The sequence below is a fragment of the Urocitellus parryii genome, chromosome 2, assembly GCF_045843805.1.
Source record: "Urocitellus parryii isolate mUroPar1 chromosome 2, mUroPar1.hap1, whole genome shotgun sequence".
NCBI lineage: Eukaryota > Metazoa > Chordata > Mammalia > Rodentia > Sciuridae > Urocitellus > Urocitellus parryii.
Window position 1 is genome coordinate 219736084 of NC_135532.1, and position 142363 is coordinate 219878446.

The 142363-nt window shown below is 51.5% G+C and overlaps 1 protein-coding gene across 1 annotated transcript; it reads right to left on the reverse strand.

The window, feature by feature from the left end:
- Positions 1 to 42604: 42604 nt before the first annotated feature.
- Positions 42605 to 117700, reverse strand: Kcnj6 (potassium inwardly rectifying channel subfamily J member 6). The gene is made up of 2 exons (XM_026399410.2): positions 116788 to 117700; positions 42605 to 42930 (listed from the first exon to the last, which is right to left on the reverse strand). The coding sequence occupies exons 1-2, from the start codon at positions 117683 to 117685 to the stop codon at positions 42605 to 42607; spliced, it is 1224 nt and encodes a 407-aa protein (XP_026255195.2). The 5' UTR covers positions 117686 to 117700.
- Positions 117701 to 142363: the final 24663 nt, after the last annotated feature.

Here is a 142363-nt window from a genome sequence, read left to right on the forward strand (position 1 = left end):
CTAGGGAGAGGCAGAAGAAACAGAGACAGGAACAGAGAGGGAGAGACCCCAAACACCAAGTGGGACCACCATCCTTTGACCTTGGAAGTCACATGGTGTCCTGTTGCTTCACTCTGCCCAGCAAATCTCGTCACCAAGGGGAGGGGAAATCGGCAATGTTTAAAGGGGGCATGTCAATTTCCTGCCAGATGAGACCAGAAATATCACAGTGCACAAGCTTGGGAAATATGAATCCACCGTATATTTTGTCTCAACTAAACAATGTGTGTCTAGGAGATGGCACTAGCAGAATAAAGAAGTATTTTGTGTCCGCTCCACTCGTTTCCCACTGTGTGCCCGAGAGCTCATCTGTTCTCCAGTGGCCAAAGCAACATTGTCATGAGCCTCAAGAGACCTCTCCTGTCTTGTTATGGCTACCCACCCCAGTTGCATTTTACACGATCTGATCTTTTTTCTTTGCTTATTATTACAAAATAACTTTTATAATCTTTTTCCTCCAAGGAAACACACAGAAACAGCTGCACTTCCTAAAAGTCCTTTATTGAGTGCTTTAACCACCTGAGAAAACAGAAGGTATTTGTGATAGATTTTTTTTCTGAACCAGCGGCTGATGCTAGGACAACGGCCACACAAACTCTAACTACTCCCTGTCACCCTGACCCCCACCAGGCATGTTCCAAAAACCACTCCTTCAGAAATAGGTGACCTAATAAGAATGTGATACAGAATATTTGAACCAGCTGACCCAAACCAAGGTTAAATCAAAACCTCAGATTTAGGCAAAAAGGACGCCTAACATGTTAGGTGTGCATTTCCAAGTGCAGTTGGCCCTCCCTATTCCTACCTGCAGATCCTCATCTCCAGATGCAACCGTCTCCAGATGAAGAATTGGCCATCCTCTTTTTATTTTCTTGTCATTATCCCTAAGTAATACAGTATGTCAACTGCTTACACAGCATTAAACGTTAGATATAAGCAACCCAGAGGTGCCTGGAGATGGTGGGGGTGGTCACATGTAAATGCCACGTCCTCTCACCTAGGGACCAGCATCCTGCCAGCAGGGGAGGGGTGTCCTAATCCGCATGGTACTGAAGGGCAACTGTCCTCACAATATGGTCAATATCACAAGAGAGCAGGGGTCGCCTCCCAGCAGGGCGCTGGTAAGCACAGAGACTGCGCGATGAGCACCTCTGAAGATGGCCGGGGAAGCTGGATGCCCTATGGCGTGGGGCTGCTCAGACATCGGGGATCCCTGGTTTTTCTTACTCCACATTCAGAGTAGGTTCTGGCTGGTGCTTGGGGAGCCTCAGCCTGATCCGTGGAATGTGCCTTCCTCTCCCTTGGAGGGTGTCTGTGTGTGCTTTCCACTCTAGGCCACAGCGGTACGTGTCACGCACTGAGCAACTCCGGGTGTACCCTTCTCCTGAGAGGCAGCCTAGGTCCGTTCTCTGGCACACAACAAAGCGTATCTCGAGGAAGGGGTGCCTGTTCCTAGTTCATGTGCAGGTGCCTCCTGACTGGGAGGGGAAAGAACTTGGTGCCAGCCATCAGTTACTCTGGTGTCATCCTGCCTATCCTGCTCACTGGCTGCCTGCTTGCCCTGGGCATATGAGTTTCAGAGCTGCTGTAATACACACCACAGACTGGCGGCTGGAACAACAGACACTATTGCTTCAAGTCCTGGAGGCTGGGAACGCCCAGATCAAGGTGTCAGTAGGCTTGGTCTCTTCTGAGGCCTCTTTGGTTGGTGTGTAGAGGGCCATCTTCTCCCTGTGTCTTCACACGGTTGTGTGTGTGTCCTCTTCTCTAAGAATGATACTAGTCGTGTTGGATCAGGGCCCCCAGGAAATCTCATTTAACTTTCATGACCTTTTAAAGACCCTGTCTCCAAAACAGTCACATTTCAAAGTGCTGGGGCGTAGGACTTCAATCCACAAATTTTAAGGTGGCATGATTCATCCTATGACACTGTGCTTCAGGAACGTGATCTCTAACCTGGGGGTTAGAAAGATGACCTTCTTAAAGGAAAGTATGTGAAAGTGCTCTGTAGACTGTGAAGTTCTGTGCAAATACGAAGAGTTACTTCCTGTGTCTTGAAAACATGCCTGGTTCTCTGATATGACCCTTCAGATCTGGCAGAAGTAAGGATTGGAATGGCCTTCTGGAGGGAGGGAAGAGCTGCTACCAGGTAGACAGCACGTAAGGTAGTGGCCTGCTCTTCTGGTGTTAGGTTCTCTCTCAGCTCCCCAGCTACCAATGCTGATGTACTCAGCTTAGTGCACAGTGAGTACCTGTTATGTGCCATGTCCTTGGGATAAGGATGGGAGGAAACAGAACGGTGGCCCACAGCAAGAGATAAAAGGCCTCTTGGGCACATGGGCCCTCCACCTGGTTGCAAGAGATGACATATGCCTCAGTGCTTGCCAGCTCTTCCACGTCTTTATTGGGGGAATCACAAGGTCACTCTGCAGGGAGTCATTTCCTCTCTTTTCATGGAATCACATCAGGTGATTTTTTCAGGTATCTCAGCAGGGTGACCCCTGAGCAAACACTAGGGGGTGCTGGTGGCAACCAGATGCCCAGATGCATTTAAGTTTTCCTTTACTGTCTTCCTGTGAAAGGAAACCAATGGTTCTGATACCTCCTGAAGACATGGGGTTTTGAAATGTTACTCCATGGTGACCGGCTGCCCAGAGGGAAGTAGTCCAGTGGGAAGTGCCAGGATTCCTGTTCATAGGTCTGTGAATGTGCCCATAGATGGCTGTGACCATTCTGTAGATTGACGCAGCCTCTGGGACAACCCCACAAGGGGAGGAAATCAACTTGCCCAGGTTTGGGGAGTGGAGAGCTGGGAAATCCACATTTTATAATTCCTGGGTGATTTGTACCTTTTGGATTCCCTCCATATCCCTTCCAGGAGGAAGGTCTTTCTTCCCCTTGTGTCCTCTCTTCCCCCTCCCTAGGAAACCAGGGCTTTAATTTACCTTCTGTCAGAAATTCAGAGTTAAGGGCATTTCATCTACTAATCTAGGAGGATAACTCCTGATTGCAGACACTGGTAGGGGGTGGGGGTTGGAGTTTCAGGAATTTCCAGGGAGTTTCAAAAGACAGGACAGGCCTGGACACCCGTGGGCAGCTGAAATGGTTTAGTTTGACTCTTCTACGGTATCCATCATTTCTTCATGCAGTTGAATCTGGTACAAATGTCATTCACTTGACACCAACGAATAAAGGGTAGGCACTTTTAACATCTCTAGAGGAGTCCCCTCCGAGAGCCCGTTTTCCACTCCTGGCCTGTCCTGTGGTTAAGCGGAGGCTCTTTCATAGCATTCTCATGACATCTGCGGATCCTGGTCTTCCTCCTCCTTCCAGTCGGGTGCAGGACACCAGGCTCCAAACGCTGGGCCCAGGGACTGCACCAAGGCCAGGCCGCGGGAGGGACCCAGCCCGGGACAGCGCCCTGCCCACTCCTGCCACACGCACGCACGCACCGGAGCACTTGGCCGAGCCTGGCCCCCAGCGCTGTCAGTCACTCGCAGCCGCGTGGGCGGGGCGTGCCGGTGCGATATGCCACCTGGCCGAGAGGAAAAGCGCGGCTCCGTGCGGCCAGGGGCAAGTTTCCCGCGCCCTTCGTCCCTGAGGGCGGGATGAGCCCGCTTCCTGGGGTGCGAAGCTCCCCGTCCTCCCTGAAATGCCCGCCCCGACTGGGCTGGGACGCTCTCTGGCCTGGAGGTTTGCAGCGGGCGGAGGGAAGGGAGCGGCGAAGGTGCTGCAAAGCCGGGAAACCGCAAGCTCCCAAGCCGCGGTCGCCGGTCTGCGCAGGCGACTCCCCCAGCCCGCGAGCACGTGGCAGGTACCCGGGCGGCGCGCAAATCCCGCGAGAAGACGCGTGGCGTGGCTTCCCCGCCAGGGCGGAAGTGCCCGGTCGGCGCGGAGGCCACGTGATCGCGCGCCGCGGCTCCGATTGGCCCCTGCCGTGCGGAGACAGATCGCAGCGCCCTGGGAAGAGTCCGGGTCTGGTCCGTGGACCTCGGGGCGGCCCGGGACCCTCATTGCCTAGCTTTGCACCCCGGGACTGTGTCCCGAGTCCCCAGCAGCGTGCAGGGCAGCCCTGCGGAGTGGGGCTTTCCCGCGAATGCTCCGCAGCTCCAGTGGCGCTGGGAAAGGTGGCCGGCTGTCCCCGTGACGTGGCGCCCTGGGGGCCCCTCCCCAGAAAATCCTGGCACCGGCCGTCTTCCCTTCCGCGCAGGAACCCGGGTCCTACCTGCTTGCCCCTCTGTGGCGTGCCATGGGGCTTCAGGACCACCCCCGTGGGCCCCCGGGGTGAATCGGCAGTGAGATCTGCGCAGTGACTCGGTGGCAGGCCTAATTTCCCTCCTTCCCGGCAGAAGGGGGCAGGCTGACACTGGCCTCATTCCTGTAGGACTGGGAAGGCACACGTGTGAATTCTGAGTGTCACAGCCCAGCCACGCTCAGGATTCCTAGGAGCCCCGCCGGAACGACCCCTTGGTCTCCCAGATCCATATCCTCCTCCAGCTCTCTGCTTGTAAGCCCCTTGTGAGCAGGAATATTGGAGACTGAAGAAGACAGTCCTGTCTAGGGTGGCTAGGTTTGGAAAGGAAAAGATTGGCCACTGCCACCTGAGGGCTCACAGCCGACACCAACACGAGCCCCGCTAGACGCCAAATTTAATTGTCCTAAAGGTAGACTTTAGCTTTATTTCACCCAAGAGGATTCTGAGGCCCAAGAGGTTGTGAATGACCAGAGGTCACACAGCTGGTCTGAACTGGTCTGAACAGCTCACACAACTGGGTCTGAAGCCCAACTGGGGTTTGAATCCTGATCCTTCTGACCTGATCATTCAGGATTTTCCCCAGCCCTACCTTTCTGCTCACCCCTGATTAGAACACTGAGATGCTAGGGAGCCATATTTACTCTGCCCATAGGAGTCCAGGAACACTTTTATAGTCCATTTGAATTTGTCTTTTAGGCAAAGTAGACTTGAAGGCAAAGAATGGCATGTGCAGAAGAAGAAGGCCCATTCCAGCACACTTCTAAACCCAGATGTTTCTGACTTGCTTCCCAGCCACTGCTCATCCTGTTTGTCCTGTGGATACCTGGAGCGCAGCATTCCCTCTACATCTGGCCTTTCTGAGAAGGTTGTTCTGGTTAACGACCCTCCACTACCAGCATTCCTGCAGAGTCTCAAGCTCTGAAGACCACATGGTCTCTGAAGTTCCCTGTCATATTCTGTTGTTCTAGGAACTCTCCCTTCATGATCCTTCATAGTTTCTGTTTCTTTCCATTTCCATGGGGACACTTGGGCTACTGCAGTAGCTAGCAGACTGGTTTCTCTGCTCATCACACTAGGGAGGCTTACTTAGGGCCTGTCTGGTGCCTCCACCGCTCATCAGATCCATTCAGTCTGTTTGCTGATCCTGTTTCACTTGGGCATGCTTTCATCTTTGTTTTTCTGAATATCTGCCTTCTGCCTATAAGGGATCAGATACTTCATTTGGACCAGCTTCACCCCTAAATGTCAATTTGTGTTTCTGTTTATATCCTGAGATTAGGCTTGGTTTGAAACACCAAAACCCAGGTGGGAACCTGGGCTTTTATCTTGCTTGGGAGGGAAATTTAGACTCCATCTTCCACTCATCTAAAGGATGAATACTTTTCTAGTGCCCTTTTCAAAAATTAAATATTTAATTGAAATTAATTAATAATGGAAATGCATGCATTTTAGTCTGGTGAGTTTAAAAAATGTTTATACCCTGTAAAGGTTACCTGAATTGACAGAATATTTTCACCACCTTTCAAAATTCCTTTCTGCCTTTTCTCAGTTGCCTTTACTCCTGGACCCATGTAGTTAATCTGATTTCTATTACAACTAACTTATTCTGTCCTGTGATTTCATATAAATGGAATCACACAGTGTCCACCCTTCTGTGGCTGGCTCTTACACTTGGCACGTTGGTGAGCTTCTTCTGTGTATCAGAACTGATACTGAATCTCCTCACAGTCCCCCACTGACCTCACAGATGTACTGCAGTTGGTTTATCCATCACTTATTGGTTGACATCTGAGTTGATTCCAGTTTTTGGCTATTATGAATAAAGCTGCTATGAACACATGAGGATGAATCTTTTTGGAAGCCTGTTTTCATTTCATTTGTGTCAGTGGGACCTCTGGGTTGGATATTAAGTGTAAGTGCAACTTTACAAGAAGCTCAAACCTCTCCAGAGTGGTGATACTCTTCACCCTTTGGCCAGGAGCTTTGTTACCACAGTGATCTTAGTCAGGCCATGGACTGGACGATGGTGCTCCCACAAAGGGTTCCTGAGCCTTGAAGATCTGAACAGAAGACCTAGGACCCCTGCATTTCATGGGGCCAGTGGCCTGCACAGTAGGCATCTCTAAGCCCCTGGCCGTTCGTGCAACATCTGGTCTTATGAGATGAACACACACGGGGTAAGAATTATTTTGTTACAAGTAAAAGATGCTTTTGAATTTCCATGTTTGTGGAAAAGCATCCTCGTTACATTCGTTTTTATTTCTCTTCCTGATTTTGTCAGTGTCCCAGGAGCACATAGAAATCAATCCAGCTATTTTAGTAGAATTTAATATAAACATTGCTAACTAGGTATAAAGTTACTAACTGGGTACCTGAAAGGTAAAGAGAGAACTGTTACCCTGGGGAAATGACTGCAGGAGGCAGCTACCTCCCTTGAACGTAGGAAACAAGAGGGAGGGGCTGGAGTGATTAAATTTGGTAGGAGGAGATTGCAGGTAGTGGAACTGGCCACCGAGAATCAGGTGCTGCTGGGCTGGGCTTGCATCTCTTACTGGGTGTGTAATGAGCTAGTTTGTTAATAGAAAACCCTGAATGGGGCTCAAAGGAAAGCAAAGCCTCTGCCAGGATGAAGCAGCCCATCTGGAGGGGGGGGTGCTGACCCAACTGGAAGCAGCTGGTCCCTCTTCCTCCCCAGCCCAGAAGTCTCTCTCTGGTGCCCCCCTTTGTCAGCACAGGACGGGGGGCTCTGGTTCCCAGAGCCAGCCCGGGCATCATCAAGCCCAGGACAGAGGGTGCCTTGGGAGCTAAGAGACTGGACATAAGTGACCAGCAGTACGCTGACGTTCACGGTGTCTCCGTGTTTATGCTGTGCCGCCCCTCAAGCCTGCCTCCTGCCTTTCCGTCTGGAGGCTTTGCTTGTTAATCCCCAGGGCCTGGGTCACCTTGGCTGATTTGGGTGCCTTTGAACCTATTCTCGCAGTAGGTCCAGCTCCGATTCCATTCCTTACCCTAGATTATCCTGGACCTGTGCTCTCTTTGTCCCTCTCACTGACCCAACAGGTGCGGTCACTTCCTGGGCTGCATTTGGTTGTCGAGCACGTGTGGATTCCCGATCCAGGCCTTACCCGTTTTTGTGTTCTCTGTGGTGTGTGGCCGCCACAGCACAGCAGCACATCCTGAGGACAGTGACCGCTGACCACGGGAGCCAAAGTTGCGAGGCTCAGCCTCCTGACCAAGCCTTCCAGCCCTTGGGCTGTGACCCCGTAGAACAGTCTTGGCTCTGCCGGGAGGGCTTGTGTTGGTCAGTCCTGGTGGGTTTCCTCTGGCCTCGACAACCTCCGAGGTGCTACCTGCTGTAGTTTAAATGTTGAAGTCCTCTGGGGTCCTTTCCACTTTCTAATTATACCAGTTTTCCCTCAAGACCAACAGGGGTTCCCCAGCGTATTTCACTGTTTTTTTTTTTTTTTTTTTTGATGCAGTATGAACTTGTGTTTCCACCCACAGATAACATAGTGAAGACTTCATGCAACTCCAGCCCCCAAGAGCTGGGGCAGAAAACTGGGCTACATTTCCCGTGGCTTGCTAATGACAGGAGGTAGGTCCAGGCTGCCTTGCTGGGGGTGGAGGTGGAAAGGTGAGGGCTTCAGGGCTTCAGGGAGCTCCGTGAGAAGCGGGTGGGTGGGGGAAGAGAGAAAGGAGGGAATTCTCCAGCCTTTGTAATGTAATGGCTGCCCTTTCAAACATTCCTGCAGAAGATTCTGTGTGACGGTGTTAGCATTCTGGACGGTCTTCACGGTATCTGTAGCTGTTTCATTTTATTAATTTTTGCCTAAACCCTCAGAGGAAGACTGCAAGGCCCGATGGCCATAAAAGTGCTCTGGAGTAGGCCCCAAAACATTTGAGAAGAGTGGATCCCAGAGACGGGCTCTGTTCTTGGCTCCTCTGCAGGTTGAGCCGGTCTCAGTGGCTCAGTGCGTCGTAGGATCAAATCCAGCCCTGCCACACATTAGTGAGAGGGCATTCCTGTGGTTGTGAGACCTGGCGGCCCTGTGGGAGTCAGGCCACCCGGAGGGCCTGGCTGCAGGGAAACCTCTCCGCCCTGTGGGAGCGCCTCCAGAGATGCCCTGGCTGTGTGCCTGGCTCCTCTCCTGAATCCTGATCTTCTCTCCAGTCCTGCCTCGAGAGCAGCCTCATCTCTCGCCCTCCAGTGCGGATCTGCCTTGCCATCCTCGCTTCTGAGAAGGTCCGTGAGCACAGTTGCAGGCACTTCTTTCTGTCAGTCCATCACTCCTGAGCTGGGTGTGGGCATCGTGTGCTGCCCGGGCCTGAGGGTCTTGGCTTTGGAGTCCAGTGATCCCAGCTGTTTACCACTGTCAAGGAAGAAGATGGCGGGGGTTTAGTTAAGGTCTTGGATGGCCTGGTTTGTGATTCTAGAATCGGGCAACACCTCAGTCCACAGAGTAAGTGCTCAGTGGGCGCAGCAGAGGGGTTGGTTTCATAGGTGGAGGAAGAGCAGGAGGAAAGCAGGTGGCCATGGCCAAGCCGCTCTCCTGGGAAGGACAGGGAGACACAACGACAGAGAAAAGGAGCAATGGTGAGCACAGATCCTTCAGGGTAGTTTTGTTTTTAGGATTAAAGGATCCAGACATTAAAGGATACAGGAAATTCTTGTCACACTGGTTTGACTGGCTTGGGAATGGGGCTCTGTGGCTCTTTCCTGATCTGTCAGAAGGCCACGTGATGTCTTAGCTTTAGGTTGGGTGAGGAGAAGCTTTGACATGGGTGAATTTTCATCAGGTCACTGGGGCCCAGTGCAGGAGCTTAGTCCAAGTCAATGATCTCCTTTAATTCTGTCAAATGCCACCCTCCACATGGTTTCTGCTCCATGGTGACAAGCCTCTCTGGAAACAGCTCATTTCCAAAACGCATTTACAATCCTAAAGGTTCTGAAACCAGAAAATGTGTTGGAGCTTGGCGTGGAACTCATTTGGGAGCAAAACCTTGACCTGAACTGGGCTATTTATAGTCTTTTACCCCCTGAGCGTGATATTGGATTTGATATGGGGAATGCTAATGTGATTGATTAAAAGGTGCTGCTGTGGACCTCCCTGGGCCGTGCGCCTTATGATCTTTTTGAAATTCAGGGAGTTCTGAGCTACGAGACCCCTCAGTGGGTTCAGATAAGGGATTTTTGGACGGTACAGTTTTTGTGTCTGTAGCACATGCTGCACACAAAGGCTGCCATGTGGGGCCCTCCAGGGCACCGACCAGGATCACTGCTGTGCCCCGTGCGTCCCAGGACCTCATGAAGACTTGCCGAGCAAGCGCACGGAGCTTGTAAACTCACCACTCCGGCAGCTCTCCTGTCCTTCGGTCAGTCTCTCCCGTGCTCTGAGAGTGTCATCTTTGTTGTCACCATGGGTGACGTGTGTTCTCAAATATTTTTGCCTGAAGAGTTTTCCTGTCTGAGGACTTTTCTCACCTTGAGGAATTGAATTTCGTTCTTTCCATTGAAATTACTCTCAGATCTTTTCTGGCAAGTTGTAGTGACAGCCCCCAAATGGCGGGATGCAGATCCTTAATGGGCGTGGAGGTGTTCCCAGGCAGGGCGCCCCCTTGCCTGCGCTCCATGTGGCTGTGGCGCCCCGTGGGTGTCTGTTTGACAGGAGCTGCCAGGAGCTGCGGAGCGACTTCCCGAGCGGGAAGGGCAGGTCTCCTGTCTCCACGCTGGCAGGTGTGGTGCTGTCAAAGGGTTTTATGAGATGCAGACGCTCCATCATGGTGTCCTGGAGTTCTGCAGTCTCTGCTGAGAAGAGCTCGCTGTGTGGGTGCTGACTTTCAGATGTGTTCTGTGACCCCCCAGCTTTCCTAGCCAGTCCCCCCTGGGGCGTCAGCTAGCATCTCTCTTCTGCCGCAGTCTGCCTTCCTTCAAGGTCCCCGCAGGTCTCTCTCCCCAGGCCTGTTCCTAGCAACCCGCCTGCATCATGCTGCTGTTTCGTGATAGCCGTGCCCTTGCTCTAGGTAAAAGGAAGCTTGGCAGATGTGATTCTGTGGCTACAGGGACTTGCGTCCACATCACTTCTCTCTTGAATCATTTGCCTTAATTCCCAGGAGTTCACGTGTTGGATCCAAGTGTGGAGACTTTCTGGGGATGACAGAATTCACTGATTCAGAAAGAATTTGCTGAACAGGTGTTCAGGGCTGCGCTGGCAGGTAGGGGTGTGACGAGGACCCAAGTGCAACCTCTGAACTTTCTTGGAACTCACCTCAAGGAAGGAAGAGGACCACAACCACATACACGCAGAAGGCCAGATACGTAGCAGTTATGGAGAAAGGTAGAGCAGGGCAGGGGGGTCTGAAGTGCTCTGTGGGGTGAAGGGTAAGAGCTGCTCTTATGTGGGGGCTGTTCAGGGAAGTCCTCACTGGAGGTGATATTTGCGTAGAGACCTGGAAGAGGCAAAACAGTAATCCATTTTGTATATAAAGGAAAAATGACTCAGGCAGTAGATGCAAATGTCCTGTGGCAGAAGGCCCTTCTGGACTTACTTTTATATGAATATGTTGGCACCCTTGATAGTGTTCTGCAGGTCCCTGAGGCACTGCTTGTTACTTAAACAACTTCCGTTTTCTGTCTGCTTTGGATTGGACGTTTTTGACCCATTCCTCAAATCCATGTGTTAAAGTCTCACTCCCCAGTGTGATGGTGTTTGGGGCCTCCGAGAGGTAGTTAGGTTTGGACGTGTTATGGTCGGGGTGTGAGGTGTCCACAAAGGCTCACGTGTGAGCAATGCAGGAATGGTCACGGGTGAAATGACTGAGAGAGCCGTAACTCATCAGTGGATGAATTCGTTTGATGGCTTAATAATTGGGATTAAAGAGAGGTAACTGTTGGCAGGGGGCACGGTGGAGGAGGTGGGTCGCTGGGGGTGTCCCTGGGGACTGTATTATCCCTGACCCTTTCCTATAAGCTCTCCTTCCTAGCCCCGTGAGCTGAGCGGCTCTTGTCCACCGTGCCCTCCTGCCACGAGGCTCTGCCTTGCCTGAGGCCCAGGCTTGGCACCAGCTGACCGCTGACCGCGGCTCTGAAACCCTGAGCCCAGGGAAGCCGTTCCTCCTCGAAGCCGTTCTTGTGGGATCTTCTGGTGGAAAGGACGAGAACCCGACTGAGCCCGATGGAGGTGATGTGGCCACTGTGTTGTGTTGTTAGCTGTGACAATGACCGCGTGTGAGCAGCTGTAAAGGGAGGGGAAGGTCCACTTGGCTCCCTGTGGCGGAGGTTTCGGTCCATGGTTGGTGGCCGTGGCTTTGGGCCTGTGGTGGGGCAGGACCTCGTGATGGAGGAACACCATGGAGCAAAGGCGCAGCTAGCGTCCAGGCAGGGAGGGGGTAAGGGGGATGTGCCCTGTGACCTTGGTGACCTTGGTGACCTCGCCCTGTTGACACATCAGCCCTGCGTGAGTGCCGTCCCTTACCGGCTCCTCTGCTGCGTCCAGGGGCCTCCTGCCGCCTCTCCACCTCTGCTCTCCTCTGGCTCTGGGGACGCCCTGCCCACGCTGACCCGGCATCTGTGACGGTGGCTCACCCTGGTCTCCCTCCCTGGGTGGCATTCTCTCCCGTCTCCTCTGTGGCCAGTTGGCCTCGCGAAGCCCTGCGGCGGGCTCATGGGGGTCGTGGGGAGCTGGGCTCCTGTTGTTGCGCCTGCACCTTTCCCCGGGGGAGGGGCAGGTCTGTGCTGTGGTCGCGAATGGCCCCTGGAAGTTTCTGGGACCTCCAGGACGAGTCGTGATGGCGGCCTCTGGAAGTGGGCCTGGGGGGTCCTCTGGCCCCTGCCCTCCGGTGCTGCAGGCTTCTGGCTCTGCCGCTGCCATGAGATGGAAGAGGAGGTGACAGCAGGACAAGGCGCTGCCAAGTTCAGGGTCCCTGCTGAGAGTCGGCCATTTTCTCAGTGAACTTCTTTGGGGCTCGGTGTCTTGGCTTTTCTGCAAAAGTGGGTCCTGACAGTTCCCCTGTTTGCAGCCCGTGTGACTCCAGCACGTGCCCGAGACATGCCGCTCGCTGCGGCTTTGCCCCGCTGCCCGCTGGCCTTGTCCCCCAGCCTGCCCCTGCTCCAGAGCCTGTGCCCTCCCTCCCGGGCCCTCCCCTCCTAGAACTCCGTCCTCTCTTCCCAAGTCCCTTTCACACCGGGGGGCGGGCGGGGGGGTGATCTGGACACTTTACGCAGCAGAATGGAATATGAACTTTACATGTGAACCTGACACACTGTTTTAGAGTGGAAGAACAGACGTGATCAGCTACCACGTTATTGGTGAGTGTGTGCGCGTGGAAATTCCAAGGGACCAGAGCAGAAGACCAAGGGATGAGGCAGGGCAGGAAGCAAGCAAATGTGGGGTTGGGTGAGTCTCTGACCTGTCCCAGCTTCTCCAGAAAGATGGTTGGCTGCCGGGTCCTGTGGATGCCTCCAGGGAGGCTGTCTGGACAGACTTGTTGCTTTTCCAGGGGAGAAGCTGGGAGAATTTATCTGTTAGAACCCTACTTTCTGTCTCTTGGGGTCAAAATTCCTCTCACAGAACACTGACTTCTGCATTAGTCTGGTTTTGTTGCTGTAACAAAATACCTGAAGCTGGATAATGTGTAAAGGGAAGAGGTTTATATAGTTCAGTGTTTTGGAGGCTTCTGGTGAGTGCCTCATGGCAGTTGGCATCATGACAGGAGTCCTCTCAAGATGGATCTGAGGACCAGGAGCCAGAGAGCAGGGACAGTCCAGTCTTGCTCCTTCCTAACACCCCACTCCTGCAGATCCACTTCATCCCTTCTGAGGGCAGGGCCCCCAGGGACCCAACACCTCCCACAGGCTCCCCTCTGAGGGCCCTGCCACATCCCAACATGGCCACACGGGGCACCAAGCTTCAGCACACAAACCCTCCAGGGACATGCTTGAATTGTGTTGAAACCGAGCACCTTCCCAGGCGTGTGTCCGACCCCCTACTCGGGACGTCCCAGGGCTGGGACCCTCCCAGGGTGCGTCCTCCCTCCTCTGGGCCCCTGGCCTGTTTCTCTCAGGGGGCATGTTTTTCCCTTTTGTGATGTCTCTCCACGGGGCCCTTCTGGGTGGTGAACACTGGTACCTTCTGCCCAGAGTGGTCTGGTGAATCTTCCCCCTCGGGGCTTCTGCCACTGTCTCCCATTGTGTGACAAGGAGCCTTATCCTGGAGTGACAAGGGTCAAGCTAGAGCAGCATGGAGCAAGGCTGTGAGGAGGGTGAGGCTTCTCTGGCTGCGGGCTTTCTCTGGTGCTGGCTCCTGTATTCTGGCCTATTCTGACCCTGGCTGGTCTCACAGGCTTCTGCTTGTCTAGGAAATGTGTGTGTCTTTCTTTGGAACAGAACAACCACATCACGGCAGATACCAGTTTGTTTGCTGTAACAAACTACTTTGGATGCTTTGTAAGGAAAAGAGGTTTATTTGGCTCACAATGTCAGCTGGAGGGGCCAAACTTCATAGCACTGGTGTCCTGGTGAGGGTCCCTTGGCTGCATTTCAACACGGTGGAGACGCAGAACAGGGAGTGGCCATATGTGGGAGGGGCTCAGCAGGTGGGGTGGCCTTCTCTATAACCACCCACTGTCTTGGTATCAACCTGCTCCCATGAGCCTGAGGTGGGAGGCTGGAGCCCCTGAGACCTACTCAGCCTCCTCCTCCTAACATTCCCTCCTCCTCCACACGGCCACCGGGGTGCATACACCTACTAAGAACCGCGTCCCCAGGTCCCTGTTTCTCCCTCTGCTCCCCTGTTCCATCTCCTGCCTCGCTGACGCTCTGCCTCGTCCCCTCCTTAGTTGGAACCAAGCCTGGAGACCATTTAGGCCAGTGCTTCTAGACGTGAGCAGGCTCGAGTGACCCGGAGACCTTGTTCAACGCTGTTTTTCGGGCTGCTCCTCTAGACCTCCAGAATTTCTGCTCAGTGACCTTGTCCACCAGGGGGCTGAGGATTCAACCACAAAACCCCCCAGTTTCTCTTGGTGCTGCTGACCCAGGGCCCAGCCACCTCTGTGGCCCAGCAGGGCCCTGCAGATGCACAAGAGGTTGAGAGTGGAGACTGACCAGAGCCAGCCTGCCCAGGCCACCCTGACAAAGGGCAGGCCACACAGACTCTGTCACAGGGTCTCCCCACCTGGAGCAGTGCCTGAGGATGAGCCGCGGAGCCTCAGCAAGAGAATGTCTGGAGCTCAGGTGGCGGCTGCCGGGGTGTGACAGCACCCGGCTGTCATTCTTGTTTTGCTTGCAGGGAAAAGGAGATTGAGGGAGTGGAAATCAGGTCCGGCTGGCAAGAGGCACCCTGGGCCCTAGGCTCCTGCTCTTGTCACTCCAGGGCCCCCTTTGGCTCTCCCTGTCACCTCCTTATACAGCTGCTTGACTCGGGCCCGGAGGAAGTCATTTATTCCACCTGGAAGGACATGGTGGTTTTCAACTGAGGCTCCCTCCCTCACAGCTTGGAGGCTGAAGTCCAAGGTCAAGGTGACTCCTTAGGGAAGTCAAGGCTGTTCCATGAAGGACTGAGCTGTAATCCACTTCCTGGTTCATGACCCCTGTGGCCTCTCTCCATGGCCTGCAGAAGATCCTCATCTCCCCTGCGTCTTAATCTCTTCCTATAAAGAAGCCAATCAGATTGGATTAGGGCCCGCCCAGGTGGCCTTAATCTGAGTTCCTCTTTGAAGTCCCATCTCTCAACACAGCCACATTCTGAGGTACTGAGGTTAGGACTTCACATAGGACTTTTGGGCGAATAAAAATGCATCCCATAATAGAACAAATACGAGGTGTAAAGGAACCAGTTCAGATTCGGGGTTCTTGCAAACAGTCACAGAGGGCCATGTGTCTGGCCCCCAACCTGGGCGACAGTGGTGTCATCCAGAATACCCCAACTGGCTGGCATCGGGGCACATCATCAGTTAACTTTTTTTTTCTTTTGTAATCCTTTGCCAGTTTATATCTTTGTATTTAAACTGCTTTTTTATGGACTGAATATAGTTGGGTTCTGCTTATTTCATCTACTTTGATAACTGCTGCCTTTAATTGGAATATTTAGACCATTTATATTTAATATAATTATTGATCTGAGTGGGTTCTGTCATTCTAAAATGTTTAAAAAGGATTTCATTTTATCTCTTCTGCTGCCTTACTAGCTAGTATATTGTTTGTTTTTTTCTGTTTTAGTGGTTGTTCTTGGGTTTATACTGTGCAGCACATTTAACTTATTAAAGTCCTCTTTGAGATGTATATGAAAACTCTGAAACCATAAGCCAAATCTTTGCCAAGGTCTCGGCTTGGCACAGAATCACGAGCCACCACACACCTTGTAGATTCAAACAGCAATCCTTTATTCCCGAACTCACACTGGCCTCCACACAGGTTCAGTGGGCAATCTAAAATCTCTCTGCCCAATTTACCTACTCCAGGAGGCTTTTTCCAAATCCCCTTTGAATCTCACGAGAACTCAACGGGAACAAGCAGCAGGAACACCCTAATCCCAGCAGCAATAATCTTCAACCTCCAACTTCCCTAAAACCCCTATTGTCTTAAACCGGGAACGCCTTAAACTCAAGGAGCGGGAAACTTCCTCAAACCTGATCAGCTCTAAACCTGGATCCGCCCTGGTCTTTGAGCAAGGTCACCTTACTAAAGCATACATGCAATGTCCCATCTAATGTCCTCTAAGCAGCATGGGGTACGCTGGCAAGGAAATTTCGATGCGTCATTCCTACTTGGCAATGGCCCTCAGCAAATCTTTCCTCCTTTTATGTTCTTTTTCTCAGGTATTTTGTCACAGCAATGAAAGCTGACTAATACAGCAAGACTTCACATATAGAAACTCCCTCCATCTTTTCTGCTATTGTTATAATTTATTTCATTTCTATATACACTACATACTCCATAACCAATTATTAGTGTCTTTGGTTTATTTTTTTAAAGATATTTTTAAAAATGAGAAAAATTTTCATATTTACCCACATATCTACCATTTCTGTTGATCCTTATTCCTTTATGTAGATCTATCTTTTTTTTTTTTATACTGGGGATTGAACTCAGGGGCACTTAACCACTGAGCCACATTCCTAGCCCTTTTATTTATTTATTTATTTATTTTTAGAGACAGGGTCTCACTTAGTTGCTTAGGGCCTTGCTAAATTGCTGAGGCTTGTTTTGAACCTGTGATCCTCCTGCCTTGGCTTCTTGAGCCACTGGGATTACAGGTGTGCACCACTATGCCTGGCTTGGATCTATTTTTTTAATAAGCATGTATTTCTTTTTTTCTTCAGCTGGAACTTTCATTGACATTTTTAAGTGAAAGGCTATTGGTGATGTTGTTTCTTCTGTTTGTCTGAAAATGTGCCTTTTTGTTTTTGTTTTGAAGGATATAATCTCTGATATAGAACTATAGCTTTATAGGTCTATGAAGTATTTCCCTTGACTAATCAGCAATTTGATTAGTGCTAAGTTAGCATGATTAATTTTTCTTCTATCGTTTTCCTTTAACCTATCTGAGCTTTCTATTTCAAATGGATTTCTTGTAGATAACATGTAGAATTAACTCTTGTAAAAGTAATCTTAGTCTTTTAATCGTTGTATCTAGATTATTTGTGTTTAAAGTGCTTATTGATGTAGTTGAATTCATATACACTATTCTTGTTTTTTAAATTCATCAACATTTTATTCTTTGACTTTATAAGAAATTTCCAAACTGTATCATTTTCGTTCCCAACAGCAATGAATGAGAATTCCTGTTGCCGTAAACTCTTGTCAGCACTTGGTATTTTTATTTCTTCAGATGCTAGCCATTCTTATATGTGTACAGTGGTAACTCATTATTTTAATTTTGTTTCCCTAATGACAAATGATGTTGAAAACCTTTTTATATGTATAATTGTGTTTTATATATGTTCTTAGATGAACTATCTGTTCAGAACATTTGGCCATTTTTATTTTGGGCTGTTCATTTTCTCATTGCAGTTTTAAGTGTTTCTTATTTATTTTGGATACAGTTACTTTGTTGGATATATGTTTGGCAAATATTTTCTCCCAATCTGTGACTTGTGTTTTCATTCTCTTAACAGTGTCTTTTGCAGAGCAAGAAGTTTTAATTTTAATAAAGCTGAACTTACCAATTTTTGAATGGATCATGAATTTAGGTTGTATATAAAAGCTCATCATTAAGTTCAAGGTTACATAGAATTTTAGCCTAGAACTTTTATAACTTTGCATTTAAAATTTAAGTCTGTGATTCACTTGAGGCAACTTTTGTGAAAAGTGCAAGGTGTGTGCAGGAGTGCATATTTTTGTGTGTGGACATCCAATTGTATCATTTGTTGAAAAGACATTATTTTATTTATTGAATTGCTTTTGTGCCTTTATCAAAGATCACTTGACCATATTTGCATGTGACTGTCTCTGGGCTTTCTCCTCTTCCATTCATTTATGTGTCTGTTCTTTTGCTAATTCTATGTTATCCTGATTGCTGTAGTTTAATAGCAAGTCTTGAATGAGGTAGTGTGAATCCTCCACTTTTGTTCTTTCTTTTCTTTTCTTTTTTTTTTTTTTTTTGTCATACTGGGGCTTGATTATAGAACCTCATGCATGCTAGCCAAGTAAGTGCTCTACCACCAAGCTATAACTCCAGTCCTTTTTATTTTAGTTTGAGAGAAGGTCTTGCCAAGTTGCCCAAACTGGCCTTGAACTTGCAATCCTCCTGCTGCAACCTCCTGAATGGCTGGGACTATAAGTGTTTGTCACTGCACCTGGCCTCAACTTTGTTTTTATTCAGAATTGTTGATCATTCTAGGTCTTTTCCCTTTCTATATAAGAAGTAGAATCAGCTTTTCAGTATCTATAAAATGGATTTCTGGGATTTGTTTGGAATTGCATTGAAACTATAGATTATGTTCAGAAGAATTGATGTCTTAACAATATTGAGTCTTCCAGTCCATGAATATGTAATATCTTTCTATTTATTCAGATCTTATTTGACTTATTTCATCAGTGTTTTGTAGTTTTTCAGACATATATCTTGTACATATTTTGTTAAATTTGTGTCTTAAGTATTTAATTTTTTGTGATATTATAAATAGTATTAACATTTAAATTCTAATAATTGATCACTGGTATTTAAGAGAGTGATTGACAATTGTATAATTACCCTTGGATATTTTGACTTTATTGTATTCATAATTTTCAAAAATTATTAATTTTTGAAAAATTTATAATTTTAAAATTCTTTTGGGATTTTCTATAGATAATTATTTCATTTGTAAATAAAGACAGTTTTATTTCTTCATTTTCAAATTTGCATATATTTTATTTCTTTTTCTTGTCTTATTGCATTAGCTAGTATTTCTAATGTGATGTTGGATAGGAGTGATGAGAGTTCATCTTTGCTCTGTTGTTGATCTGCAGGGAAAAAAACTCCAGTTTCTCACCATTAAAGAAGATGACAGCTGTAGGGTTTTATAAATGTTCTCTGTAAAGTTAAAGTTTTCCAGTATTCCCTAGTTTACTGAGATTTTTTTTTCCTTTATGATATTAGCTCTTTTTTTGTGTCTTATATAAGAAAATCATCCTGGCCTTTGAACAGAAATATAGTCTCATATCATCTGTTAATATTTTTATAATTTTCCCTCTTATATTTTAGAATTTCTTTTTGTGAATGGAATGAGGTGAGAATAAAAAATTTTAATAAATTGCTTCAATTGCTGCTTCACCATTTAGTGAATCTTTTTTCTTATTTTTTCATTTTGAATATTTTTTTTAGTTGTAGATGGACACAATACTTTTTTATTTTATTTATTTATTTTTATGTGGTGCTGAGGATTGAACCTACTGCCTCACACATGCCAGATGTGCACTCTACCACTGAGCACAACCCCAGCCTTTCTTATTCTTTTAAAGTTTTTTTTTTTTTTTTTTAGCCAGGTTCAGTGGCACATGCCTATAATCCCAGCAGGAGGCTGAGGCAGGAGGTTTGTAAGTTCAAAGCCAACTTCAGCAACTTAGGGAGACCCTGTGCCAAAATAAAAAATAAAAGGAGCTGGGGATGTGGCTCAGTGGTAAAGCACATCTGGAATAAATCCCCAGTACTTCCCCATCTCCCAAAAAGGCTTTTTTTTTGAGGTGGCGGGTAACTGGGAATTGATTTTGGGGCACTCAGCCACTGATCCACATCCCCAGCCCTATTTTGTATTTTATTTAGAGACAGGTTCTCAATGAGTTGCTTATGTCTTACTCTTGCTGAGGCTGGCTTTGAACTCCTGATCCTCCTGTCTCAGCCTCCTGAGCTGCTGGGATTACAGGTGTGCACCACCATGCCCAGCCAAAAAAGGCTCTTTTAAAATTATATTTTACAAACCCACACTTGCTGTTTCTGAATCTTCATTCTGTGTCTTTGCTTTATTTTCTATTCCTATGCTAATGCCACAATATTTTGGTTGCTTGGTGTCACACTATGTCTTGATAACCTGTTTGTTCCTCCATTTCAAAATTGTCATTACCATGTCTATCTTCTACTGTCTGCTGGGTTTTCTCCTCCAGGTCCTTATCCAGATGCCACCCTCCCATCGAGGCCCTAAAATATTCACTAGATACCCCTGCATTGCTCTTCCTTCCTTCCCTAAGTCTTCTCCTAGGAACAGGCACTCCCTGAACACACTATGTACTTTACCTCGTTTGTTTTAATTCATCTCCTGGAGTAGGATGTAACTCTAGAAAGGAAAAGTGTTTTCGTCCATCTTCTTCACCACTGAAGTCCTAATCATCAGAAATAACGGCCCCCGAGATGGGCGCTCAAGAGGTGGTCATTGAATTGAATGGAATTGCTTAGACAGAGGCCTCAACTCTCTCGTTGGCATGAAAACGTCGAAGGCCGCCTGGGCTCGGAGGAGTGGTGTTTGATGAAACCATCTTCCCTGTTGGGTTTTGGGGACCATTTGTGGCTGATGCACCTTCTTAAATCCAGTGTGACTCAGGCCTGCTCTTTCTCCACGCTGAGTGCCGTCAAGGGGCTGAGCAGCCCCTAAGTTGTCAGGGCGACTCAGGCCTGGTCTCCTTCCCTCTGCAACCTCATCACTGGCGCCCACCTGGCTCAGAGCTGGCATTGAAAACAGGCCGTTTGTGTGTGACGACTTAAGGAGCAACAGCAGCAACAACACATTGTAAAAGTTGATGATGTCTCTGGAAGAGTGAAGTGAATTAATTTTGCCCAGGTTGCCTAGTTGTACCCACGACTATCCTTACAAGCAGTCTGAGCAGCCTCCTAGCTCTGTGGGAGGAATTTCCAGCACCTGGCTTCCTCACAATAGAACTTGCTAGAACCTGCCGGTTAGTCCCACTTTTCTTTCTTAGAGGGGAATAATTTGCACTTGCCTCCCTGGAGGACAGAGTGCAGCTGGGGTTTGGGAAGCGGAACTCTGACTCGCACTTCTATAGACCAGCAGACCTGCCACCCCTCGGAGGTGACGTATGCTCCCAACCCCAGGACAGGAGGTCCTGGCTTCTCTGGAGGGAAAATCATTTTTCCCCTAGTTCAAAGAGGGTCTTGGAATTGCCCCATAACATATAGTCAGTCAGTCATCCTCACAAATACAGGCAGAAAGGTTTTTGGCATTATGGACAAAATTCTTCCTCTGGGTAAAGAGCTAGCCTGTATTGTGCATTTCATGCTCATTTTACCAGCTGGAGGAAGAACAGAGCTCTATGCTGCTCTCTGTCAGTGGGTCTCCCTAGGGCTTGCTGCCCCACGGGGTCCCTGACTTTAGCGCCAAGCTTTATGATGTCCTCTGGAGACCTTGGGCCTTTCCCTGGGCCCTGACATTCTTAAACTCCTAACTGTCCCACCCTGAAAGCACCCTGAGCAGCGCTGTGTCCCCCTTCCACAGGAGGAAAGTGCTGGTGCAGGAGGGCCCTGGAGGAGGGTCTGACACTGAAGCTGGCCGGGACCTGTGACCCTCTCTGGTGGTTTTTGCGATTTCCAAGTCACTTGGATTGGGCCAGTTGGCTGGAGTCAGCCAGGGATGCTGGTCTCCCAGACTCATTCAGCAGTAAAAGAAAACGTGGCTGTCCAGAGCTGGGGCCTCTAGGACAGAGAGGGAGAGGGAGATGAGGAGGGAGCAGGGAGGAAGGGGGAGAGGTGAGGAGAGGGCGGGGTGGGGCGGGGTGGAGAGGAGAGATGCAGAGAGCGGGATGAGGAAAGGAGGGGGAAGAGAATGAGAGAGAGTCGGAGAGAACAGGGAGAAAGGAACAGGGAGAAAGAAAAGAGTGGAAAGGCAGAGAAAGAAGGGGTATCTGTCTGTCTATCTGTCTGTCTGTCTGTCTATCTAATCTATCATCTGTTGAAAGAGTAGGGAGGATTTGGCCGCAGGCCCTGCCTCCTTCCTGTCCTGGGCTGACTCTCAGGACAAGGGCTCTTATGACTTTTCTTTGGGGCACCCCCCAATTTGCACTTACCTGTACAATGTTTTAGGGCCCATTTTACTCACCCCAAAATAAAGTGACAATAACAATCATCACCACTTACTATTCCTCCCGTGTATCATCTCTGCAGTCCAAGCTGCCGCTGGAGTCTAAGTTACTAGTAACCAGGACAACACAGGAGCCCAGGACTGTGCTGGGGGGCCCGGCCTACTCCAGTGGGAGCAGATGCCCAGCGCAGAGCTCACTAGAACAGCAGATCTTGATACAGGGGGCCTGAGTCAGGGCTGCCAGTGCCTCAGACCTGGGCTTTGACAGGTGCGGTGACACACGCCTATAATCCCAGCAGCTCAGGAGGTTGAGGCAGGAGGATCTCGAGCTCAAAGCCAGCCTCAGCAATGGAGAGGCACTAAGCAACTCAGTGAGATCCTGTCTCTAAATAAGATACCAAATAGGGCTGGGGATGTGCTCAGTGGTTGAGTGCCCCTGAGTTCAATCTCCGGTACCCAAAACAAAACAAAACCAAAACAAACCTGGGCTGTGTTTCCCACTCAGCCTGTGCAGACACAGGACCTGGGCAAAACCCTACTTCTCCAGGTGCCCCCCGGTGAAGCTTAACATAGCCCAGGGCTCCGTGGCTCAAACAGGTGCTGGGGAGGAAGCAGGTGTCCCAGGTGTGACTGTGCTGTGTGGGCCTGTTGCTAACTCTATTGGAGCTGGCAGGGAGCTCTCAGGGATGGTGCTTCTTGTCTTCCAACTGGCAGAGCCTGATCAGAACGGGGAAAGACAGGACTGCAGGATGGTGCCATGGCCACTTGAGCCCAGTGTCTGCAACAGAGGTGCCGTCCACCCACACGGCCCAGGGATGGGCCCAGAGTGCCCTTCAAGGCCAGGGAGGGCAAAAGGCAGAAGCTCAGAGGGGAACAGCAGCTTTCATTTCCCAATAAGGAAGGCAACAGAGCAGATTCCTCGGTAGAGTGTTCCACAGATTCTTAATTACAAAGATCTCTCTTAATTCATATAAATATGCACTGAAATCAGCCACCTGGTCTCCATGAGCATAATGTAACCATAGCATTTCAGGTAAAAATTCAGCATTTCCAGTGTAAAAACTGGGAGTCAGAGCAGTTGTCACACCCGAGCAGTGGACTCTCACCCTACCCTGATGTCTAACCTTGGTCCTGATCACCTGACCTTGGAGGTGACTGTTCCCAAGTTCAGGGCTGTGTCCCGGCCTGGTGTAGGTGATGTGGGTCTGCACATGTCTTCTTCCTCCCTTCCACATTTCTGGTTCAACCCGAGAGCCAGCTCCTGTTACTCATGGTAGGAGCAGTGTAATGTAGGGAAGGAGTCCACCCCCGGGCTGGAGTGGACAGAGTCCAAACTTCCACAGGGACAGCCTCTCCACTCCTGTGGGTCGGGGGAGGGATGACATGATGCTGGTGCCACAGAGAGATAGATAAACACGTTCATCCATTGATTCCACAAATATTATTGAGCAGCTGCTTCAAACAAGACACTATTCTGGTCCCTTGGGATATGGTAGTGAATTAAATATAAAAGTCTCTGTATCTCTGCTTACATGGGGCTTGGATTCCAAGAGGAGGAAGGAAAACATGCACAAGCATATACCAGATCAGGGAGTGTATGAGGTTGTAAGGCTGCTGAAACAAAAGTACTGATGGCTTAAACAGCAGAAAATTCTAGTTCTCTGGGGGCTGGACGCCCCACATCAAGGCTTCCTTCTGAGGCTGTTCCTGGCACTAGGAATGAATCCAAGGCTCAATTCACAATTTCCTTGCCTCTGAACTGCCTGGCAGGGAAAGCAGGGGGTGGGAGGGCGGGATTTGTTTAGTTCTGTACACTAGCTCTGCATCATGGTCAAGGTCATCGGCTAGTTTGTCATAGAACCCTTCCCAGCACCTGCTTCCTGGACTGACCCTCTGGGCCCTGCTTGGGAAGTCAGTGCCACAGAAGCCAGCTAAGGGTGCGGAAGACAGGGAGCCTGATCTCCTGTGAGCACATCTCATCGTCTCACCCTAAGCCTGGCTTTCTTTGTGGAGACTGAGAGCAACCCACTCCTAGAGTTAAATGGAGCCCAGGGCTTGCCTGGGAGGTCCGTGCGGCAAGGACAGCTAGCAGAACCAGCAGGCTGAGTCCCTCAAGAGTCAAGTCTGGGAGCGAGCCTTTGACCTGGGCTGAACTGACCTCAAGTCACTGCTTGGCTGCGCACAGCTGCCACCTGCTCCCTCCGTTCCCCATTCTGTGTCCCCCGCTGGACGCCCAGCTTGCTGTCTCCCTCCCACATCCCAGCAGGGCCGTGCGCCGGCCAGAGTCTCCCACGGGGCCTCTGTGCCCATCACGTCTGACCATGTCCCATCCATGTTCCCTACCCCTTTGTGCCCATGTCTCCATGTTGGACTAGCCTCTGCTGACCTTTCCCCTCCTCCACCCTGAGAGAAACCTTCTGGAAGCAGCAGGAGGATGTCGATGCTCTGTGTAAAGACTGTTAAGGCCCAGACTCCTCAGCCTGGCCTTGGAGGGTAAGTGGAGGCAGACAGCCCTGCCCCCTGGTCCTGGCTCTGATTTCCTTGTCCTCTGGCTGCAGGGACGAGCGGCTTTGCTCTGCTAGAACCTCATGCTGATGCGGCAGTCCAGCATGGCGCTGGGCATGGTCAGTGTCCTTTCACGCCTAGGTTTCTAGGGAGTGAGTTGTGTCCCACCGTGTCATGACACTGCTGGGGCTGGGGCTTGGGGCACGCTGGATTGGGCTCTGACAAAGGGGTGAGTGCTGGGGTGCCCAGACCCCGGCCAGCTGTGCTACTTCCCTGCAGAGACGGCTCCTCTCCCTCTGAAGAGCCCTCCTCTAGGAGCCAGAGGGTTGCTTCTTACTTCAGTAAGACGCCCGGGCTGTTCAACCCACCATGCATAATCTCATTCTAGGGGCCACATTAGCTCACACGAGAGCAACGTGAGGGAAGAAGTGATAGCTGTCAGTCATGCCCCAGATATTCGTCTCAGGGGTCATGGTAAGCAGCCAAGGTGGTAATGAAATAGTTGTGGGTGGCTGCTTAGAGGGCCCTCACTCCTAATAAAGGCTGACATTTTTAATTTAAGGGGATAGATGAGATTGACAGGCATTTTGACAGTCAGATTTACTGGAAAAAATGTTCCTAATCTGGATATTTTATGGATAAATTGTTGCCACCTCCGTATTCAAGGCTTTCAGAGATTTCTGTTAGTTTATAGACAGTGAACACCCAGAAATTTTTGTTTTAGACATTGGAGGGGCCTGGACATTCCTGTTGAGGATGCCCCAGGAAGCTGTGGGTAGAGTGAGGCCTAAGAACTCTCTGAGCCTCAGTTTCCTTGCCTTGATGTGGGGCATGACCCGGCCCGCCCACTAGCCCACAGTGGAGACTCTGGGGCATGGGCACGTGTGCACCTCGCAGAGTGGCCTGCACGTGGGGTGCAGGAGTGGTCATTTTCCTCTGTGCACCTGGTGTCACAGCGGGACAGGCTCAGTCAGAGACGATCCTGAGCTGGGGAAGGTCAGTGAGACATGGGGTGGTGCTGGCTTCCGCCTCCCACTCTAGGAGCACCGGCCACGTGTCCCCAAGCTCTTCCTGCCAGGAGAAACGAAACAAAATGACCCCAACCCCCAAACAAAGAGAAGCTGCCTCTGAATTTGGAGGTGGTGGGCAGCTCTGAGCTGTGTGGTGCAGGGGGCTCCCCTGTAGGGTGCAGGGGGCTCCCCTCTAGGGAGCAGGGGCCATGATGCCCACCTCAGGATGACTCGAGTTGGTCTCACTGGGTGACAGGTGTGGAAGGGGCCCTCCCTGGAGAGGAGACAGTGGGCGTGGGGTCGGCTCCTGACGCTCCTCAGGTCCAGGCAGGCATGTGGCATGTACCAATTCCAGGGCGGCCAGGGCTATCTCCGTGCACCAGCTGAAAGGTAACCTATGCTAAAGTCCCCGGGTGTAACTGCCGCGTGTCCAGATGCTTGGCTGAGCTTTTACTCACTAGATTTCGTTTTCCCTCCAATACCATTTGGAGACAGCTACTGCTGGGCAGATTTTCTACTGAGGCTCAGGGAAGTTAGAGACTTGCCCAATGAGACCCAGGAAAAAGAGGCAGAGCCGGCAGACATGGCCCTACGGCTTCCGAAGCCCAGAGCAGGTACACATCGACACTATGCTGCTTGCCCCTCCAGAAGAGCACCCTCAGCTAGCTCAGAGAACTCCCACAGACACCGACCCGGGGGTCCAGCCCTTGGGGGAACCCTGGTGCTGCCTGAGTGATCCTAGTATTGCTCTTGGGTAAGCCCCTGTCCTGTCCTGGAGGGCCCTGGTCCTGTTCTGGTGAGCTCCTGTCCTGCCCTGGAGGGCCCCGGTCCTGCTCTGGTGAGCCCCGTATCTGCTCTGGTGAGCCCTGTCTTGCCCTAGGGAGCCCTGGTCCTGCCCTGGTTGGCCCCTGTCTTGTCCTGGTTGGCCCCTGTCCTGCCCTGGTTGGCCCCTGTCCTGCCCTGGTGAGCAGAGAGAGCCGACGAGGCCTGCACTGCCCTCTACTGCCCTGGGCAACGACTCGTAGCCTGTGTGGTCCCAGGGCCATGTCAGCAGAGAGTGGGTCCAGGCATGGGGCAGAGCCTGCCCTGCACCAGGGCCCGAGGTCACAGAGTCTGGCTGCTGTCTCTGTGGAGCCCACCCCGTCCTCCTCCTCTGGAAGGAAGAGCTCCAGAAAGATCCGTGTCTCACCTCCCCGCAGGGACCCTGTGACATCTGTGGCCAAGAGGAGGGCAGTCACCTCCCAGAAGGAGCCCTGCCTAAGCCTGTGGCCTGCTCTGTGCTGACAGACGCAGCCCTCAAACACGCAGCAGAAGGGAAGGCCAGACACACCCAGCGCTGGGTATTTCCTCTTTTCCTAGAACGTACAGGGAAAGGGAAGAGAAGCCAAAGGCAGGAGGACAAGGATCACCTCCGGGCTCCCTTCTCTCTTCTCTGTGCACTCTCTCAGCAAGGCCTACCTTCCTGGGCGCCTCCTTATTGCCCTCTGAGAACAGGGCACAAAGAGTTGGCGCCTCATGTGGGCCTTAGGGTGAAAACTGCCACTTGCGGGTACCTGGCTTCCATCTGGGTTCTGTTCCAAGTTCTGTGAGAAGCCGGGTGGGGGGTAACGCCACGTTCCTCAATGCCCCTTTCTCCTCCCTCTCCTGGGTTCACAAAGGATCCTGCCCTGGGGTGTGGCCACTTGGACTTCCTGTGTGGGTTTCCAGTGCCGTCTCCCCTCACCAGCTTCCCCTGATTAGCTGACGGTGGCCTGGACAGTATGTTTGGAAGAACCCCTGCCCTGGAGCCCAGTCCCATGGCTCTGATCCTAGCCATAGTGACCTTGGGTAAGTCACTTCATCCCTCCGTGCCTTACCATGCACAGGCCAATGGCAGCTCCTACCTCCCATGGTGTTGTGAGGCTGAAAGAAATCATTCAGGCCTCGCTAGAAAGGATGGTGGCCAAGCCCCTGGCTGCAGGGCTTCCTGGGCTGGGGTGGGAGCCCAGGCCTCGGAGACAGCAACCCCAACCCGTGCCACACAGGAATCGGAGCCCGAGCTTCTACCCAGAGCTTGTTAGTTGGGTGCTGGAGTTTATCATGAACTATTAAACGCTCCTTCTTAGGGTTATACACAGGTGGGATGAACCGCTCTGCAAGTCCTTAGGTCCTTCCATTTTTTCAAGTTTCCTAAGGTGCAGACTGGGAACGGGTCTCCAGTGGGTCCCTCCTGGGTGGGCAGACCCTTGCCTGCAGCCTGGCCACAGGCAAAGCACGAGGTGGGTGGGGGGAGCGAGACTAGGGGAGGGACAGGTGGGGGAGACGGGGGGGGGAGGGGGGGAGGAAGAGAGGGACACCCTTCCAAACCCATGGCACTGTCCTTGGGATCTGGGTGGGAGGTCCGACATCCTGAGTGGCCCTGCAGCAGGGTGTGCACTTTGAAAGCCACTCCCACCCCCACCTGACTTGGACGCACACACATAAAAAAGAAACCCAGGCCATATCAAATTTCGTTTTTATTGTTCCAGTCAAAAAAAGAGGAACACCTCAATATGTAAACAGTTTCCCTAACACAGCGAGTTCTTAAAGATATATATTTATATATATATAGATATATATATATATAATTTATTCTAAAAAAATTTGGCATTGTAGTGATTTCTCAATACATAATTTGTGCTTTCGCATTTAGCATGCTTTCATCTCATTGTCCGTGCACAGACGTACTTGGAGTTGAGTAAAGGGAGCTAGAGAAGGACTGAAGGTGGGCCAGGAGCCAAGCCAGTACCTGAGCCCCACCCGGCTTTCCTTATTAAAAAGCGTGGTGGAAATGTTGGCGGTATTGACCTCAGAAGCAAATTTTAGTAGCTTTATCATGGGGAAAAGTGAGATGCCTTGGTAGAATTTTTTGAAAAATACATTTCCTAATTTTTTTTTATCTTCCTATTTTTCTCTAAAGGATCGTTGGTTTTGCTCAGAGAAAGCTTTATTTCACAGAAGCTCATCTCAGTGTCTACAGATCCCTCCTACGAACACTCTTGCCTTTAAATTCTGCTGGACATCATTCACCACTCACAATACTGAAATGCCCCTAATGACTTTTACTGTTTCTCATGTGTTTTCCGAATCATTTCAAAGGGCCTGACAGTTGTGTCGAAAGACATTTGCTTTTGTGCGTTGAAAATGATTCTTTTTGTTCAATGCTAAAGACTTTCTGTCTTTTCGGCACTCCCTCGGGCTTATTAGTAAATGCTCTTGTGACATTCCTTCCTTGGTCTGTGTTCCTTACCTGGGATCCTAAGCTTCCAGTTTAGCACCAGTTTTTCAAATGTATTTTATCAAATCCTACGGAAGCCATCCGCTGTCGGGCTGGCCTGGGCACCCTCCCCAGGTCTTGCCTGAGCGTGTCCGCCTGGGGACGCATTCCACACTGGCCCCTCACCCTGAGCTGCCTTCCTCCCTGGGTCTCCCAAGCCCGCCCAGTCTCTGAGGACCGTCAGGACATTGTCTCTTCCTTCCTCACAAAGTCTTTCTTACCGTGGGCCCAGAAGCCAGTCTGCTTTCTTTAAATTCTAGTATATTCGTTCCTCCTGGCCCCCTCTAGTAGGTTGTCTGATTCCTAAATCTGGCCTGTTTCTCCATGTCTAAGTGGACATCGGTGTTGGGTCACAGGGTTTTGTGTGGCTCTGTACACTTAGCTAGAGTCAGGGTTGTAGGCTTGTTTGAGTTGTTACTGTTTCTGAGCGTCTTCATAGAAACTGGGCCTTCACCCACTGTATACTCTTCTCTAAGTGCTTGTGGCCAACATTCCGTCAAGTGAACAATAAAACAGGGAGTATCGGACCCCGTTCAGGATGTTTGGGTGGAGTTCTGTCACTGTCTAGTTTTCATCGGCTGCTGGGATCCCTGAGAACAAAAATAAAAGCGTTGCCTGCTCTCAGCATTGGCAGATGTCACCTACCTCCAAGATGAAACACTTTATTTTTCTGCAGGATGTAGGCATTTTATCAAAAACTCAAGTTCTTAGAAAAACTGCTGGGGACAAGGTTGAAGATCAAGTGTGTCTAGGCCCAGCCTGTTTTTAGAAGAATTGTATTCTCTAGGAGTGGAACCAGGGTTGGCGCCCAGTGGGCACCTCAATGGCACCCAGTGGTGACCCCGTTCGGAGGGCTGCTCGCTGTTGTGTTGGTGGTTCTGTGAGATGGTCAGAGTGAGAACTTCCAGGTCAATAGGAGCATGAATGTCTACAGACGTACGACCTCCAAACCAGTTTCAATCTTATCCCCTGTTTCATAGAATTAGAATAACGGTAGAATTAGGACTGTTGAAACTGGCATTCGCTGTGGACTTTGGAGCTAGAAAGCTGTCCAGAATAATTTTCTTTCCATCTTCAGAAACATCTCACAGAACAACCTCATATTTTGCTAGGCTGTGGCAAACATTTCAGGCCTTTGTATTCTGCTGCTTTATTAGGAAAGACAAATTCAATTATCTTTCCATTAATAGTGGGAAGTGTCTACTGCTTTCTAGTGTTGACAGATGATTTTTTTAAAAAGCAGAAAAGAATGACACAGCTGAAAAGAAGTGGTTGGATTAAAATATCATAGTTGAAGCCTTTTGCCCTCTTAATTATGTTCTGTTTGGTTTAGTTTTGAAGTGTTTTGCCTGGGCCCTAGATGCAGGTTTCAGGGAGGGTAGAGCTAGATTTGGGTTAAAAGCCACTTGCCAGCCACCCACCGGAGCTGCTGAGCCTGGAGATGCAGCCGCACACTGACTTTTCATCAGTGATGCTGACCGCTGTGGGGCAGCGTTCACTGTGGGGGAGGCCACTGTGCTTGTCCAGTAGTGCTTCATCCATCTACCTCAGCACTGACCAATCTGCTGGCAGGTTTAGAGGTGGGGTAGAGCAGAGGGGAGAAAAACACAGTTGTTGAGGGGCTGCTGGAGAAAAGTGTGTAGTCGGTAGCTGAATTTTATGGCTTCTAGCAAAGGAATCAGGGAAATGACTAAAAAAATGATAAGGCATAAAAGCCAATCTGTCTGGAGCCATTTAGTGTGGAAGTGGTGTAGACTTGAACTGATGGTGGTCTAGGGGGAACTAGGGTCAGAATGACCAAAGCAGAGAATGTGGGGTGCTAGTGTTTGCTGAAGAAGACAAGGAGATAAGAGCAGGTTAGATACTCTTCTCAAGCTCACTTGGCACATTCATAAAGGTGGACTATATTCCAAGCCACAAAACACATCTTAACACATTTACACGTCCCCAGATCCTACAATGTCTGCTTTAGTATCACAGTAGAATTAAGCTAAAAATCAACAGTGGACCGATAACCTAAAAATCCCCAAATACTTGGAGATTAAACACACATTTCTAAATACGGGTTGGTGAAAATTCAAGAGACACTTGAAATTAATGAACTAAATAAAGATGAAAACATAACTAATTACAATATGGGGGATGAAGTGAATGCAGTCCTCCTCGCAGGGAAACGTACAGAATTGAGTGCATCCATTAGAAAGAAGAAGGGAAGCCAATCATCTAAACTTGCACCTTAGGAAAGTAGAAAAAGAAGAGCAAATCAAATCCACAGTTAAGTAGATGATAAGAAATAGAACATGACATTGAAAATAGGACACCCATTAAAAATCAAAGGAAGCAAAATGCTGGTTCTTTGAAAAGATTAATAAATCAATAGGCCTCTGTCGAGGCTGAGAAAAAGAGAGGACATGAATTACTGTTATCAGAAACGAAGGAGGAGACATCAGTACGGATCCCATGGCTGTTAAAAATAGACTGTTACGAACAGCTCCTTGACCATGAATTAGACGACAGAGATGAGATGGACGACCCCTTGAAGGATACAATCTGCCAGACTTGCCCAAGAAGAAATGGAAAATCCAAACAGATCTATATTTACTAAAGAACTTAATAAATGGTTAATAACCTTCACAAACAGAAAGCGCCAGGTTCAGATGGCTTCACTGCTGAATTCTACTGGACATTTAAGGAAGAAATTATACTAATTCTCTATGATCACTTTCAGAAGGTAGGATAGAGGGAACTCTTCTCGACTCATTCTGGGTGTCCAGTGTCAAGTAATGCCGAAACCAGACATAGACATTATGAGAAAAGAGAACACTTTCTTTCATGAGTGCAGATGGAAAATCCTCAACAAAACATTCACAAATTCAATCTGACACTGTGTAAAAGGAATTGTATACCACAATCCACTGGAATTTATCCCAGGTGAACAGGTCCGGGTTCAACATTCCAAAAACCCGTCACCATAATTCACATTAACAGGCTAAAGAAGAAGATGCTTATTTTTGACAAAAGAACAAAGTCTTTTCAATAAATGGTGCTGGAACAATTGGACTTTCATATTCAAATAAAAAAAAAACACAGACCTCACAAAAACTAACTCAAAATCTGTCATTGATCTAATGTACAAGGCAAAACTATAACAGAGAAGCAAGACAGATGGCACAGGAGCACATGGAGAAGAGCTTGGTGACGGAGATGGCTTTTTAGCTAGAAGGCAGCAAGAGCCATGAGAGAAACAATTAGTAAATCAGAGTTCATTAAAATTTAAAACTGGGGGCTGGGGATGTGACTCAAGTGGTATTGTGCTCGCCTGGCATGCGTGCGGCCGGGGTTCGATCCTCAGCACCACATACCAACAAAGACTTTGTGTCCGCCGAAAACTGAAAAATAAATATTAAAATTCTCTCTCTCTCTCTTAAAAAAATTAAAAAACTGCTCGGCAAAAGACAGAGTCACAGATATCAAGGACACAGATTGGGAGAAAATATTTGCAAAAGATACATTGAATAAAGATCTATTATCCAAAACATACAAAGAACTCTTAAAACACAACAGCAAGAAAACAAACGACCCAGTTAAAAATGGACCAAGACTGGGGCAGACATGGTCACCAGAGAAGCAGCCCAGAAGGAAAGGAAGCACAGAAGAAAGTAAGATGCAAATTCAACGGGAAATGAAATGCCCCTGCACAACTGTTAGAAAGGCCAAGTCCAAACACCCACGGCACCAAGGGCCAGGGAGGACGTGAGCAGCAGGAACTCTCATGGGTGGCTGGTGGACTGCAGAGGGCTACGGTCCTCTGGAAGACAGCGGGCAGCCTCCTACAAAACCAAATCCAGTCTCCCCACACGGGAGCCTGTTTCTTGCTATTTACCCGAATGAACCAAAAACTTATGTCCCTGCAAAAACCTTCACACAGATTTTATAGCAGCTTTATTCATAATTGACAGAACATGGAAGCAACCAAGATACTCTTAAGTAAGTGAACGGGTGGAAACCTGGGGTCCACCCAGGGAGTGGAATATCGTCCAGGGTCAAAGACAAAAGGAACCATCAAGCCATGGCCAGCCACGGAGGAAGCTATGTGTGTGTCACCAACTGAGAGAGCCCACCTGGAAAGGCTCCAGGGGGTGCTTTCAACTGCATGAGGTTCTGAAAGAGACCATGGAGATCCCACCGGGGTCAGAGTGCAGAGGACGGAGAGCCAAAGGACTCCGCAAGACACATAACGGAGGATGCATGTCTCCATACATTTGCCCAAGATCATGGAGGTCACCACGCAGAGTGAGCCCCGGTGCACACCGAGGACTTGGGGTGGCGGTCATGTGGAGTGTGTAACAGTACACACTGTGGTGCGACATGTGCGGTGGGAGGGTTGTGTGTGGGGGGAACTCTGGGCTTTCTGCTCAGTGCTGCTGTAACCTTAAGCTTCTCTAAAAAATAACGCTTATTAATTAAAAAAAAAAAAAAAAGAGGAGGAGGAACCTGTTCCAGAGAAGTTCAGTGATTTATCCAGGACTCGATGACTCATCTGGGGACAGAACTGAGACCAGAATCCTGCTCTCTTAAATCTGAATGCAAGATCCCTGCAAATGCTGAACCAAAGGCTATTTTATAGCCTTTGCCTGCGGGAAGCGTATAATATATTTTGAAATTTATAATAGTTTTAATCGAGCATATAGCATCTGACCGCCCAAGATGGAACATTGTTGTTTGAGGGCTGGCAGAAGGGAAAGTGAAGGTAGTTCTTGAGGCCTTGGTTATCTGGCCTTGGACTTGTGTGGACGAGCTCATACCTGACCGGGAAGGATAAGTGTGTGTACCTGCGTGTGTGTGCGCGTGTGCCTGCGTGTGTGTGCCTACAGGGGCAGTTTTGGTATTTGTGAGTTTCTGTGTTAGTCACAGAGGACTGGGGACACCACCACTGCATTGTGTGACATTTGCAGGAGTGGTCACGCGATCGAGCTGGTCAGGTGAACCGCAGGCTGGCAAGCCCCCAGGTGAGCTGCAGACGCTGGGATCTGATGAGCCTGGCTCCCTCAGAGTGGGCGGGGGTCAGCTCTGAGTGTGGAGGGTCTCTCTGAAAGGTCCCCTTCATCTTCGGCACCAGCATGGCACGTCCACCCTCTCTCTGCGGTTGGTGTCCAGGGACTGGAGCTGCTCCTGGGTATCACAGCTTATTCCTGCTGGGCCCAGGGGCCAGATCAGATGGGCCTCTGATGGCATCAGTGCTAAATTGCCCTTCGCCTTTGATGCCCACGTAGAGGTTCAGAGCCAGGAGGAAAGTGGCAAGTCCAAGGAGAAGGGGCTTTCTGGGGGACTTTGCATCTTGGGATGAAGGTGAATCCCTCTGGCTTGAAATCAGGGTTTGTAGAAGAATGTGCAAGTAGATTTTAGAAATGCTTGTGTTTGTGCTTGGGCTTCTGTTTGTTGTGGACCAATCCTAATCCTGTAGGCAGAGTTAGTTCATGATGGCTTCAGACAATGGCAGCTCTTTGGACACCTGTTACATGGGATAATGTAGCTTTGGGGTTTTGTTAAGGTGAAGGGAATTTAGGTGTGGGCGTGTGTGTGGGTGGGAAGGATTGCTGAGAGAATAGTTTTTTTTTTTTTTTAGAGAAGCAATCTGGCCACTTAAGGGCCTGCTGGCCTCAGAAGGAATAGGCATGTCCTTCCCCGGCAGGCTGGACACGTGTGTTTGCCCTGTGTCCCCTCGGTTTCCCACAAGGCTCCCTGCAGGTGGAGCAGCCCTCTCCTGAGCCTCAGCCCTGGGTCCCCTGTCAGGCCTCCTCAGCATGCACAAGAGAGGTCCACACTGATATGCTGGGGGTTGCCATGGCAGCAGCGGCTGGCGCCTCCTGGGCAGCCACGAGGGCTAGGCCTTTCCCAAGAGTACAGTGTGTGCAGACAGCAGGGGAGCGAAGGCCACCTTGCCCACGCAGGCAGAGTCCGTGCACGTGAGAGTTCACCACCGTCCCTGTGTAGCTCTCATTTTAGATGAGGACCATTGGGCTGCATACAGATATTTGGGACCTTCTTTGGCAAGCTGGTTTGCTAATGATGTGTTGCAAAGAATGAAGGCCCACCAACCCCGCTGGGAAAGTCCAGCTGCCCTTTCAGCACAAGACACTTTGCACTGCTTGGTCGGTTTCCATGGCTGAGGTCCTAGATGTCCAGTCGTCACTCATAGACTCAAGGTGTCTGTGAAGCAGGAGAAAAATAATAATCTCGGCCAGTTGGGCGGGCTACGGTATATGCTCAATTAAAACTAGTGGTAGCCAATGAAGTGGTCATGCATTATATAGGACTAGCTCTAGTCATAGGCTGTTAAATCGTGGCTACTGCTCAAGAATGAAATTAACCCTCAAAAGGAAGGTGCCAGGAAAGGTCAAATTTGGTGGCAAGATGAGAAGGAAGTTAAGAAAGGGCAGATGGGTGGAATGCTCGGATGGCAGCCTGAGGTCACATGCAAGCTGTGTGGGCACGAGGGGGTGGTGCAAGTCCTATCTCTAAGTGTTGCAATCTAGGCAAGCCCCTTGCGAGTCAAGACAGGACACTGGGGTCCTCGCTGGGTGGCCATCACAGACACAAGGAAGGGGATGTGAAATTTCTTGACCAGGATGGGAATTTTCTTGGCTGGGGGTTCATACAGACCAAACTCTCAGACTGGACTCAACAGGAGGGGACAGAAAAACCACTGCAGTTGCCCAAGGATTGGCGGAGTCAGTCCTCACGGCATTGGGAGACCCAGAGGGACGATTTCTAAAGGTGAAGACTTATCTAGCCGAAGAACAAAACAAAAACCACTGGCAGAATCACTGTGAGAAAACCTGACCTTGTGGGGATTTCACCACACTCCCCCATTTTTCTTTTGTATTATTTTGTTTGGATTTGCAAATGGGAGGCCCCCTCATTCAGTCCTCATTCTTGACTCAGAGGACGCTCTAAGACACTCCCACAGATGGACAGGTGGCATGGTCAAGGCTCATGCACTGGCCAAGGCATTGACCATACCCACCCCCCGGGTGGTGTTGAGGTGGTGCATCATGAAGCCTGCACGGCGGATCTGAGGACAGTGCTCCTTCCTCTCTCATCTGAGAACACTGGCTGCAGACCCAGAGGTTCAGATCACGCAGAGCCGGCTGGAGTCCAGTGGATCCAGTTCTACTAGCTGGATTTTGTGGTGGGTAGATCTAACCCTGATATGCAAGGCATTGGGCGTGGACCAGGATCTTCGTGGCCAGAAGTCTGATCTCAGGCTCCTGGGATACCTTGTGGCTTTGGATGAACATTTTATGACTTCCATTACAATTTTGGAAATGGTGATGAGTCACGTGTTTATTTCACTAGTGCTCCTTGGTAGCAGATATTTACATTGCCTGAGAAAAACAGCCCTTCGTGTTCTGATAAAGATTGGCTCAGTTGATATCACAGTATTCATGATCAGTGTTATTACGATGGGTGCTGAGCCTTGGTCTTGAAATGGCCAATTACACTTGGATGGTAGGAACATTTCATTCTCTGAAATTGATGTCTGTTGACTAGTGGTCAGCATCCTCTGGCCAACCACGATGTACATTAGGATTCGTGTCTAGGGGCAAAGTGTCTAAAAATAACTTTAGGGATACATCTCTATTAGTGCTAACCCTCCACCACTGGATCACATCGATTGCCTCAATCCCTGTATGTTTCTAGAAGTATTTTGCCTCCCTTTCCCTAGGACTCTTCTACTTAAATTAGGTGATGCATGAAACTACTTTTTTTTTTTTTTTTTGCCAAGGCAATGAGGCCAAGTAAAAGTTTGGCTCCTTGTACATTTATTTAAGTTTTATGGTGTTGAAATTTGAGATTTGTTTTCTCCCACTTAGTCACCTCCCTCTCCATGCAGCTGAAGGGTTGCAAGCTTTCTGCATGGTTTCTGTTGCAGATGCCATGACCGGCTTAGTTTCAGACACAGGATCAAATCCATCGTTTTTCTTTCAACAATGCAACTTGCACAGATTTGCTACAAAGTAACAATATTTTCTTTCCAGCCTGATTTGCAGGAAAGCACTCATAAAAGAACTTGATATGTTATTTAGCAGGACTCATAAAGAACTGGACTCGGTTGACTATGTCTAGCATTAGAAACGCTTCCTTATAGAACACAAGTGAGTCAAGCCCATGACACTGAAGAATGTCATTAATATTCACTTATCCCCAACCCCCCTTATCTGGATTTTTTCCATCCAATGTTTCTGTTACCTTGTGCTTTAGACTCAGAGAGTGACCTATGACCCCACCACCCTCTACCACCCTGTTTCTCCTTGAGCTCCTTATTTGCATGTGAAACTTCCAGCAGGTGGCCACAGAGGGCCACGTTGGTACCATTTAACGTGGGCAACGCTTCCAGCTCCTCTTTCCCACATGGATGGATTGTACACTGTAGGCTAGAGGAAACAGGCACGGAAATGGGGAGACATCTCAGTAGCCTGGTTAGTTCTCCTCCACGAGTGCCTGAGAGAGGCCGTGGGGGAGGGGGGCTGGTTTGTGTGGGACCCCACTGCAAGTCCCCTCACCCTACAGGGGAGCAGAATCTGGCGGGCTGCGATCTGTAGAAGCCCATGCCTGTGGGTACCGGCGGAGGGACATTTCAGTCACAGGTCAGGAATTCTCTTTTCTTTTGGTAGTGGGTGGACTGAGCTGAGCCCTGGATCCCAGCTGGCCATTCCCCCTGCCACCCTGGGGGCCATAGTCTGAGGAGGCAGCCTCCCCCCTCCTGTGAGCCCCTACTATAGGACTTGTTCTCAAAGACCTATGAAACCCTTGTCCCTTTACCAAAATCCGTGTTCTGTTCTCCTGCAACAGACCTGTGAGAGACCTCCATTGATCTGTACTGGAAACGCCTTTCTGCATCTCCCAGGAGTCTCTTACAGGACAGCACAATCCCCAGCAGCTCTGCTCCATGATTGACAGCACTTCCAGTGCAGGGAGGGGCTGGGAGCTGTGCCTCTGAAGGGCCAGACAGTAAATATTCCAGGCTCTCCTGCTGGGTGACACTCAGCTGTGCGCTCAGGAAACTTTATTGATGGACCCTGGGATTTGGGTTCTCTATTATTTTCATGTGTTGCATATTCTTCATTTGTCCCCTCCACCAAACATTTAGAAAAATACAAAAATCAGTCTTAGTTCACAGGTGATGTGATAACAGGCAGGCAGCCAGATTCTGTTAGTAGGCGTGGCTTGCCAAATGTTTCTTAGAGTCAAAAAAGCCTGACATTTTCAGCCTTGGGGCCCAGGTTTGAGACCAGAATATATGAATGACTGACCTTGGAACCTTGAGGAAGTTACTCAGTTTGCTAAGAACCCTAGTTTTCCTTTTATAAAAAAGTAAATTATGCCAGGCATGGTGGTACATGCCTGGAATTCCGGCTGCTTGGGAGGCTGAAGCAAGAGGATCCTAAGTTCAAAGTCAGCCTCAGCCGTTTGGCAAGGCCCTAAGCAACTTAGCGAGACCCTATCTCAAAATAAAAAATAAAAAGGGGTGGGGATGTGGCTCAGTGATTAAATGCTCCTGGATTCACTCCCTGGTACCCCAAACAAACAAACAAAAGAGTAAATTATAATGCTCAACCTTTCGGATGGATTAGAATTGCAGGAGTCCTTGGGGTGAGTGCTCTGAGTTTGCCAGACGGTGTGGGGTGTTAACTGTACATGCTGTGCTTGGTTCAAATATTTAGTGGTTTCTGACATAGTTTTCCCTTCTGGATGATACTCTGCATCAAAACCCTCCAAGACCGGGCAGAAACAGTGGGAAGAGTGGTGGTCGACTCCATTTCAGATTAAAGGATCCGATTTTCTTAAACCCAGGTTGGCTGTGAAGTCTAGAAAGCAGGTATTATTTGACAGTGTGTAATATCAACGAATTGTCTATTGTACATATGTTGTCCATGTTTTCCAACTTTGCAGCCAACGGTGGGAAGGGAGTTGTGATAGAAGGTCATGCGTGCCATGGAGTTTCTTGTCCTCTACCTTCCCGACCCTTCTGACTCTCACTGAATATCACCCAAGTGGAGGAGGGAGAGACTGGGTCGACTCTCCCCATGAGCCATTCTGAAGTGACTTACTAGGAGCATTTTAAGTGTGTCCTCCAAGCTAATCAAACCACCTCGAGTTCTCCCCGTGAGCCGTGGAGTTTCCAAGGCTCTCTTACGCTCTTACGTTCCCATGTTTTATAAGCTGTTTCTGAATAACCCAAAGAGACTGACTCCAATCAATGAAATGTAAGAAGGGAAGGAGGTCTTGAGAGTGTGCCTCTGGAGCATGGAGAATTTAGGCTTTTCCATGAAATCATAAATAATCAGAGTGTTTTGGAAATAGATAAGTCAGAGCCCTGGAGTGGTTGGTTAAGCCTGGAAGAGAAAATTGTGCTTAAGAAATAGGCTGACAGAGCCGGGCGCAGGGGCACCCACCAAACCCCAGCTGCTCAGGAGGCTGAGGCAGGAGGACCTTGAATTCTAAGCCAGTTCTAGCAACTTGGCAAGACTCTATGCAATTCAGTGAGGCTCTGTCTCAAAATATAAAATAAAAAGGGCTGGGGATGAGGCTCAGTGGTCGGGAGCCCCTGGGTTCAATCCCTGGTACCAAAAACAAAACAAAACAAAACAAAACAAAAAACCCGAAAAAACAAAGAAATAGGCAAATAGATTTAGAGAGAGCAGATGGATTTCTTAGGGAACCCAAGATACTGAATCCAATCAATGGATTTGAAACCAGAGAACAGGGGAAAGAGCAGAAGAAATGGACAGAGGGACAAGGGCAGCAGGGGAAGAGCTCTGCTCTTGGACACAGAGTGGTCATGGGGACACCCAGGCTGGCTGGGAAGGGTAGCGCCTCCCATTACGATGGCTGCGGATGGGCTGAGGCAGACGGCAGGGGACAGCCAGCAGCATCCACAACCTGATGAGCGACACCCAGGATTTAGAGATGAACTGGAGCGCGGCTGGGCCAGGGGAGGTGAGGCCTCCAAGGGACTGGGCACCCCGGAGGTGGGGCCTGCGGCGCCTCTCACTCCAGCGCCACATGGGGTCCAGGTCGGGCTTCCCTGGCTCACGGACCTCACCACGCTTTATGCAAAGGCGACTCAGCTGCCCCAGACCGCAACTCTCACCCGAGTGGAGAGCGAGCCCGGAGCCGTGGGATGGGTGGTGCATTTGAACCGCCTTCTTCATTTCAAAGCACTTGATTCGCTGCCCGGGGGGAGGGAGGGACGGTGGGCGAGGGCTGGGCGCTGTGGAGTACAGAGGGTCGAAACCGTGGGGTCCACGGGTCCAGCCGTCGTCGTGGAAAACCCCACTCACTACTTGCTGCTTAGAAAATTCAGTCTTCACGAACTTCTTTCACCTCCAAATGTTAACAGTTGACACAAAATACACTGTGAAACTGTAGAAAAATAGACGTGTTTTATAGGGACATTCTAACAAAAGTCCTTCGGGAGCGTCCTCCTCCAAAGACTCAGAGCTCACGTTATGAAAATGACGAGATTTGGTTCGAGTTCTGTGCCCAGCGACACCGACACCAAGACCGTGGGACACGGGAGGGACCTTCCCCCCGGTTGGGTGCCCTGGGGTCAGACCTGCCGGGAGACCCAGGGGTCCGCTCTTGCTTCAGTTGTGCTAAAGGTCAGGCAAGAAGGGACCAGGCCCCCGCTGGACAGTTTGTCCTTCGAACCTCAGTTCTGGATTCAAGACGGTACTTCAAGAGCTAGATCAGCAGACGGGCCGCAGCCCTGGGCCGTTTTGTGCTACTGGCGCTGCCCCCAAAGCCCTGGACACTGAAGGTTGTGCCCAGGGCCGGGGGCGCCCATCCTAAGGCTCCAGCGAGGTCAGGTCCCTACCTCCCCACAGCCTCCAGAGAGCGCAGGAAGGGCACTGGCCGGCTCCTCCTGGCCGCCTCCTCCTTAGACCCTGTGGGATGAATAAAGGATTCAACAGACAATGGACGCCAAGGATGAGATGCTGGCACGCGGTGACAGCTGTGGTTTCTGCAGTCAGAGCCAAGAAGCCGTTGTCCTGATGCGTTCACCAGAGGGGCTGCCTTCCTTGTCTCTGGGGTGTCCTTTCTGGTAGACAGGGTCCCTAAGTAGAGCAAAGGCCCATGCCCCATGGTCGGGCAAGGCCAGGGGTCACAGAGGGACAGCCGTTTTGATCTCCTTGACCTCATAGCCCAAGGCCTCAAACCGCACAGCTGTAGGAGCTGAGAATAAACTTGGATCCACTCAATGAATATTTATGATGGGCCACCGTGTTGGAGAACAGACAGTTTGTAAATGCAAAATTAACGTGAAGGATCTTTTCAGTGCAAAATCTCCACCTGCCCCTGAAGTTTTGTCTGAGTCCTCTCCCTTCTCTATTATTTTCATTTTGAAATTTAGGTTTGCAGTACAAAACCACCCCCTCTTCCTTCCTTCCTCCCTCCCTTCTTCCCTTCCATCCATCCTTCCTTCCTTCCTTCCTTCTTTCATCTCTGCATGTTAAAATGAATTAAGGCTACGTTTTTTTTGGCTTTCTTTTCATTGACAGATGCTTTGGGTTTGATTTTTTAAAATAGTGGCACACCCCAGAGAGATGTCTTCGACAGTGACTAAAACTGTTGATCTAATCTTTGAATACTGAATACTGGTCACTTCGTAATTATAAAAGAAGACGAAAAAAATCCCAATGCAAGAAGTGTGGATGGCTCAGCCCTCAGGACGGGCAAGATGCCCTCCTCCAGGCCAGGTGGCACCTGGCAGGGGAGCTCAGTGAGGACACTGTGTGCCACCCATCGTGGCCCTCCCTAGTTCCGTGGCTTCAGACCCAAGCCATCTTGCCCTAGAGTGCACGTTCTCCTAATTTCCTGTGGTTCTCATGATTACAGGGAGGATCAGCTGGATTCGCAGAAAAGTTCCCTCAGCAGTTGTATCCCACAGGGCGAGAGCTCACACAAAAAGCGTCAACACATCATTGTGACATGCTGGAGAAGGGGCCGTTCCAGGGAGCCTCTCCCTGGCTGGTTAGTGAGGCCCTTGTTCTCTTGAAGAAAATGACGCCTGTTTTGTAAACATGTCACAGTATATCAGCTTATTGGTGGTGGGTCTTCCCGTCTACTGGATCTCCCAACTGCTCCCGAACCTATGGCTTATTAGATTCAACAAAAGGATCAGCAAGGGAACAGAGAGGGACCCTAAGGGCTGCCTGTCTGGGACCCAGAACAAAGGCCATGCATTAAAGGGCCAGCAGTTCATGAAATCAAAATAGTTGGAAAACACAGATATCAAAAAGGAAATGCCTACTGTACATTGGGAATCTTTTTTTTCTTCTTATTTCTAAAGTTAGGTATCTAAAACTACATTAATGATACATCTATATACATTATTTAATAGAAGTTCTGTTCTACAGTACTTTTGTACATGCTGGGCTTTATTACTAATTGCCAAAAGAAAAAAAATTACATAAGGCATATATATGTACAGTGGTTAGTCTTTAGCTCACCTGGGTCCTATACCTGCAGTGCCCTCACGGGCAAGCACCTTACCCTGTAGCAGATGAAATGTGTGGGATCTATAAAACTCAGGGCTGTACCCTATGACTCGCTGCGCAGTAGATAGGCACCGGAGACCTCGTTCGTCACATCCCAGGTAAAATCTTGGACACTCCCTTTAGAGTGATCTGGTATTGTTCGACACATGCAGGTTAGCAGCTCAAATCTCTAGGAGTTGAAGGTGGGTATTTTGAGAAGAGATCAAACCTGGGCCACACATATGGGCCCACGGCTCCTTAACCATCTGGTCTACCTTGTCAATCTGAACAGCTGAGAGAGGGCAGGTAGGGATTTTACACCTTGAAGACTTGTTTCCTGGTGATGTCAAAATTAAGTCTAAAGAACAAAGCCAGAGAGACCAAAAGAAAGAGGATGAGTGACGAGGAAAGGCCACGTCTGGGGCAGGAGGGAGGGGGGCCCAGCCAGGCGCTAAACTTTGGACTCGTTCTCTAGATTTGCCACGTCACCATTCCTTTCTGTTTGCTCCTCCTGATTCTTCTCTTCCTCCTCAGTCTCCAGTTCTGCATGTTGGTTGAGTTTGCTGGACACAGACCAACTCAGGGGCATCTCTGCCCTGCTGGCCAGCTCGGCCAGCTCTTTGGCACTAAGGGACGGGGTGCTGGTCTCGTAGGTCTCGTGGAAGCTGTTGTAGTCAACTTCGTAGAAGCCGTCCTCCAGCGTCAGGACGGGCGTGAACCGGTAACCCCACAGGATCTCACTGGTGATGTAGGAGCTTCGGGCTTGGCACGTCATCCCTGCGGAGAGGAGAAGGGAGGCTTTAGTGAGCTTTCCCAGGCCCAGGACGCTCAGTGAGCCGGGCAGGGCTGCCTGGGGTGGCCTTCAGGTGCACTGAGAGATGCACAAGGGGCCAACACCGTGGAGGTGTCATTCACCTTGTAGACACAGAGCCATGGAGGTTCCAGGACTCAGGGGACCACAGGTGCCTGCATGCCCTGTGCATTCCCACGGGAAAGCCACTGTGAGTGTGCACACAGGGGTGTATGTGTCTGTGACTCTGCCTTGTCCCCTCCCTCCTGAGGTCACGACTCTGGTCACCTGTGCTTTCAGAGGCTCTGCTTCAGCGCTAGTGGGACTTGAGTTCTTTGGTCACAGACCGAGAATGCAGTCTGGCTCATGGAACTAAACTTAGGTGGCCTCTGAGCTGGGGTCAGGGGCTAGGATGCCCCTCCCACTGTCATGACACCCAGGCCATGGCCTTGGCCTGGGCTGGAAGGGTGCACACCTGAATTTTTACTTTCCCTCGGCCACCAGGGAAATCTGCTCAGATAGTGCATCAGGAGTTTAAGGGCTCCCCCCTCTTCTTATTTGCACAAAATGCCATGTGAACTACCGACAGACCAGGAAAAGGGCTTTCAAATGTGACCTGACAGAGTGAAGGGCAACCCGGTATCTTATTGGAAAAACCAGGCCTGAGCTCTTTCATTAACATTCTTAGGAAACGGAAGCATTCATGTGGTCATTTGCTCGGGACCAAATTTCTGTTCGGCTCACAGATGCTATAAGGGGCTCACAAAATATTTTAATTTCCTTCAAAGTGTGGATTAAGAAAATGTAGAAGAAAATGTTACTATACTCACCTTTATACCAACACAGTTATAAAGTATAATCAAGACAACAGCTTTTCATTAGAGCAAGGGACCCACAAAGCAACACAACCAACGACTCACAACAGTCTTGCTGTGGACCTGAGTTCATTCAGGACAGCGGCTGGTCAGCTAGTCAGTATGTCATTTGTCAGGACAGCCCGTAACACGTATTAGGCTACTGCCTTATGGTGGGGTAGGGGAAATGGAGACGTGTGAGGTTTATGCAGAAGAGTCAGGGCCACAAAATACTCCTGAGGCATTGCACTTTCTTCTTGTGTCTAGAAGAAGAGACTGGGATTTATGGGTATGGCTCAGCTGCAACTGTGAGGGCACCAGCTGTGGCCAGCACCAGCCCCGACTCCAGCTCTCTTCCTGCCCTTTTCCACTGGTCAGTCCCACAAAACCCCACCTGTAAAATGAGCCCTGCAGGGGCTGCTAGGTACAGAGAAGAGCAGATCAACACTGCCTTCCTGTTGTCTCCCAAGTGGTTTTTGAGTTCCTCCATGGTAGGGATATGTGGGCTCAGAATGAGGTACGAAAGGGAAACCAGGGGAAAGGATGCTAAACAACTTGATTTTCATAAAGGAAGTGTGTGCTTACAGCTCTACACAGGCACAGGGACTTCAGGAGTATGTCAGAGTGCTTCAAAGCCCCCATGACCATCTTTCTGCAGATTTTCCTCTCACATTCTGATTACCCTGTGGCTTTCTCCAGATATTGTCACTGTCCCAGACAGACACAATATTAAACAATTACTGCTGATTGTTTCTGGCAATCACATAACATAATATAAAATATAATCTACCCAGACTTTCATTTCTGGCTGCATAAATAACCCAACAGAACTGGAAATAAATACAAATATTCAAATTAAAGTCTAAATGGAGTTTTACAGTAGTTGGAATTGGCTGAAGAGAGAATTAGAACTTTGGCAATGAGTGTGAAGGAGCTACACAGGATACAGTCAAGAGGATGCCATTAGAAATGTGAGATGAAAACTTTGGAAATCTCATTTCTTCATAAAGGAGATGAAAACACTGGCAAAAACTGACAAAATAAGTTAGAGTTCTGTAAGTTAACGCATGCACAGGGACTTCAGGAATATGTCAGAGTGTGGGACTGTGAACATGTCTGAGAAAGCCCTGAGAAAGCCCTGAGCTCACCTCTGGTTGGCCTTGAGGGTTGCACAAGCAGGAGGTGAAGGTTAAGGCAGAGTTGTAAAGTGCCTGCCTGAATGTTTCAGGTAGGCCTACTATGCATGCAGAGCCTTTTGACAAAGACTGAGAGACTTACGTGTTACAGGATTTTAAGGAAATTTTTGTCTAATCATTAGCTGGCCACTAAGTTAACTGAGCAGAGAGCTTAGTAACCATACACAAAAGAGTAAAAAAACTTACATAATTTCCTCTGAAAAGCCACTAAAAAATACACATTGTAACAACAACAAATCTTGAGAGGAAGGGGAATTTTTATTCTCAGGGTTGATACATTATATTATTTTCCACAAAAATTTATGAATGCAAAGAATGAAGAAAGTATGCCCCATACATAGAAAGAAAGTAGTCAAGGAAAACTGTCCCAGAGAAAAGTCCAGACTTTGGAGTCATTAGACAAAAACTTTAAATGAACTATTTAAAACATATCCAAAGGACTAAAGTAAGTCATGTTTTTTTTTTTTTTTTTTTTTTTTTTAATGAAGGGAATTAGGAGAATGATGTCTCACCAAGTAGAGAATATCTTTAAAATACCAAAATTGATTTTCAGGTGAAAAGTACGATATATGAAAGAAAGCTTCACTGGAGAGACAGCATATTTGAGTTGTCAGAAGAAGGAATCAGTTAGCTTAAAGTTCAGTGAGTGCAATGAAGATTATCGAGGAACATAAAGAAAAAAGAATGAAGAAACAGAGACGGAGATACCAACATATGCATAATGGGAGTCTCAGAAGAAGAATACAGAGAGAAAGGAGAGGAAGAAATAATGGAAGATGTAATGGCTGAAAACCAGATCCAAGAAGCTAAACAAACTCTAAATAAGATGGACTCAAAGATATTCGAACCTAACACATCTTCATTAAACTGTTGGAGCATGATCATAAGGAGGGCATCCTGAAATCAGCAAGAGATAAGTAACTCATCACATAGAAGTGATCCTTGATAATCCTAACAGTTGATTTCTCATAAAACACTATGGAAGTGAGAAGGCGGTGGGAAGATACTTTTCAAAGCAAGCACTGAAAGAAAAAGACTGTCAACCCAAAACTTAATATCCGGCAAAATTCTTCTTCACCAATGATGGAGAAATTAACTCTCTCCACCAACAATAATGGAGAGAATCTGTGACTAGCCTGCTAGCCAGACTGCACTACAAGAACAATACATGAAGTCCTTCTGCGAGATGAAGGGATACCAGACAATAACTCAGGCCTCATCAAGGAACAACAAAGGCCTCATTGGTGAAGAGTGAACGGTGGGGAGCGCTCTCAGTCTCCTAGTCCTGGTCACACCCTGTGGCCCTGCGGGCTGGCCGGCCTCTGGTTTTGTTTTGCTTCCCTTTTATTACCGAACTTGTGTCTATTTCTGGTGTGCTGCACGCAGGGTGTCTTGATACTGAGCCACGCTCATGAACGCCTCGGATTCACACGTGGCCCGCCTCCCTGGCCTTGGCCCCCGCTCCACGCAGGTACTTGACGCTGAGAGGAAGCCATGACTCAGGAGGAGCCCAGGGACGGCTTGCTGTCGCTCCCTGGTGACATTAGAGCTGCATTGCTAAACAAAAGGATGCCTTAGAAAAGAGCAGACTTCTGCCTCTGACTTGCACAGGAAGGACCCTCAGCTAGAGTTCAAGATGCTGGAAACCTCCAAAGCCACAGCTTGAATCACACCTGAGTTGGCGGAAAGCAGGAGCCAGGACTCCTGGTGCTGGGGAAGAGGCAGGACACCCGTGCTCCTTCCCCACTCATCACGACCGAGACTGCTGCACAGTCCAGAGAGCAGGTGCCCCGGAGGCTGGACAGTCCAGAGTGGCCGGAGGAGGGGGCCAGGAGCGAGCCCTGAAGACTGACCTGCCCAGGGGAATTCCTTGTCCCGCTTCCTCCCTCACCCCTGGCTTTCCAGTGGCCCCAGGGCCAGCGAGTGCTGATGGCAGAGTCTCTCAGGAGACCCCCTCTCCCTGAGCAGAGCCAGGAGCAGGTGCTCTGGAGCCAGGGAACGGGTGGGGCTCCCTCTGCCAAGCGTGAGGCTCTGGCCCAGCCTGAGTCCAGCCTGTAACCAGTTGCTCCGAAGAGGCACCGAGTGCCCGAGGACGGTGGCTGACAGGAGTCCTGGCAAAGGGATCCTGTGGCTACGGGCTCCTCCTGCCTCTTCTCCCCAACAGTGACCCCAGTTGCCTGAGAACACACAGCAGCTCAGATGGCAAAAATGCTGAGAGACCTTGTCTTTATAGGGAGGAGGCTGAGAAAAGAGGGCCAGGGCCTGAAAAGGGCGGGAAACCCCACTGAGCAAGGACTGGAGAAGGGCGTTCCTGAGTCTCATCAGGAACTCCTCCAATCCTGAGCTTTGCACATGAAGGACAGAAAACAATCAGATGAACAGAAGCAATGACCTTGCATTTCATGACATAGTCACGCTTCCGGACGACCAAAGAAGCAGTAAAGGAAACTCAGTAACACTTAGAACTGAACAGCGCTGAAATTCTAAATGTCAAACTGTGGGTTATACATCAGGAAGACAAACTTATCGACCTAAATGATAGTATTAGGAAAGGAGGAAATCTGAAAACTGATATGCAGGATGTCCAACTTAAGAAATCAGAAGAATAAACAACAGAATGAATCCCTGAGAAATAGGGAGTAAAGGTCAGTATATGAATTAGTAAAATAGGAAATGAACAATAGAGAAGGCCCAGAGAAGGAAAAGTGGGTAGTAGTGTGATGTTCTAGCTCTTAAAATAAGTGGTCAGATTTCAAATGTTTTATCATCATGCTCGTAACCTAACCTGTGTTGTGATCATTTTGTATTTATCACATACTGTTTTAAAAAATCACCAAATTCCATTCTCACTGGAACATTAGCTTGCCTCTGATCATGTGTGCAAGGGTCCTGTGGTTGATTCCATGGGCTCTGAATGGCTAAATGTTCATTTACTTGCGGGAGGAGCTGCTGTCTGTAGAAGCCCTGAAGTTCAAAGGTCTGAGAACTTGGAGTTGCTGATGACCAAAGGCAGGAGAAGATGGTGCCCTGCTGTGGAAGACAGAGTGAGCTCACCTTCTCCCTGCCTGTTTGCTCTACCTGGCAAACAGGTAGATGGATTAGATGATGCCCACTCACATTTCTCCACCAGGACCCTCTCTGTTGGGTTCATAGTTGATATTCTCAGAGTTGAACTTGCAGGGTAAGGTGTGGAAACCATCCACCTTTGGGTGGGCACTCATTCCTTGGGAAGACCATGTGGGAAGGATGGGGTGGAGGTGGAGGGAGGGAGACCTGTTATCGGTGGCGATTGCAAGGCCCCTCCGTTATGGTTTGGGTATGGTGTCCCCCAAACTCCTGTGTTAATGCAGGAATGTTCCCAGGTGATGTGACTGGATGGCGAGAGCTGGAACCTGACCAGCCCATCCTAGTTTGAGTGGACTGGGTGGTGACTGTGGGCAGGTGGGGTGTAGCTGGAGGAGGTGGGGCACTGGGGTGAGCCCTGGGGCCCCCTTCCCTCTCTCTGCTTCCTGATCCTGTCGCGAGCTGACCAGCTTTCCTCCAAGGGGCCCTTTGGCCATGACGCTCCTCATCACCTTGGGCCCACACAGGGGACTTAGCTGACCACAGAATGAACCTCTGGAACCATGAGCCAAATGGGCTTCCTCCCCTCTCAGTTGCTGTTGGGTATTTTGGTCACAGAGGGACTGAGCACCTACCTAGGAGCCAGGACCACAAACTGAGGCCCCGCTAAGGAATCTGTCAGGAGCACTGAGCAAACAGGGAGGCAGGCCCTGCAAGATGGGGACGGACAGGCCAAGTTCTGCTTTGGACTTTAGTGATGCGCGGACTTCACACAGACGAGAGCGGTGCTCGGAGAGCCCTGGGTAAGCCACAGGTACAGTCAGTAGAGAGCAAACATCCAAGCTGCTGGCGAGCAAGACGGCGGGGAAACAAGAGGGACAGATCCACCCTCCCCACTCATGAATGCTGCAGCATAAGGCTATGTTGTCAATATATTAAAAAAAAAAACAGAATTGATTACAGATGCTCTGCCACTTTATTTCAAATACCAGGCTACGTGATGTGCTGTTTTCCTGCTGGTTGACCCTTGTGCCCGTTCTTCGTAAGAAAGGCCCGGGTGAGCCCGGTTGTAAAGCGCTGAGCACTCTGTTTATCAGTCCTAGCACCGAGTCACCCAATGGGGAAGAATGATCCTGGCCATTTGCCCAGCCTGGTGTCCAAAGCGGCAGGCCAGGGAATCTCGTGCATCATTTCAACAGCAATGAGCAATGCTTTATGCTTAGAAATGCCTCCCATCCACAGTCCTGTGTCTCCTGTCACCCAAGTCGGAGGCCGGTGAGGTGCACTTTCAGGCTGCAGAAGCAAATCAAAATGTGCATATTTAAAAAATGGCTGGAAAAAAGATGCTCTCCACTGATACTCCTCACTCGACTCTTACCCAAGTAACAGGTGCACTTACAGATGAAGGACTGAAGGAAGCACCAGGTGCTGTTCCCCGAGTGCCAGGCACTGGCTGCTTCCTGTCCACCCCCCATCCTCACAGCAGCCCTCTGGGGCGGATGCTGCTGCTGTGATCTCTCTTTACAGGTGATTTGCTTTTCCAAAGGAAAGAGAGGTTAAGTAACTTTCCTGGGTCACACCGGCTAGAGACTGAATGGTGTGCCCCCCAGATTCATACCTTGAAGCTCCGAGTCCCTGGAGATTTCCTCTTAGGGAGGTGATGAAGATGAAGTGGGTTCTAAAGGCAGGGCCCTGGTCCTGTAAGACTGGCGGCTTCCTAGAGGAAGAGACAGCACGGCTCCCCCCTCCCTGCCCAGGCTCCCCAGAAAAGGCCGTGTGAGGACCAGCCAGCTGGGGAGAGAGCCCTGACCAGGAGCAGATCCCCTTCCCCAGCCATCTCTCTCCCCTCCGTCTCCCTCTTCCCCAAAGGCAGGACTCAAGCCCCCACCAGCTGCACTTTACCACTGGTCCCATGTGACCAACACAAAGAGCAGCTTAGGAATCACCACACCAGCCACCCTTCTGAGGAGACTCAGACCTCAAAGGCAAGGACCCACGTTATTTCAGTTGAAACAGGAAAATCCACGGGAACCGTTTTCATTTTGTCTGATCCCAGGTTGGGGCCAGTTGATGGTGCACCAATCAGAGACTGCCATGTGCCCTCAAGAACCAATCGGAACCTCCCTGCTCCCCGAGTCCCACCCAGCAGGGCCTGGGCCACCCCAGGGCTCTCTTTCAAGAGTTCCTCCTTTTCTCTCTACAACTCCCTCTCCTTCGGGTCCTTTGCGTTTCCACTGGAAGGAAACGACGGTAACCAACAACCTGTGCCAGGTGAACAGACAGCCTGTGGTTAATTCATCGAGTGATTGTGATTTATTTTGTTGTTGTTGTGGACACTAACAAGACCTAGGAGATAAAATTGAAAATACTTTTTAGCCTTAGCATATTCCCATTGAGATTATGCCACCAAAACACCTTTTTAAAAAGACTCTTGATAGATCCTACAGACGGGGAGAAAATCTTCACCACCAGTACCTCAGATAAGGCATGAATTTCCAGGCTGTACAAAGAACTCAAAAATTCACCACCAGAAAAGTAAACACCAGCAATAAATGGGCAGAGGAACTGAGGAAGCACTTTAGAGAAGAAGAAACAAATGGTCAAACAATATGTGGAGGGCTGGGGATGTAGCTCAGCTGGTGGAGGGCTTGCCTCGAATGCACAAGGCCCCCGGTTCAATCCCCAGCACCACCCACTCACACACACACAAACACACTAAAAAGTGTTCAACATCTCTACAATTAGAGACATGCAAATCAAAACTACACTGAGGTTCCATCTCACTCCAGTCAGAATGGCAGTTATAAAGAACACTAATAACAATAAGTGTTGGCGAGGATGTGGGGGGAAAAGGGAACACTCATATATTGCAAATTGGTGCAACCACTTTGGAAAGTAGTATGGAGCTTCCTCAGAAAACTTGGAATGGAACCACCATTTGACTCCTTGGTATATACCCAAAGGACTTAAAATCAGCATACTACAGTGACGAAGCCAAATCCATGTTACAGCAGCTCAACTCACAGTAGCCAAGCTATGGAGACAACCTCAGTGTCCTTCAATGGATGAATGGATAAAGAGAATGTGGTATATATACACAATGGAATATTACTCAGCCATAAAGAAGAATGAAATGATGGCATTTGCTGGTAAATGGATGGAACTGGAGAACGTCATGCTAAGTGAAATAAACCAAATATCCCCCCCAAACCAAAGGCCAAATGTTCTCTCTGATTTGTGGATGATATTTAAAACAAGGGAGGTTGGGGAGAGGAATAATAGAAATCCATTGGATTAGACAAAATGAAATGAAGGGAAGGGAGGGGGACGGCAATAGGAAAGACAGTGGAATTAGTTGGTCATCAGTTTCCTAGCGTTGATTTGTGTACATGACCAGAATAGCCCACAGCATGCGCAGCCGCAAGAATGGGATCCTAAGTAGAATAAGTCATACTCTATGTGTGTATAACCTGCCAAAATACATTCTACTGTTGTGTAACACTAAAAAGAACTAATTAAAAACAGTCTCTTGAACTTGCTCTTCTTCTTTTTTTAATGTGCAGTCATGTTATCCAGGGTGTAACTAGTTGGGTGGATTCATTTCTGTTTGTATTTCCTTTGCTTTTGTCATCTCTTTTTTGTTTTTTAGTTAGGAAACCCTTTTGAATTATTGAGATTTCAATCAGCCTAAAAGCGCTTCCCAGCCATTCTGCCCACCTCCTGTGTGTGACGACTCTCCTTCTGCTTTATCCTTCCTGCTTCTTTTAGCAAAAATAAGCCAGCATGCCCACTCCCGGGTGGGCACCGCGTCCTATTCCCCGCGGAGGGAGTGCCGCAGGGGAGACACCCAACGACAGTTTCCTTCTGCTGAAGCCACTTGAACCACTTCATGTGCTCCTTGCCTTGGACAGAAGACAGGCTCCTCCGTGATGTGGGGAGTCCCGGCGGGAGCCGCGGGCCTGCTGTGCGGGTGGAGTGGAGGGGGCTACCTCCCCCGGCTCAGTCCCTCTCTGCCATGTGGGGGGTAATGACCAGGTGGAGGCCTGGGCATCCCTGGAGTCCACACCCTGAAGTGCTGAGCGCGGGGTTCTGCCCGGGGACCCCCTGGCCGCTCCCCACTTCCTTCCCTCCCGGTGGTGGGGTGTGAGAGCTGCTGCCCCCTCTAGCAGAATTAGCAGCGCTGATCCATAGCTTGTCCCTAGCCTCAAGCGTCTTGTGGTTTGTTGACTCGAAAGGAACAAAAGCCCTGGGTGGGGGGGAGATCTGGTGACCCCGTGTCTGGACTCGAGATTGATGTCAGGGGTTACTTGATGCATCGTCCTTCTTTGAACATTTCAAAACACTCTTTGATGCTAGATATCTGAAGAGTCCCTCTGATCTTGAGTGGCCCTCATTAGTCTGTTTTGCAGACAGCAGCTCTTCCTGTAGTCGGGGATTCTTGGGGGAATCTGATGAGACCCACAGACTCTCTTTTCTTAAAACGTAACACGGACGGAGTTTTGAGAACGGTCAGATGGTCATGGGTCACAGGTTCCAACCAAGGAACAAAACAGAAGAAGAAACCGCTCTGTCTTAGGGAAAAGTGTGTCCATGCATGTAAAGGGGAGGGGGCTTCAGGAATAGGAGTAAGAGAGAGGGGGAATAGGAAGAGAGGATTGGCTTAGACAGGGACTGAACCGTGGGGTCACAGGGTCCTCTTGTGTCTCTGCAGTATCGGGAACTCTCCCCATCGGACTTTCTCAAGGAATCGCAGTTTCCATCATGAGTCCTTCTCAAGTCTGGGGGTGGCTTCCTTGGGCAGGGTTGCTGTCTTGGCCGTGGATGGCTCGCCTCCATCCCCGAGTACTGTGCTCAGCAATGTGTCCAATAAAGACAGGCTAAGGACTAAGTGCAAAGAGGACCCAGGTGGTGACGACTTATCTGTCCATTCACCACATATGTCCTGAAGGTCTGTCTGTGTGTGCCAGGCCCCTCGAGGGGTTCTGGGGTAGAATGATCACGGTCCCTGGGTTCGTCAGATTCGTAGTCCATTGAGAACCAAGTAGACATTCAAATCCACATAAATTGCCACAATAAATCATGCAGCGGAGAAAAGGCAGAGTCCTTGTCACTAATTCCCACACTAGATCACACCCACAGTGTCCCTGAGGATATGACATTGGAGCTGAGACTTGGAGGGTTAGCAGAGGTGGGTGGGGTGGGAAGAAATGCCCTGGGAGCAGAAGGAGGGTCTGTCACAGGAGAGTCCTGGGTCACTCGAGGAACTGGAGGAGGATTAGTGAGTGGGCACCAAAGCTGGCCATGCTAATGGTGGGGAAGGGTAGATCCTGAGAAATACAGAGATTCGAGAACTCACAGGTGAGTGGAGGGGAGCTTGGCACCAAATGAACATACCACTACGCCGTTTTCTGGGTGAGGTCGGGGTGTGCATGGGGAGACTTGAAATCCGTGCAAAGTGCAGAGTAGTTTGATCAGAGAAACGAAGAAGAATTTAGACAGGTGGATACTTGTGACTTTTCAGTGAATACTTACTGGTTCTCTACCCCCACCGCCATTTCCTTTGCCTCTTGATGGGGTCTCATGAAGCCCAATAGCATTTCAGACCACATATGGGGTGTTGGTCCCCTAAGGTCACCTTGCCCAGTGATACGCTGTGATGGTCTGTGCAGGTCTGCCCTGTGATGGTCTCCCACGGCTGTGTCTCCCAGGATCTGCCCCTCCCCAGCATTAGCACGGCCAGCTTTCACGCCCAGAGTTTTACCAGGTGTTCCCCCATTGTAGTCCATGAATTTGGGGGGCCCCCTTGGCCCACGTTTATAATGTGTTCCATTTCCCTGTCCACATGGGACACCGATGGTTCCTTCAGGTTGAATTTAAAGACTATGGCCCAAAGTGGCTGGCAGGAGTGAGCCTCCCCAGGGTTGTGGTCGGCCACCATATGGGACTGGGAGCTCAGATGGCCATCGTAAGCTACCTTGCGGAGACGCCTCACCTGTCCATCAACTTTGTACTTAGGAGAGGCAGCAAGCTTCAGGATTGCTCAAGCCGGGTTGTCAGCAGCATTCTAGGACAATCTGTCTGGCCCAGGCACCAGTTTATCCTCACGTGTGACTTCATTCACACATGACAGCAGGGGGGAGGGCCGGGCCTTGGCTGCCCGCTGGGCCAGGGCTGGCTGAGACCAGCACATTCACCTGTTGAGCAGGGAGTTTTGGAGCCTTGCAGGTGCCAGATCCTGTGGTTGGTGGTGAGGTTCAGTGGTGAGCCTCAGCCTCCCACAGTCCACTGATAAATTCTCCCCAAATTGGAATGAATGGATGGGCTTCCCATCATCACCAAGATGATCCAGGGGAGTTGGTCCATATTCCTGAATGACTATGGCCTTAGAAAGCAAAATCAGCAAATAACCCCCTTCAGTGCTCCTTCAGAGTGTTCTTGATATTCCTTTCAAGCTACTTTGTCTTCTGTAGAAATGGGATTTTGAAGGGGTGGGAAGGAGACAGTGAGACTTTTCTCCCTGTGTGATCTTCCCACACATGGTGGGCGACACCCGAGGTCAGCCTGCTGTGCTGCCGACATCAGGAGCCTGGAGGAGGCCTGGATGGGTCTTCACTGCCCCGCTGAGGGCCCAGGACACGTCCCCTTCTAGATGGTGCCTGGAAGCTGCGCTTTCCTGGAGGAGGATGACGTGTGGTCTTTCCTGTTGGTCCTCATGCTCCTGGCTGCCCCGAGCCGTTGCTTTATGGGGTGGATGGAGAGGGCTGGGGTGGATGGAGAGGGGTGGATGGAGAGAGCTGGTGGATGGAGAGGGGTGGATGGAGAGGGCTGGGGTGGATGGAGAGGGGTGGATGGAGAGAGCTGGTGGATGGAGAGGGGTGGATGGAGAGGGCTGGGGTGGATGGAGAGGGGTGGATGAAGAGGGCTGGGGTGGATGGAGAGGGGTGGATGGAGAGGGCTGGGTGGATGGAGAGGGGTGGATGGAGAGAGCTGGGGTGGATGGAGAGAGCTGGGGTGGATGGAGAGGGGTGGATGGAGAGAGCTGGTGGATGGAGAGGGGTGGGTGGAGAGGGCTGGGTGGATGGAGAGGGGTGGATGGAGAGGGCTGGGGTGGATAGAGAGGGGTGGATGGAGAGGGGTGGGTGGCGAGGGCTGGGGTGGATGGAGAGGGGTGGGTGGAGAGGGCCGGGGTGGATGGAGAGGGCTGGGGTGGATGGAGAGGGGTGGATGGAGAGGGCTGGGGTGGATGGAGAGGGGTGGATGGAGAGGGCTGGGGTGGATGGAGAGGGGTGGATGGAGAGGGCTGGGTGGATGGAGAGGGGTGGATGGAGAGGGGTGGATGGAGAGAGCTGGGTGGATGGAGAGGGGTGGATGGAGAGAGCTGGTGGATGGAGAGGGGTGGATGGAGAGGGCTGGGGTGGATGGAGAGGGGTGGATGGAGAGGGCTGGGGTGGATGGAGAGGGGTGGATGGAGAGGGCTGGGGTGGATGGAGAGGGCTGGGGTGGATGGAGAGGGGTGGATGGAGAGGGCTGGGGTGGATGGAGAGGGCTGGGGTGGATGGAGAGGGGTGGATGGAGAGGGCTGGGGTGGATGGAGCTGGGTGGATGGAGAGGGCTGGGTGGATGGAGAGGGGTGGATGGAGAGGGCTGGGTGGATGGAGAGGGGTGGATGGAGAGAGCTCGGTGGATGGAGAGGGGTGGATGGAGAGGGGTGGATGGAGAGAGCTGGGTGGATGGAGAGGGCTGGGGTGGATGGAGAGGGGTGGGTGGCGAGGGCTTGGGTGGATGGAGAGGGGTGGATGGAGAGGCTGGGGTGGATGGAGAGGGCTGGGGTGGATGGAGAGGGCTGGGGTGGATGGAGAGGGGTGGATGGAGAGGGGTGGGTGGTGAGGGCTTGGGTGGATGGAGAGGGGTGGATGGAGAGGGCTGGGGTGGATGGAGAGGGCTGGGGTGGATGGAGAGGGGTGGATGGAGAGGGCTGGGTGGATGGAGAGGGGTGGATGGAGAGGGCTGGGGTGGATGGAGAGGGCTGGGGTGGATGGAGAGGGGTGGATGGAGAGGGCTGGGGTGGATGGAGAGGGGTGGATGGAGAGAGCTGGGTGGATGGAGAGGGGTGGATGGAGAGGGCTGGGGTGGATGGAGAGGGGTGGATGGAGAGGGCTGGGGTGGATGGAGAGGGGTGGATGGAGAGGGCTGGGTGGATGGAGAGGGGTGGATGGAGAGAGCTGGGGTGGATGGAGAGAGCTGGGGTGGATGGAGAGGGGTGGATGGAGAGAGCTGGTGGATGGAGAGGGGTGGATGGAGAGGGCTGGGTGGATGGAGAGGGGTGGATGGAGAGGGCTGGGGTGGATAGAGAGGGGTGGATGGAGAGGGGTGGGTGGCGAGGGCTGGGGTGGATGGAGAGGGGTGGGTGGCGAGGGCCGGGGTGGATGGAGAGGGCTGGGGTGGATGGAGAGGGGTGGATGGAGAGGGCTGGGGTGGATGGAGAGGGCTGGGGTGGATGGAGAGGGGTGGATGGAGAGAGCTGGGTGGATGGAGAGGGGTGGATGGAGAGAGCTGGGTGGATGGAGAGGGGTGGATGGAGAGGGCTGGGGTGGATGGAGAGGGGTGGATGGAGAGGGCTGGGGTGGATGGAGAGGGGTGGATGGAGAGGGCTGGGGTGGATGGAGAGGGGTGGATGGAGAGAGCTGGGTGGATGGAGAGGGGTGGATGGAGAGGGCTGGGGTGGATGGAGAGGGGTGGATGGAGAGGGCTGGGGTGGATGGAGAGGGGTGGATGGAGAGGGCTGGGTGGATGGAGAGGGGTGGATGGAGAGAGCTGGGGTGGATGGAGAGAGCTGGGGTGGATGGAGAGGGGTGGATGGAGAGAGCTGGTGGATGGAGAGGGGTGGATGGAGAGGGCTGGGTGGATGGAGAGGGGTGGATGGAGAGGGCTGGGGTGGATAGAGAGGGGTGGATGGAGAGGGGTGGGTGGCGAGGGCTGGGGTGGATGGAGAGGGGTGGGTGGAGAGGGCTGGGGTGGATGGAGAGGGGTGGATGGAGAGGGCTGGGGTGGATGGAGAGGGGTGGATGGAGAGAGCTGGGTGGATGGAGAGGGATGGATGGAGAGAGCTGGTGGATGGAGAGGGGTGGATGGAGAGGGCTGGGGTGGATGGAGAGGGGTGGATGGAGAGGGCTGGGGTGGATGGAGAGGGGTGGATGGAGAGGGCTGGGGTGGATGGAGAGGGCTGGGGTGGATGGAGAGGGGTGGATGGAGAGGGCTGGGGTGGATGGAGAGGGCTGGGGTGGATGGAGAGGGCTGGGGTGGATGGAGAGGGGTGGATGGAGAGAGCTGGGTGGATGGAGAGGGGTGGATGGAGAGGGCTGGGGTGGATGGAGAGGGCTGGGTGGATGGAGAGGGGTGGATGGAGAGGGGTGGATGGAGAGGGCTGGGTGGATGGAGAGGGGTGGATGGAGAGGGCTGGGGTGGATGGAGAGGGCTGGGTGGATGGAGAGGGGTGGATGGAGAGGGGTGGATGGAGAGGGCTGGGTGGATGGAGAGGGGTGGATGGAGAGGGGTGGGTGGATGGAGAGGGGTGGATGGAGAGAGCTGGGGTGAATGGAGAGGGGTGGGTGGATGGAGAGGGGTGGATGGAGAGGGCTGGGGTGGATGCAGAGGGCTGGGTGGATGGAGAGGGGTGGATGGAGAGGGGTGGATGGAGAGGGCTGGGTGGATGGAGAGGGGTGGATGGAGAGGGGTGGGTGGATGGAGAGGTGTGGATGGAGAGAGCTGGGGTGGATGGAGAGGGCTGGGTGGATGGAGAGGGGTGGATGGAGAGGGGTGGATGGAGAGGGCTGGGTGGATGGAGAGGGGTGGATGGAGAGAGCGGGGTGGATGGAGAGGGGTGGATGGAGAGGGCTGGATGGAGAGAGCTGGGTGGATGGAGAGGGGTGGATGGAGAGAGCTGAGTGGATGGAGAGGGCTGGGTGGTGAGGGCTGGGGTGGATGGAGAGGGGTGGATGGCTAGGGCTGGCTCGGAGGGCACAGGTCAGCTCTGAGGCCTGGCAGACTGCACACTCTGAGCCCACGTGGGAACAGTGGCCCAGGGAGCAGGGCTCTCGTGGGCAAGAGCAAAGCTTATTGAGGAACCAAGGACTCGCAGCCCCAGAGGTCACAGCTCTGGTGACTGAGGTCTTCCCCCCCCCCCCTGGAAAGCAGATGGGCAGGGGCAGGGCCGTGGAGGGCAGGCCTAGGGTCTGGTGCCGCCCAGGTTTCTCAGGAGGGCCTCGGGACCCCTGCCTGGGCCTGACCTGTGTGTGGAAAAAGGCCAAGATGGAACCATAGTCGGGAATTTCAGGAGAAGTGGACAGGGCCAGGAGCTTGAGGCCCACTTCTGGGAAGTTCTGGAAGATTTCCAGCATCCGGAGTAGCCGGGAGCCCTGGAGAACACCACCAGGGACTGTCCAGGAGCAGCCCCAGCCTGTGCCCAGCCCAGGTCCCCAGAGTCAGTGTGAGCAAGAGAGAAAGTGTGTGTGACTGTGTGTGTGAGTGTGTGAGTGTGTGTGTGTGTGTGAGAGAAAGAGTGTGTGCAAGAGGGAGTGTGTATGAGAGAGTGGGAGTCAGAGGGTGTGTGTATGACTGGTGTGTGTATGAGAGGGTGTTTGTGACTGTGTGTGTGTGAGAGAGGGTATGACAGTGTGTGTGTGTGAGAGAGAGAGAGAGAGAGAAAGAGTGTGTGTGAGAGAAAGTGTGTGTGAGAGAGGGTGTGAGACTCTGTGTGTGTGAGTGTGTGTGAGTGTGTATGTGAGAGAGAGTGTGTGTGTGAGTGGTGTGTATGTGAGAGAGTGTGTGTGTATGTGTATGTGTATGTGAGTGTGTGTATGTGTGAGAGTGTGTGTGTGTGTGTGAGTGTGAGTGTGTGTGTGTGTGAGAGAGAGTGTGTGTGTGTGTGAGAGTGTGCGTGTGTGTGAGTGTGAGTGCCCACCAGGGCAGAGGCCGGGGTTTCCAGGACAGCCCCTGGCAGGGCCTAACCAGCCGTGGTGGGTGCCTGCAGTGTGAGCAGCTGCCAGATGACACCCAGGGCTCCAGGGGACGGCCAGGGGACAGGAGGCACTGGGCCCCCCCTGGGCAGAAGGATGTCGTGCCACCTCCACTCATCAGTCCTGGGCGAGGGAACCTGAGGAATGACGGTGTCACAGAGGGAACCAGGTTGAGAGCTGCAGCCGGGGATTGGAGGTCTTCTCCTGGGACTGGGGCGTGCGAGGGCGGTTCCATTCTGCGGCAGGCAGGGACCTGGAGTCGTCCCAGCTGCTATCAATCACAAACTCTCCTCAAACCTATGCTTAAAACTTTGGCTGAAAATCCTTAACTCTTCCTTCTCCAACAAAATGGAAAGGGTGTTCATTCCTGAGGCGCCTTCACCTGGAAGGAAGGGAGGAGAGCAGGTGTCGGAGGCTTTGGCGGTTTGGTCTCCGAGCCTGGGAGCCCCCGCGGGGTCTGAGCACGGCCTCTGACTCCAGCTGACCGAGATTCTGTTAACCATCAACCTGATCGCCACGTTTGAGCCCGGTGATCAGGACAGCGACCGGTACGAGGGCGGCGTTAGCCAAAGGAGGGCATTCAGAAGGGCCAGTGTGAGGGCCCTGGGCCCGTGTCCCACCTGTGGATTCCTGGTGTGAAGGAGGCGCTGGCTTTGGAGCACTCCAGCTCCCAGGCAACACCGACCGCCAGGTCTCTGTGGCCGTCAAGGGTTAAAGGCCAAGAGGCCACAGCTCACTGCTCATCAAACCCGCAGGCCGCAGGCCGGGAGCAGGTGGATGGGAGGCAGCCTGGGCCAGGCAGGCCGAGGGGAGGGGCCCGAGGCAGTCGCGTGGTTTTAGAGTCCAGCCCCAGACGCCCTTTGTGTGGGCCCTGCACCTGCCCTGCACCCGCCCTGCCTACCCTCTCCTCCTGGGTCCTCTTGGCCCTCAGGATCCCCCTCTGGGCGTCTGAGGCTTCCTGTCCCGTCTACACTCTTGGCGTCTTGGATGATGTCCCTCACACATGACTTCACAGGTGGCTGACTGTCACAGCCCCAACCTCACTCCTCACCCCCAGACCCGCGTTCCCCTGCCCCCTGGGTCAGGGTGGCCTACATTCCCGACACATCCAGCACTGTCCCCCAGACCCCTTCCTCACCCAGGTCCCCATTTCCCTGGACAGAATTCTCTCCCTGGGCCCGGTGTCCGGTTCCTTAACACACACGACCCAGCAGACATCTGGGTGCTCCCGGCATCTCGGCTTCTCTCCCCCATTGCCATCGCCCTGGCCCGCGTCACCCTCGTCTCCAGCCTGGATGGCAGGCACCCTGCCTCCAGCCTCCCCACACACCTCTGGGCTCGCCCCCATCATCGGAGTGACCTTTGAACAGAGCAGGTCTATACCCGTCTTGAGCATGGCAGGGACTTCCTTCTGTTTTTAGGGTGAAATCCAAAATTCTGACAGCATTCCCTTGGGGTCCCTGCTCCCCTGCTGGGCTGGTTCCTTCCCCCACCTCCTCACACCTGGCTGAGTTTTAGCTCAGGGCTTATTTGCTGATCTCCACGCTGGGTCAGGTTTCCCTCTCTGACACGCCCACTGCATGTGACCTCCCTCTGTGTCGTGGCTATCACCATGTTTGTAATTCTTTATAGAACACCTGTACTCTTGCTGGGTGCCATGGGGCACCCGTGTCATCCCAGAGACTCAGGAGGTCAGCCCGGACAACTTAGTGAAGGGTGTAGCTGAGTGGTAGGAAGTCTCTGTGTTCCATGCCCAGTACTGAGAAAAAAAAAAAAAAAAAAGCCTGTATGTCCTGATGGACCTCAAGCTCTGACAATGGGCACCCCATCTGTCCTGCAGAATGGTGTCTGTGGTGGGACATGGGGAGTCTCAGAAGGACTGAGGGCCCCCTGGTAGTGCATGAAAATTACAGAGTGTAGCCGGTACCTCTCACACCCCTAACCCTGACAGTGACATAAATCTAGGTGGAGAGACAATGCCGTCACCCATGGAAAACGAGATGGACAGTGAGAAGCTTCATGTGCACAAGGACAAGGTGAGCAGCCCAGAGAGAATGTCTGAGTTTAAGGGCCATGGGTCCTCTCTGGGCTGGGGCTGGCTGGGGTGGCCTCGTGAGAAGGAAGGAGCCCTTGAGGGGGACCAGGAAGGGGGGTGAGGGGTCAGGAGGGCAGTGCAGGTTAGCAGAGCCCACGTGCGTCTCGGAGTCTCCATCTGCCGTGTGACAACAAGCCCTAGACCAAGGTGATGTTGTTCAGAGGGTCCCCTTCCCCGGGGCCTACCTCTCTAGCCCACCTATTGCTGCAAACTTGCGATCAGGCAATTATTGGGAAAGGTGAAAACAGACGGGGTCCCCTGAGGGTAACATGGCTCCGGAGTTTAAATTTTTACTGATCTGTGTTCAATTCGCCAAAGAATATAAAGCCATCGATGCCTATGAAAACAACACTTAGTCCCCCAAACTGAGATGCGTCTGCCTTGTAAGATGCATGTGTCCAACGCCCGATTTAGAAACTGGGTAATTTTCTCGGGGAAAGGACCCAAATGTGTGAACCCGCCCCCCAAACCGACTTCCCTTTGGGGCTGTGAATCTGCCCGATATTCCAGGAGTCGGGAACATTCACAGGGAACCAAGCAGAGCCTGGCCGGGCCATACGTCACTTTTACTGTCTTTTCATAATTGTTTATGTTTTCATTCATTCTGCACCTTGGGAGCCATTTTTGATCAGTCTGCAGAGTGATAAACTTTCCCTGTTCTCCGAGGACCAGTTTGTCCTCCGCCTTGTTAATAGCCTGTCAAAAAGAAATGCCTCGAGTATGTTTTAAACTCCTAAAGTTAATGGCATGAGGGTTAAACAATTGTCAAATTTCCCACCCTCTCTCCTCGCCTCAAAGTCATTTTCAGGAAGATACAAAAAGTGTCCTTCCCGTGGGGAAGGAGGGCTGGTGGGCAAGGGAAGGACAAGTCAGGGAGAGGGCATCGATGCCAAGAAACAAGGGTTTTTCTTTGGAAAAATAGACTTTAAAGGATATTTAATCAAAAGCAGCGGATCTTAAAAAACAAACAAGACCCGTACAGTCTGATTCACAAATTCAGTGCCAATGTCTTCGTCCATTTCTGTTGCTACGACAGAATACCTGAGAGTAGGTGATTCTTAATGAAAATAGGTTTATTTAGCTCATGGTTCTGGAGGCTGGGAAGTCCAAGAACATGTGCTGGTATCTGCTGGTTTTCTGGTGAGAGCCTCATGCTGCTTCAATGCATGGTGGAAAGCAGAAGGGCAGGCAGGTGCGTGCAGATGAGAGGAAATTCCCTGGGCTGAATTCCCTGGGTGACTAACCCATTTCCCACATGAGGGCTCCACTCCCATGACCCCAGCACCTCCCGGCAGGCTCCCCTCTCAACACTGCAGCTTTGAGGAATGACGATTTCAACACGTGGATTTTGGGGGAACATACTCAAACCACAGAAGCCAGAAGCAATACAGAAAGACACACTGATAAAAGCACTGGCATTGGCCTATGGACTGTCTAAGAAACGTGATCTTAAAGTGAAATATTGGGCAAAATTGAAAAAAATCTCAGTAAGCGTTGGCCTGAGAGTTTCCAGGCTGCCCTGGGACTGTGGTGACTGTGGTGGGCATCTCGTCATCAGCCAAGACACCGCTGCTCCTTTGGCAGCCACTGGATAGAAAACATTATGCAGAGGGCCACTCTTCATGACAAACGTAATGAGCTGCTGGTCTCGTAGAACTTCCTCACCAACTGAGTCTTTCATACCGTCAGGACTGACCTGTGATGTCCGAGCGTCTAGCAGAGCACATGGCCTTTCCTGTGACACACGGGGAGCTGTTCCCCAGCTAACGGGGACTGTTGATGACATGAGAGTAGAGGAAAGCCTCTACTAAGGAACCTGTAATCTGTCTTTACACTTGGAATCTGTCTTGACCTGTCAAACATTTGGTGTTGTTTGTAGAGCACGAGACGACCCTCTGAGTCAGCGCATTCTCAGAAATGTGTGCGCGGTACTGTCAGGAACGAGAGTGTCCTCTCTTCTAAAGCCAGGTCTGAAGTCTTGATGTAAAGCACATGTATTAACGGATCCCTACATTCCTCATCCCAAACCGTTTATGGTGAAAAAAATAGGAGCACTTGGCATTTCAAATATATATATTTTTAACATATGGAGTGAGAATCAAACACTTCCAGGAAAAAATGAAAACTCTGGGTGGCGGCCTAAACCTCTGCCATACGTTGTCCATTGGTTCAGGAGTCACCACAGGTGTCCACGTTCTGCCTGGACATTAGTTTCCAGTGGTAGCAGGAGTGTCCCGTCAATATGTATCCACACCTCCAGGTTGCTGTTGCCCGGCAGTGATATTCATATCACATCCTGTATTCGCTTCCCACTCGGCCTTTTAAAGACCAGGAAGAACGGAATGTCAGCACCGAGTTCCTCCTTGGGCAAATCTCTGTCCTCTCCTGTCCTGGGAGGGGGGTCCATCGCGTTCCAGCTCCAGCAGCCATGTGCCGGGAGAGGCTTGGCAGAGGGCTGGAGACAGCAGGAACCCAGGTACCAGGACTGTGGGTCACCACGTTTTTACAGTGAGTTCAACAGCAGCACTTCTGCAGTCCTGCGATAGATCCTGAGCATGGAGCAGACTGAAGGGCAGGGATGGGACCCTTTCATCTGTCCCAGATGGAGAGAGATGGGTCATAGATGAGCTAAGACAGCAATTTAAGAGATATCACAGTTCTGAGCAATTGACCTGTTCTTAATGACATCACGAATTAGGCACAGGCCACTATCGTTATCCGCATGGTAGTTTGAAGGTGCTGGTTCAGTTCTTACTTATTAGCTCATTCCATGGGATCCCATGGTGACCCATTAGATGTAAAGATCTGGCTTTACATGGGTGTCTGTGAGTAGGATTGGGCTGGGGTGGGAGCAGAGACGTCTTGGCTCTAGGTTTATGCATTAGTCGTATCTCTTATTTTCTGTATTCTCATCCTTCGGCATCTGGGGTGGTCCCAATGGCACGGTGCTACCTCTCTCTCTTCTCAAGGGCTTCGTTTTCTGATCTGTTGTCCTTACTGTGTTCAAGTGTTCTATTCACGCAGGTTAGCAGTGGACACAGGCGTTCCCGTCTACGTGGCCTGCACGCTCCAGCCTGCAGGGTGCACCAAACCCTGGCCAAGATGTCCTCAGGTGCGCCTGCTCTTGCCCAGGTTTTCTCCAGTCCTCGTAGGGCAGTGGTAGTCTACGGAGATTCTCCAGGGCCTCGCATGTCTGATTGACGTGGCTCCCCTGTTTGCCCTCAACCGTTGGCTCTCAGCTCTGCCTTTTAAATTTTTAAAAAAAATTTTTTGTAGTTGTAGATGGACAGCATGACGTCATTTTATTGGCTTATTTCTGTATGTGGTGCTGAGGATCAAACCCAGGGCCTCACACATGCCAGGCAAGCACTTTGCCACTGAGCCTAGCCCCTCAGCTCTGCTTTTTAATAAGCAACAGAATAGACTTGGTGCTTTGCTTTTGCTGGATCATTTTATAGCCTCTTTCTTTGGCTAGATGTTTAATGCTTAGAGAAGAGTCTTCACTTTCTTTCTTTCTTTCTTTCTTTCTTTCTTTCTTTCTTTCTTTCTTTCTTTCTTTTTTTTTTTAGTTAAATACTTACTTGACTAAGCAGTGACAATGATTCTCAGGATAGAAGTGGTGTCTTTCAAGTGCGATTCTAAGGTTTTTATTAACTATCTGACTAGGGATCTCTCTCTACCTCATTATTGTAGGACTCTTATAAGAAGTTTGGATTTTGCAAAAGTGACACTCTTCTTCTAACAGGAAGAAATGTTTGGTGAGTCAGAGAGAAAACCCAGTGGCTTGGTTTTTCCTAGAGACTAGTTATCTAGTGAATGCTCGTAAGGATTGCATGTCTTCAAACCCCTGCAAGATGCTTTAGAATGTTTCCAGGACTCAAGGTGGGTATGAAAACAAAACCTGCCTTTTCTACTGATTTCTCTGGATCTGGCAAATTAAAGTCTGTCCTCACCTGTGGGCACGACCAAGTGTCTCCAATGTCTAAGGCAATTTCAGGCCTGTCTGCAGATGATGTGGCTTTGTTCCTGCCTGGAGTTTAGATAAGCCTGACACATTTTGGGCCCATGTGGATTGTTGGACACCCATTCCCCCGCCAATTCCTTTGAGCTTTTTGCCTGCCGCATGGTGGGTGTGGACACAGGGAGGTGGGATGGAATTGTTCTGAGTGTGGGTTTACACACAGGCTACCCCTGGGCTGAATTCTAGTTTGATCTCAAAATGGCTGCATGACCTGGAACAAGTTAATTCATTTCCCTGAGCCTCAGTTTCCCATAAAAGAGGAACAATAGTATCTACCAGGGGGCTGTGAGGGGTACTAGACAGGATGTGCATGCACCTCACCTGGCGCACAGTGGGGCAGCCTCTGCATGCTGTGCTTCTCACATGCTCCCCCCACCCTGGAAATCTTCCTCTGCGTGTGGAAGTTCTTCCAGGAGTCCTACCTCATCCGTGGTCTGCCCCACTCACTGGTCTGTCCTTAGGCCTCCTGGTACTTTTCCCTGACCATTTTTTTTCTTGGTTTTATTTACACTGCTATCAAGAGTTTGGGTGCAAGTTTTCCCTCCCTGCCTAGGCTGTAGACCCCTAAGGTTCGGTCAGTCAGTAGGCTTTGCATATTTTTGGACATCCACCTTCATCCTCTAGCACATCACCACAGTGGATTTTGCATCTTTTGCATATCACAAGCCCGATAAATACCTGGTAAAAACACCTTAATGATGATACTCGGCAACAACTCAAGAGTGGGACACTGAATGGATTCCATCGGCACTACATGAATCTCTTTTTATCATAAATCAGGTGCTAGGGATGTAACCATTCAGTAGGTCAGCAAGTAGTAGTACCTACTGTATGCGTCAGCCCTGGGCTGGTTAAGGGATAGAAGAATGAACTAGGTTCCCTTCTGTTGGAACTGTGGCTGGCGGGAGGGTGATCAGCAGACATTGCCAGGGTGTAACAACTACAGTGGGTTTCGTGAAATTAAGGTTCGGAGGACTTCAGAAACACGTAGGGAGGGACTCGGCATCACCCGACGAGTAGGGAAGGCTGTCTTGATGTTCCTGCTGTTCAGGCTGTTATCCAGGTGAGGGGGTGGGGAGGCCGGGGCGTTATTAGACCAGGGGGGCCCAGGCCCTGCGTGGGAGGTGACAGGGGCCATCATGGCGTGAGACAGTCATGACGCGCTGACAGTAATGAAAAGGGAGTTTGAGTTTAAGATACTGAGGGGCAGAGGCACACACAACGGTTGGTGGGCCATGCCTACAACTCTGCCTTTCCCTGCCCCGCCCCCCCACCCCCAAGCAGTACAAAGCCACTGGAGAGTTTTGGGGAGGAAGCAGACAGGATCCTGCGTTTTGAAAGGTGGTTTGGAGCTGCAGTGTCCACAGTGGGCTGGAGTAGAGTGGGGCTGTGAGAGGCCTCCTGCTGGTCAGGGCCAGGGCCACTGCTGAAGTGGTCACGGAGAGAAGGGAGGGGATCCACCACAGCCGGGGGTGAGCGCTGGGCTGCAAACAGGGTGGGCTACATGCAGGCACTTGGGTGTTTCCAGGGTTTTGGAGCAGCTGGGGGCGGTACCAGCAGGAACTCCGAGGGGGGACTGGACGGGGGACTGGCTTACAGGAGCTGTGAGCTCAGCTGGGACACGCTGAGATGCTGGGCCCTGACACCCACACTCTGGGGGGAGTGGCCCAGGGGGTGCTGGTGAAGCAGCTGGAGTGCAGCAGGTCTGGATCAGGGGTGCACTGGGGGGTCCCGGGCCGAGTGTGGGAGGGAACAGGAACTGGAGGAGTGAGGGAGGAAAGGCCTGTGGGACAACCTTGAGGGACTCCGACATTTTATTTTCTGAGCCTGAACAAGAAAGAGCCTGAGAAGTGAGCAGAAGAAAACCCAGGAAGGATCCAGGTCGCGGGAGCCAGGGAGGAGAGTGGCCCCCGCGGGAAGGGGCCCAATGGAAAGTGCTGGAAGGACAAGTGAAATGAAGACTGGAACAGCTTATTGGAACTGAAGACAGAGGTCACTGGTCAGCTGGGAAGATGTCCAGTTGGGCAGAAACCACAGGATGCTTTGAGGGGTGAGGGGCCAGAAGAAGAGCAAGAAAAGACGACACGTTTCCAAAGACTGTTCTGGTGGGTGTGAGAGCCGCGGTGGGAAGGGAACTGGGAGGCCAAGGACAACTTTGTTTGGCTTCGCTGTGTTATCATGGGAGAGACTCCTGCCTGGTGACATGGTGACATACCGACACCAGGATTCCTTGTCAAGAGAGAGGTGGACCCGTCGGGAGGAAGCAGGGGTGACTTACAGTGTCCTGGTGTGTGTGGCTGTTCCGGGCAGGCCAGGACTAAGAGGCTCTCCAGGGTGCAGGACTTTCAGTGCTGAGACCTGGACAGACGTGGACCAACTGGGAGGCTGGGTCCCCCTCGTTTACAGACCACAGAGAGGGAGTGGGAGCTGGCTCCGCAGTGAGAGGGCACCTGCTCTCCATGAGGGAAGGAAGGGATGGATCCAGATGGAGGAGGTCTGTGGGACTGTTTGATCTGGAACCAAAGGTGGGGATGGGTGGAGAAGGTTCAAAGCCCTCCTGGTGGAGCCCAGGCCAGCAGGCGGTCTGCAGACCTACACTTGTGTTGCAGACAGTCCTGGGCGGGGGCCTTGGTGGAGTCACAGGGTGCTCGTCTGCGCATGGTTGTGGGATAAAGCAGCAGAGGTCGGGAAGCTCGGGTGCAGAGTGGAGGAGGCCAATGGCCGGCTCCTTCCAGAGCTGACGTTGTCCCTGTGGTGTGACAATGGTGACAGCCAAACAAGTGTATGAAAAGGGAGTTTAAGATACTGAGAGCTGAACCGCATGGATGGACCATGGCTGGATAAATAAAGAAATGAAGAAAGGAAAGGAGGTGGGTTGGGAGTAAGGTCAGTGAAAACCACAGGAGTGTCTGGGGGGGACGGAGCCCGCCAGGCCGCACCAGCAGGCTGGGACCTCTGCATGTGTGTCCTCTTTATGGGACGTATGACAAAAGAGGGGAGTGCCTGGGTTCTCCAGGAGGAAGTGGGGCAAGTGATCCATGACAGCAGCAAACTCCCAAGCTTGCTTGGGAAATGAAGCCCTCGTGTTTCAGTGCCTCAGGGAAGTCTCCTGGGCAGCTGGCCTCCTGTCCAGGGGGTTGCTGTTGTAGGACCCCAGTCAATATGGGATGTATTTTCTCTTTTTGGAGTCTCTCCTCACCTGAACTCCAAGCCTACTCCTCGTTTGGTATTCTAAGCAAAGAATTTTTTAATTATCCTGCCTTATTCTCCAAAGTGATATTTTTCACCCTTATCAGGCTGCACTGGGTAAGAATATACGGCCTCATAGTCACCAAAACACTTCCCACAGAAACTTGGAGACTCACGGTCTTTGTTACAACAACTGCTGGAAAAATTAGGTAAAATACTGTATCTGGGGGTTGTGGGACAGCAGACGTGAGACGTCATCAAAGGAAAGCAAACTGGTAGAGTTATTAGGTGACGCCAAAATATTTTTGCCCCCGACAGTGAATACAGCAAAGGTTAAATCCAGAAAGCAGAAGACCTGCCGCAGTCTGGCTGGGCACAAGTCACGAGCCACTGAAGCAGGAACAAACTTTATTTCTGAACTCCACCAGCACACTCCACACACGCTCCCCGGGAACTCTCCACTCCTCGGCTCCTCCAGGAACCAGCAACCGGAAATATCCCTCCTCCGGCACTTCCCCAACCAATGGGAACTCTCCGGGAATCCCCGCGAGAGCTCAAGTGGAACTCAACGGGAACTCCCTCAGAACTCAAAAGTCATCATCTTAATGGCTCGCTAGCTCACCTCTCAACCACTACTTCTGGCAAAAATGCCATGCGTCATCCCTACTCGGCTGTGGCCCTCAACAAAGACCCGCCAGAGTAACAGAAGAGCTAAGAGGCTCGCATCTGTGGAGTGCAGTGAGGGGTGGGGCCGGATTTGAGTTCCTTTCCATTGTCCTAGCACCTTCCCAGCACCTGGGAAGTAGGAGTGTTGGAGACGATCACTCATTTCATCAACAAGTATACGCCTGGCCCGCTCTGTGCCCAACACTCTGTATCCACGATCTCTAACGCTCACAATCAATCAATCAATAAATAAATAAGTAAGAATAAAGGAGTGGAATTTTCCGATCAGGTTCTGAGCCATGGCAGAAGGTGTCCAAGGGTCTCCTTGCCAGATTTCCTAACTCAGTCTCTTTAGCCTGGTCCAGATACGGTCAGGACCCCACACTGCCTCTTGAGTCACATGGCATCCTGGGGTCTCTGCTGAATGAGATTGCTTTACGCGGTGTGTTTTATAGTCTGGAGCCATTTTACCCATTTCTTCTAGAGTTGTTATAACAAAGAATGTGAGACTCCTACAGTGGGGCAGCACCTCCCCGTCAGAGGTTCCGGGTCGCAGACTGACCTCAGAAAAGAAGCAAGACTGAGCCAGGAGGAGGCCCGGCTCCCGGGCCTGTTCTGTCCCAGGCAGATGTCCCTGCAGGCACGTGGGCATGGTCTCGCTCTCCCTCCGCCACACACAGGCACCCAGACAGGAGGACAGTGCAGGCAACCTTGGTACTCCACCCCCTTGACTCTCTCAGTTTTTCTCTTTGCACCCCCACAGCCCCTGGGGGGCCCGCCCAGGACCCTCCGGGACTCAGGGATTTTGCTACATGACGGGTGTCTTCATGGCGCCACTAGTGGGGGAAGGGCAGGTGCTGCGAGCACAGGTTACGTGGATGGTATTGAGAAATGACAATTGACATCGCCGGCCTGGTTGTGCCCTTCCCAGGTCCCACCCTGCTCTGCGGACTTGCGGCCTCTGCCTACGTCTCTTCTCCTTGCCTGGGCATTCAGGATGGTGCGTACTCCTGGGGACTGGGATCTCAGCCACCTGCCCTGGTCCCTCTGCCCTGTGTTCAGGGTCCGTGAAATCCTGAAGAATTCCTCGCTCAGAAGATACACCAGTGGTCTGTGCCTGCCAGCCTCAGACCCCACAGACCATAGGGGCTTCCCTTGATGCCCTACCAGCTCTCCTTTCTCCTGGTTCTTTTGAGGGTTTGGTGCAGACCTGGGATGACTCAAAGTGGTTGGTTTGTGGTGCAGAAGGTGAGCTCTGGCTTGGTGGCCCTCCACCAGGCTGGCATGTGTCCCTGGAGCCTCTGAGCCTGGCTGCACAGTGGGGACACAGCTGGAGGAGCTCTGGGCAGCTGGGGGTTGGCTTTGGACTGAGGACGGCCCCCATGCTTGCTCTCCCGTTGCCTGCCGGAGCTGGATGGTGGCCTGGTGGTCTGACCCTTGCTCTGGCTTTCTTCTAGGAAACTGCCAGGGCCTGAGATGCACCCGGGTCCACAGCCTCCTGTCTCCCTTCTCTCTCTCTCTCTCTCTCTCTCTCTCTCTCTCTCACTGCTAGAAGAGGCTGGGAAGACTGGGTGTTTCTCTTCCTGGGCCCAACGAGTTTCCCCCAGCCCTGGGGTTGTCAGTGGTGCCTGTGCTTCTTACCCAGAGAAGTCCCTGGGGCCACCAGTGATGGTGCCACCTGCCCTGCTTTGAAGGTGAGGCGGTGGACAGAGGCTGCCTCTTGGAGAGAGGAGGGACTGTGTTCTCTGGCCCTGGCCCCCGTGCTGGCCATCCTTTCTGGGGTGAGGAGCCTGAAGGTCCAAGAGGACCAGTCCATCTGGAAGCCAGGCCCCAGCCTCTGCTCATCCCCAGGTGATTCCTGGGACTCAGGAATACCTTCCCCAAGGGCCTGATCCCAGGCCCACACAGGCTGGACACCCCTGGGTTAGGGGCATGCATGGAGCTCAGGCACGCCCGTTGGGATGAACCCTCACAGACCCTCAAGGACCCCCACTGGGAAAACTAGGGAGTTAGGGCAGGAGGGCAGAGGTGGGGTCCTATTTATGCTCTAGCTATGGCCCCATAAGCCTGGAGGTTCTTCAGTATGGGGGATGGAGGGATCTAAGGTGGGTGGAACCTGCCTGCCATCCCCATGGCTCCAAGTTTGGTGGGAACATTGGATCCACCTTCTCCTTCTATTTTTCCTGTTTTGAAGGGACCAGGAGGACTTAGGGGGGATCTGCTGGGCTGACTGTAATAGACAGAGGAGTAGCCTCTCTGGACTCGGTGAAGAATCACTCCTTGTATTTTGCCATATTGTTCCAGGTGAGAAGCTGGTTAAGTTTGGAGGTAGTGAAAAGGGAGTTTCAAAGGAAGCGGCAGTTTCTCTTCGCTAATCCATGTAGGCCACCCCCAGGGTGGAAGGGTCTCTGCAGCGTGAAGTGAGTTCTGGGGGCAAAGGATCTTGTAAGCCCTTACTGTGCCACATAGGGCTGGACTTAAACTTCCGGCCTCATTCTTGTAACTTGGAAGTTTTCTCTTAAAAACGAGGCTCCTGTTTCTGTGAATCTGTGCAGATCACCTCATCACTTGTGGAACTGAATGGCTTCAAACGTGGTGGGGGCAGGGACCCAGCGGTCTGCAGTCAGGGCCCAATGAACTGATTTGCTAGTGGCTACCGCATGACTGAGACATCCATTTCAGAGATTAAGTGAAAAATAAAAAGCAAGATCTGGGCATCTCGAGCATATGGCAGGAATGCATATATAAATGGAGAGACGGAAGGACCTGGTCCCTGAAGACCATACGACCTTGCCATTTAGTCCATCGGATGAGGAAACCGAGGTCTCTTGGAAATGCCCACCCTGCGCACAGCCTCCTCGGTCACATCTCTGCTGTGCTGCAGCCATTTAAAATTGGTCCTAAAATATCTGCAATGCAGAGCATTTGAGAAGGGTTTTTTGTTTGCTCGCAGGTTGCTGCAGGTGGCCCAGTCGTGCCTGCGCGCAACTTTCTGATGGATTTTAAAAGCTCTGCAGAAGTGGATGGTGGTTGATAGAGAATTTTCTTTTCTATTTTGTTTTTGTTTTTGTTTTTGCTTGTTTGTGGAATGGGTGAAAAGAGAATGTGTGCTCAAATACAGAGCACTGGCCCAAGCATACAGTAAGCACCAGAGCTGGGACCTAGGGAGGGGATGCCAGGGCCCGGAGCATCCGCAGGGCAAAGTCCTGGTTCTTCTGGGTGGAAGGGGCTGCAGAGCCGTTCCCACTCTTCTCTTGCAGTTGGAGGGATCGAGACAGTGGCCACTGGCCCCGGCTGCTCAGCTGGCTGGTTGCAGAGCCCAGGGCGCATCTGGATCTTTGAATGCCCAGGCCCCTCCTCTTTCTATTCTGCTCCCTAAATGTGAAGTCCCTGTCTGGAAATGCTGGCTCCCACACTACAGAACATAAAACTCCTTGTTCTCGCTCTCCAAATGATTAATTTGCTTCCAGTGTTTACATTAGCTGGAAACCCGGTTGAAAAGACGCCTAACTCATTTTTCAAATGAGATGTTTTTTAATAGTTTCCCAGCATCGAATGCTTTGCCGCTGTCAGGGCTGAACTTGCTCAGAGCTCGCTTCACCGACCTCCAGTGGTGCTCCCAGAGCTGGAGGCGTTGCGAGCAGGAGCTGCGTGCTGTCCCTGACTGTTTGTTTTTTCCCAGGCACTCCCGGGAGCCACATCACGGATCAGACCACAGCGTTCCAGGAGAACAGTGGGGAACGCTGAGGCTGCGCTCCCCACTGTGAACAGAGCACCAAAGAAGTCCCAGATGTGGACCACAGGTGTGATGCGAGGGAGGGTGGACAACCCCGCGGGGCTCTGCCCCTGCTCCAGAGCCCTTGTCCCAAGTGTGGTGCTGTAGAGGCTGCCCTGGGTACACAGCAGATTCTTTGCACCCCGAGGGCTGCAGATGGTGTTAGTCCTTCTCGGGGTGGACCTGCAGGCCTGGGATGTGGTCGAGAAGAGGAGTGTGGAAAAGGGGAGACAGAGAGAAGGTGAAATGGGAAAGAGCAGAGGCTGAGGTGAGCCCTGGCAGGAGGGGCTGGTGCCCTGCCTGAGGGGGCTGGGAGTCTGGTGGGCCCAGGGCCGCCTCAGCTTCTCACCTGTTGTGGACTCAGAGAAGATGGTGTCCTATGACTCTGACCCCTTGCCTGGAACACAGACAGGGTCAGGGCACAGGGCTGGCCGGGGGTGATGACTCTCCCTAGTTTGCTGCTCCAGGATTCGGTCTTGATTCAAACAACGCTTTATAAAACCTCTGCAGCACTCTCTTCTCTGGCAGTGTAGACCTCAGCAGAACCTGAAACACTGTGGCCCTTGGGGCTACTTAAGGCTCTAGCTCAATGGTGGAGTGGGAGGGAGAGGAAAGCCACCAGAATCGGGGAGAGGAGATGGAAACCTAGTCCACAGAGCCACAGGAATGGGGGATGGGGTGAGGCCACCTGGTGCAGGTGCAGGCCCTGAGCCCGCTTCCTGGTTCTGGCTTTGGTGAGGGGCGGGGACAGGGCCCGCTGCCCCGGGAACCTGCCTCAGCATGTCCGCCTGCACACGCCCACAGCCCTCCTCGCCCTTTGGCTCACAATTGATTGACCTCCTTCCGCTTGATCCAGAACAGCTGAGGCACCAGGTTCCATGTCCCAAAGTGCAGGAGCCTCCTGAGGCCAGGTGCAAGAAGGGAGGAGCCCCGGGGCTGTGGACGCCCTTTTCAGCTGGGTGCCACACCCTGGGGCTCCCCTTTCTCCACACTCTCCCCTAAATGGGAAGCATCAGATGTGGCGTAGATGCTGGTGGGGATGTTCTGAGTTCATCTGTGGTGAGAGTGGGCTGGAGAGGGGTGCTGGGTTCTCTTTAAGGACTCGGCCTCTGCGGTGGCTCTACTGTGGTCCCAGGGCATAGGGCTCCCAGGAGGACAGAACAAAGCCTCCTGCACATCAGCCCCACCCGTCACGGAGGGCGCCAAGCCCCTCTGTGTGGGAATGTTTGGGACTGGGCGAGGCCTGGCTGGGGACTCTGCTGGCTCTGGAGCCCCCAGCTCCGGCTCGCCATCCACAGGAGTGGAAGGAGCTCATTGGTGACCAGGGACCAGCGCCAGGGACATACAGATAGCCTTCGTGAGACCCACTGACCCTGGTAAGTCATCCCGCTGGTGTCCCTGTCTGTGCCTCTGCTGGGTAATTTACATGATTTGAGAGGAAAAGAGGGGAATTCCTACATGGAGGCAATCAGTATAACACCCTTGAGAGAAGGTGCCGAAATCCATCCACAAGGCAGCAGTTGGGTTTCCTCGCACTGATTCGTGCTTTACGGGGACACTTCCATTGTCTTTTGCCAAAATTGCTTGAATACTGTAAACCCATATTCAACTTTTCCTTGATGAAACTCTATTGAAATTAATAACACTTTATTCTTTTTTGGTATGTTTGGAAAATAGAAGACCAAAAGAGGTACCTCTAACAGTAAGAGTCACGTATAATTAATAGCTGTTTGATAAGCCTTGGTACCCCCTCCCGTTAGTGCAATTTCTTGGAACTAAAATGTAAATATTTATAAGGACCAGGGACAAGTCCTTTTATAAGTTGGGTGGTTTTCAATGATTTGCTTTCTACAAAACTGAAACCGACTCTTTTCAGCTTAGGGATCATTTAAAATCACTTTTCATGATGAACCAGTAAGTGATTTTTTTTTAAAAAAAAGACTCTTAAGGAGGTCAAAGAACCCAGTGACACTTTGTATCAATACTCACTCTCTTCCCTTCCTGTTTCTACAGGAACCATGTTATCATTTTTTTTTTTTTTTTGTATCTCAGCTAATAAAAGACTGGGATAAGGTAGTGCTGCCCCCTGACTCAGGCCCCCAGGAAGTCACCAGGACCTCCAGCTACGTGCCCAGAATGAGAAGTCCTATCCACATCCTTTAGAGAGAGATTGCCAATAAAAGTTTACTCTTTCTTCCTAACAATTATTTACCAACATTTGACATGGTTATGTTTTGATCATTTGTGTCCAGCTTATATTGTAATATCTGTATGCAAGAAAGCAATTTAATCCTCGCCGTCTTGTGATCAGAGGAAGTTTTAGGTATTTTAGATTTATAGACATATTCTTGTTGCAAAGAAGCCTGATAGCATAATTAAAAAGCAAGAAAGACTTGGGCTGGCATCACTAGCTTCTCCAGCCAGGACAGAGAGGACGCAGCCAGGTTTGGAAGCCTGAGTGGCCACTTGCCCAGGGGAACCCTGGACACCCTGCTGCCAAGGCTCCCTAGAGCCCTTCCCGTACCACAGGTGCCGAGGGAATGCTGAGCACCTCTGTCAGGAGACAGCTGGACTGAAGGTGGGTGCCCGGCAGGGCTCTGCTGGTGCAGCCCACCAGGTCCAGGCCTGAGGGCTGTGGTCCCTGGGGAGGATCCTAGTCACTCCCGAGGTCAGCAGAATAAAGGCCCCCAAAGCTGCCATGTCCGGATCCCTGAAACCTGTGTCTCTTACTCTGCATGGCAAAAGGGACTTGCAGAGGTGTCTAGGCCAAGGAGCTGGAGATGGGGAGATGATCCTGGATTATTCTGGAGAGTCCTAGATGTAAGTTACAAGGTCAGTATCAGAGGGAGGCAAGATGGTCAGAAGAAAAGGAGGGCGATGTGGTATTGACGAGGGAGACAGGAGGAAGAGACAGACAGGGCTTTGAAAACGGAGGAAGGCAGCCCCAGGCCAAAGGACAGGTGGCCTCTGGCAGCCAAAAGAGCAAGGAAGCAGAGGCTTCCACTGAGCCCCCAGAGGAATAGGAACCACCCTCCAGCCCTGTGAGGCTTCTGTCTCCAGAACTGTAAGAGAAGACATTCCCGATGTTTTCAGCCACTGAGTTTGTGCTCACTTGTGACAGCAACCACAGGAAGCCAATACTGTCTGCACCCTCTCCCCCGCTGTCTGTCTGGGGTCTCTGGCTCTGGGCCAATTCCCTTTGCTCCCTTCAGAGACAACTGTCCTAGCATTTCATTCTGCAGCTCAAGTCAATGTTTAAACGTGGGGCTGTTTTAACCTGAAGGAGGATCATAAAGCAGTCATCAGGAACCCTGGACAGAGGCGTCTGGGACGTCAGGGACCCTTGGTGCTGGCCTCATCATGCCCCTACCCGGGTCCCTCAGTGCTGTGAAGTGGGACTTGAGAAGCTCATTCTTCTGTCTAGGAGCAATGGACACAGCTTGGCTCACTCGACACAGTAACAAAAGGACCGGGCCACCCTGAGCTGGGCCGGGTAGGTGTGAGCTGGAAGGAGGCTGACTTCCTGACTTTGAGGTCCCTGGAGGTGACTTCAGGGCGCTGCTCTAGGACACTGGGGGGCCACAGGGGTGAGGCTGTCTGCTGGGTGGCTTGGCTTGGGCCTCACGTCTCTCTGCTCTGCTCAGGGGCTGAGGCCAGGCATGGGTGGCCCCCCCCACCCCCTGGAGAAGGCGGTGGGCTCAGGCCACTCCAGTCTGCAGCCACAGCAGAGATCTGCAGAAAGAGCACCTGTCTCCCAAACAGACGTGTCCTGAGACAGGGATCTAAGGTACAGAGAGGGCGATACGGGGTCTCGGACCATGAAGAGGAGGAAGGCACAGCTACAGATCCTGAGCCACAGGTCCTTGGCCCGAGGGAAATATGCAGGGAAAACTGTCCGCAAATGTGCAGCTCCTCCCTGGCTCCGCCTCCACTCAGGCCCCTGATCCGGCCCCTCTGTAAACATGGACCCCCAGCCCAAGGCAGGGCTGCGCCCTGTCCAGACAACCCCGTGCCCCTCCAACGTGTATCTTCTCTCCTAAACAAACCGCCTGCGTCTCTGTGGGGCTCGAGCTGAACTTCTTTTCCATCACTGACGCCAAGGACCCCGCTGGCCCTGAGGCCAGTTCCCCCTCTCCTCTGGGAACTCCTTGGACCCTTCTCCAGAGACATCTCTTCCCCTGGGACAATCTGGGGTGGTGTTTGCAGCACGGTCACCATCGGAGCTGCCACCTGGGTCCCGCAGTGGGAGGCGGGGGCCCTGCCCAGCCCTCTGCTGTGCCTCTGTCCTGTACCTTTGCAAAACTTCCTCCACTGGAAAGAGAGCGAGGGTCCCAGTGTCACAGCCTGTTGTGAAGACTGGACAAAGAGGGCCACCGTGGTATCAGGCTGAGCAGGAGGCACCAGCTTTGCGGTCACCAGTTCCCCCCCAGCCCGAGGTGCTGCCTGGCTTGCAGGTGCTCTCTCTCCAGGGAAAGACAGGGTGGGTGGGTGGTGTAAGGACACATGAGAAGAGGGCAGAAGTAAAGGCGGACGGGGCCCAGGTTTCAGGCAGGCAGGGCTTCCCGGGCTTGGCTGGGAGGGGAGGGGAGAGAGGGAGGAGGAGCAGGGGACACCCCCCCCCCCAGGAGAGCTTGTCCCACCCTGCATGGGAACCCGGATGCTAGGAGAGTGGTTACTGTCCTTATTTTTTGGCCTAAAGCTAAAATTCCCTCAGCTATCAGTTAGCACATGGGTTCCTGGTGCAACAGGCCGAGCCTCCTGGAGATTCTGGGTATTATGAACGCAAAGGTCAGGGGAAACATCGGACACAGAAGCCCAAGGAGGGCTCCGCACAGTGCCCTGCAGCTCTTTCCACCTCTGCACCTCCCCGAGCTGGTGGGCGGGAGCCCGAGGTCTGCCTGCGTGTGCCTGGACACACGAGGGCGTGGGGGAGTGGGTGCATTTGTGGACCGATGCCGAGATAAAGGATGATGCCTCAGGCCCTTCCACGATGCTGAAGCGGTTGCCTGGAGATTACCATAAGGACATGTACGGGGACCTGTGCTGTGCACACGGAGGCAGAGCTGGAGCAACATGGCTACAGTGGTGTTGGTGTCCAGGACAGAGGCCGGCCCAGGACTCACCACACCCAGGGCCTGCCTATGGATGGACACTCTCATGTGACCTGGTAACTGGAAGGGGCCTCTCTGGGACAGCTGGAATTTCACCCTCAAAGGTCAAAGGTATCATATCCCTGGTCCTGAGAAGCTTGGGATCACATCTGAAACGGGAACAGGTGCCGCCAAATACTTATGGGGTGGACACTTCCCAGGATGCTCTTTCCCTGCTGATTTCCTGCTGACTTTCCATTGGGGGATTTATTCTTCTTCTCCTTTTTTTTTTCTTTTTAAATGAGGTGAAATTCACAAAGCATAAAATTAAACATTTCAAAACAAATAAGTCAGGGTGTTCACTAATCCACCATGAACAATGACCAGTTCTTTCTAGTTCCAAACGCATTCATGCATTAGGCAGCCACCCCTCCACTTTTCCTTCTCAGCCTTTGGCAACCACAAACCTGCATTCTGTCTCTAGGAATCCACCTATTCTATATATTTCATTTAAATAAAATCATGCAATTTTTGACCTTTTGAGACTGGTTTCTTTTACCTAGTGTAATGTTTTTAAAGCACATCCACACTGGGGAATGATCAGCATGTCATTCCTTTTCATAGCTGAATAGCACTCCTTTTATGTATATGCTATACCTTGGTTTTCTCTCCACTTATGGGCATTTGGATTGTGTGCACATTTTGGCTATTATGATGACCGATCCTATAAACATTTGTGCATGGGTAATTAAACACCTGTCTTTAATTCTTTAGTTAAACACCTGGGAGTGGAATAATTGGGTCATATGCTAATTCTGTGTTTATCTTTTTTTTTTTACCATTTTCTACAGGGCTGCACCATTTTACATTTCTACCACAATGTAGGACAGCTTTAATTTTTTCACACCCTTATCACCCTCATCAATACTTGTTCTTCTCTGTTTTTTCTTTTTAAATAAAATCATTATTATAGGCATCCTAGAGTGTACATAGAAGTATTTCATTCTGATTTTTATTTGAATTTTCCCCAGTGACCAGTGATGGTCAGCCCCTTTTCAGGCTATTTGTGGGTTATTTGTATATCTTCTTTGGAGAAATGTCTATTCAAATCCTTTACCTATTTTAAAAATGAATGTTTTGTCTTGTTGCATTGCAAAAGGTCTTTATATATTCTGGATGCTGGGTCCTTACCTGATAGATAACTGAAAACATTTCCTTCCCTTCTCTATGCCGTCTTTCACATTCTTAATAGTGCCCTTTGATGCACAAAAAATGTTGATTTTGATGAAGTCAGATCGACCCATTTCTTCATTTGTTGTTATTATTTTGGTGTCATATCTGAAAATTCATTGCCAAATCCAAAGATTTGCCTCTATGTTTTCTTCTAAGAGTTTTATAGTTTCAACAGCTCTTTGATGCATGTTGAGTCAGTTTTTATCTATGCATGAGATAGGGTTCAACATATTCTTCTGCAGGTGGATATTGTGTTCCCGAACCATTTGTTGAAGAAATGGTCTTGACACCCTCGTCACAAATCCATTGGCCAGGTGGTGGGTGTACTTCTGGCCTGTCCGTCCCATTCCATTGGTTTACATGTCCATCTTTGGGCCAATTAAATTCAGTCACTGCTTTGGTCACCATAGTCTGCAGTAGGTTTTGAAATTAGAGAGTGTGACTCTTCCAACTTGGTTCTTTTTCAGCATTGTTTGGCTATTTGCAATTCCAATTTGGCACTTGCCGTTTGTCATGGTCTGGCTCTGGAATTCCCCGAAAGTCTCACGTGTTGGAGGCCTGGTCCCCAGGCAGCAGATCCAGAGGTGGGGCTTTTGGGTCTCGGGGACTCTGACTTCATCAGAGGATATATCCCTGGAGAGCTGAATGGACTACCTGGAGGTGGTGGACACTGTGGGCCGTGGCGCATGGCTGGAGGAACTAGGTCCCTGGAGTGGACCCCGAGGGCATTTCTTGTCCCCAACCCCTTCCTCCCTGTCACTCTCTGCGTCCCAGCTTCATGAGCTGACAGCTTCCCTCTGCCATCTCCTCTGCCAGGCTGTTCTGTTCACTCAGGCCAGAGCAACGGCGCTGGCCAGCCAGGGCTGCAGCCAAAGCAGTCCGTTATTTGTCCCCGCGATGAGAAGCTGACACACTCCACATGAAGTTGAGAACACGTGGCCTTCCCGGGGCTACAGAAGGGGCCATTGGAATTCTGGCAGGTATTGCACCTGAGATCACCTGGGTGGTACTGCCACCTGGACATGTGAAGTCTTCCCTGCTACGACACAGGGTGTCATCCCATTTATTCAGATCTTGAACAACTTTGAGTAACATCTTACAGTTTTCTGGTTATGAGCGACTCACGTCCTAGATATTTCTCTTCTCTTGGGTGCTATGGTCAAGGGAACTGTTTCCTCAGATTACTTTTCGGGTCGTTCATTGCTAGAGTTTTGTGACACTGTGGAATACATATATATATATAGTCCTTGGCATCCGTGAGTAGTGAGTGTCTTTTGTATGTTGAGGAGGTGACAGTCAGCCTTTGTGGCTCACCTGAAAGGCCAACGCAGGAGGAGAAGGTGGGGACTTCCAGCCCCTTCCCCTGGAGGGAGAGGGACTGAAGGTTAAGCTGATCACCTGTGCTCAGTGACGTCATCAGTCGTGTTGACAAAATGAAGTTTCCATAAAAACCCAAAAGGACGCAGTTCCGGAGCCTTCTGTGTAGCTGAACATGGGGGTTCCTGAGGGTGGTGTGGGGGGCTGGGGCTCCACGCCTGCTCCCTCGTCCTGTCCTGCTGTCATCTGTACCCTCCATAATACCCTCTATAATAAATGTGGACAGAGTAGTGCTTCCCTGAGTTCTGTGAGCCCCTCTAGCAAACTAGTCAAACCCAAGGAAGGGGCAGTGGGGGCCCCAACTTACAGCCAGTTAGAGAAGCACACCCCACCGGTGCTCGGGTGTTCTCATGGGACTGAGCCCTTAACACGGAGGCTGGGACATTACCTCCAGGTGGGCAGTGTCCGCATGAACTTCATTCAAGGGTGCCAGCGGGTGTCCACCATCTGAGCCCCACATCTGGGCCACCAGAGTGCTCTGTGTCACGAGGGTGAAGCAGGAGCAACCCAGTCTGCTACTTCCTATTCCTTATGAGCAGGAACACAACGGATTTTGGCACCTTCACCTTGTATCCTGCAACTTTACTGTCTCTACTTGTTGGCTCTGGTGGCATCTTTGTGGACTCTTGGGGATTTTCTGCAGATAGAGCCAGTTTTACTTCTTCCTCCCCAGTCGGGATACCTTTCATTCCTTCCCTTGCTGGTTGCTCCGGAGGGAATTTCCTGCAGACCTCCTCTCTGCCTGGGGCTTAGGTGGGCTTGACCCTGCTCTGCCCGTCAGTCAACAGAGCCCCTCTGCTTGCCCCCAGCCATGGGGTCAGGATGGCATTCGACCTACTTCAGGACTTGAGCTTCTTGGGAGGAAGGTTCTGGAAAAGATGACGCCTCTTCCTCCCCGGGGGAATTTGAAATGTGGAATTGTGGGGGCCACTCCCTCCATCACAAGAGAAGGGCTTAACAGGGTGGTGACACAGGAGGAGGGCAGAGCCAGAGATGTGCGGGGACCAAGCAGGGACTGTGGTCACTCTGCGTCTCCGGCACTAGTGGCCTCTGAAACCCTCCCCTTGGCATTTTTGATCTGATTTTTTTCCCTTTTGCATACAGTGTTTCAAGGTTTTTGCTTAAAGTGTTTTAGAAGTTCCAGGGCACACTGTGTATCCTTAGCTTAGTTTAAATTTGCCTGTTCTGGTTGTTTCCCTTACGTTTTTTACCGAGTCAAAAAGCTAATAAAGATGGGGTACAGGTGCAAGGAGATTCTTTTAAATGAGATAAAAGCCTCTTTTTCAAAAAATTATCTTTTTATTATGTATTTTTTTTCAAAATAGTTTTAATGACCTGTGTTCATTCTTCGATGTGAAATGAGAAAAAAGAAATAAAGAAGAAGAATTGAGGGGAAGGTGAGATGGGGGAATGAATGAGGAAACGGGGTGAGGGGAGGAGAAAGGGGAAGGGGCCCGAGTTGGCCTCTAATGTGCCTCCCCCAGTGGGCTGGCCCCAGGGGCTGCTGGGAGGAGGGTGTTCCCCCCGCCTCCTGAGCAGCCTCACGACTGGGAGGTTCCAGTGTCCTTGGGTGCAGCTCCCCTGGGCCGGGCTGTCCCTGTCCCCTGAGGTCAGTGGGCAGCTGAGGTGCCTCCTCCTCCACCCCTGCTTTTCCCAGGGGCTGGCTCCTGGGAGCTCATCCAGCCTCACCCCAGAGCTGCAGCTGTCTGGTTGGGTCTACCTCCTCACTGCACAGAAGAGACACTCTGCCGGGCACAAGGACACAGAGCTGCATCAGGCCGGAGGACACGGACACTGATGTGCATACGAGCCAGACAGAGGGTGTGTCTAATTTTAGAGGTGTGTTCCGAATTAGAGGGGGCACAGAACAGGGAGGGATAAGCTCGAAGCCAGCAAGTTCACGGAAGATGGGCCGGGCTTGAAGGAGTGATAGGAGTTTATCAGGTGGACCCTGGAGGAAGAAGGCAAGAGGAGCTGGCTGGGGCTCATCCTGTGGCCACGTGGGAGAACCCCGAGTGTTGGAAGGGAATATAGTGAAGGCAGGGGGAGCCCTGCTCTTCCCTGGGGTTCCCCTGTCTGCTCTCCAGGTTCTCCTCAGTGATTGGCACATCACATCCACATGAAATCCCTGCTCCACCCCAGGCCCAGACAGTACAGACAGGTCACTCCGGAGTGTAGTGCCAGGAGAACCGGCTTCTCCCTGCCTCACGCCCCAACTGTGGACTTGGGGTCTCATCAGCCTCCCTCTCACCTTCAGCCCAACCTGCCCCTCCCGTCACCTTTCACCTTTATAACAGCACCTGTCCCCATCAGCTAGCCATGCAGAGGGTGATCAACTTGTTCCAGTTTGCCTAGACTTTCCCACATTCAGCATGCAATGTCCCGCCTCCTGGAAACCCTCCACCCCAGGCAGACCAGGACTCGGGTCATGGCTAGCCCACGGGGTCTTCTGCCATGCTCTCAGGCTGGGCCCAGCATGGTGCCCTCCACGCTCCTCTTCAGAGGCCAAGCTGCGTTCTTACAGGGGCCTAGGAAGCCCTCCTGGTCTGGAGCCCACTGCCCTCTGCTCTGCCCATCCGGCTCCTCAGCCGCTGGGCTCCAGCCACACCGGCCCCTTCGTGTCCGTGCCAGCTGCTGTTTACTGTGGGGCCTCTGCACCCATGTCCTGGCTGCTTGGCTCATGGCGTTATTGGGGGGCCTAATACAGCTCCTTCAGGGAGACTCCCCCCTCCCCTGTGCCCCTGCGTCCCCTCCCGAACCTGGCTTCCTTTCCTCCAGCAGCCCTGCTTGGCCAGCTCTGCCCACTGGAGATGAGCAGGGTCTGCTTCCTTCTGAGCCCTTACCCCGACAACATGGCACAGCCTGCAAAGTGCCCATGATGAGTGAGTGGATGAAAGACCTCCAGACAGCTCACTCAGGTAGGGTGGCTAGGAAGGGGCAAGGGCCGCTCTTCCTCAAACGCCTCCCACCATGTTGTCCCCCAGCTTTCCAGGCAGAGAACCTTTGTGGTCTTGAGGTCCCTCCCCAGTCAGTGGCCGGCGCTGGGTCGCGCTATGTGGCCGCTTCACCACCAGGTGGCGCTGGCGCTCGCATGTCTTCCTGGGCTGGTCAGAAGCACCCAGGCGCGATTCTGCTCCCACTAGCGCTGCCCAGAGTGCCTGGGGCTGCACCTCTGCTGCACCTCTGCTGCTCCGGGTCCGCACCTCTGGGAGGGGCTGCTGTGATGGCTTGCGCTCGGGGTGTGTGTGGATACTCCAGTCCCTGGGTGCTGTGCCTCTGCCCTAACCTGAGCAGAAGTTTCAAAGCCTAGGAGAGGATGTGAGGCCACGGGAGGCTGACCTCTAGATTCTGACCCTGCTTCTCCAGGAAGCAGCATCAAACCAGCAAGCGAAACTGTCAGCCTTCCTTGTGCTCCAGGAAGAACTTGGAGTTGCGCTTGACTAATCCATCACTGTTACCCTGACTGTCTCCCAGATTCCTACCCATAGGCCCCCGCACGAGTGTGTCAGTGGGAGGCAGCGCACAAGCCCCGTCCTCAGCCCAGCAGATCAGCACCCCCACAGCTTGTGGGAAACAGGAGCCAGACTGGCTGAAACTGAGCCGCATTCCAACACGACTCCCAGGTGACTCATGGACCCTGCCAAGCAGGAGAAGTGCCGCAGAGGACCGTGTGGGGGCAGTGAGGCAGGGTTGGCGGGGCCTGCCTCTGGTAAACTCTCCACTGGGCCAGGGCTGAGGCGGAGGGCACAGGAGTCCTTCTTCCAGGAGATGGTCCTGGCCCCGGCCAAGCCGCTGTCCTGGGACCTCTCTGTAGGCCAGGTGGGCTGTCAGCTCACCAGAGAGGGTAGAGGGCTGTGGGCATGTGTATAGGGTGCTGGGCCGTTGGGGGTGGCCTCAACAGCTGTCCCCTTGGTGAAAAAACACAAAGATAAACTTCATGGACCTGCAGGCTGTGCTTAGGGCCTGCGGCTGTGCCACAGCCGGGCAGTGGGGAGGGAGGGGACTCTGGAAAGCACCACCCTGAGATGACGGGTCCTCCGTGGCGGTTGCCATGGTCCTGGGTATGCAGCCTGTCCCACCCTGCTCCTGCAGGCGTAGACCCCAGTGCCCCACCCGCAGGTAGGTTGGCCCAAGGGACTTATTTTCAATTATTTTGGGAAAAACAATTTAAAAAACCCCAAACAGCCCCACTTTGCTCAAGAGAACCAAATCCTTGGGCTGGCAAAACATTCTTTTCTTTCTTCTTCCTCCTTTATATTTGGTGGTTATTTTTAATTTAGGCTTTGTCTTTCATAGGAGTTCATCCTGACTAGGCCATTTTCTATAACATTTTTCTTCAATAACTTTCTCCAGAACATATAGTTGATATTTATTTGACTATTGTAAGTTCCACGAGGTCAGAAGCTGTCTCTCTTCCTTCACCCACTCGATACGTCATACTCACCCATCCATTCATCCGTCCACCCACCCACTCTCCCATCCACCCACCTGTCTGCCATTCAACCTATTTGTCAGCCCACCCATCCACTCACCCATCCATTCGCTCATCCTTCCTTTAGCCAAGAGTTCATCCATCCACCCGTCTGTCTGCCCATCCATCTATCGGCCACGTCTGGAGTGTCTACCTCCTGTTCAGCTCTACGGAAGATTTTACTCTCATGGAGAGATCTTTCTAGTGGAGGATCGAAATCCACAACACAGAGTGTCAAAGGCAGCTCGACTGGTCTGCACAAAGTCCTATGGAACCAAAGAGAAGGACTAGCTAACTTGTGGGGGAATCAGGGAGGATTTCAAAGACGGGGAGTTTTACCAGGAAGGCCGCAGAGGACAGGGCAGGGCAGGGGACTGGCAGGTATCTAGAGGGAGCAGCCATCAGCTGGCTCATTAGCACTGAGGCCTGGGCGGTGGAAGGGAAGACCAGGCGGAAGTTAGGCCCAGGAGGTTGTGAAAGGCCTCCAGGGACATCTGCGGAAGTTCCGTGGAAGCTGTGCAGAATGGGAGCTCTTGATGAGAGCTCTGGGCAGCACTGAGCTTTGGGTGGGTGTTTTTAGGTGTCTCTGGGAGCAGAGACTGTCGCCCGGAACTGCGGCTTCAAAGCAGAATCGCAGAGGGCCCAGGGTGCCTTCCTAATTGTCTCCGCACTCTCTAGTAGGTTTGGGAACCTCTGTTCTAGGGCTATACTTCCCGGTGACACCCAGAGGGCCTCCTTGATAGCCATGGCGCTTGGCCTCTAGCCCGGGGCAAGGAGCCAGAAGGAATTCCTAACCGTGCAAGGGACACAGTCTGTGCGTGGGGCTGAGAGGTGGCGCTACCAGGGAACCCAGGGAGCACCGGCCACAGTGGGGAACATGGGACCTTGGGAGCCAGACTGAGGGGCCAAACCCCAGCTGCACCCCTTATGTGCTGAGGTGGCTTAAAATCGGTCCACAGGTTCTTTTTTTTTTGAGGTGAAAGAAAGTTGTTAAGTTTTGACTCAGTGTAGTAATTCCCCAGGGCACAAGCCTCTCAAGACAGTTCAGAGTGACAGGTGTGAACGAGACTCCTGTGCGGGATGGGACAGAGCTCTCCTCATGCTTGACCCAGGTCTGATGGCCAAGACCCAGGTAAGCATCGGGCCAAATGAAGGGCACCTGCAGAAAGGCAGGCCCAGCATATGCAATAGCCCAGTGCTGGCCTCTGGGACATTCAGCTGCTGTCACGGCGTGCCATCTCCAACCTCCTTACAGGGCTGCCCCTGGGACTTGTGCTTTCCACGATCCCCTATCATGTTCCACCTGGCCCCTACCCCACACCAAATGTCTGTGGCTGAGCCAGAATATAAGGGTGCTCACTGCCTGAGCCGAAAGGGCAGATGGCCAGCCTGCTCCCCACTGCACATAGCTGTACCACCTGGATTGTCTAGGACGAGCTCTTCTTGAGATCTTAAACCCTGAGATCTCATCTGTGAAGATCCTTTCTCCAGCAGGGACTGGAATCCAGGGTATGGATAGACCTTTTTGGTGGGTACCAGTCACCCTGCCATGGATGGCTTGGCAGTGACCCGAGTAACCCTCTGGTCATCCTCTGACCACTCGAATGACTGAAATTTGTTCCTTGGGGTAGATCCAGTGTCAGTCCTGCCACCAGTCTTGGGGTCCCTTGTCCCTGCAGCGTGTTGCAAGTAGAGGATTCTACAGGCTTAGAGGCCACGCAGGACGGCAGGATGGACCCTGCAGATCACTCTGGCCAAACCCGAGCTGGAGCCTTCGCAGCCAGCCTGTGTTTTCCCAAGTACACCAGCTCGCTTCCACCCACGGTTGCTCTGGAGTCAGGCGAGGGAAGCGTTCCTGGGGACATGTGTCCTCTGAATCAGATGACTGTTCTGATTTACATGATCATTTCTTCAGCTCTGTATTCCCAGAGGGAGAGAACTGGCTACAGGACATCACCAAAGATTCACACATAAGCACAAAGCAAGCCTGAAAGAAACATCCTGTCTGCAAAAACAGAAAGAGCCCATGTTGCAAGTGTGGCTTCCCCAGGGACAGAAGAGCCCAGGAGCCAGCACCCCGTGGCAGGGAGAAGCCTCCCTCCCGGAAGGGATTTTTCAAGGTTCTTGCTTTTTAAGGCCAGCTTTTAAAGAGAGCAGCTTTAACTTAATCCTTCCTCAGGCTCCCTGAACTTACCATCCCCTTTTCTCCTCCCTCCTCTTCTCTCTTCTCGCCCTCCTCCTCCTTTGTCCCCTTTACAGTTCCTGTGTGCACGTTGCAGATAATACTTCTCAGCCCCAGAGTTTCAGGAGATTTGGGTGCACTGTCCCTTTAAGGGTCACGGGGTCTGTTTTCTGTGCTCAGCAAGTTTGTCTATTTGCAGGAAGAGGCCGGCAGAGATCAGAGCCTGGTGGGGTGGTGGGGAGGGGGGCAGGACCAGAAGCAGGGGAGAGGAACTGTCAGGTTCTGGTGGGGGGAGCCCTTACATAGTGTTGGAGGTCTGGACCTTAGGCCAGTGCCCTCTCCTGAGGTGTCACAGGGAAGGGACAATACTTGGTAGGCAGAGGGACAGAGGATGGCTTCTGCAGGGCGGAGCTGGCTGTTTGCAGGGCCTGCTGTGCTGGCTGGGAGGAGGGCACAGGAGGCCAGGCATGATTTTCCCTGATGACCTGGGACAGTGGTCTATGGGAGGTTGCCCTAGACAGAGGACAGGTGGCTGCATCCATTCCCACCTCCACTCACAGCAAACAAGCTGGTCCCCAGAAAGAAATAACAAGTACTCGCTTTCAGGGGATCTGTTCCAAGACCCCCAAACACAGATAGTACCAAACCCTACGTGTGCTCTGTTTTTATTCACGGGTGGAGATGGCATGCTGTGAATTTGGGGAGGATGAAAATTAACTTATACATTAGGTACAGTCAGAAACTAACAACAACAAACATAAATCTTAGCAACCTCAGTATACAATTTTTTTCCTTTCCTTATTAAATCAAGAACTTTCACCTCTTCACTTACAGGAGACTCTTTATAGCATCTCTTTGGCATATTCAATGGCCAGCTTTGGGGACATTGTTAAGTAAAATAAAGGTGAATTGAACAAAAGAACCGAAATACTGTAATAGTTGATCCGACAACCAAGATGGCTGCTAAGTGAGTAACGGGTGGGTAGCATATATTGTGGAGATACACTGGAGAAAAGAATAATTTATGTTGAAGGCAGGATGGAGTGGAATGGCACAAGATTTAGTTCTGTCTCTCAGAATGACATGTAATTTAAAATCTGTGAATTATTTATTTTTACTTCTGGAATTTCCTACTTAACATTTTCAGACTGTAGTTGAAATGCCACAGGCATCTGAAAGCATGGAAAGTAAAACCACAGATAAGGGGAAACTACCGTAGGAAAACTTACCCGAGTAACGGCTGTATTAGTGTCCCGGGACTATCATAAGAAAGCACTCCACACTGGGTGGCTTGAACGGTGGAAAGTCATGACTCATAGGTCTGGAGGCCCGAGTTCAGATCAAAGTGTGGTCGGGGCAGGGCTGGCTCCTCCTGAGGGCTGTGAGGAGGGATCTGTCTCAGGCTCCTCCCTGGCCTCTCGGCTTCTTTTGCATGACCTGCCCTCTGCCTTCACCTCGCCTGGCTCTCTCCCTGTCCAGAGTCTGAGTTCCAAAGTTCCTTTTTAAAGAGAAGACCAGTCCCACTGGACGTGGGGCCACCCTGCTCCATGGGACCTCGTCCTGTCTAGTTTCCTCTAGGATGATTCTATTTCAGAGGTCACTTTCTTTGGTATTGGGAGTTAGGACCTTACTGTGTGAATCTGGGGAGGATAAAATTCAAGCACAACACGGTGGACATCCTGGGCAACTATGGGAGCTCAGACTGAATTTGGAACAGTGGCTGTAGCCCAAAGGTGAGGGGTTTTGTTTGACTCTTATTTTCTTTTGTTGAGGAGGACCAGGCAAAAGAAGGAATAACAAAGCCCTCGGCCACTCCAGTCTGTGGAGGAAGGCTGGGCTGGTCAGCAAGCCGGACAGTGGACTGGCTGCCCAGTGGAGTCAGCTGATGAGAGGCCTCAGTTTGAAAATCAGACCATTAAAAGTACGACCCGAAATCAATGAATCATTTTAAATTAATAATACAGGAATAAGGAAGGTCTTTCTAAGCACAGCATAAAACAGACCTTGGAAAGGAAAATACCAGTGAATTTCACTGCTTATAATAAGAACAGTCTGCAGGAAAAAGACGTAAAAAATAAAGAGATCACTAATGAAGAAATCTGTGAGACAAAGGCAGACTGGGAAGGAGATCTGCAAATCACACCCGACCAGGGGCTGATTTCCTCCCTAGGAAGCAAGGCTTGACAAGCCAACATGTAGGGCAGCTGGGCAGTATCTTTAAAAGCAAAATACGCATATTATTCTATATTTTTAATCCCATCAATCTCACTTCTAAGAATCTATTCCATGGAAATCAAAGAGATTTATTGCAGGGTTACTTGTTGTACCAAAAAAAAAAAAAAAAAGCAGCTGTCTAGAAAATTCTTCGACAGAGCACTGGTTATATAAACGGTCCTATATCCATAAAAGAGAATATTATTTTGCAGTTTAAAAAGAGTGACATGTCAGTGTGTGCTGATAAAAATTTACAGTGTCTATTACATTTTTAACAAGTCATTAGCCGTGGGCCAAAATTCACACTCCCCTTTGTGTAATGAAAGATGAGTCGGTATGAATGCGCGTGGTGGGTGCTGCAAGAGGAGGAGGGCCTTTCTGGAAGGGCCTCCAAGTGGCCCTATGGGTTCTGCCCAGGTGGAGGAGCTGCAGGTGGAAGGGTGTGGAGTTTTCCCTTACGCATTCTTTTATGCTATTTGGATGTCCTATCACGTGCAAGTGCTATTTTAATTTGAAAACACAAAGAAAAAAACATCCACCCTTCTGTGTCAGCCAAGGGGTGTTGCTCTGGGCGGTCTTACATGCTCCTCCTTAACACAAGGTTGAGGACAGTGACGGGCCAAATTTAATGGCTTTAGACTGGAGCAAATGAAGGGAGATTAGCCACCCCAGCTGATGGGCGGTCGAGGCAGAAAGTCAGGTGAGGCCCATCAGGGAAGGAAAGAATGCACCTTCACTCCCTCTGTGACAGGCTGACGAGGACACACGTAAGAGTTTGGCCAAGGCCTGGACGCCACTGAACCGGAGTGCCAGGATGCCAGCGCCCTGGAGGAGGGGGGGAAAGATGAGTGGCAGCAGGGGTGTGGTGGCCTGTGGGGATCTGGGGGCTTTTCCTAAAGGCACATTGGAGAAGCTTGTTTCTGGAGAAAGTTACAGCTGCATGGAGAGACGGTGGTGAAAGGAGACAGAACTGGTGAGGGTCAGGGCCGCCTGTAGGAGGCCACATGAGGTCCCCGGCTGCACAGGTGTGCCCGGCCTGCAGGAGCAGGCAGTGGGCTGCCCATGGAGGGGCCTTGGGCTGAGGGTGCTGGCCTCTCCCAGCACTCAGAAGAGTGGCCCCAAGCCCTCAGAGGCGCTTCTGTGCAGGGCTGGGTTCAGGACAGCTTGACGGCTTCCTAGGTGGGGGCCCCTGGAGGGGGAACATTCACTGGGCTGCCCCCGGGATCCCCGCAACATGGATTATATGCCACAAGGTAAATGCTCCCAGCCACCAAGGTCTCTCCCCTTGGGTTGCCGTACAAACAGGCAAACACTTCCCAAGAGAGGCCAGACTCCTTCCCAAGGGGGGAGACCTGCCCCTTTCTTCCTAGGCTGACTGCACGGAGCTGGTTCAAGCCCTTCTTTGTGTCCCTGGGCCACCAGGCTGAAACCTCAGCCGTTGTTGTGTCCTTCACTGCAGACCTGGCCCGGGGAGATTGGAAGGTGGCTGGAACGAAGGCTGCTCTAACAAATGGTGCAGACAGCTACACGTTTGGGCTCCTTTTCTTTGATTTATAGCTCCGGGCTTTTTCCACTCATGGTTGGAATTGCTTCTCCTTTTAGAGCCAGTTTCAGCCAACTCCTCCCCACCGCCTTTTTTTTGTTTTTTCTGCTTCTAGTCCACTCTGGTCTGGGGATCCAGTCACCTGAACTCGTGAGGATTTCTTATGGGGAAGGAAAGAAAAAAAGGAAGGGAGGGAGGGAGCGAGGAGGGAAGGAAGAGACGGGCCCTGCTGGTCTTCAGGTCAGTCTTGGGTGCTGGGTCAAAGGCGTATCAAAATGCTGGTTAATGTGTGTCTTTTGGGGTAGCATTTCTCCCTTCATTTTGGGGTTCTTGGTTGCATTTCAAAAAAGTGCTGGGTGCTTGCAAAATGTCCTTGTCCTATTTATACCCTATTGAATCGTCTGTATGATCTAAAACTTTGTGCTCACTGGGCCCACCATCCACAGTGGGAGGTGCCCCTCTGGTCTGATCTGTTCCAGGTATAAAACACGCGGACGAGGAGGACTGGTTTTGGGTTTAGCTGATTTTTTTTAAGGGCCTGGCAGACAGGTCTTTCTTCTTTTTCCTCTCATAAGGATAATTTTAGAGCTAAAGTGTTCTAACACATTTGAATTATATATGATGGGATTCCCAGCTCATCTCATTGAGATTCCACCTAAGAAAGAATTGCCAGCTAATAGGGAGGATGAGCACTTTTTCTAACTTGACATTTTTAGACGTTGGAACCATCTGTCATTTTACAGGAGAGTAGAGACGCTACTAGAGACATGCCAGTGTTTTAAAGGCAACCTTTCCTCCCCGATTGTCTGCTTCATTTCAGATTCCAAGCTCTGCTCTTTCCTATCCTCCTTTAACGATCACTGACGGCGAGCTGGGCAGGGGTCTCATCAGATACAGAATCCAAAGTCTAGGGAAATGAGAGGTCGCTGTCAGGACGCAGATCATCAGCAGCATCAAGACCCGAGTGCACGGGTGACCACAAGCCCAGGGCTTTTCCCAGCGAGCATCCCCCCATCTCTCGTGGAACGTGTGATATGACCTGCAGCTGGCCAGCTTGTTGGTGACATTGGGTTGTGACCTCTGGGGCGGGAAGGGGTGGGGTCAGATGAAGTACCCACGGTCATTTACTAATGAGATCTGTCTGTGAAGATACTTGGCCAGAACCCAGACTTGGCTGCTTAATAAGTATTTCCCTTAGTCCTACTATTTTGGAAAAGTTATTTAAGAGACACAGCAACATGATGGGTGAAGTGTTGGCTCAAGTATCAGATCCGAGAGACTCTGATGGTAGTGAAGATGCACTTGGTTGTGTGTTAGAGATGTGCATCAATGTGCATCTGTGTGCGTGTGTGTGCGCGTGTGTGTGCATGTGTGTGCATGTGTGTGCATGTGTGTGCATGTGTGTGCATGTGTGTGCGTGTGTGTGCGTGTGTGTGTGTGTGTGTGTACACGTGCAGTGTACCACACACCTGTAGCCATCTGCTTCTCTGTCTGTTGGCATTCAGGAGGGAATGAGAAGTCTTGCTCCAGAGAAGCTTATAGGACTCGCTGCTTTCCAAAAGCTGCCCTTTCAGAGTGGACAGGCCCCCGTGATGAAGAAAATGGGGCCTGGCCTCGACGGCCCACCACCCTTGGGGGGAGGAAACCCTGGATGATCGTCTGCTCTGGGCTCACTTCTCACCACACATTGGAATCCAGTGGGCTCCCCGAGAGGGCGACTGGAGGCAGACTCACGGGCTGAGCGTGTTTTCTCTCTTCTCTCACTGTGCTTTTTGAAGGGGCTCAGTGTTCCTCTCTTTCTGTCTCAAAGCTCCCCACCCCCCCACAGGGAAACATTTACAGCTCGGCTAGGCTGGAATTCCAGGGTGTGACCCATCCGTCCCTCCTTCCTTCCCACAGTGCCTGGTTCTGAGCACACAGTAGGCACTCAGTAGTTTCTCACCCTCCCGTCTCTCTCCCTGTGTCCTCCCCTCCACCTCCCCTTTCCCTTCCTTTCAAGAATTCATAGTCTTTACTATGTGTCAGAAAGGCCACCTGTCATCCTGGCCATTCCTGTGTCGAATCTCATCCTCCACGTGAAAGAAAAGGCGAACTGTCTCTTACTGAACACCGCTCAGGCGTCAGGATCAGGCGGGTGTTCGCAGGTGTCAGGCGGGAGTCCAAGGCTGGGACTCAGATGGGCAGTGGTGCCAACGTCACAGATCCCTCACCTACTGCCCACGCTGCGGTAGCCTATCCTTAAGGAACTATTTTTAATGGTTTCAAAAGATGGAAGACCCTCCATGGCAACCAACTAAATCCACCCTTGTAAACACCCCTTCCTTCCTAGTGTAGGGTCATGTTGAAATCGAGTTTAATTAATGTACAATACAATTATTTGAAAACATCCACTTATGTGGCAAATTACCGACTGCTGTGGTTCTTTAGGTGGCTATTACGAACTGTTCAATGTTCAAAGATGTCTCATTTCCCATTCATGTACTCTTTGACACTCTAATCTTTCTATTCCACAGCACGAACCTGATAATAACTAAAGTCGTCTCTTGGTGTTGGTGGGGAGATACCAAAATCTGAGGATGCCCAAATCCTTCAAGTAAATAATAGTGCAATCTACGTAATCCTCCGGGGTTCTTCAAGTCACCCTGGATTCCTTGGAATCCCTAACCCAGTGTAAACAGATGCCATGCCGAACTGTTTAGAACTAATGACAAAGAAAGGGTCTGTGTCTGCTTGGGTAGATGGAACTTTTCTTTTTCTTTTCTGTTCTTTCTTTTAAGAATATTTTTCTTCTGCAGTTGGCTGAGTTGGCAGACATGGAACCCATGGATCTGGACCACTGACTGTGTTCCTCTCCAATCTGTGTTTAAGGACTGCCAACCACAAAACTTGCCATAAAACTCCTGTTTGTTGAAATGACTGGGTGCTCTGTGGGGTGAGCCATCAGCCTCAGTGGCTGGCACCGTGGAGCCGACGTCTTTGTACTGGCGATGGCGTGGCCAGGTAAAAGACCTCGGCCTGAGCATCTTTAGCAACCTCACATTTGAATTTGCTGAAGGACTAATAGTGTTCCCTGAATTTGGGGGACAGTACCATAGTTACCAAGTGGGCACCTGGACCACTTAATCTGTGCCTGCCATCAAGATACAGGAGCTGAGAGGTTCCACAGAGCCCCTCTCTTTCCAAATAAGGAAATGGGTGTGACCTGGATAGGTCCGGGCTCCTATCAGTGGGGGGATTTCCATCACTTCTGGGTTCAGACCGAGCAAGCTGAGCCGCATTTGGAGGAGGAAGGATGGAGAAGGAGACTGTGGGGGCAGCTGGCCAGCTGTGGGGCAGATGGGTTCTGTGTCTCCTAGGGCCCAGGAGCATGTGTCAGGACCCCCCAAAACCCCCCAAGGACCTTCATTCTGGGCTTGAAGCCAGAGACTCTCCTCCTCCCCCACGCCGGGGGTCTGTGATGGTCTCAAGTCATTCTTGAATCTTGGTTTTCTGAGGCTTTACCTCAATGTGGGCTGAGAGTTGGGGAATAAGCACTTGCTCTGTGGCCTGTGGAGTCCTGGCAGCTCTGGAGGGAAGGGAGGAGGGTGCAGCCTCCTGGATGGAGGAGGAGGAAGACTTCTGAAGGTGCCCCCGGGCGTCTTGCTCTCCGGCTTCTCCACTGGCCTCCGGCTGGAACTTCCCCGCCACAGCTTCTGCCCGCTTCTGGGTGGTTGCGGGTCCCTTTCTAGCTCTGCTCGGTTTTTGGCAAGAGTTGAAATCTAATAAAGTCAGCGGGGTGTCGTGAGAGAGGGCTGGAGGCCACCTGGCAGAGGTGGAATCCGTGTCATCAGCAGCACACCTGGGCTTACAGGAGAACAGCCATTAGGGCTCGATGGGCCCCCGAGGCCTGCTAATTCAGATGAGCTAAATAGTGCAGCGGCTGGAGGAGGCCCACTCACGGGGCTTGTTGGCTGTGATCCACTGCCTTGGTCCGTCCCATGCCTGTGCTGAGGGGTTTTGCTGTTCAGTTAGAAGAGGTGGCTCTAGCTTCGGTGGATGCCTGTGTATTTTAAGCAGTTCTGGTCGGCACACTTGGAAGGTCTTGGGGTTTGCTGCAACGGCTGAGTGGAACCCCCATTCGCACTAACAGGGCTGTTTCCACTGCATTCTCTTTACAGCTGAGAAATGAGGGCAGTGTTTTCTTTTTTTTTTTTTCCAGAATAATATCCAAGGAGCAGCGTCTGGGGTGTGGGTTGTGTTTAAAGGTTGTTGGTTTAAAGGGGACACAAAGAAGCAGTGCCATCTGTTCAGCCATACCAGTCCCATGCCCCACGTCATCCGCCATGAGAATAATACCCTGTCCCAGAGCCCAGCCTCAGTGACGGCGACAGGGGGCCAATGTAAACATGTGGGGATGGGACACCGCTGGGCCTAGGACATTCTCTTCATCCTGACGGGACTTGTGGGCCTGAGGGTCAAGGCCTCCCCTCGCTCCAAAAGTTAGAGTTAAGTCAGGAGTGAATCAGGAGAATGGAGAGCACTTAAAATGCACTTTCAAAGAGACATTTACAGTTCCCCTCACCCACACGGAATACCTCCTGAACCCCAGGGGATGCCTGAAACCATGGATGATGGATAACCCTGTATGCTATGTTTTTCCTTACGCACACCTATGGCACATTTTAATTTATAAATTAAGCACAGTAAGAACTTAACAACATTAATAATATAGAATAACAACAATGATGTTTTGTGATACGATTGCCATCATCCTTATTCTTATATTTGACGGTCATCATTAGTAAAATAAGGACTACTTGAACACCACACTAGAATACCACACAGTGAGTCTGATAATGGCTACTAAGGGACTAATGGGAGGGGGTAGCCTATACAGCACGGATACACCAGACAAAGGGGTAATTATAGTCCCAGCAAGATGGAGTGGGACAGTGTGAGAGTCTATCCCCACTCAGAACAGCAGGATATTTAAAACTTGTAAGTTGATATTCCTGGAATTTTCCATCTAATAATTTGGACTATAATTAACCACAGTTAACTGAAAACATGGAAAGTGAGACCATGGATAAGAGGGACTAGTGTGGAGTGATGACAATTTGACATTCTCTAAGAAACAAAACATTCTCACTGGGATCCATATGCTACCCAGCGATACGCCAAGGAGCCATCTACTTGGCCCAGATTTCTGAAGTTATTGCCTATAGATACGGGATTACTTAGTTTAAGTTAGAACCAAAAGACTGAATAAAACATGGTAAGTTTTATTCTTGACATAGATCTGGAGAAGGAACTGACATCTGCACAAGTCTGTATTTGCTAGCCACGGGAGCACTCATTCCTTAAGTCAGGGTCTCGAGATGGTCTTGCTCATGACCAGATACACCCTGTTTATGTTGTAGTTTGGTTTTCATCTTTTTAAAAGAAGGTGAATGGATGGGAAGAAATATTCCCGTGGTACTTTCTACTTTGACAGCAGAAAATTAACAACATGAGTCTCATCTGGAAATCTATCGGGTGACCTATTTAAATGTCATGATTTTTCTTTCTGAGACGGACGGTACCAACAGCTATGCTGTGGGTATTTTCTTGTTACTTGAAGTAAAATAGATGTTAAAATGTGCTCTGGTTTGGGTGCTGAGTGTTCCCCAAGGCCCATGTGCTAGAGGCTTGGGTCCCAGGGTGTTGCTGTGGTAGGAGGGAGGTGGGGCCTTGTGGGAGGTCTTGAGGTGATGGGGGGCTTGTGCTCAAAGGTGTCTGGGGCCCCGTCTTCCTCCTGGCTTGTGAAGCAAGTGGTTTTTCTCTGCCACACACTGCTGCCTGCTGGGCTGCCTGGCCTCAGGCCCAAGGGCATGGGGTCAATTGATCATGGACTGAATTCTCCCAAACTGTGAGCAAAATAAACCTTTTCTCTTTCTAAGTGGATGATGTCAGGTATTTCATTGTAGTGATGGAAAGCTGACCACCCAAGGGTGTGACCCAAGCAATGACAAGTTTAATGACACATGAGCAGGGATGTCACCATTTGGGGGAGGAGGGCCCAACTTCCTCTTTGTAAAGGAAGGGGGATTGGTCCGTGCTAAAGAGTATGAAGGAATGCGTAGGATCAGGCTAAGACACGGGGATGGGATGGGAGGTCAAAGCCACAGTCCAGATGAGCAAGGTGGGCTTCATGGGCCTGGGACACACCAAGGGAAGGGATAACTGTGTGTCCCTTGAGCGTCCCTAGTGGACAGTTGCTTCCTGGGGAACCTGGACCACCTCTCCTACCTGCCGTGACAATTGTAGTCAGGAGGGGACTGTGGGAGGGAGTGACCCAGCACCATTGGTAATTCAGGACGATTCTGCATGTGATTCTGGGATTGAAGTCCAAACGTCACTGGATGAGCTGTGATGGTGCCCCCAGACCTGCAGACCACCGTGCCAGAGGTGTGCCAGCTGCTGGGCAAACCGTCTCTTTCTTGCCAGAGAGTCAGGGAAGGTGAGCATTGAGAACATTCTGGAGGGACAGAGGTCCCAGCTGGGGACACCAGGATATCCCTGGACTCCAGCCCTGGTCATTGCGTGCTTCCGAGGTCCCCAAGGGTACTTGCTACAGCGGGATGATACGCATGACCATGTCATCCGCCATGGATCCCGGTGCCACTGTCTTGTGTTGACCCTGTGGTTCTCACCAGTACAGCCACCGTCACCTGAACCCAGACCTCATCTGTCTCACTGGGGTGACTTGCAGTAGTGACAAGTTCACGTGATCAAATGAAGCTGGGGGTGGGGGGTGGGCGTTTTGGATTTTAACGTGGCTGACTGAGAGGCACGACCAGCAGCTTCTGCATCTCTGGAACTTGCCTTGTCGATGGAGTCACAGCGTGGCCCTGGCCACGTTTCAGCCTGTGAATGTCAGGTTCTGGGTTCCCGCATCAGTGGTGGGTGGGGATTGACGCAGAGGCTGTTATGACTAGTGGTGATCGATGGAAACAGCGTGTCCCTTTGTCCTTGCTCCGGTCCAGGAAGGACGGAGACACTTCACCCAGTGGGAGGGACTGAGTTCTCCCTCCGCGTCCGTGGGTGGAATCTCCAACCCCCGATGTGACTGCGTTTGGAGATGGGGCCTCCGAGGAGGTGAGTAGGTTACATGTGGTCACGGGGGGATGGCCCCAAAGGACTGGTGTCCTTATGAGAAGAGGAAGCCACCGAGAGCCCACCCAGCGGACAGGCCATGTGAGGACACAGGGAGGAGGCGCCGTGTGCAAGCCAGGAAGAGAGCTCTCACCAGGAACCGAGTCTGCTGGCACCTCGATCTGGGACTTCCAGCCTCCACACTGTGAGAAAATCAATGTCTGCTGTCTCAGCCGCCCAGTCGGTGATATTTTGTGATGGTCTCTGGAGCCGACAAGTATGTGCGGCATGTGAAGCAGCAAAGTCACCACGGGGGTGGCACTGGGAGGGGAACCCCCGGGATGAGGCCCGGAGCACCCTGAGCAGAGCACCAAGACACACCATCATCGCTGCAGCCCTGGGACCTACACCACAGATTTGATTCCGGGCATTGTCACAGCCACAGGGTGGCAGGGCTGGTCAGGTACAGAAATGACAGCACGGTCCATAAAGGAAACCCATCGAAAGGCAGGGTCCAGCTGCTCTTAGTGCTATGACCCAGAATCCTCTCTTGAGAGCAGTCCTCGACCCAGGTGGCCAGTGTGGGTGTCAATATCTGCTGCAGACACAGGCTTGGACACTCAGCCACAGCCCTCCGCAGTGGGCTTCTGAGCTCAGGGTTACGTTTTCCTCCACTTCTGGGTGTCAAGGCTGGGCTGGAGACCCTCTGGGAGAAAGTGGGAACTGTGTGACTCCATGCAGCACCCCCAACCCCCACGTGGTCACCAAGCTCCAACCCCCACGTGGTCACCAAGCTCCTGACGCGTATTGGAGCTGCTGAGCCCGGTTTTCTCCTGAAGCGTTTCCTTGGGCAGTGTGCAGCCTTAGCGTGGGGCTGGAGCGGGCCTTCTGTTCTGCAGACAGAGGAGCCCAGCGTCTGCACAGAACCCTTCACGCCTAGAACGTGGCTTTCTAGTCATTCACTACAACACGGAACGGGAGTCTCTCTGATCCCAGAGCTGGGGCTGGGGGTGTGAAGGTGAGCCTGCCATGTTGTCTTGGAGGTCCACAAGGAAGGAAAAGCTCAAAACCTGACGATGGAATGAGGAGCCCCTGGGAGGGGGTGCCCCCAGCCCAAACTGGGATAATCTAAGTGTCACAAGTAAACAATGAGGTCAGCAGATCACAACCCGCTGAATCAATAAGAATCAACGTGTCCGTAGAAATAAAGAGAGCTGGAGAAGTAGGGGAGGAGGGACGCTCTTTCTTATCATTGAAAAAGCACAAAAATGTAGAAAGGATCGTGTAGGTACAAGGCTGCCGGGTGGTGCTGGTCGCAGCTTAGATCTCCAAAGTCCCCCAGAGGCCAGGTGCTGAGGGCGTGGTGGGCAGCCTGGCACTGTGGGGAGGTGGTGGAAGCTGGGGGGCGGGGCCTAGTTGGAGGAGGTCGGTCACCAAAGGTGAGACTTGGAAGGCTTTATCTTGTCACCTCTGAAGCCTCAAGCCACAGTAACAGAAAGCTGACCAACAGAATGCACTTCATGGGAATAACGGGTTCAGGTGACAATCACCAATGAAGGCTAAGATGAAACTGGGAGAGTAAGAGGATATATAACTGCTATCAAGGGTCTTACCCAGAAGATACTGTTCACAAAGTGGAGATAATAACTCGACAGAGGAGAGGCCTGTCAGATGCCACCTTCTCCACCCACGGGAGTCGCCATCAGTCAAGATGGGAAGCGCCATCACTGTGACATTCCTGCCAGAGACACATCGTCTGAGTCTAGTGAGGAGACCCTGGAAAACCCCACGTGGAGGAGCGTGCTACAGAACAACGGGCCTGTACCCTTCCAGAACTGATGTCGTGAAAGATGAAGACCGAGAAAGGAGATGGGCAGGCGATGGGAGCTGAAGACACGTGGCCGAAGAGCAGGGCTGGATTCCCTTTTCCTCTAAGAGACTGACGGGAAGACGGGCAAGATCAGCATCCGCTCTGCAGATCCGATGACTGCAGCGTCAACCGCCTGAGTCTTAGGACTGCACCGAGGCGTTTCCAGGCCGCGCACTAAATTCAAGGGTCAGGTGGCACCATGCCTATTGCCCACTCTCAAAAGATGAAAAAAGATCTCAGATACGTAGACAGGCACCCCCATGTCCACCTCTGTCGGGGATGATAAGCCAGGGGGTCAGAACGGGGAAGAGCGTTCCTCTGCTCCTGGCTGCTGAGGTCGCATGGCGGGCAGGGTCAACGTGATGGGGGCGCGGAGTGGGCCCTGGAGCCCGATCCCTTGTCAGGCGGTTGTCCATGAACTTGGTGTGGCTGGGATCCTCAGTGGCAGGCCAGGAAGTGCCTGAAGAGCCCGCTAAGCCAGCGTGGATAGGCACTGGGGTCCACAGGGAGGAGGGAGAGAGAAGAGGGTAGACCAGGGCCTCACCACCCACAGGGGACTGACGGAGACTTAGGAGCCGATCGGGCGATCGGCTGGAGGGACGAGCCAGCACTCGGGGAATCTTGGGGCCCACGGAGGAGGAGCTGCTTGGTTGGACCACCAGGGTGGGGAGGACCCAGGTTGGTTGGGGACAAAGAACCACAGAGAGCAGCGTGGAAAAGACAGAGGACGGAAGCCAACGAGGAGAGAACCCCAGAGTTCCTGATGCAGGTTTTCCAGCCGCAATCCATCCTAGGGAATGATTTTTATCTAAGAAAGTTCCTTCATGCCGTGGCTGAACATTCAAGAGTTCATCGTGATTATTCTGGTCCAAGATTCAGCAGTTGAGTGGACCCACGGCCAAGGCACATCCTTGGGTCTTTGTGAGCTTGCCCCCTGCCACATATTTAGGTTAGGTGGTGACTAGGAAGCTTTAATAATGTCTCGGGGATGGGTGGTGGTGGGGCACCCATGGACAGCAGCTTTTCCATGTGATTGAAAGTATTTCCAGTGGGGTTGTCAAGGGTGCCTTGATGCATAGCAGAGTCCCACTACGGCCCCATAGAAGGCAAGGCTTTCTGTGTGGATGTGGATGAACAGCAGAGAGGGAGTGTTTTCGTAGGTGACTTATTATTGTAGGTCGCTCGGGAAGCAAGCTGGGGGTGCAGGCAGCGGTGAGTTTGGACAATGAAGGGCCCTTTCAGGAGGGAATGGAGTTTAGGACCTTCACCCTCCAAATGAATTGATGCTAAGAATAAGCGTTGCTATGGGAGGAGGTGGGGAACTCGGAGCTGTGGGAGTGCTCTTCAACAAAGCAAGCGAAACGGAAATCGGGGAGCTGGTGCAAACACCCGTGAAGCAAAAATGCTCTTATTCTTTGATCTTTTTCTTTGAAAACGTGATGTTAATAATAGTACTGTTTACCGATGGAGCTCTGCTCTTGAGCAGAAGTTCAATTTTAGCTCTCCGAAAAGTCAGGAAACCTCTGCTCCCTGTTATATTTTCATTCAGGGAGAACGAAATCGTGGAGAGCAAATGCAAACGGTTTCTTCTGTGTGGGGACAGTGGATGGAGCCTGCTCCTGCTTCCCCAGGACCAGCCATGCTGGCTGGGGCTCAGGAACAACCACAGGAGCAGGTCCAAGTGCGACTCGGGCTGGGAGTGTGTGTGAGCTGCGTGGTCTTCCTGGGGGGGGGCTCCGCATTTAAAAATCTATAATGTTCCTCTTACAGACGTTATTCCATTTCGCACTGTCTGTAATTTGTTTTTATGTCAGACTCATCATCTAGAACAGGGGAGAGCTAAACATGGGCTTGACATTTTTAAATGGCTGGAAAGGAGCCAAAGAAGAATAATGTTTTACGACACGTGAAAATGATAATGTGCCCATAAATAAGGTTTTATTGGGACACAGACGTGCTCATATTTTTGCCATTGCCTCTGGCCACTTTCATGCCACCGTGTGAGTGGGAGTGACAGAGACTGTCCACAAAGCTTAAAATATTTACTCTCCAGCCCCTTACAGAAAACATTTTGCTAACTCCTCGCTCTAAAATGCCAGTTCCCCAGGGGCAGTGCTATGTCTCTTTTGCTTATCTTCTCACAGTGCCAGGCATACGGAAGGCTCTGGACAACCCTGGCCTGCAGACAGAGCACACCTCGGCCTCAGAGCCCTTGACTGAGAGTTTTCACCCTGGGGTGGGGGCCCTCTTGGAGGCCTCCGGAGGCCCCAGCCTCTCCTGCCTCAGACCCCTCCTGCCCGCTGCAGTGGAATGGGTGGGTAGTGGAGGAAGGTGAGAAGGGATCCCCTTCCCCGAGCCCTGCTCTTCTGAGAGCTCTGCCTGTTGAGATTTGGGAGCAAAACCAGATACCATCACAGGGCAACTCTGAGCATGTAGTTGGGTGGAAGTCAATTCTGGAGGAAGAACTGGTCCCGGAGCTGGGCCTGCCCCCCACCCAGCCTGTCTCCATTGCACTCGGTCCTCTTCAAAAAAGGGGCACAGAGGTGTCTTCGCTTGGCAGAACCTCATGTTGTGATCCTGAGGCTGATTTCTGAGATCAGGCTCGCCTTTTGGACTTCTGCTTTGAACAACCTGTCTTAGTGTCGGGTGGGGGGGGGTTATAAAATGCACGATGGACGTTGGCCAGGGAAGGGACCCTATAGAATAACCAGACATTGTAGTAGAACACGTGTTTCGTTCTTAAACGTGATGCCATGGCAGCCTTCGCAGGGCTCCTGGTAGAGCCCACATAACACGGCACAGAGGAGAAGGAAACCTCCCAGCAACAGAGACACATTTAGAAAGGACGGACCTCAGGAAGGTTCTGCGGGGTTTGGTGGGTGAGCTGGAGTCATTGTAAAGGAAGACGGAGGGGACAGTCTGGGGGGAGTGAGGCCCGGGCGATTTCAGCCTCAGAACATAGCCGAGTGCAGGCCAGGCATTCAGACAGGTGGCCTGTCTGTGACGTGCCAAGGCGATAGGTCTTTATTCTTCAGCTTCAGAAACGACTGAGGATGTTTGAGCCAGGAAGGGAGGGGAAGGCATTTGAGGTCACCAAGTCTGATCTGCAACTGTGAGGATGGGGTCGTAAACTGAGAGGCTGCAGTTAGACTACCAGGCTGGAAGCAGCGTTGGAATGGCCCAGGGAGAGAGTGTGGTGGTGTGAACAGTGGCCCCAAGACGATGGCGAGGAGAGGATGTTTGGGTATCCGAGCAGGTGCGAGATGGAACGGACCAGCATTACCAGGACTGCCGCGGCGATCTAAGGGGCCCAGATTCTGTATATTTATTCCGTAAATGTCCCAGCAGGTGGCAGTAGAGTGTCTGGAGGAGGAAGGCCTTCTCCTCTTTTGCAGGAGCCCCAGGGGTTTTCATGACAGGGCTTTGGGGGAATAGGTGGCCGCAGAGCCCAACGGAGGGAGGAATGTCACATGATGGCCAGGTTTATGACCTGGACAACTGAGAGACCATTCATCAAAGTATGGGATATAGGAGGGGGCCTGCGTCTGAGTTTAGGGCAGGTTAGATTTACGGGACTTGAGAGCCACCCAGGTGGAGCTGTCTGGGACCGCTTCTGCCTGAGTCTGTCCTGCAGGAGAGAGGTGTGGGGCTGTGCTGGGGCACCACCTGCAAACCCCATGACCCCAGAGCCACTCCTGTTGTCAAAAGGAGCCAGTGGGCCCTGGCTATGCCGGCTATCTGGCCATTTTAAATGACCCCAAACTTCCTCTCTGTGGCTCAGGGACCTGTCTGGTTTGGGACCCTACAGGATGCTTTGTTCATTCTTCCACTCTGTCTGTGCATGTGCATCCAGCACCTACCGTGCCCCCAGGAACTGGGTGCTGGGGTATCATGAGGAGCAGGACATTGTCTGATTGCTAATAATTAAATAAACTGAGACCCCAAAGCAAGGTGGAACGCACCCTGGCGGGGGTTCCTGAGGGTCGGGAAGACTCCCCCAGCAAGGGCTGTGAGCTCATGAGTGAAAGGTGGGAAGGTGGCCGGGGGTGAGGCAGCTGCCCATGAAGAGCCAGGCTGGAAAGGAATCTGGATTCCCCAGGGCAGTGGGAGCCCACTGGCAGGTTTACTCCAGGGCAGTGACTTGCCCTGGTACGTATTTTATTAAGAGTGCCCTGGCTGTTTGTGGCCGGTCAAATGGACTCTTGTGGGGGTCGTTAGCTGGGAGGCCAGCCATTTCCTGCACCTCATGACAGCTTCATCTGTAGAGACAGTCACGTGGGCAGTAACCCATGGACTCCGCAGAAAGGGAATGGGGCGGAGCCAGGGGGATGCTGCGAGTTTTGGTTTGTGCCCTTGTATGGCTGACGATGACATTTACAAACAGAGAGGGGACAGACCCCGGGGAGTTGGGAAATCTCTCATTTCTGCTTTGGCCATGTTGGTGGTACGAGCCTGTTGGGCATCTAAATAGGAACACCAAGTAGGCAATTGCATCTCCGAGTGCAGAACTCGGGGAAGAAGTTAAGACAGAAATAGAAATTCAGTGTCACATGCAAAAAGATGGTAATTAAAGCCAAGGTCCTGGCTGCAATCACCAAGAGGGAAAATGGAGATGAGCACTCTGGATGGAGTGGGGCCAGAGGTGTTTGGGAGGAGGAGGAAGTTTGCAGAGGAGGGTGGGAAAGGAAGGTGCTCTGCGGTAGGAGGGAGGGAGAAGCCAGGATCAGGACAGCCCTGGAGAGGGCGGCCGTGGGGACACAGTCATGATGCCCAGAGGCCGGGAAGACCGCGGGGATGGCCTCTGAGCTGCCACGTGGGCAGAGGAACTGAGAAATGGGAGACCACTAGGAAGGAGCCCGGGGCCAGGAGAAGGGGTTTTCTTTCTATTTCTGCTTGCTTTTTCTTTCAGGGGTTGGATATTAGTGAATGATTTGATCTTGGCAAAAATCAACTAGTAGGGCAGGAACTTGGAGAGGGAGGAAAGAAAGACGACGGTGTGGTTCAGAGACTCTGGGGATTCGAGCCAGCCCCGGAAGGAGGTGGCGGGAAAACCAGAGGGTGGCCCAGGCCCAGTGGGAGGCAGACGTGGCGGTGGGCAAGGCGCATCTGAGGTGGTCCAGCCTGGTTGCTTCTGTTTCTCGTCAGGCATGAGACAAGGTTGCTCTCCCCGGGGAGGTGGAGAGTGGGAACAGGGTTCTGGTGGGTGGAAGACGGGCAGGCTAAGCATCTGAAGTAAATGCTCCTTCTTGGATATAAGTGCAGGTTTGTTTTACCCTAGGAAGAGACTCCAGGGTGGGGTAGGTGACAAGTGCCCCCTGATGGCAAGTAGAGAGAACTCCAGCATCCTCTCTGCCCCCTGCCTAGGGCCACCACCCCCGTGGGTCATGGTGGCCAATGTTCCTGAGGTGCCCTTTACACGTGGCCCAGCACGGATGAGGCTGTACTCAGGGGAAGGAGTGCCACTGTATGGCTCTGCCTGTCAGTGTGGCAGGAGGGGACACCTTGCTTCACCCACACAGGAACTCAAAGTCCCACAGGAGCCTCTAAACATCAGGGACGGGATTCCAGTCCAAGGTGAGGCTTTTGCTAACTCACCCAGCCCAGCTGTGCCTCTGTCCCGGAGCCCAGGTAGCGCAGCTGGGAGGGGTTGGTGGAAGCTCTTCCCGTCCTTCCCTGTGAGTGGCCTGGCTCCCTGGTGGCCAGCCAAGCTTCCCTCCTCCTTGCATGTGTGAGCCACCTGTAGGCTAGTAAATGTGGCTGCTTTCTCCCCCTAGCCTTAGGGGTGTGGGGAGAGACCCAGGGTCTGCAGGGAGGGAGAAGGTGCCAGGTGCCTTTGGGTGAACACAAACGAATCATGCTAGAAGGATCCAGGGAGGTGTCGGGTCTTCCCAGTGCCGTGGATTCTCCAGAGCTTCTCCAGGAATCATGGACCACAACATTTTTTCTCTGCTTGGGTTGGACACCTCCTCCCACAGGTCTGCTCCTGGTTACTACTTAGCTTTCTGGGGTTGCATTAAACCTGCTTAATTGGGGGCCAACAGCGAGGGACCTCAGCATATTCTATACTCAGTCTCTATAGTGTCCTCTCCGTGTTCCCCTGTGTATGTACCTCTCTTAAGTCATTACCCAACACCCCCTTTACCCATCTGCTTTCACAGATTTCTGTTAATATTTACCCCATGTCAAATATGCTTGAGAAAATGTAGAAGGAAATGTCTTTACTTAGCAGATGCTAAATTAAAACCTTCCAAGGAAGACCTCAAAACTAGTGGATCACCATCATTATCATTGTCACTGTCATCATCGTCATTTCCTGAAGAGGGTCTTATTGGATATCTTATAGTGAAATGGAAACCTCATCAGGGTTTAATTAGGCTGGACAAAGCCAGCAATTTTTTTTTTTTTTTTGGTGGTGCTTTCTGGCAGGGAGTTCAGAGGCAAAATTGATTCTTCCCTCTCAATGTGAAACTCATTTTTTTCCCCTGCCCTCAGGGTGGTAAGCTGGCTGCTTGGTGGCAGTGTGGGTTATACTTGGCACCAGGCACTTTGGGATGGGGTTAGCTTAGTGCTTCCACTGGCATGGTCACCTGATGACATTGAACGGGGCAGAGCTGTAGAGTGGGAACCAGTCGGCTGCCAACAGTTAAGCAAGACAGGAGTGCCCCCGTCTGCCTCCCGGTCGGGCAAGGTGAGCCTGGCAGGGGAGCTGTGGCCGGGAACCAAGTCCTTCGTCACTGATCTGTCGCTGGGAACTAATGAATCCCAATCAATAACCTGCGTTGGGATCCTCAATGTGCCTTTGTGCACCAGGCTCCCCTGGAGAGGCAACGGCGGGTGGGTGGGGGGTGGGCAGCCCCGAGGCTCCACCTTGGCTTCACTGCTTCTCCAGCCCATCACGTAGAGAACCAGGTCGCGCCCTCCGAGCCCCCCACCCGAGAGCCCGTTTCCTCCTTTGTCATATAGGGACGACACCTGTCTTTCAGAATTGTTTTGCGGTCTGAAAAATAAGCCACATAAAGAATCTAGATAAAATGATTGGCCTCCAGTGGGCCCCCAATGAATGACAGTGACGAGGACAGGATGCTTTACGGACCACAGATTCCCTCTCTGAATTTACTGAGCACTTATTATGCACCAGTTCCTAAGCTGAAGGATTTGCACATAGGATTCCATGGAATCTTGGTGTAGATGCGAATTTCATTCCCATTTTTCAGAAAGAAAAAAAGGTGGTTGAGGAACGTGGTGCACCCCATCACACGAGAGTTAGGAGTGGAGACAGAGTTTGAACTCAGCCTGTCTGGCCTCAAAGTCTTAACCAGTGAAGACGATCGATTTAAGGAGGGAGGAGATGTTCCAAAGAGTTCTAGCTGCACATTCGTTTCCTGGCAAGTCTAGTGTGCTTGGCAGAGTCCAATGGCCAACCTGTCAAAGTGTCAACGTGACGTTTTGTATCAGGCAAGAGAGGCTAGATTTTACCATGGTAACAAACCAACCAAATTTCAGTGGCTCAACCCAACATCAGGTTGTTTCTCAGTCTTGCTGCGTGTCCCAAGGACTTGGCAAGGGCCCTCTCAGAGCCGTCAAGGATCCGGGGAGGAAGTTTTCAAGTGGCCGGTGCTCTCCTGAGAGCCCCGGTGGGCGGGAGCAGCACACGCTGCTGCAGAGGTTCCAGGAGAGTGACGCTCGGCACTTTCGCTTCTAGTGACGGGACCATTGAGTGACATGCCGTGACTTCAGTGGGAACAGGAAAATGCCGTCCCGACAACCTCAGGCCGGGATTAGAAGGCTGAAGACTGGGTCTTCTGGTGAACATGCACATGACCACGGCACGCTTTCAACTCTGACTCAAAAAGTTTTCAGCTCTGTATGTTGGTTTTCAAAGCCACTGGATCATCTGTGGTAGGCTGAATGACTGTCGTCAGTTATGTATTCCAGATCCCTGTGAGAGAATTCTGCTCCCCTGTCCACTGACATCAGGCACTGCCAGATGATTCACTATGACCAACTAATTGGGGAGCTGAAGTTAAGTGTTTTTCCATTTATCTTTTTTCCCCCAGGTATAAGCATGGCATGTCCTATGTGGGGCTGCCCCTCAGTCTGCATCCTGGAGTAAACAGGATGTGAACAGAATCTCAGTGGACATGTGATATGAAGGAGAAACAATCCTTTGTGGTTTAAAGCCTATGGGGTTGTTTGTTACTGCAGCATAGCTTAGCCAAAGCAGACTGATACAGTATCTTAATCATTCTTTCTTTGTAACAGGGAATGATGAAATGGGCAATGCTGAAATTCACATTTGCCATTTGGAAGTCAGTCTATACTTTAAAACAAAAGTGCCTATAAGTACTTTTCATGTAAGTAAAAGTTATTTAGTTGAGTTAATAGTACAAAAGTGAATTTCCTCAGTAGGGACATGAGATGAGACCTCTGAAGGAGAACTGGAAACATGAGTATGGTTTTAAATGCAGACTACTGGTCTGTCCTCTCTGGCCTCAGATGACTGGAGAGTGATTTACATTCACGTCCACCTTTGGCAGAGATGGCAGTGATGAAATGTTTCTTTATAGGAATGCAAAGTCCTTTGTGTTGGAGTCCAGTGACCCTCTGTGACTCAGATCCCGTCGATTAGTGACTCCTGGTAGGTGACCAGGGCAGAGGCCAGCTGGGCTTGTGCCCTCATGAGTGACTGCTGGCTCTCAAGGTCAGCGTTTGCTGCTCTGACAGCTCTGACGGCTTTCAGAGGGGACGTGTTTATCATCTGTGCAGGCCCAGCTCCGAGGTCCTTGGGAACCAGGGAATGCCTTGCTAGGACTGGCCCTCCCAACTGCCTGCCTTCTCGGCTCTGCAAAGCTGTGTTCTTTATTGTCATTCTACCCGTGTGGCTTGTGGGCGTAGAAATGATCTGTCCTGATGGAATCTGGGAGGCGGAACGACCACCTGTGCGGCCGGCGTCATTATCATCGTTCCCTTCATAATGTCCAAGAGACAGAGAGAGGCTCGGAGAGGCTGAGTGAATGGAGCAGAGGGCACAAAGGGGTGGAGCTGTGGCAGAGAGAGGTGGCTTTGGGGAAAGAAGCTAAGTAATTAGCAAACAAAGGAGATTGTAAGTGGGTGGGTGTGGGGCAGAGGAGCAAGGGCCAGGCCCACTGGAGCAGCAGCCCTGGCTCTTCACCATCCGCAGGAGTGTGTGCGCGCATGTGTGTGTGTGTGTGTGTGTGAATGACTGGCATGGTTTCTTCTGGCCATTAGAGATCACCAGGGAGAACTCCTTGCCGGCAGCATCCCACAGCACTCATACGGCTGATGACCTGGGAAATAACCCCACTCTACTCACTTAGGGACACTAACTAGAGGCTGCACTATCTGACACCCGCCTCCTTCTGCAATGTTGACAATGTCGACTTCAGCGTTTGAGCCCAAGCTAACCTCTAGGTCCTTGTCCACTTTTGCCTTGAGTTTGAATTCTGCGTTGAGTGTGTGGTGTGACCCCCAGTGACTGCCAGGGAGCATCTGTTTTAGCAGATCCCCATCATGTTGGGTGAGGGATGAAGGGTGGGTTTTCTGGCACTGGTTCTTTTAATAATGACACTTGGTATCCAGCAGCTTAGACTTTTCAACTAGAAACTACGCGGTGACCTCAATACCTTGTCTTCTCGATGGTGGGACCTGTTGGCTAGAGCTATTGGGTCGCGTCTCTTCCAGTATTCTTTCTTTTGGGGGGTGCTGGAGGAGTCTCAGAAGCTGTGTGTCCTCTACAGCTGCCCACCTCAGGTTGTCAGGATGTCCCATCAACAGACCAAAGTGCCCCCAGCTGCTGCTGATTACAGAGTTTCACATCTTCGGGGTCATCCACTGTGGTAGATTCTATTGAGACAGACATTTTGGAAGGAAGCCCTGAGTAAATAAGCCGAGGCTAATGTTCAAGGAACAAGGAAGGAGTGGATTTCTTGATGACAATGGATGGTCGATTTTGACCTTGGTAAGAGATATCCATGTCTTTAATTAAAAAAAAAAATCACTCCTTACAGAAATTTACAAGGAGGATACCTCTGTAGAGATTGTTCATCCAAGTTTTAGCATTTCAGATGTTATCAACCAACTCTTTTCCCAATCTAGGTAGTTGGGCTTATCACTCTTAAGGGAAGAATCGTGCATTCAGAGATAATGGCTTGCCAGAGGCGGGATTAGCTGTACTTATCCAAAGGAGAAAATTAGGTTTGGGAACTGTAATGGCCATGAGCTATCATTGCTGGAAATAGCTTACGAGCACTGTAGGTCAACCCTCAACCACCTCGTCTTCAGACTCTCCATCTCACAGTCCTCCCCGTGACAGCAGGGTGGCATTGTGACTACAACAAAGAAAACTGGAGCCTGGGAATAAGACCGGACGGAACACCCAGGTCTCCAGGGGCATTTGGATTTCAGAACTGTTTTGTGGCACGTCTTGTTTAAATACGTGATTGTTAAAAATTCATGTGAATGCCTAGAGAATTTTAAAGTGAATGGATAGCATTTGGAAACCAAGGAAGGAACCTTAAAGAAAAAGGGAAAGTAATGGTGGGAGAAGAGAGAAGAGAGTCAGGAATAGGAGCTGTCTGCCTGTTAAGACCAGTTACCTTTCTGATTCTGCATTTCTCTGCAGAACCTTCATGAACCAGGAGTGCTCATGATGTGAAGCTGGGGACCTGGAGGAGCACCCTGTGGGGGTGGGGTGGACCTTCAGTCCCTGCTCTGCTAGTGGCTGTTGGACCTTAGCTAAGTCACTGGTCCTGGCCTCCGTCTTCTCATCCTTAAAACAAGAGTTGGATGAGGATCCATCTAGCTCAGGAGTCCTGGGATCTGTGATGTGACTTATGTGCCTCAATTCCCAGTGGAACGAGCCTCCCCAGAGCGGGGGATGTCTTGCCTTCACCTGGTTCTGGGTGTGCCAGTGCTTCTCCTCAGTAACAAACAGACCGTGGCTTCTGGGCGACCAGCATCGCTTACTGGTCCACATTCGTCCTTTGATATCTGGGGAGGGGGATTGTTCCAGGATTCGTGTAGATATCCACATTTGCAGATCTCAGGTCCCTACACTAGGTAAAACAGTGTAGAATTTGTATATAACTCGTGCACACCCTCACGTAGACTTTAAATCATCTCTTGCTTACTTACAATACCGAATTCAAAGTAGAGGCTATGCAAATAGTTGTTAGACTGTATCGCTCAGGGAATATTGACAAGAAGAAGTCTCTGTATATTTAGGACAGATGGAATTTTTTTTTTCTCTTGAATGTTTTTAATCTTTGGTTGGTTGAATTCACAAATGCAGAAAGAACATTCAGGGAGGACCACTGCAGAGTGTTGTCTAGTATGTTTCATGAGGGCTGGCTCCTTCTTGACCTCGCTTTCCCCATTTTTCTATGCAGGATTGAAATCTTTCAGAAGTTCTGTTCCCTGAGATAACACACACACACACACACACACACAAACACACACACACAAACACACACACACACCAAAACCAAAACCAAAACCAAAACCAAAACCAAAACCAAAACCAAAACCAACATAGGATGGAAGAAATCAGAGATGGAAGGGGAGCTCTAAGTTGAGAAGCTTAAGAGAGATCTCACCCAGGGACAGATTCTGGGTGAGAATCTCTTCTGATTCAAACAAACAGATTATAAAAGACAAATGAAAGCTGACATTCATGAGTCAGTTGTGGTTTGAACACTTAGTAGACACTGGATCTTAAGGAATTATTGCTGATTATTTTAGCTGTTGCAACAGTATCACGTTGTGCTTGGGAAAGTGTCCTTATCCTTTGGAGAAACAGCTGACATGCTTGCAGATGAAATGAGATGATACCAAGGGCAGCTAGTGAGCAGGATGCAGATGACGCACGTGGGCCACAGGCTGACAGTTATCAGAGCCGAGTGACGGGTACCCGGGGGGTTAGTGGTACTATGTGGTCCATTTTGGTATAAGTTTTGTAATTTTCATAATAAAAAAAATGTAAAATATAAAACCCCCAAAGGCTTGCCAGGATTCATCTACTGGGGCACATTTGCCGGGGTGTAGGGAAGGTCTCGCTGTCATCGCTGCATAATCGTTGGGGGTAAATATGGAAGTTCATCAATCAGAAAGGCTGCAGCGAGGCGCTAGCTGGCAGTGGTCCCAGCTCTGTGTGGCTGCCATCTAGCCTTCAGGCCCATTTGCCCTCTATAAATAACAGGCTATGTGAATGCTTTACTATTTTAACGCACATTTGCCACAGCTGCGGATCATGTTTGTTTACGTAGCTGCGAAGCCTTCTGTAAACATCACTATCTCAAAATTGCCCATGTGTCAGGAACATAAAGGGCCCCCTTTAAAAATATAGTTGCAGATGAGACGCCGCCAGCTCCTGGATGTCTGGGTGGCTGGTGTCAGAATTTTCCAGGGTTTGATTCATTTTCAAAAATAGAATCACATGACAGGAATGGTCTCCAGAGGTCGCCTCCAACATCCCTCGGCAGGGCCAGGTCCAGAGCACCCCTCTGACTCCAGGCCGGAGCAGAACGAAGGTACCTGTGGAGGAGGTGGGTCTGTCCTTTAGGAGTGGGAGTTTGTCTTTTACCAGATCCTTCGAGGCACTGAGGATGGGCAGGGATGGTGTCCTGTCTTCCAGGGGCAGCAGACAGAGGAACCCAAGTGGTCCACCCCTGTCGGGCAGCTCCAGGTCAGGGTCACTGTGTGCCCAGTGCATGCATGACAGGAAGGGTGTGTTGAGGCCACGAGGCTGCCTGGCAGATGTCCCCTCATCCAGACCACGGAACGTCCCTTAAGGTCAGCTAAGAATATTCTGAAGGAAGTCATGAGAACAGCAGAAGCCATTTTGTGTCAGCTTGCTGTTTTCATGGCTCCCGATTTCAACCTGCACTACAATGAATAATTAGATCCTTGTGAATTTGTTTTCCTCGAGTGTGCATTTGGTCCACATTGTTTTTCCTGTGGCTTTGATATATTGAACATTGTTCCTCCCTAAGGGCCTGTTTAGTGCCCATAAATCCCAACTGTGGTTTTCATTCACAAAGAAAAAGCATCCTGCTGTAGCCTAAGAGATCCGTAGCACTGGAAGTGCTGAATTGTATGAATCTCACAAGGGAAGGACCAAGGCATGTCCAGCTTCCAGACACTTCCAGAACTTTCTAGAACACCTCTCCTCCACTTTCTAAAAATGGAGAAAACTATGTTTTTCCCCCCAAAGGAAATAGATAGTGGTTGCCTTTTCTCAGGGACAGGGGCAAGAATCTTGATTCTTTTACTGGCAACTACCCAGGGTTCCCTAAGCAAGCCTCAGAGGCAAGTATCACTGCTAATTACCAAGAAAAAGAGGTTTCTTGCTTTGGATTGTCTCTCTCATTACAAGCTGTCATCGAAAAGACAGGGTCCGCCCCAGGGAGAATTCCCACTCCGGTATATCACAGAGAAAATCAGCTGACTCCAAATTCATTTAGTTTTTGGTTTGAGGGAGTGCAAAGCCCTTTCTGTAATTTGAAGCTGAGGTTAACATCAGTGATCAGTCTCCAGCGGCTGCTGCTTCTCCAGCTCAGTGATGCCACGAGGAGCCTCACCTCCCTCCTGTCCTACAGGAGACTCCTCAGAGAGAATCTGATACAGAGACTTCACTGGATAATGAAACCGGCCGATTGTACCACCTGTGTGTATGAATTCGTCACAACAATCTCACTTTTATGTTCAATTGTAACAAAAAATAAATGGAGGGCTAATAACAGTTGAGGAAGGGGTGAGGGAGGGAGAAGGAGAGGAAAGGAGAAGCGCTGGGGACTGACACGCGTGTTTGAGTATGTCACAGGGAGCCCTCCTGCTTTGTAGGAGTCAAAACAAGACAGAAACCCTTGGCTGAGAGGGGTCAGTCCGTGCTGCCCTGGGGTGAGCCTCAGAGGACACCACTGGGGGATCCAGAGTCCCCATGCTCAGGGAGGCTGGAGAAGCTTCTGGTCTGTGGGACAGTGACAGAGCTCCCTGCCTGAGTGACACTCCCCTTGCCCTTCCTCGCACCCCATCCCCCATCTCCCCATACAAGGGTGGCCTCCGGAATCCTCCAAAGGTCAGACCCAAGGCACAAATAGCCTATTACGCCTGCAGCACTTATTTGATATCTCACAAGAGCTACAGTTCACGAGACGAGAGAAATCTTGAAAATGTGGGGCTCAGGGGTGGGAAACAGGGAGTCGTCTGTCGCAGCACAGAGTGCTCCACGTCAGCTTCCCTCACTCATGTTTATGTCCTGAGTACACGGTCAGTGCCTGGCTACACAGCGGGTGTGGAATGCATGTGCAACTGTCCCTCAGTATCCACAGGGCACAGGTTCCAGGACCCCCGAGGATCCCAGATCCACAGATGCTCCGGTCCCCTGTGCAAAAAGGGCATGGTATCTGTACAGAACCCACTGGCACCTTCCAACATGCCTCTGTCCTCTCTAGACCGCTGACCCCTCTTGGCCCAGGTGAAGGCTAGGTAAGTAACTGTTACGTGGTGGTGATTAGAGAATAACCACAGGGGAAAGGGAGTCAATGTTCAAGACAGATGCTTTGAAAAATATTTTAGTCCCATGGTTGGTTGGCTTTGCAGATGTGGAACCCCGAGACCTGGGTCATTCGCTATGGAGGGCCCACTGTGGGCTGTGACTCTTTAAAGCTGTTTTCAGATTCTTTTTGTTCTATGGAAAGGAAAGCGAAGTCTTTAGTAAAAACGGGCCCTTCCCTGAGTTCTGGCATTGAGCTCCATGCAAAGCCCTTTTCTCAGGTTTTCAATGTTTGCTGCATTTCAAAAACTTATCAATCATAAAACTGTGTACCACCAAGGAGACTTTGCCCGCTGGGACAGGGAGACAGGAACAGGCAGTCACAGACTTCCCTTTGGAAGGGACAGGGGGTTAGGTTCCTTGTTATAAGCTGATGGAGAGTCTAGCCTGGTGCTGAGCATGCATTTTTGGATGATATTGATGGGGACAGACGGATGTGAGTGGTGGGAGCATGAGGTTAAGGGACTAATTCTATAGAAGGGACCCACTGTGCCGACCCCCACTGTGCCGACCCCCACTGTGCTGACCCACACGTTTTCTTTTCCAAGAAACAATCTACCTGCAGCCCTGCCTGCCTTAGGTGGACCGATATGTCACGTTCCTCAGCAGACTACCTGCTACCTGAAGAACAAACGGAGGCCTGAAATAATGACGATAAGAGGCTCTCAAGTTATCCTGAAGGGGGAAGACTTCTGGGACCCTCTTAACAGACCAGATCCCTGAACTCAGGGAGATAAGGAAAATTCCTCCTCACCACACAGTCTGTAAGAATTCACAGTTAAGAATCCAATTAGAACTGGTCAGCATGGGCCAAGGGGACCTAGAGTTGTCATGGAAGAGGGGACATTAAACTCTCATGTCATCCTGCTGTCGTCAAAAGTCAAGAGGGCACGATCTCCAGAAACTTCTCTGGGATCCTCAGTAAAACTGCAAGAGAGGCATTGCTGTCCCTCTCCTCTCTGAGAGGACCCGCTCTCTCCCTGGAGCGGGTCCCCTTTCTCTTCAATGAGCTCTTGCCTGTTACTCTGGGGGACACGTCGGAAACCTTTCTGACTTGCTCGCAATAACTGTGCCGCTTCGGTTTCCTGGAAAACCCGGCACAGTAGCAATACGAGCCAACTCGGAGCCTCAAATACAAGACTTAAAACTGCAGAAGTAGAGACTGCAGAACCAAGGGGGTCCCAAGGTGAGCAGCGGTCGCTCAGAACAGGTGAGGAGTCAGGGAATGAGCACTCCAGTGTGCATCCTCCCGGGAGGTGACACTGTCAGCTGGTCAGGGCTCACTGTGCAAGTTACAGAGGAACATGGGCAGGAACCACTTTGCTCTTGGGAGGTGCAGCATGAGTGAAGTTCAGAACGGAGTGAAGACTTTAGTAAAAACAGGTCATTTCCTGAGATCTGGCAGAAAAAGCTCACCTCCCCTAAAACACACCCATGATTACATGCGAACAGCAGAAGGGTCAATAGGATTACAGTGAATGGACCTTCACACAATCTTTCCCTTTCCTCCTGGAGTTTTTCATTTTAATTTAAAAAAAATTTTTTTTGGTACTAGGGATTGAACCCAGAGGGACTTACCCACTGAGCCACATCCCCAGCCCTTTTTTATTTTTTATTTTGAGACAGGGTCTCACTAAGTTGCTTAGGGCCTCACTAAGTTACTGAGGCTGGCTTTGAACTCGTGATCCTCCTGCCTCAGCCTCCAGGGCTGCTGGGATTATTAGGTGTGCGCCAGGGTGGCTGACTAAGTTTGACTCATTTTTAAACCAGGTCTGCAGTGTGATTTCTATGGGGGTAGAAGAGTGTGGAGAGACACTGGGTGCGCTTGATACAACAGAATAACCAGCGTGACAAGTTTTCCAAATGGTGCCTCAAGAAGGGGTAAAATCGCATTTTTATCAGAGCAGCTCATCAAACTTTTTTTTTTTTTTTTAAATCTAACCTCTTCCTCTTGGCTTGGTAATAAGCAGCCACAAGTATTTAAATCACTAATGTTTTAAAGCTTCTTAAAAAGTGCTTTAGAGACTGATCAAATTTTAATTTAAGTAAACATTTGGAAATTTAAACTATATCCAGTGGTGTTTTTAGCATTCATTCATTTATTTCTAAAGGACTTTAAGAACCTAAATGGCTGGACTCCTTGAATGTGCAAGACTACAAAGCACACAGGTGTACTATGTCACCAAGCACACAGCGACGTCCACAGGGGTTGGGTTCAGCATCCTGTAGCTGTAGCAAGTAAGAACATCGGGCACAGCTGAAGTGGCTCATTCAGCCCCCAGAGGGCCCCCACGGCCCATCTTACCTGTGGCTTCCACCATCCCCTCCAGGATGACCACGATCTCCAGTTCCTCCTTGGGCAGCTGGGCCTTGGAGATCTCCCAGAAAGGGCTCTGTTGGTTAATTTCGTGGCTGATGATCAGCGGTGACACCAGAAATAGCCGGTCATCCCCTGTGTAGTAGCCCACATTGATGTCCGTCTGGTTCAGGGGGATGAACTCCCCCTCGGACGTCTGCTTGGATTTGATGAGCTTGGCTCTGATGGAGGCCTCCACGATGTGGGAGTTCCTCAGGTCCCCCACCCGGAACATGAGGCACAGCTTCCCGTCCCGCATGGAGATCACCGCGTGGGTGGAGAAGACCAGGGTCTCTGCCCTCTTCTTGGGCTGAGATATTTTTACAAACATGCATCCCACCATGAAGGCGTTGACAATGGACCCCAACACAGACTGGATTAGGAGGAGAATGATTCCCTCCGGGCACTTATCTGTGATGACCCGGTAGCCGTAGCCGATGGTGGTTTCTGTCTCTATGGAGAATAAAAAAGCAGAGACGAACCCGTTGAGGTTGGTGACGCAGGGAGTCCACGAGGGGTCCTCTATGTGGTCCATATCTCCTCGGATGTACGCGATCAGCCACCAGATCATTCCAAAAAAGAGCCACGTCACTGTGTAGACCATGACGAAGATCAGCAGGTTGAATCTCCACTTGAGGTCCACCAGGGTGGTGAAGATGTCCGTCAGGTAGCGGTAGGTCTCCCTCACGTTCCCGTGGTGGACGTTGCACTTTCCGTCTTTCCTCACGTACCTCTGGATCTTCCTTTTGGTCCGGTCCCTGCTGATGTGTCTGGGCAGGTCGTCCCTGGCCTGCTTAGGCAACTTTGGCTGGTGAATGGCCACGGGGCTCTCCACATCCTGATCCATGGAGTCCCCCTCCAGGACATTAGCTGGTGTTTGGAGAAAAGAAAAGAAACACTGATTGAGATGCTGACTCTCTGCAGGTGACAGAACTGCATGCTCTGGGTATGGCGGTGACACCAAACACCGTCTGTATAGCTATGAACGAGGCGAACCAAGCCATTTTTATTTGGCGCTATCTGGGTTCTGGTTGACTTGGGCTCCTGTGCTCACGCCAGCACCTCGCCACCCAGCCCACCAGGACGGAGCTCAGCGCTGCAAGATCACCTGCCTGCCAGCAGCTTCCACTGAGCAAGCTCTTGGGGCCCATGTCCCATGCTCAGTCTGAGATGCTGTGGCAAGAAGACATCTCTTTATGCAGACGATCTGATCTCTACCTCTTAGCAAACGTGGGTTCAAGCCACGCTGTTAGGAACTGAATCATGTCCCCCCAAAACCCCTAGGTTGAAGCCCTGACCCCCAGTGTGACTGTCTTTAGAAATGGACAATTTCAGGCTAAAAGAGTGAGGTCCTAATCTAGGAGGATTTATGTTCTCCTAGGAAGAGGAAAAGCCACCAAGATGCACAGGAGCAGAGACAAGGCCATGGGGGACACCAGGAGGAGGTGCCGTCTGCGAGCCCAGGAGAGAGGCCTCACCTGAACCGGCCCCGAGGACACCCAGCTCCGCCCTTCCAGCCCCCACCACAGAACTGTGAGAAAACAGATCTCTGTTGTTGGAGCACCCAGAAGAGCTGTGGCAGCTCCGGCGGGCCAAGGCGCCCCCCAGGTGCACTGAGCCTCAGTCTCCTCACTGAAAACATGATGGCGATACCAAACTCATGGGTGTTTTAAATGCTCTTTGAGTCATCTTACGAGCACACTAGAGTGAGGCTTACTGTTGGGTTCATTTTGACAAAATCATACACTCATGGAATTTGATTTCCCCCCTCCTCCTTCCCCTCTTCTCCTCCCTCTGCTCTACCTCTCTTCACTCATTTATTCATTCATTTTTGGTTGGTTCTTCCTACTTAGGCACAAAGGTGGACTTCTCTGTGGTGTATTTACGATTGCACATACCGTGGTTTCATTAAATTCACTCTGTATTTTCTCCCCTGTCCTGTTCCTCCTCCTTCCCTTTTGGTCTTCTCTGTATCTTTATGACATCCTCTCCCTTCCTTCTTTCTCTTATTTTACTCTAGTTTCCACATCTGACCAAAAAAGATCGACCCTTCATTTTCTGATTCTGCCTTATTTAGCTCAGCACGATGTTCTCCATTTCCATCCATTTACTGGGAAATACCATCATTTCCTTCTTCTTTATGACTAAGTAAAACCCCATTGTGTATCGTACACCACATTTTCTTTATCCATTTACCTATTGACAGGCATCCGGGATGGTTCCATAACGTGGTTATCATGGCTTAGGCTGCTATCAGCACCGAGAGGGCTCTATCACTAGAGTATGTTGATTCTAGATCTTTTGGGTAAATTCCAAGGAGTGGGCTAGCTGGGTCATGTGGTGGTTTCATTCCTGTGTCTTTGAGAAATATCCACGCTGCTTTCCAGAGTGGTTGTATTCATCTGCATTCCCACCAGCAATGTACAATCATACCATTTCCCTCTCATCCTCACCAGCATTTATTATTATTTGTGTTCTTGATCATGGCCATTCTGTCTGGAGTGAGATGAAATCTTAGTGTAGTTTTGATTTGCATTTCCCCAATCATGGAGTTGTTACAAGGAAAAGGAAATCACATGTGTGAATTGGCCTGCATGAGACAGGCCACATTTACCTCTGGTAATAAACTACTCCCTTTAACATCTAGGGCAAGACTTTTGAACAAAAGTCTTTAAATTGTTATTCAAATTTCAGGGCTTAAAATTTTCTGGTTTTTTGTTGGTAAGTATGCATGAATTGTACGTTAATGGTTTATTCAATACCAAGAGAAAAAGTGTTCATACATTTGATTTGATTTCTGCCTCAACATCTAGCATCTGCAGCTTGGCACGTGGCAATGTTCTTTCTGATGGCCTCTGTGATTAATGCATCGGCACAACCATTAGCCAACAATGCGCCAGGAAGCCTCTCTTAGGGTCTGAGTGTGGAGGGAACTTTGGAACTGATTCTATTAAAAAAGTGTGTAAACCGATGCATGAAATTACTTGTTTAGCCAATAATTTTAGAGCTTCTGAAAGTTTTATAAGCAGCTTCTCCCTCCAGGATTCCCTTCGAGGTCCTTTGACTCAGCTCTGCCTTTCATCTGCAGTGAGACTGTGTTTTTCTCTTAGTTAAAGGAGAATCGAGATCTGGTGAGAAACATCATCTATCTGAACAGGAGAATGGCTGCGGGTTGGGGTTTGAGTGGTACCAACTTGTCTTACGGCCCTGTCTTGCTCGCAGCTGGCTAGTTGCCTTGAGAGTCAATGGCACGGATCTGTTTTTAGGATGTACCTGGTCTGCGGAGCCTGTTGTCTAGTTTGATAGCTTTGACTTTTAGATCATTGCTCTCAATAGCCCTTCATTTGGAAATGAGAAAGTTTGCTTTTTTTCTTCTTAACACAGAAGCCTGGGGCAGGCCTGGCGGAGAGGCTGGACTGGGCTGAAGGCCAGTGGAGTATGGGCAGAAGAGTCCCATCCTGCTCAGGGCCAGCACCCCACATGGCAGATGCTTGCTTGCCGAAGGGTCATGTCAGAGTGCATGCCACAGCTGACTTTCCCTGACTGGTCTCCAGACGTGACACCCTGTGGCAGGACCTTTGGGTCCAAACCCTGCCAGGTTGGGAAGGCCAAGTCTGCAGAGCCCTGTGAAGGTTCTAGCAGGCCCAGGTCATGCTCTGGCCTTGACTGCCAGGAACCTGGCTGGTGCTGCCAGACCTCCCTGAGCCCTGGTCTTGAGGTGGAAGAAGAGGGTGGTTAGACTACCTGCTTCTCCCAGTCTCCTGTGATATTTCTCTCCTGCTGTTCCCAACTAGAAGCTGCTTCCCCCTTTCTGGCTCCAACTGCAGACTTCAAGTTCCAGGCATTGGGCCCTGACAGGGGCTCTGTGCTTGGAAGGCCAGGGAACGAGGGGAGATGGTGATCTGGGCCCCTGAGGAGACCCTGTGCAGAGCCCCTGTCCTTTCTGCAAAGCAAGATCCCATCCCCCATCCTCCCTGCAGTCGGGGGGGGGGCATGGTGACTGAGTCCTGGCTGTCGTGAGTGGGGGGTGTCTTTCTGAGCCACAGTCTCAGACAGGGCACATGCCCCCTCCGTGTGTCTTTGCCCTGCTGTGGGGGGACACTGGAGTTAAGAGGGGAGGGATCCTGGGTCCTGAGTTGGTGTGGAGATCTGCCATCTGTGTAGAAGCAAGAAGAACCGTGACTGTGTCTGAACAATTATGTATTTTGTCTCCATTATCAAGTCAAGACTTATCTCTAATTTTCTGGGCAGAAATAAGTGATGCCTCTAAGCAGAAGGAAGAGCTATCAATGGAGGGGACTGGTTCTGGGAAAGAGAAGCGGAAGATGGAGTGCTCTGAGGGTGTTTGGAAGATTTAGCACGTGCTTAATCAAGTGCTTGTGTTTGGCGTGTGTGTGTTGCGCGGGGGGGGGGGGGATGTAAGTGCACAGCCCATGTTGGTGCCTTCACAAATAAATGAGGCCAGCCAAACCGCCCTGGGACTGTGAGCAGACTGTGACGGACAGGCGGGCTTGGTGGGGCTGCTGCATTTGCCGTGGTGATGCAGGCGGGCCGGGTGCACCAAGGGAAGCGGGGAGGTGGGCCTCGGCTCAACAGTGGCAGCCGGGAGGAGCAGGAGTGCTGTTGAGGGAGATGCCAAAGCCAGGAGATGTGAGCCCTGGACAGGTGGAAGACAGAAGCCAGGGCCTGAGAGGTCCAGAAAGGCCAGGTCGGCGAGGAGGAGAGGGCGTGGGCGTTGGGGAGGGCTGGGTCTGCTGCAGGTGCAGGAGAGGGGATGAGCGCCTCATGACTGTGTCCTGAGTCACCGAAGGGCCACTGCATAAAGAGAAGGGCCATTCCAGGCCAGAGCCAGGAGGGGAGCCACAGAAGCCTGCTGACATGCATGCACCTTGGGCAGGGGAACTCGGGAGGGAAAGTGAACAGTGGCTTTTGGTTTTTCTTTCTCTCTGGGAGCCCGGGTGTGAATTTCAGCGGGGATCTGAATTGAATTTGAGCTGAGCAGCAGGCGAACTGCAGCTGGATGGGAAAGCAGACATTGCTCCCTTGCACAGCAAGGACACAAATGCTCCCCCAACCCTTCCAGAACTTTCTCTGGTCCGGGCCGCCCGGTGCGTGGGCCAGCATCCAGCACTAGCTCCTGCTGGTCTCCACCAGTAGCCCACGGGTGTGTTGGCCACAGAGAGTGCAGAGGACAGGCCCCCTCTGCTACCCATGAAGTAAGTGCCCTGCAAATGGGCAAAAGGGTCGGGAATGCCCCTGGATTTGCCTCAGGGACTTGCTTTTCTGGATTTTGGCTTGGTGTAAATGTGGGTCTGTGTGAGGAAGCCCAGGTGTTTGTTTTGTTACCCTCTCTCTCTCTCTTGCTATTTTTTTCCTCCTTCTTTCCCTCTTAGAAAGCAGATCAATTTGCACAGAAGCAGCTAAGATACAACATCTACCTGGAAAGAAGCAATAACAAAGGATGAGCCAGGAGCTGCTCATCACCACCTGGTCCCTTAATCAGTGTGGCCCTGTCACAATTCAGGTGTTCTTCTTGTCCAGGGAGGGCTGCCCTGGGGGTCCTGCTCTCTAGTAGGTGTTCCCCTCCCGCAAAATTCTTGTGTTCCAAGTTACATAGGAGTTTGCTGGGTAAAACCTCCAGTGTGCAAGAAAAGGTACAGACACTCCTGCGAGTCCTTTTAGTGCCCCGGGAAGGCCAAACGGAGAAAAGCAAGGTCACTCCGTTTTTTGGGCCATGCATGTGTGAAAGCACAGCTGGGCAGGGAGAGCCCCTGGACGATAGCAGGGTGGTTCTGGGGGAGGGAGGCTTGTGCCAGGCTTTAGTCTCCTATTAAACATTCTTCGTTTCCAAATGAGTTTATATTATTTCTATAATAAGAAAAAAACCTCAGGATTTTCAAGTGATCTGTTGAGACCCTCTTTTGATGTCTGATTTAAGAAATCGATCACACAGAAATCTAAATAATCATAAAACATTTTCTTGAAGGCAGCTCATCGCATGCATCTGGCAGTTTAGAAACCGAGATGTTTATTTGACCTGAACCCCAGAAAATCATAAGCGAACTCTGCAAGGTCCTCGGTGAGGGTGGGTGTAGCAGGAAGGCGTGGCGGAGAGTCGGGGGCCTGCAGGAGTCAGCTCTCCCTGGGGTTGGCTGGCTGGACCCTGAAGGAGGAGGGCCTTGAGGACGGCCAGGTCCCCAGTGCCACTGCAGCTGGTTCCAGGAAGAGAGCGGGTGCAGTCTTCCTGCTGGGTGGAGTCCAGTGTCAGGGGTTCAGGTGACCCTTAGTACACAGAGGCACGATTCTCCCTCATCCAAAATAACCAACTGGATGAAAAGGCAAAACCCCAAATGGGGAAACCATTTTCCAATCATAGATTTTATAAAACATGAACGGCCAGAGTGCAGAAAAGAACTCCTTCCCGTGACTCCATAACAGAAAACAGCCCCTTCGGAAATGAACGAAGAACTCAATAGACAGTTCTCCAAAGAAGGTGGCTAGGTGGCCCTTGGAAAGGTGCCTCACGCGTCATTAGAAATGCAAGGAGACACGGCTCCACACCCGGGGGTGGAGGGGGGGTATCATAACAAGGAAGCAAAGAAGGAAGAGGAGGCGCGGCCAGAGGTGGAGAGACTGGAACCCTGTGCATCCCCATAGACGTGCAGGGGGTGGGGCAGCCACTGTGTGGGACAGCATGTGGCGCTCCAGAAGGTCAATTGTGGGATTTCCCCGAGATCTGGCGATCCACCTCTCCGGGGTCAACCCATGAGACTGAAGGCAGGACTCCCAGCATCGGGAAGGCAGAACCACTGGGCCTCCCGTCAGGAGGGGACAAACAGAACAGGGCGGGCGCAGACACACCTCCAACCTTACCAGGCAGTCTTAAAGAGGAAGGAAATCCTGCCACGGGCTATGGCACGGATGCACCTCGGGGACACTGTGCTAAGTGACATAAGGCAGACACCAAAGACAGATGGATGAGTCCCCTCCAGGAGGAACCTGGGATAGACACATCCTAGAGATGCAGGCAGAGTGGACTTGACCCGGTGCCAGGGGAAGGAGGGGAGGGAGAGCTATTTGTCTGCCACCACAGAATGTTCTGGAAATGGGGGTGACGACCCCACAACATCGTGGACGTGTGCATGCCACGGAATTGTGCACCTAAATAGCTGAAGTGGTAAATCGTATGTTCCGTGTATTTAGCCCCATACAAGCCACTCCAATGGTTCTTGTGCGGTTGAGAATCCCTAGAGGGTGTACTAAATAAGGCTCACTTCTATGTCACTTTATTTCTTTTTCTTTTCTACCTCTCCAAATTCAAAGCAAGTTTCATTCTTTAACAGAGGGACCAACTTAAAATGTGGGGTATCTTGCCATGTGAGATCTATTATTAAGTCCTAATGGAACTTCTTTGGGAAGAAATTGCCCTGGGTTGAAAGTACTCAGTGAGTTAAAACCCAAAGCAAACACAGAGCCAGGAAAGGGGCCCAGGTATCCGCCAACGTGGAGGACAGGATGGGTTTGCTCAGGAAGTGGTGGGCACATGCTTGCTTCCTGAGAGACAAACACTGGGATAGTGGGGACGTTTGACAAGAGACAACAGTCGTGTGTAAAAGTCTAGGCGCCGGGCAACAGCTTTGGTGGGTGATGGCAGAGACTCGATGTATCTGGTGTGCAGGGGGGAATGCAGAGAGAAGAGAACAGAGAGGCAGATGAAGACCAGGCTGGACCCCGAGGCCACCGGGTCGGCGGAGGAGATGGCTCTTAAGCTGGGGAGTGCTATGAAGGAATCATCTGTGGGTTTTTGAAAAGATCCCTCTGGAAGCCAATGGCTTGGAGTATAGGTCAAACAGAAAGGCCAGCAACCTTTTTCTGGGGAGGGCCAGATAGTAAACACTTTAGGCTTTTCGGGCAACATAGCTCTCTGCTGCATAGTCTTCTTCTGTTTTAAAACTTTTTACAAGTCTTTAAACAGGTAAAACTATTCTTAGCTTCTAGCTCATGGGTAGGGTCGTAGGAACAGAGCCTGCGAGTGGCGTTTGGCCCCTGGGCTGCAGGCTGCCGAGCCTCCGGGTGAGGGGGAGGCAAGCAGGTAGGAGAGAGGCCTGGTGCTGAGTCACGGAGCAGCTACGGGCCTGGACGGTGGCCAGGTCCAGGGCTGGAGAAGGCGCAGCCTGGAGCCCTGTGAGTGGGAGGGAGTGGGCGGCCTGGGGGCGGGGTGGTAGGCTGGGCAGAGGTGGCCATCCAGGTGAGTGCGCCTTTGGGAGATCAGGTGCCTGGGCCGGAGCTGGGGGGCCACCTGGGCCAGGCTCTGGACTGGGGAGGTGTCAGCCAAAGTTGTAGCTATGGAAATGGAGGTGAGCTGAGGGGTGGTGGGTGGGGTGGGGGAGCAGGCAAGAACCCAGAGCGAGAACATGGAGACTCCAGAGCCCGGAAAACCATTATAGAAAGAAGCCAGCAGCCCAGGAGAGCAGAGGCAGGGACTGAGAGATGTGAGGAGAAGAGTTCCGGCAGGATGCTGCGTGGGCCGTGCGTCCAGGGGGGCAGGCGCCAGGGAGCAGCGCCCTGGGCGTCAGGCAGCACAGGCCAGGCCGGACAGCTGGTGGCTCCCTGAGGAGAAGAGGACGAGTCCCCTCCCTATTCTCCAGATCACAATAAATTCTGAGCAGATCAAGGATTTGCATGCAAAAAATAAGACTACAGAAGTAGAAGATGTATTTTTAAAAATAATTCTAAGAGTTGAGAAGACCTTTTTTTTTTAAAGCCATAATAGGAACCCAGAAACTATTTTAAGAGATGGATATTTTTGACAATATGAAACACTTAAACGTCTGTAAAAAGTAAGAAGACAAACCAGGAAAAATATCTGCAGCACATAACACATATGGTCCCCGTGTACAAAGGCAGTGAAGAGTCTGATGGAAATGTGGCCGAGACACCTAGGGAGTCCCTGAGACCAGCGGCACTCGGGGCTGGAGGACAGGTGAGGAGAGCGTCAGAGTCAAAGCCTCGCACGGAAAATGGCAATTTTTTTAAACCTAAGATCAGCAACACTAAAAATCAGCACCGAACGCAGGGTGAGTGTTGGAGAGGAAGCGGGACTTTGAGCTCCTGGGTGCTGTCGGACACATGGAATCACAGTTTTTCTGTAGAGAAGGGGGACAGTGGGTGCCACAATTAGAAAAGAGAATACACTTTGGATCAACAACCATTCTGAGGAATTAATTTCACGAGTGTTCCTGCGCTGCACGCAGGGAATGTACTGCAGCCTCTTAGGTAATAATGAGAATTCACTTAACGTCCATCGCAAGAGCCCTGGTCAAACACACGGTCGCAGGCCTCATCAATGGAGTAGCACATGGCCATTAAAAATGATCTGCCAGGGCTGGGGTTGTGGCTCAGTGGTGGAGCACTTGCCCAGCATGAGTGAGGTACCAGGTTTGATTCTCAGTACCGCCTATAAATAGAGACATAAAATAAAGGTTCATTTGCAACTTAAAAATATTAAAAAAATGATTTGCCACTCTTCTGAGGTCTGCTGCCCTCTGAAGACCACCTTCTCAGGGAGGCCTACATTGAAAACAGCAGCCACTGCCCGCAGTGGTCACCCATGTCTTCACCCATGTTTGCTTTTTCTGCAGCTCTTTCCACCCTCAACTTAGTGGACATTACTTACGACATTCACTTTTTTGGGGAGGGTGTACCAGGGATTGAATCCAGGGGTGCTTAACATCCCCAGCCACATCCCCAGCCCCTTTGGTACTTTATGTAGAGACAGGGTCTCATTGAGTTGCCTAGGGCCTGGCTGAGTTGCTGAGGCCGGCTTAGAACTTGCCATCCTCCTGCCTCAGCCTCCTGAGCCTCTGGGATTACAGGTGTGAGCCACTGTGCCTGGCTACATTCAATTTTTTTTTTAAACAGTCTCTCTGGCCCTGTTGGAAGAGAGAGGGTGCTCCCCCAGGGCAGGGATCCATCTGTTTGAGTCACCAGAGCTCAGGACCTTGGAAGGAGGACCTGGCACACAGACGAGGGCTCTCACACCTACAGCTGGATGAGGGCCAATGTGTTTATTGATTGGAAAATCATCCCTACCCTGGTGTTAAGGGTAAAGCAGAAAAAGGAACGCAAGATCCTTGCATGCATTTCTTTCTTACAACAGTGTGTGAGTGTGTGTGTGTGTGTGTGTGTGTGTGTGTGTGTGTGTTTACAGAAGAAGGTTCTCCAAAGTATCAATTTTGGTCCATCTCTGGGTTGAAAGTTTGTGTGGGTGTTTTTGCTTTTCCTCTCAATTTTTCTATATTTAAATTTCCCTTAATGTGTCCCTATTATCTAAAACAAATCAGTAGGAAACATGAAACCATTTCTGTCTTGAATAGCCAAATCCAGTGCTGCCCAGGCCTCCTGAGACGTGTCCACTGGCAGTCGGATTCACACGCGGTGGGTGGGAGAGCGTCCTCTCTACGTCCACGTCACCCCAAACCTCAGAGGGGGCTTCCTGGGAGCAGGGACTTGGCAGAAGTGACTGGGGTCAGGATGAGGCTAAGATCACACTGGATCAGTCAGGCCCTAAACCCAGTTAGACTTCCTCACACGACCTGGAACTGGGTGATGGACAGCCAGGGGCCAGGGAGGACGGAGGCAGAGGCGGGAGGGAAGCTGCCATGCCGGGGGGTGCCGGAGCCTCCTCTCCACGCTGGAAGAGGCCAAGGGGGTCCTCCTGTGGAGCTTCGCAGGGGACCTGGGTTTGGAGTCTGACCTCGGGAGTCGTGAGGGGATGAGCTTCCATGCTTTGCGCCAGTCAGTTCACCATAATGTGTCACGAAACCCCAGCCCCAGCCAGCCCAGGGCTCCCAACCAGCCCAGGGGTGCTTTGGAGGGGTTGGTTCAGGGGAGTGGGAGCGGCGGGTCCCAGGTGAGGCTGCAGCCTGGGAGGACGTGACAGGCAGACCTGAGTCTGAAGGCAGGGAGCGCTGGAGGGGGTGGTGGGAACAGGGCCTCGAGCACACCGTGTGTGTGTGTGTGTGTGTGTGTGTGTGTGTGTGTGTGTGTGCGCGCGCGCGCGTGTTTGCCTGGGCCACGAGTGCGCGGGTGAACTGGGAGTTTCGAGTGCGTTTACATGCTGAGAAGGCTCCAAAGGGGACAGTGGACATCATGAGGCGGGTGGACAGGGGGTGAAGTAAGGTGTTGGGTGGGAGAGGTCAGATGGGCAGGGCCAAGAGCACAGGAAGAAGGGTGGGCACTACTGCCTTCCTGGTGGGGAGGTGGGCGCACCCTGGAGGGGAGAAACGGGGACGTTTCCCTCTGGCTTTGTGCTGCAAAGGGGCCTCCCGTTCGTTCTTCTTGGAGAGTGGATTTCAACAAAGCCTATTTCAGCAGCTTCACTGAGCTGGATCTGCTGGCAGCAAGGTGGATACCTGAGCTCAGTGCGTCAAGGGAAGAGATGGCAGAGGGCTACTCACAGACCCGCGTTCCTAGCAGCACCCCTCACGGTCACCAAAAGGTAGAAGCAACCCGGGTGTCCAACAGGGGTTTACAACACAGCGGGACATTACTTGGCCTTCAGGAGGAAGAGATTCTGCCACAGGCTGCCCCCCCCACAAACCTTGAGGACATTGTGCCAGGGGAAGGAATGCCCCTAAAGTAACAAACACGCTCTGATGCTGCTGGTGGGAAGTCCCCAGGTGGTCAGATCCACAGAGACCAGGGGCAGAATGTGGCTGCTGGGGCTGGGGCAGGGGAGATGGAGTGTCTGTTTCTAATGGGTCCAGAGTTCCTGTGCGGGGAGATGAGAAAGTGCTGGAGATGGGTGGCGGTGGCCAGTGCAGGACAACGTGAAGGATCACCACGTCACTGACACAGAGCTAAAACACGTCCCAGTGCTGAAGTTTATGTCACGTGTATCTTGCCATAACAAAAAGAAACTGTAGGACATAAGAAAAGCACCCATGTGTATTTCCCTCGAGAGCCTCGTGGTGAAATGCTTCCCTGCTTTACTTTAGGAAAAGGTTCACAGAGTCACCATGCTGCCCACGAGGAAGGACGGGACTTTCATTATTGCGTTCATTTTTGCATTTTTCCATTTGTGGCCACTCCCCAGTTCCGGTGCCTCTGGGCCTACTGAGGAATGTCGGAACTGTGAAGTGGATGCTGAGAGGAGATACGGAGGAGCAGCTCCCTCTTTATGATCCGGGAAGGGAATTTGAGCGTGGTCACAGGGGCGGCTGCTCTTCAGGTCACTCGTTTTCCTCTGGCCCTTGCCCTGCCCCAACCCCCTGGACGTGTCCTTATCTGGAGCTTCTCCCCGACAGGGCCCGGTAAGCGGGCTTGTTGTTCATGTGCGTGTGAAGGTGAGCCGGCTTCTATCTGTTCTGGAGCTCTTGGGACCACAGAGGCTGCTGTCATCAGGAGTCTAGACAGACGTGGAAGTTTCAAGTCGGAGGTGCCGATGGTCAAACAGTCCCTACCTTCCACCGGGAACTTGGGACAGCTACTAGAGGGCAAAGGGTCCTATTAGGAATTTAGCTTCAGGGCCTCACAATGTGAATTTAAATTCAGAATGTCTGCTACCCACTGAAAGGTCAAATGCTGACGGTGGCTGCTAGTAGGATGTAGCTTTGTGAAATGTGCAAATTTCATTGCTCAGAGGAGACAAATGACAGGTCTCTTTGGGCTGAATAAAGGAAACAGACATTGAGCACTCGAATTTCTCTTTTCAAGGGAATTCAAAGTTCAGAACCTTAGACAGAACCATTAGGAACCTTGCAGGACTGCCGCGTTCAGTTGTGCATGTTGCCCACTACACAAAGGTACCCAGAGGAAGGGACTCGAGGGTTGGAATAGAATGGTGCTTTGTTGGCCAAGCCACTTGCCCTTTCAGAGGCCCTTGGTGCTCAGAGGGAAGGGCACCTCTTGTGAATTTTTAAAAAGCCCCTTAGGAGCCAGCAGCCTTCCTGGAACTATGGATATCAATTGTTCTACCCTCTTCCTGTTTTGTACCCACGTGGAGAAGCGAGGCCCAGGGGATCCTGGAGCGGGCGGTGGAGCCTGCTCTGAGTGAGCCCCTGGGTTTCCGGTCTGTTCTCCACCTTCTGAGCTCCCCCCTGCCCCAGGGACCCTGGCCTTGGCCATTTCCTTCTGAGAAAAGTCACTGTGCTGCTCCCGATGACCCTGGCCTGGGGCTCGGAGACAGCCAGGCCTGGGGACCCCAGTCCTGCTGCCTGTGGGTGGCCTGGAGCTCCAGGCTCTTCACTGGCACAAAGGGTGACACACCTGCCTTGCTGGGTTGTTGAGGGAAATAAGTGACATCACACATGAGGCGAGGTGGCCCTGTGACCGGGCCGGGGCCAGACAGGCCTGGAGCACAAGTCCGCACTTCCTGCTCCCGTCTCTGAATCTCAGTTTCTTTAGTCATCAAGTGAGAGTGATGAGAGCCACCTGGCAGAGTCACCATGAGAGGAAAGTGAATGGCTAGGTGTGACACCTGGCAACATCCCACAAATGGGGACAATTCAGGTCACATCCAGGTCACAGGAGGTCCACGACTTTCAAGTATGACAATCTCTCTTTCTGTAAGCTCAATACTGTCCTGGAAACTGCGGAATTCAGGGACAATCTACAGTGCAGATGGGGCAGACCGTCCGGAAGCTGAGCGCGTGCTGGGTCGCACCCAGCCTGCAGTCCCTCCCACCTCAGCGCACTGTTGCCTTCAACCTCAGGGACCCAGGATGTCCTAGTGCACCAGAGACAGAAGCCAGGGTGCTGGACTCACTGGGAAAGGGGACGATCATGACAGTAGGATGGAGACAAGAGAGCCAGCACTTGTTCTCACTGGATATTCACTGTGTGCCAAACTGGGCAGGCCAACAGCCGGCAGGGAGGGGCTGGCCATGGACAGAGATGGGCAGGGCTGCAGGTCCAGCTCCTTGGTGAAGCTGACCCATCTCGAGCGGCAGACAGGGGCCCGGACTGGTGTCAGGCTGGCTTCAGAGGCAGATGAGAAGAAATGCGCGTGCATGCGTGTGTGTGTGTGTGTGTGTGTGTGTGTGTGCGTGCGCACACAGTGTGAGGCCATGAGGAGAATCCACCTCCCTGGTGTGTGAGAGGAGTGAGTTTCCCCAGTTTCCCCAGTGGAGAAGAGGAGGTGGAGTATGGAGTGGGGATCCGGGGGCTGTGCCTGGGACAGGGCCCGGGGTCAGATGGGGATAGCGGAGGAGGAGGAGAAGGGGCCGATGTCAGAGGAGAATCTGGCGAGTGGGGAAGTCCTGACACCTTATAAATCCCTGCGCTGGGAGGAAGCTGGCCCGGGAAGGATGGATGTGTGCTTGTGGAGTGCCTTGGTGGCTGGCCCCGAGCTCTGCAGAGTCGTCACGCTCTGCCCAGGGCTCTGCCTCCAAGCCAGGGCACGTCCCGTGAACCAAGCACCTGAAATGGGAAGTGCCCCAGGTGTGGAGGCGGGTGGGGGTCAAGGGGCCAGGGCCACCTGTACCCAAGGAAGCACCTGCAGACGGCTCCCAGGAGCAGGTGCAGGCAGAAAGGGGGGAGGTCTGAGCTGAGCTGAGGACAGGGAGGCCGGTGGGGACTCACTCCTCAGAGGACAGGCCGGTGGGCTTAGCACCCAGGAAACCCCTGGAGACATTCTGGGGACAATGAACCTGAGACCTGGCTCCCACGTGAGGGAGGGAGCCACCTGTGGACAGAGCAATGGGCCCCAGAGGGAGCACCAGGACCTCCCAGGGACGGAAGGAGGAGATGGAACAGAGGACACAGTGCCCCCTTGGAGGCAACACCAGCCCCTCTGTCATCAGGGGCACATGCAGGGACGGCAGAGGGGACAGGCTGCTCCCACAGCCCGGAGCAGGATGGGGACGGCAGTTCCAGTCCTGCCCAGGGCTGCAGCCACCCATCCTGGAGAGCCGGGCTGAGATGGGGTTTCCAGTCTGAGCAGGGGCAGAGAGAGCGGTGCCCCAGCCCAGGTCTAGGACCGTGGAAAGCCTCCTCTTCTAGAAGGTGCTTTGGTGAGCTCCTGGGGGGAGGGAAGGGGAGACTGGTTCAGAAGAATCCACGTCTCCAGCCTGAGGGACATGGCGTTCCTCTGGGGTGAGACTCATGTGGACTTGCTTCAACTCCACTACGTTACGGTTCCTATGACGGAGGGAGGGAAGAACAACCCAACCAAACCCCGGCGTTAGCCACCGTCCTGATTCTAGACAAAGGTCCCAAGCCACCTCCCACAGCCCCTCTCTGTAATGAACTCTGTCTGGTGAGCAGGAAATGAGTCTTCTGCTGTCCTCCTGGGGATGCGGAAAACTGGGTTCAGAGGGGGAGACTGGGTCCTGGGTAAGTCACTTAGAGTGACCAAGTGATGGAGGGGTCTGGGAAAACTGACCCCACAACCAGACACCCCTCGGGTGGCTCTACCTGGTACCAGCAAAAAGAAGGCTCCTGGCACCCAGGGGGGTAGGGGCGCTGTCTGTTCTAACGAAGTGTTTCATTAGGAAACTGTCACTTTCCCCATCCACCCCTGGCTTTGCCTCAGGGCACCATCTCTGGGCGCTGTGTGGAGTGGCGTCTGCCTTCTGACCTCCTCTCCTGCGAGGGCTGGTCCCCAGTGCGCTCCAGCACACTCATTCGTACGTCCATAAAACTGAGGGGCTTTTACTTAGATGTGGCTCAGCTTCCGGGAGGTACTTGCTCGGAGGGCAGAAGGCTGACATTTTCCACTCCATGAGCCTGTGTCCTTCTGGGGAAATCTGGGGTTGGTATTTCGGAGTCTGTCAAAGAGAAGCCTTTGGCTGCAGATTTTGAGCTCTCAGAAACAGATATTCCCCGAGCCTGGCTTTCGTGGAGGGGAGTGGGATCTGGGGACTGAGGACTCACACCCACCCTCATACCGTCACTTGTGACCTCGTCTTGGGCCAGCAGCCTAACCTGCCGGCATCTCAGTGTCCAAAGGAGTACAGTGGACAGTTTATTCCACCATCTTCCACTTTGAAAAACGTCCACTACAGCATAGACAGTTTTGTTGAGGGTGAAATGCTTGCTGTGATTCCGAGTGGCCTCAATCCAGCATCTTGTTTTCTCTAGAAAGCAAATGAAACCATTTCAGTGTCCGTTCTCCGAGGCTCCTGCAGCTTGCGGCTGTCGGAGGGCATGGTCTGTCTCCTCAAGGTGGCTGAGGCGGCCACCAGCCCCTGCTCAGAGAGCGGAGGGTGCTCTTTCCTCATTTGTTTGATCCACGGTGCTGGGCACCTGAGACCCTGAGTGTGGACCGGCACCATCTTGAGGCTGGATGTGGCTCTTGGCTGTTTTCCTGCTGCACCACCAGCAGGGGGGGCTAGGTGGCGCGTGGTGGTGGTCCCCAGATCAGGGAGGTGGGAGGTGCTGCCCAGCCAGGAGTGAGTGCAATGAAGCTCCCTACGTGACCTCTGCCCTCCGGCAGGTGTAAGTGGGAGATGGCTGATGTCTCAAAAGATCCCTGACAGTGGGCCAGGCCCGAGGTCGACAGAGGACAGAGCAAGACCTGAGGAATGCTTGGATTTCTTCTCATTCCTGGAAGACTACAGGTCAGGCTAGTCCTGTGTTGTGCTGGTGAACTGGCTCTCCGGGAGGTGGGGGAAAGCCTTGATTTGGAGCATTCCCCAATTTTTGTGGAGTGAAAGCCCCACCCTGGCTCACATCAGGCCATCCAGCTCTCAAAACTCCCCATATCCAACAACCGGTGGTCACGGGCTGGTGGAGCTCACCAGGCTGGATCAAGTCCTATCCCCAAGAAGTGGGGCTGAGGATCCTGTTTTGCTGAGAATTGGTGGGAGGAGCTGGGAGCCAAGGAGACGGGAAATGAAGAGATCATGGGTTTAGGACGTCCTGCCTCCTCTGTCTTACTCTTAGAGAGTTCTAGAACAAGTTAGCGGACTAAGGACTGAGAATGAACACGATTCTTGGACTTGTCTCCCCCAGCACCCCCCAAGCTTATTTGAGCCCAGGGCCACCTACACACACCTGGGTTCTGCGGAACCAGTATTTGAAATGTATTTGGCTTGGCGGATCCTGAATGAAGGAGGGGACACTCGGGGGGTGGGGTCAGGGTCCCTGCTTTGCCTTCTTCACCTTCCCGTGGGGACAGCCCCATGGCTCCCGTCTCCCTCTGAGTCAGCCCAAAGCTGCCAGCCTGTAAGTCACCTCAGGGAACAAGAGCGTTCCCTCTTGTCCTTGGTGCAGCCACTCCCCTTTCCCTCCCTCCCTCGGTAAAGAGAGACGTGACTCAGTCAACCAGCCGCGAACAAAAGCGAGAGTGACATATTATCCCAATAGAGGAAGATTCTCTGCCACGCATGGGAGGCTGGCTCCAGTGTTGGTAGACTTGGAGGGTGGGATGACGGCAAAGACTCCAAATAGACCCACAGAGCCAGAGAGGGGCGCCCCGGGGCGGGGAGCACCCACTGCGCCTGGGACTTCCACCTCCGCCCACTCCTGCTTTTCCTATGGGCTTGGAAATGCGTTGTCATATCCGCGAGGATGGGCTGCCCTGAGGCTGCAGGAAGCGCTGACCTCCGGGCTCTCCGGGTTCTGAGGGCTGGGGTTTAACCCTCCTCCAGCCCTGATTCAGAGCTGATTCAGGGTGTCCTGGGCCCCACCCCCAAGGGCTCAGTGCCTTTCTTTGGGGGAAAATCCACAACTGGGGGTGGGGGACCAAGGGACAGCTGCTGTGAATGAGGGACAGATCTGTCCTGCTGATGGAGGCTGAGGGCAAAGCTCCAACTAGCGCAGCTGTGGCTGGGCTCCTGGCCTGGGACCGGCAGAATCATTACCGCCTTCCCCAGAAGAGCTCCGTTCCCCGCTGTGACATCACCATCCGCTGTGTGAGTGGTCTGAAGGACACAGCAACTGGAGCCCTCTTGAAAGTGGTGACAGGGCCCTCCCCAGACATTGAGCCTACCGGCACCTTGATCTTGGATTTGCAGCCTCCAGAATTGTGAGAAAGCAAATTTTTGATCTTTATAAATTACCCAGTCTCAGGTATTTTGTTATAGCTGCACCAAGTGACGAAGATCCCATCCACTAAACCATCCCCTGGGCCTCTCATGTTGGAGTTAAGGAAGGGAAAGGGAAGGGAAACCTGTGATGGATGGAGCTCCATCCATGAGGTGAGCCTTCTGAGAAGGACCTTGGGTCAGGACCATAAAGGATGGAGACTTCTCTCTTCCTGCACCTCTCTGGCTTCTTCTGTAGCTTGGACCTTGGGTGAGTTTTATATGGAGTCTACAGTGAAATGCAGCAGAGGGGTCACCCTGAAACAGGATTTGGCATATGTGTACCTGAGCTGTAGAGGTAGGCTTGGTGCCCTGTCTGTCATTTTCCCCCATAGCTTCTACCGGTGACCACCGCCTGTCAAGTCCTGTGCTTGACCCTGGGCGCGAAGACTCACGTAACACAACTCCCTGCCATGCAGATTTGCTCTCAATCCAAGTTCTTCTGTGGCTGGAAACTGGCCCAAGGTCCTGAGGTGGACATAAGGGTAGAAGCCTTTTTGAGAATTAATAAGGTGTTATTTTGAAAGTTTAGTTTTCAAAATTCATAGAGCAGAAATCCATCTCTCATAGTTCTGGAGGTGGGACGTCCCGTGCCGGTAAATGGCTGGGTTGACAGTTTTTGTTTTGAAGGAGGAAGTGACTGATTCAGGGGCCTGGGGGCTCCCTCCGGGGGAGTGGGAGTGTTTCAGCACTTGACAGAGGTGGTGGCTGCCCAGCATCAATGCCACTGAGATGCGCTGCTCAGGATGGTGTGTGGGTGTCACCTAAAGAGAGGCTGCTCTGCATGGGAAGAATCCGCAAGTCCTACGTCTGCCAAAGGTCACACTGTTCCATCTGCCTAACCTCGAGGACCGGGACTGTGCACATGGACGGCTGGGCAGGGCATGTTGGGTGACGTGTGGGTGAGGATAGTGGGTGCAGCCCGGCAGCCTGGAGAGACCTGCTCCCAGCCCTGGCAATGAGCTCTTCTCTGCAGTCTACAGCGCCAGCAACTGTGCCCGAAGCTAGGCTGGAACATCTGGGAAGCCATTAATAACCAGTGACGGAGATGAATGCCTGGACTTCAGCCGCCTGTAGCATTTCATGGTCATCTGACGGGAGGCACTGTCTTTAAGAATATTCTTATGCATATTAGATGAAAGGTCCCACTCGGGGCCATTCCAGGTGACAGGTGGCACTGCTCTTCTGTGATGAGTTTCCTAGCAGATGACTTTGGGGACTCTATGTCTTTTCTTTGGTGAGGTTGGACTTTCCCTTTTATTGCTCAGTGTTCTTTCCTGTGTGGTTGACGTGTCATGGGGGAAACGCACAGTTTCCTTAGGAAGCACCCCTTGTTCTTTGGTGGCTGTCCTGCTCCTACATCAGGGAAGCCAGAGGAGGAAGTCTCATTTAGGGTTAGACTTCGTGTCCATCACTCATTGGCTCCTGGAGGCGGTTCCTGATTTAATCTGAAATACGCGTGAATTTCAGCAGGCACTGAAAATATTTGCATATTCCTTTCTCTCCCTTTTGCAAGAGGTGCTTCTCTTGCAAAATTAAGTGCATTAGTAAAGCAAAGTGGAGACATGGTGAGGCGGTCTTCTCTGCGCTCTTTGCCAGGGTTCCTTTCTTTTCCCGTCCCCAGGGTCATCTTGCTAAAAGGAAGAAACATTTTCCTTAGCCATATACTTGCCTTACAACATGTTTAGGCAGCTCTGATCCAAACTGATCTTGAATGCAGTCTTCTGCCCTGGAAGAGAAGGGGATGTGGAGAGGGGTCTTCATCCCTCCTGTCCATTCGCCGTCTATTGAGGATCAAGCCTGAGTGGTCTCTGGGGACAGGAGTTCTGGAGACGGGGTCTGAGCATGCCCCAAAGGTTCCCTGTCCTGCAAACCACACACCCTGGCTCAGGACCGCTTCTGCAGAGAAAGAAGTTCCTGCCTGGTGATCCTGTATAGCCCTGCAGTGTCCCTGTGTGGGCACAGCCCTGGGTTTGCAAAGTCGACGTTGTAAGCTGACCACTAGTGAACCGTGGCTGAGATGTGCTTGTTATGCCTTGGGTAGAAAGCAGGAAAACTGAGGCTTCCGTCTGAGGAACTTCCCCCTGGGGTCAACCGGGCTCTCCTGGAAGCCTGGGAGGAAAGCTGGATTCCAAAAGGGTGGCTCCCAGGGCTTTCTAGGGCTGTATTTGTCGAATGTTCACATCGTGTTCCTTTTTTGACAGTGAGATTCTGAGTCTTCAAGTCTCTGCTCACAGATAACTGGCATGTACCATGCAGATAGGAGGTCCCTGGGGTAACCACCATGCCCGTCTGGCACTGTGTGCCTCTTGGGGCTGATATTTTAAGCCTTAGATGAAAAATGGCCTTGAGTTTCCCTGCCTCTGGGCTTTGTCAGCTGCAGGGCTGTTTGGGGTTCATGCACTTGGGATATGGCCCTTTTAAAATCACTTTTCTTCTGCTTCTGTGTTCCTCCCCTGGGGCCCACTGACACTCTCTGTGTGCTGTTCTTAGCTTCCCACTGAATCACTCTTTTCTTTTAAGTCTTTAGCAAAAGTTTATTTGGTTTCCTTAAAGTTACTTGATTGAATTCTCAGCCTAAGTATAGACATTGAAGTCATGACATCTGCCCTTTTAAAAGGAAAAATGGAAATCCGTGCTCTTCCCTCATTCTGCCTCGTCTATGGAACTCAACATTCGTGAATGATGGGTCCTGGAGAACCCATGTCTCCATCCGGTTCTTCAAACTCACGCCTGAATCGTAAAGTCAGAGATCTGGGTGCCTCTGGCCTCAATTCTAATATTCCAACTTGCGCACTTTCTCTGAGCCACTAGAAATGTTCTTCAAACACATTTCAGCTGGACCGGGAGCAGTTTTGCTTACGCTGACTTGGATAATGCTGTTCAAACACCCAGCCAGGCGAGGCAGATTATGAGCTGGCTGGTTCTACTTCAGCACCCAAACTCTAATAGCTTCTCGATTCATACAGAACAAAAAGTCCTCTTGGGTCTGCAAGTTCCTCCTTGGATGGGTGGAAGGGCAAAGTTATGTGGGAAAAATGAGTGATTTTGGTAACTGTCACTAGAGGAGGGGAGAGGAAGCTCCCTCGTGTCTTGTGATGTCAAACACCAACACTTTCCAATATGGCAGCCATCAGCCACGGGCAACTGAATCGAGCAACTGAAATGAGCCTGGTCTGAACTGAGACAGAAGTGCAGACAGACATGGGTTTTGGAGCTATAATGTGAAGAATAATAATGTGAAATATACCAACGTTTTACATGATGGATCTTCATAATGATTACATGTTGCAATAATAATGCTCTGGATACATTGAGTCAAATGATATATCATTATGTTAAATCCACCCACTTATCCTTCACTTTTAGATGTGCCTACAGGGAGCTTAGGGTTCTGTACGTGGCTGGCACTGCATTTTCCATGGAAGGAACACCTGTTATTCAGTAGTACCTACTCCGAGCATGTGGAAATGGAGTTGATGCAGAGGGGCAGCTAGCTTGATGGAAAAAGGCCACCAATTAGCAGGATTTACCTTTTGATTGGGAAGGAATTACTGAAGGCTCGGGAACTGGAGACATCAATAAGGGTTTGAGCACAAGCTATGGAGAGAGGGTTGGGGACTGCTGACGTGTGTGTAAGCATCTTGCTTCCTAGTTGGAAGCTGTGCCCATTTTAGCCAGCTGGCTCACTTTTCCATTTTTTTTTAAGTGTTGACCATGCACGTGCCAATAACCACCAATAACTGCCTCTGTGCCTGACGGAGAGCTGTGCACCACCCCCCACCGTGTCCTCTGCTGGTGCTGGGCATAAGGAGGTGGGGGAGGGGCACGTGGAACAGGGGCACCCACAAATGGAAAAGGTGAGTGAGAGAAGGCTGAGTACATTTTAACTTTGGTAAAAGGAAGTTTTACTCATTTATTTAAAAATATTAGTCTATTAAAAGTTTCTTAGATTTAAAAAAATGACTAAGAGTCAGGATCCGGTGCTGAAGGAGTAAATCCAACCCACGGCAGACTGAGAACCAGGTCTCCCGTGGTCTCCTTCGCAGTGGCTTTCCTGAGTTCCTCACCTGCCTTCCCCTTCACCGCTGGGTTCGTCCCCAGCCCCCTTCTCTTTCCATCCCTCCGTTTTTCTTGGGGGATTAGCTCCCCACAAAACTGGCCGGTACAGACGACTCCCACATCTGGCTCCATCTCAGATCCTTCCCCACTGTTTACACTGCCCCCTAATGACCCAGTGACCTCCCCCTAGGCCACACCACCCGCCCACACTGCCACACGGAGAACCAGGCTCCTGACATGTGAGCCCCCGGGTGCCCACCCAAGCCGCCTCCAAACTGAGCACCCACAGGAGGAAAGCACAGCCCATTTCTTCAGGGCTGGCTGAGTCGGTGGTCCGCCCCCACCACCTGCATTTGGCAGAGATGCAAAAGCCAGCAGGGCGCAGGAGAGCTGGAGTGGGAGGAAGGGGAGGCCCAGGTCTGCCGGGAGCTGTGGCCTGGAGCTGCGCTGGGCTCCCGAGCCAGGCCTCCGGTGTGGTTGCTTGGCAGCCCTATTTGGCTTTTTGCAATTGGCCCCCAGTTGGAAGTAGAGACAAAAATCAGGGAAGTTATTAATCGAGTGCTGGCCTTGTGTTTCTAGTTGTTCCGGCAGCTATTGCTTAGCCTCCCGGAGGGTCACTAGAGATAGCCTTCTGGCTTCTTGCAATGGGACTCACGGTAGGCTGGCTTCCTGGGTTGTCTGTTGTAGACACAGAGTTTGTTCCTTGGGCAGGTGGCCCTCTTAGGGTCTTTGACAGTTTTAAATAAGCAACAACAAAGCCTTTGTTTTGGCCCTGGATTATAAAAAGACTACATTCTTATGCAGAAAATTTTAAGCAAGCTGGAAAATCATAAAGGAAAATGAAAGAATTCACCCCACATGCTCCCACCAGAGGTGACCACTGTTCACACTGTAATGAGCAAAGCTCCATCACACATCCCCACAGGAGCGACTGGCCTCAGCGTGGGCTTTGGTGGCCTCCCCTCCCTCTCCACCTGGCTCGCTGGGCAGTCTCCAGATCTGACCACCCCCGGGTCTGGATGCCTGCACTTGCTTTTCCACAGAGCCTCTGTTCCACGGGCTCTTTGAGTTCAGGTGTGGTTGTGTTCCTACCCTGCTCCGTGAAGTTCAGTGGTGGCATTGGTAGGTCCAGCTCCTGGGAAAGGTCCCCATGCCCCTGGTGACGTGAGCATGGCGGACTCTCCGTCCAGCCTTCCGTCTCCTCTCCACACTTGAGACAACTCAGGGCTCTCTGAGTTGTCACACACTCCTCTGTGTGTGCTCATCGCCCCGTGGCTTCTGTTGTCTTCCAGGGTCACCTGTCCCTTACCACTCACCCAAACCCTCAGACGCAGCTCAAACTGACCCTCCGAAGGAAGCCTGCCCAGGAAGCATCCCAGGGTCCAAGGTGGTTGCATTGCATCCCCACCCCTGGTGGCTGCCTCAAGGACAGCTCTCAGCACAGCCTGGGACAGCAGCTGACTCCCACATGTCTCGGCCCTGGACCGTGTCCAGTGTCTGGGATGGAGTGGAGGCTCAGGGGACATCTCCTGAACAAACTAGTTGGTAGAAGGATGAAATTGTATGAGCGTGTGTGTGTGTGTGTGTTCCACCTACACCTGTTGATGGACAGATCTTACACTGGGCCGATTTTTAGGAGCCTGGTGCAATTTCAATGGCTATTTCCTCCACAACCTGTGTTGAAATTCAGTTGCCATTGTGACATATCAGGTAGGGGACCTTTAAGGGTTGACCAGGCCATGGGGACCTGCCCTGGTGAAGGAAGCAGTGGACCGATCTGGGGAGGGGTTTCCTTCAAAAAGATGTTTCACCCCCTCCTTCCTTCCTTCCTTCCTTCCTTCCTTCCTTCCTTCCTTCCTTCCTTCCTTCCTCCCCTCCTTCCTTCCTGCCTTCCTCTCTCACTGTCTCTTTGACCTTCCCCTGGGATGACCCAGCTCAGAAGCCTTTGCAGATGCACCTCCTCTATCTCAGCTCACCAGTCTCCACAACGGTGGAACTGAGTTTCTATTCATGATCACCCAGGCTACGGTGCAGCAGCGGCAAGCAGAGGAAGGCAGTACTGAGCTGCAGCAGCTCTTCCTTTCCATAGGGCAATTAAAAGAATCTCAGTGATTGCTTTTCACTGTGGCCAGTGATACGTCCATATACTCATTCTCCATCCTCTTGCCTATGATCCTACTGAGATTTTTTTGGGGTGCAAAATGTTCTATTCGTGAAGATGCTTTGAACTGTTTGCTGGAAAATCCACCTCTCCTCCAATCAATAAGGAGTCACACTGCTCTATAAATAATGGATAGCCTGGGTATCTATTTTTTTTCCTGAAGGAGAGAACTAAAGAAGAAATAACCAGGAAGATGTGTAGGTGATCTGGAATATACTGGAAACTCTATGTCCTGTGGTGGAACATAGAGGTTCAAAAAGAAAACAGCTTAGACTAGGTACGGGATTCATCTCAATTTCCCACTCACCAAGCCATGTCTTCTTGGGGGGGGCCAGGGGCAACAAAAGTGGCAGAGCCTTCATTCCAAAGTATCTCTGGAAGACTGTCCTCACTCATGGTAATAGTTCAAGGGAGGGAAGTGGAGGTTAGGTGGTTGGTGAACTCAGGACCATCAAGAAATAACTCAAGTTTAGCAGACCTGGTGATTTATCTCCTATGCAACGTTTTGCTAATTATTCCTGAGATAATTAAGTCTAGAGAACAGGTTTATTGGGACACTTGTCTTAGGAGATAGTAGCAGAAAGAGTGTGTTGGGGTTACTCTGAGTTTCAGACATCACAAAGTGAATCTAGCTCTTCTCAAACCTCTGTATGGCATATGGTAAGCAGAAAAATGGTCCCAGTGATGTCCACATCCTGAGTCCTGGAACTGTGAATATATATGTGATATGACACAGGGAAATTGAGGTTGCAGATGGAGTTACAGTTGCTATTCAGCTGGGAGATCATCTTTAAAAGTGAAAGAGGGAGGGAGAAGAGAGAAATGGAGATGGTACCATAAGGACTCAGCTGCAGGGGCTGGGGTTATGGCTCACTGGTAGAGCGCTCGCCTTGCATGTTCAAGGCTCTGGGTTCAAACCTCAGCACCACATAAAAATAAATAAATACATAAGTTAAAAAAAAAAGACTCAGCTGCACATTCCTGGTCTTGAGATATCAGAAGGAGCCACAAGTCAAGAACTGCAGATGGCTCCTAGAAGCTAGAAATGGAGAGGAGATGAACTCTTCCCCGGAGCTTCCAAAAGCAACCCTGTTGGAACTTTGATTTTAGGCCAGTGAGGCACATTGGACTTCTGTCCTCCAGAACTGTGAAAGTGCACTCGTGAAATTAGTTCAATTAATTTTTGATATTTTGTTATGGTAGCAACAGGAAACAATTTAGGTCAGTAGGAAGAGGCAGTTTAAATCAGTTAATACATGTTGAGCACCCACTA

Excerpts from the sequence above, each read along its gene's own strand:
- Kcnj6 (XM_026399410.2), bottom strand. The coding sequence starts at position 117,685 with ATGGATCAGGATGTGGAGAGCCCCGTGGCCATTCACCAGCCAAAGTTG. Across the intron at positions 42,931-116,787 it reads GGGGATGGTGGAAGCCACAG|GGATGACGTGCCAAGCCCGA; the intron begins GTAAGATGGGCC and ends TCCTCTCCGCAG.